Here is a 144179-nt window from a genome sequence, read left to right on the forward strand (position 1 = left end):
AAGCTATGAATTAATAAATAAAAATGATGTTACCTCCAATTAAAGAAATAGTGCATTCCATTTATGAACTCAATCTGTCAAACTTCCTTTTGAATGAATCAACAGCTTTCATCGGCTCCTTGGGGAATCTGTCCCACTGACTATTCACTGACTGAAATATTGTTTCCTCTGAATTCAACTCATTTCAAGCTCAGGCTGAGACCCCAGTCTTTCCTGTGCAAAGTTCTGTGAACTGAAAAAGCAATGGTATCACTTCAATCTGATCTTTTCCAGTGAAAATATGTCCAGTTTACCCAGAAATTTGATCCCTTCATCCTTTCTTCAAGATTCCTTTTGTGCTGAGGCAACTAACATTGCACGATCACAACAGTAAAAGAAAAGAAAAACATGTATTTATGAGACCATAAGACATAGGAGCAGAATTAGGCCACTTGGCCCATCGAGTCTGCTCCGCCATTCAATCATGGCTGTTATTTTTGTTTTCCCCATATACCCTGACCCCCTTATTAACCAAGAAACTATTTATCTCTGTCTTAAAGACACTCAATGACCTGGCCTCCACAGCCTTCTGCGGCAAAGAGTTCCACAGATTCACCACCCTCTGGCTGAAGAAATTCCTCCTCATCTCTGTTTTAAAAGATCATCCCTTTTTCCCATGGAAAATGCTTTCCACGTCCACCAGGTGTCTCGAACCTCCTTATAGTCAATGACGTGCTTTTGAAGTGGAGTCACAGCTGTAATGTAGGAAACACAACCAATTTGTACACAACCAATTTGTACACACCAAATTCTCACAAGCAGCAAAGCGATAGATTATGGCCGGAATTTTACCATCCCGCTCTCCATGGGAATCAGAGCGGGCGAGGGGCGGCAGACTATGGAAAGGTCCGTTGCCCTTGGGCGGGACTTTATGGTTTTGAGATGAACAAGGCCATAAAATTCCAGCCCTGTCTGTTTCTTTACAGTGTTTGAGTGCTAACTCCCCAACTCTCTTCTGAAATAATGCAATGGGATATTTTCCATCCACTGGAGCAGACAAATTGTACCTCGTGTTAACATTTCATCTGATAGCACTTTCAACAGTTCAACACTCCTCTGTACTGTAGTGGAGTGTAAACCTTACCTTTTGTGCTAAAAAAAATCCCAAATTTTAGGAAGAACATAGAACATAGAAAGCCACAGCACAAACAGGCCCTTCGGCCCACAAGTTGCGCTGATCATATCCCTACCTCTAGGCCTATCTATAGCCCTCAATCCCATTAAATCCCATGTACTCATCCAGAAGTCTCTTAAAAGACCCCAACGAGTTTGCCTCCACCACCACCGACGTCAGCCGATTCCACTCACCCACCACCCTCTGAGTGAAAAACTTACCCCTGACATCTCCTCTGTACCTACCCCCCAGCACCTTAAACCTGTGTCCTCTCGTAGCAACCATTTCAGCCCTTGGAAATAGCCTCTGAGAGTCTACCCTATCCAGACCTCTCAACATCTTGTAAACCTCTATCAGGTCACCTCTCATCCTTCGTCTCTCCAGGGAGAAGAGACCAAGCTCCCTCAACCTATCCTCATAAGGCATGCCCCCCAATCCAGGCAACATCCTTGTAAATCTCCTCTGCATCCTTTCAATGGCTTCAACATCTTTCCTGTAATGAGGTGACCAGAACTGCGCGCAGTACTCCAAGTGGGGTCTAACCAGGGTCCTATAAAGCTGCAGCATTATCTCCCGACTCCTAAACTCAATCCCTCGATTAATGAAGGCTAGTACGCCGTACGCCTTCTTGACCGCATCCTCCACCTGCGAGGCCGATTTAAGAGTCCTATGGACCCGGACCCCAAGGTCCTTCTGATCCTCTACACTGCTAAGAATGGTACCCTTCATATTATACTGCTGCTTCATCCCATTGGATCTGCCAAAATGGATCACTACACACTTATCCGGGTTGAAGTCCATCTGCCACTTCTCCGCCCAGTCTTGCATTCTATCTATGTCTCGCTGCAACTTCTGACATCCCTCCAAACTATCCACAACACCACCTACCTTGGTGTCGTCAGCAAACTTACCAACCCATCCCTCCACTTCCTCATCCAGGTCATTTATGAAAATGACAAACAGCAAGGGTCCCAGAACAGATCCCTGGGGCACTCCACTGGTCACTGACCTCCATGCAGAGAAAGACCCCTCCACAGCCACTCTCTGCCTTCTGCAGGCAAGCCAGTTCTGGATCCACAAGGCAACAGCCCCTTGGATCCCATGCCCTCTCACTTTCTCAAGAAGTCTTGCATGGGGGACCTTATCGAACGCCTTGCTGAAGTCCATATAGACCACATCCACCGCTCTTCCTTCGTCAATGTGTTTGGTCACATTTTCAAAGAACTCAACCAGGCTCGTAAGGCACGACCTGCCCTTGACAAAGCCGTGCTGACTACTTTTGATCATACTAAACTTCTCTAGATGATCATAAATCCTGTCTCTCAGGATCCTCTCCATCAACTTACCAACCACTGAGGTTAGACTCACCGGTCGGTAATTTCCCGGGCTGTCCCTGTTCCCTTTCTTGAATATAGGGACCACATCTGCAATCCTCCAATCCTCCGGATCCTCTCCCGTCTCCATCGACGATGCAAAGATCATCGCCAAAGGCTCCACAATCTCCTCCCTCGCCTCCCACAGTAACCTGGGGTACATCCCATCCGGTCCCGGCGACTTACCAACCTTGATGCCATTCAATAGTTCCAACACATCCTCTTTCTTTATGTCCACATGCTCGATCCTTTCTGTCCACCGCAAACCAGCAGTACAACCACCCAGATCCCTTTCCACCGTGAATACCGAGGTAAAGTATTCATTAAGCACCTCCGCCATTTCTAACGGTTCCGCACAAACTTTTCCCCCTTCACCTTTTAAGGGTCCTATGCCTTCACATCTCATCCTTTTACTCTTGACATATTTGTAGAAAGCGTTGGGATTCTCCTTAATCTTACCCGCCAAGGTCTTCTCATGACCCCTTCTCGCTCTCCTAATTTCCTTCTTAAGCTCCTTCCTACATCCCGTATACTCCTCTAAATCCTTAACACCTCCTAGCTCTCTGAACCTTCTGTACGCCTCTCTTTTCTTATTCACCAGGTTCATCACAACCTTCGTGCACCATGGTTCCCGTACCCTACCAACACCCCCCTGTCTCATCGGAACGTTGTCATGCAGAGCTCCAGACAAGCATTCCTTGAAAATCCTCCACTTTCCTTCGGTACTTTTCCCCAAGAATGCCTCCTTCCAATTTACCCGTCTAATTTCCTCCCTGATGACACTGTATTTCCCTTTACTCCAGAGAAACACTTTCCTAGCCTGCCTGATCCTATCTCTTTCCAATGCTATCGTGAAGGAGATAGAATTATGATCGCTATCCCCAAGATGCTCACCCACCGAGAGATCCTCCACCTGTCCAGGTTCATTAGCCAGCACCAGATCAAGTACAGCCTCTCCTCTAGTAGGCTTATCCACATACTGTGTCAGGAAACTCTCCTGGACACACCTAACAAACTCCTCTCCATCCAAACCCCTAGCCCTAGGGATATTCCAATCTATGTTTGGGAAATTAAAATCTCCCATCACGACAACTCTGTTATTCCTACATCTCTCCAGGATCTGTTTCCCCATCTGCTCCTCAACATCTCTGTTACTATTGGGCGGCCTATAGAAAACACCCAGCAAAGTTACCGACCCCTTCCTGTTCCTAACCTCCACCCACAGAGACTCCGTAGTCAATCCCTCCACGGCGTCCACCTTCTCTACAGCCGTGACACTATCCCTGATCAACAGTGCCACTCCCCCCCCTCTCTTGCCTCCCTCCCTGTCCTTCCTGAAATATCTAAAACCCGGCACCTGAAGCACCCAGTCCTGTCCCTGAGACATCCAAGTCTCCGTAATGGCCACCACATCACAATTCGAAGCAGCAATCCACGCTCTAAGCTCATCCACTTTATTCACTACATTCCTGGCATTAAAATAGACACATCTCAGACCTTCAGCCTGAGCATTTCCCTTCTCCATCACTCGTCTAACCTCCCTCTTACCCTGTCTACATTCCTTATCTATTTGCGAGCTAACCTCCTCGCTCTCAGTCCCCTCATTTCGATTCCCTCCCCCCAACCTTTCTAGTTTAAAGTCTCTCCAGTAGCCTTAGCCAACCTTCCCGCCAGCATATTGGTCCCCCTGGGATTCAAGTGCCACCCGTCTTTTTTAAACAGGTCACACCTGCCCCTAAAGAGGTCCCAATGATCCAAGTACCCAAATTCTTGTCCCTTGCTCCAGTCCCTCAGCCACGCATTCATTCTCCACCGATTCCTGTTCTCAAGAAAGATCATCTCTTCATTCAGATCAGTATTAACCCGATAAATACACCCAACCATCTGATTTAGTTCCCACGCTACTACTGGGAATAATTGCAATACAAGAACTGGAAAAGAGAAAATAAATTGTGAATTTGAAAAAAAAATATTCTGAGAAGGTGAAAATAGCCAGTGAAATCTGTCAGTATTTGTACAAAGGACAGTGGCATGGTTTGGATATAATTGTGGAGTGGTTGAAGGGGAGCCGATGGCCTCATGGTATTATCGCTAGACTATTAATCCAGAAGCTCAGCTAATATTCTGGGGACTCGGGTTCGAATCCCGCCACGGCAGATGGGGGAATGTGAATTCAATAAAAAATATCTGGAATTAAGAATCGACCGATGACCGTGAAACCATGGTTGGAAAAAACCATCTGGTTCGCTAATGTCCCTTTAAAGAAGAAAATCTGTCGTCCTTATGTGCGGCCTACGTGTGACTCCAGAGCCACAGCAATGTGATTGACTCTCAACTGCCTTCCAAGGGCAATTAGGGATGGGCAATAAATGCTGGCCAGCCAGCGACGCCCGTGAATGAATAATAAATTACATGAAATAATAATGAAAAATCAATCTGAAATGGCCTAGCAAGCCACTCAGTTGTATCAAAAAGCTACAAAGTCCAAAAAGGAATGCACTGAATGGGTCACCTGGAAAAGCCAATGACACTGTCGACACTGCAAAGATTTCCAAGGTGGGACATGCCAAATTTTGGAGAGCTCTCCCACAGATGAGTCAAGAAGTCATGGACAGCATTGCTGAATATGCCCTGTCCTATTGACAGGTAATACCCACAAGTGGCAAGCCCGCAATGCTATACAGTCAGGAGGAGATTTCCCTGGAAGGCCTCAACATGGAGTCTGCACTCGATGAAGTTTCAGTAATCATGTTCAAGCAGGGGCAAGGGAACTACCTTCCGTGCCCCCTCAGCTGATGAATCAGTATGCATCAATATTGAACAACTTTTGGTGGAAACAGTGAAACTGGCAAAGGTAGAGACTACAAGCTGGGTGGGCGACCTCCATTTCCATCATTAAGTGCCTCGTTCCTGAATGAGCTGGCCATATCCTAAAGGACATAAGTGCTAGCCAGGGTCTCCGGCAGGTGGTGAGGGAATCAACAAGAAGGAAAAAACTTACTTGACCTTGTACTTCCCATCCTGCTGTCACAGATGTATCTCTCCATGACTGTAGTGTTAGGTGTGACTACCACACTACTTTGAGGGAACAAAGACCTCGCGTTGAGGTGTTGTGTTGCACGACCAGTGGGTTAAATGCTGTAGATTTTGTAGGACCTGATGAGTCAAAACTGGGCATCCATGAAGCACTGTGGACCATCATCAGCAGCCAAATTGTGTATAATCATTATCTGTAACCTCATGATATCTATATCCTGCTCTGTCGTTGCCAGTGCAATGGCCCTGGTTCAATGATGACTGCCAATGGGGATGCCTGGGGCGGCACTGGATATATCTAAAAATGTAAAAAACTGGTGAAGGTGCAACAAAGGACTACTTGCATACCACATGGCAGAATCAGCGTGCGATAGACAGAGCTAAGCGACCTGACAACCAATGGATTAGCTTCAAGTTCTGCATTCCTGCCACATTCCTTCATGGCTGGTGTAGATGATTAAGAAATCAACCGGAGCAGGAGGCTCACAAATACCCCCATCCTCAGTGATGGGGAGCCCAGTACATTACTGCAAAAGACAAACCCGAAGCATTTGCAGTCATCTTTAGCCAGAAATTCAAAGTGGATGACCCATCTCGACTGCCTTTTGACTTCCCCAGCATCACAAATCCTCATCTTCAGCCAGTTTGATTCACTCCATGTGATCTTGGGAGACAACAGAAATAGATGGATACTGTAAAGTCTATGTGCCCTGACTCTGACAAGAAAAATGCTTCATCAAGGAACTTCCCTCCCAACTTAAGGTAAAAAATGGAAATGTCTGTTGATGGTTGCAATGTTCAGCACAATTTGCGGTGATTCAACACTGAAGCAGTTTGCACTCATCTATCAGAAGGCCTGGACAATAGTTAAGCTTTGGCTGCTATGTGACAAGTAACATTCATGCTGCAAAAGTGCCAGGCAATGACCATCACCAATAAAAGAATCTCCATCCTTCTTGATGTTGAAAAACTGAAATGGGCAAGCCACATAAATACAGTGGCGATTAGACCAGGTCAGAGGCTGGGAATTCGAAGAGAATTCTCTTTTGGAGGCACCTTCCAAACCTCGGTCTACCACAAGAGGGATCTCCTTTACTGTGTAAATCATAAAGTGTGACAACAAAGTTAATGTGAGAAAGAAGTGTCAATCAGGTGTCATGTTGGACACTGAAAGACAGAAAACTAATCACATTAAAATTACTGCCTGTGATTACTCTCTTTGAAATATATATTTATTGATGAATTTGGTTCATTCATATTTGATTGAGATTAATGACTGAATCAAGATGTGATTTTTATTCAGCGTTCATTCTGGATCAGGACGCGGCTCAGTGACTGCTTTCTGTGCTGCAAACAATTAGGAAATCCTATCACTGAGTGGATATTTTCCTTCTCATTCTCAGTGTTTATCTTTCACTCTGCTTCTCAATATATTCCTTATTATTCTTTACAGAAAGTCACTGAGCTCGCAGAGCAGGGAAACCGGGCGGACAGTTCCAAACTTCTCCTCAATCTGGTGATGGAGAAAGGATCTCGGGCTCGCAGGATGATGTGGGAATTCTTTGTGAAAATGCGGCATGGGTTACCGAAGTTGGATAAAATACTGAAGGAAATACCGGAACATGGTATGGTAAAATCACATCATGAATTCATTTTGAGATTCAAACATTGCAGATTTTATTGCACAGACCTGATTTCATGAAATGCCATTCCTTTTCATCAGGTTCTGATTCATTTGATTATATGAACATCGGTCACAGTTTATCAGAAATACCCACTCACCTGAAAGGTAAGAGATTTCAAACCATTTATTTCACTTCTGAGTATCTGAATAGTTAGTTGTAAGAATTTGGGAATTGGAAAATCTAAGTCTCGGAATCGGGGTTAATTATTGTTTGAATTTGTCGTCCATCCTCATCTGTTATGCGTAAGTTCAAGTTACAATTCGTACGGCCATATGAATTAGGAGCAAGAGTAAGCCACTTGGTCCCTCTCGCCCACTCCACCAGTCAATAAGGCCACTGCACATTCCTGTTCACCCCACATTACTTTCCACCCATTTGTTAACGAAGAAGGAAACTATCAAGCTGTGCAATGAAATATTCAAAAACTCTGCTTCCATGGCCTTTTGACGTAGAGATTTCTGGAGACCTTTTTGAGAGGAAATTCCTCCTCAACTCTGTCTTTTAAAAACAGCCCCTTATTGATGAATAGTAACCCCTGTTTGTAGATTTTCTCTCAATCTCCACATCATCCTGTCCATACCTGTGAGGAAGAATAAATCAAGTCGTTTTTTAATCCACTAAGCTCCAATGAAAACCTGCCTGGGCTGACACATGTCAAGTAAAATTCACACTTGTGATGACCTTTAAGAGGTTTTTTTTAAAAAAATCATGGTCACAGCCTTCGCTGGTGTCATTGTTGGGAGGGAAAAAAACTGTGCACCTCAGGTTACAGGGTTTTTCAGCTTTCAGTTTCATTTTGGCTACAGTTTTAGAGGCAGTCTTCGAAGCGTGCTTGAAAAGAAGTCTCTTTCTCTCTGTTTTTATTTTGAAAATTTTATCAGTTGGCTGAAAGCACATTTTTTTTGCCATCCTGCAGTAAAGAATCTGCGTTTTGAGGAGCTAATATCACTCCAAACTGCTCTGAGTTGTCAAGATCATTTGAAATCAGCATTCAACCCAGGGAACTCAATCTCATTAGAGTTTTGAGTCTCGATGACAGACTTGAAACATTTGCTCTATTCTCTCTCCATAGATGCTGTCAGACCTGCTGAGTTTTTCCAGCATTTTCTGTTTTTAGATTAGGTGGATTGGCCATGCTAAATTGTCCCTTAGTGTCCAAAGATATGTTTTTAGGTGGATTCGCCATGGTAAGCACGTGGGGTTGCGATGATGGGGCAGGAGCTGAGCCTGGATAAGATGTCCTTTTGGAGAGTCGGTGCAGACTTGATAGGCTGAATGGCCGCCTCCTGCATTGTAGGCATTCCGGATATGTGTAATAGGCCAAAATTCAAGTAACACAGACATCTCGGTGGGTTTAGAATGGATCAGATTAAACAAAGGAACTGGCAATGGCATGCAGAAAGTTGCAACATCAATTAGATGATTAATTGGTATGTGCTTGACCAGGAATTGACCGACATCAGTCAGTAAGCACATAATAGGTTGGACTGAATGTGGCTTGGTGTGAATGAAAATATACCTAGTTTTGGGTGAGCTCAGGATTATAGAGTGCAGTGTGGGTGGCTCACCAGAAAATCATTGAGATACTCGAATTTTGAGTGAACACTATTTATGAAGGTTACAGGATGAGAAGCTCGGTTATGGGACCGATAGGATGATGAGTGGAATTTCTGTCCAATCAGTCCACTCGATGCCATCTAATAACACACACAATCTATCCACAGCCCGATACAGATACAGTGGCCCTCTTGTATATTCATGCTTATTCCTGTCTAGTTTTCAGGATATCAATGATAAGCTGCCCAAGACCTGAAATAATAACTGTGGATCTAATGCCACTGAGGATGTCCCTCTCCCATTGATATTCAATGACCTATTCGTCTTTTCCACAGGTGATCCATATCTGTAATGGTTTCACAGTTTGAGCCACTATTCCATAGTCTCTCTCTCTCTCTCTCTCATGCTGTTTCACACGCTCACTCTCTCATGCTTTCTCCCACGCATTCTATCTCTCAAACTCTCTCACACTGCCTCTTTCATTATCACTTGGGCACACACTATCATAATTACTCTGACATTCTCTCACTGTATGTTTCTCACATTGTCTCATTTACTCTCCTTTACGATCACCATTTTCCTCTCTCAATCTTACTCTCTTTCCAACTCTCCCACACAGACTCGCACTCTCTTTCTAACTCTCTCATTCTTTCTCACATAGGCACAATGTCTCATGCTCTGTATTTCACTCTTGATCCCATACTTTCTCTCACTCACTGTCTCTTTCTCTCTCGGTCACAGTCTCTCACACACATTCTCTCTTACACTCTCTCTTCCTTTTCCTCCCTCACTCTCTCTAACCATCTCTCTCTCTCTCTCGCATCCTCTCTCACCCAACTCCCCCTCTCTCACATACGCACAGAATCTCTTTCACTAATTCACTCATGCACAATCCTTCTCTCTCTCCCCTCCCCCCCCACTCCCTCATGCGCACTCACCATCTCTCTCAATCTCTCACAATGCCTCTCTCTCAATTATCTGCAGTCACACACAGTTTCTCTCTGACTCTTTCCCACACACTCTCACTCCCTCATAATCTTTTTTATATTCCCACACACTCCCTCACACTATCTGCCACTCTCTTTTTCACATAGTCTCCAACATACGCTCCCACACCCCCTCTCAAATGGTTTCTCCCTGATTCTCTCTCACGCACTCTCTCACATACTCTCTCATTCACTCTCTCTCGCACTCACACAGATTCTTTCACACTCGCTTTTACACTCTCTCAAAATATTTCTCACATATACTCTCACACACTCCCTCTCTCTCTGTTTCACACTCCTCACTGTCTTGCACATTCTTGTGCACTCCCACGAATTGCTCACGCAGTCTCTCACACATACCTTCTCTCTCTCACTATTACACACTCACTGTCTCTCACACACGCACAGATGCTTTGGGCGGAATTTTCCCATCTCCCCTGCCATGGAAATCATGCGGGGGGTTTGGGGGGGGGGGGGGGGGGGGTGGTTGGGGGGGGGGGGGGGTTGGGGGTGGGTGGGGGGGGGGGGGGTGGTTGGGGGGGGGGGGGGTTGGGGGTGGGTGGGGGGGGGGGGGGGTTGGGGGTGGGGGGGGGGGGGGGTTGGGGGTGGGGGGGGGGGGGGGTTGGGGGGGGGGCACAGAGATCCGTTGACATTGGGGCAGGAAAGAAAATCCCGCCCCCATCTCACTTTCTCTCTCATAGTCTCTGATGCTTTGTTTCACACACTAACACCCACTCTCTCAGATTATCAGATTTCTCTCTCGCACAAATACTCTCTTACACTCTCACATTAACTCACTCTTTCTCTCACTCTCTCGCCCACGCTTTCTCACATGTATACTCGCGTACTCTCACACGTTGTCTGACACACTCTAATGCCTAGTGTCTCACAGACTATCACATTTTCTCATACAAATACTCTCTTACACTCTCACATGCTCTCATATATTAGCTCTCACTTTCTCTCACTCCATCGCACTCTTTCTCTCACACACACTCGCACTCACAAGTTGTCTCTCACTCTCTAACATCTACTCTCTCTCAGACTCTCTTTCAGATTCTCTCTCTCACACACACACTCGCACATGCTATCACCGGGGCTCTTATGTTCTTGGTTGTATGTCGCATTCTGACTCTATAACTAACACTATCACACATACTCACTCACTCTCTCGCACACTCCCACTCACTCACACTCTCCTTACTCTCTCTCTCACACATCATGTCAAACCATGTATCTCACCCTCAAATTCACACTTTATCATATCCTCACTCTCTCTCACATTGTCACAATTCTCTCTCACACTCTCTCCCTCTCATACACTCTTCCTTCACCCTCTCTCTTATCCTATCTCCGACCCTTTCTTCAATCCTTTTGCACCCAGCTCCTTCTCTCATACACGATCTCTCTCAATCATTCACTCAGAATTCGCTCTCTCACTCTCAAGTACACTCATTCTCTCCTTTTCTCTGAATCATACTCTCTCTCTTACCATTCTTCACACTCTCTCTCGCACTTGGTTTCTCTCTGTTTCTCTCATGCATACACTCACTCCCTAACCTGGGATGGTGAGCAGGGAAGGAGACCAGCAGGGAGGGAGGGGCTGGTGTTAAGCTTGTAGAACATGAACTGCTGGCAAGAGGCCGCGACCATGAAGAGTGGAGAGAGAAACATCTCCGGCAAGAACTGGAAAATTCCGAACTGATCAATTGTTCCAGAGCAACTTTTCCCAGAGAAAATTACAGGATTCCAGGATAGGATCCCCCTTATCCTTTTCATCCCAGTTTCCGCATTCAAAAGATCATCCTCTGCCATTTCCACCAACTCCAGCAAGATACCACTACTCAACACATCTTCCCCTCACTCTCCCTGTCAGCATTCTGCAGGAACCGTTCTCTGTGGAACATCCTGGTCCACTCCTCGATCACACCCAATACCTCACCCCCTGCCCACGGCACTTTCCCATGCAACCGTAAAAGTTGCAACACCTGCCCCTTTACCTCTTCCCTGCTCAGCATCCCAGGTCCTAAACACTCCTTTCAGGTGAAGCAGCGTTTCACATGCACCTCCTTCAATCTGGTCTATTGCATTCGCTGCTCCCAATGCGGTCTACTCTACATTGGAGAGACCAAACGCAGCTTGGATGACCGCTTTGTTGAACACCCTCGGTCTGTCCGCAAGCAAGACTCAGGCCATCCTGTCGCTTGCCACTTCAACACACCACTCTGCGCTTCTGTCCACATGTCCGTCCTTGGCCTTTTGCAGTGTTTAAGCGAACCCCAACGCAAACTGGAGGAACAGCATCTTATCTTCCGATTGGGCACTTTACAGCCTTCCGGACTGAACATTAACATCAACAACTTTAGAGCATGAAGTCTCTCCTGCGCCTTTACCCCATTTCCATTTATTTCATTTTATTTCATTTCATTTCGCCTCATTCATTATCCTTCTTTCTCACTTCCATTTTGTCACTCCTCCATCCCAGCTCTCCTTCTTGACCCCTCCTCCCCTTTCAGGACAACTGCCATAGTCCCCTGACAATCCCTTAACCATCTGTACCTCTATTTTGCCATTCACACATTCTGATCACATAATGGACACGTTTTAGCACCTTTCTCCGCCTTCTGTATCCTCATTTACACTCCCTTTAAGAACATAAGAACTAGGAGCAGGAGTCGGCCATCTGGCCCCTCGAGCCTGCTCTGCCATTCAATAAGATCATGGCTGATCTTTTCATGAACTCAGCTCCACTTACCCGCCCGCTCACCATAACCCTTAATTCCTTTACTGTTCAAAAATGTATCTGTCCTTGCCTTAAAAACATTCAATGAGGTAGCCTCAACTGCTTCACGAGGCAGGGAATTCCACAGATTCACAACCCTTTGTGTGAAGAAGTTCTTCCTCAGCTCAGTCCTAAATCTGCTCCCCCTTATTTTGAGGCCATGCCCCCTAGTTCTAGTTTCACCCGCCAGTGGAAACAAGTTCCCTGCTTCTATCTTATCTATTCCCTTCATAATCTTATATGTTTCTATAAGATCTCCCCTCATTCTTCTGAATTCCAATGAGTATAGCCCCAGTCTACTCAGTCTCTCCTCATAAGCCAACCCTTTGAACTCCGGAATCAGCCTCGTGAATCTCCTCTGCACCCCCTCCAGTGCCAGTATATCCTTTCTCAAGTGAGGAGACCAAAACTGTACACAGTACTCCAGGTGTGGCCTCACCAGCACCTTATACAGCTGTAACATAACCTCGCTGTTTTTAAACTCCATCCCTCGAGCAATGAAGGACAAAATTCCATTTGTCCCATTTCAGCCCCCACAACCCTCATAATATAAATCTCTGCTGAGTCTCTTTGCTCTTAGCTTTGATGAAAGGTCATCTAGATTTAAACGTTGGCTCTTTTCTCTCCCCACAGATGCTATCAGACCTGCTGGGATTTTCCAGTATTTTCTGTTTTGTTCCGGTCTCACCCCTGTTACTCACTGCTGTGCTCTGGGCTTTGGAGCCAGAAAATATACACCCCCTCCTCACCTTCCCCCTGGATCCTTTTCTTATTGGAAGAGCAAATTCACAGCATTTTTCAAATGAATTCTATTGAATGTCCAACAATATAAAAACAGGAAATGCTGGGATGACTCTGCAGCATCAGTGCAAGGCGAAATGGAGTTAGCGTTTCGCGTTTGATGTGATTTCTTCAGAGCTGAGCAGTCCAGCGAAGTTTGGCCGATTTGACTGATTTGGGGTGGTTGGATTTGGCCAACACAAGTTTAATCGGCACAATTCTCTGTTAAAACTGAATTAAATCTACTTGCAATATTTTATCGATCAGTAAAATTTTAGCGAGGCGTTGTAGGACGTCAACATAATTAACATTGAAAATGCTTTCTGTCTGTTCCAACTACAGATGTGCAACAGAAACTCAAGGACACACTCCGGGTACAAACTGAAACACTGAGAGTGAACACTATCCTAATCAAGGAGAAGGTTAGAATTTTCCAGCTGGTTGATCGATACGCTGAACTAACGGTCATTTCTACTGTTCGAGTTCGGACACTTGTAGAACATGAACTGCTGGCAAGAGGCCGAGACCATGAAGAATGGAGAGAGAAGCATCTCCGGAGAGAACTGGAAAAAAATCAGAACTGATCAATTGTTCCAGAGCAGCTTTTCCCAGAGAAAATCCAAATCTGGGAATTCAGCCGCAGTGAGTGGAGTCCCGGGAATTGGAAAAACAACAATGGTGCAAAAGATTGTTTATGACTGGGCAACTGGGAAAATATATCCACACTTTCAGTTTGTTTTCAGTTTTAAATTTCGGGATTTGAACACTATTAACTGTAGAATAAACCTGAGGAATCTGATACTGGATCAGTATCCTTACTTCGGAAATGTTCTGGGAGAGCTCTGGAAGAATCCAGAGGGACTGCTGTTTATATTCGATGGTTTGGATGAATTTAAGGACAGGATTGATTTTGCTGACAATCGGAGAAATACAGAACCTCAGTACATGTGCACAGATCCTGAATGCTGGTGTGAAGTGTCTGACATTGTGTACAATTTAATACAGCACAAGCTGCTCCCAGGATGTTCAGTGCTAGTGACCAGCCGCCCCACTGCATTACATTTATTGGAAAAGGCTGAGATCAGTGTCTGGGCTGAAATCCTGGGATTTGTTGGTGATGAACGGAAGGAATATTTCAACAAGTTTTTTGATGATCAGACAGTGGCAGCAGCTGTTTTCAAACATGTGGAGGAGAACGAGATCCTGAACACCATGTGCTACAATCCTTCCTACTGCTGGATTCTCGGTCTGTCACTGGGTCCCTTCTTTACACAAAGAGACAGGAAACAGCAGCAAGTTCCCAAGACAATGACCCAATTATATTCCTACTATATTTACAACATTCTGAAAAACCATAGCACAGAGATTGAAAACCCTCGTGATGTGTTACTGAAACTTGGTGAGATGGCCTTCACAGGAGTCTCGGAGAAGAAGATTGTGTTTAGATATGGAGATTTAATCAAGTACAATCTGCAACCTTCCCAATTCCTGTCTGGGTTCCTGATGGAACTTTTGGAGAGAGATGATTCTGCCCAGAGTGTGGTTTACACATTCCCACACCTCACCATCCAAGAGTTTGTAGCTGCACTTACACAATTCCTGACTCTAGATCCCAGAGACATCCAGAAACTCCTCCGTGAATCCTCTGGAGGGGAAGATGGGCGATTGGAAATATTTCTCCGTTTTGTTGCTGGTCTCTCCTCCCCACAGTCAGCTCGGCCCCTGGAGCAGTTTCTGGGCCCATTTCTTCATCAAACAACCTGTCGAGTGATTGACTGGGTGAAGGAGAAGGTTGAAGGGCAGATTGGAAATACAGAGATTAAACCTGGGAAAAGGAACCTCCTGAACACATTCCACTACCTGTTTGAGTCTCAGAATAAAGCACTGGCTGAGAACACAGTGGGATCTGTGGAAACACTTGCGTTTCGTGAATTGAGACTGACCCCAATTGACTGTGCGGTCCTGTCTCATGTCATTAGACTCTGTCATACAATAAAACACCTCGATCTAAAGAGATGCTACATTCAGTGTGAAGGACTCCAGCGGCTGGGATCCATTCTGTTCAAATGTCAGGAGTTGAGGTAACTGTTTGTTTGGTCTCATTCCTGAAATTTTCATTGTTGAGGAGCCATTTATTATATTATTTTAAAAATCTTCCAGTTCACATAAAGATGGCCGAGTCAGAGAAGCTTTATAAACTGGGAGATGAGTATAAAATTTCAAGTTGGAAAATAAGAATGATGTTTTTGCTAAAAAGGTGCTGGTTTACTTCATGATGACACGAAGAGTTTGAGCATTGAATAAAGATGAAAGAAACAGTTATATTTTTTACAATAACAGAATATTGAGATTCTAAACATAATACACACAAGTGCAGGAAAAATCCTCGTAATTAACCACGTAAACTGTAAGCTGTACCTAAAACAAGTGAAACTAAGTCCTATAGGGCGGCACGGTAGCACAGTGCTTCGCACTGCTGTTTCACAGCTCCAGCGACCTGGGTTCCATTCCCGGCTTGGGTCACTGTCTGTGTGGAGTTTGCACATTCTCCTCGTGTCTGCGTGGGTTTCCTCCGGGTGCTCCGGTTTCCTCCCACAGTCCAAAGATGTGCGGGTTAGGTTGATTGGCCATGCTAAAATTGCCCCTTAGTGTCCTGAGATTCGTACGTTAGAGGGATTAGCGGGTAAAATATGTAGAGATGAGGGGATACGGCCTGGGTGGGATTGTGGTTGGTGCAGACCCGATGGGCCAAATGGCCTCTTTCTGCACTGTATGGATTCTATTAAATCGATATAGCATCATCAATAACCACATGGCTTCTGTTTGTGAAATATCTTAAATTTTTGATTTCTTCAGAAGACTATTTTAGGTCTTTTTTTTGAAATTTGTTCCACTTATGTATTTTATTCATTAAAGGACGTGGGCTTCACTGGCTTGACCAACACTTATTGACCATGAGAAGCTTCCTTCTTGAACCGCTGTAGTCCATTTCATAGATTTATTCCAGGTGCAGAAGGAGGCCATTTAGCCCATTGTGTCTGCAGTTGCTCTCAAATGAGCACAATGACTTTGTGTCATTCTCCTGTCTTTTCCCTCTGACCACTGCGCATTGTTTCTGTCCACATAATCATCTAATGTCCTCTTGACTGCCTCGATTGAACCTGCCTCCACCACACTTCCAGGCAGTGCATGTCAGATCTGAACCACTCGCAGTGTTAAAATAATAAAATGTCTCACATTACATTACCCTTCTTTTGCAAATCACTTTAAATCTTGTTCATGATCTTTTTATGAGTGGGAACAGTTCCTCCCTTTTTACTCTGTCCATCCTCATGATTTCGAACATGTTATCAAATCTCCTCTTGGCCTTCTCCTCTCCAAGGACAACAGTCCCAACCTTAGTAAGTTTGCAGATGATTGGTGGCATAGTGGACAGTGAAGAACGTTATCTCCAATTGCAATGGGACCATGATCAATTGGGCCAGTGGGCTGACGAATGGCAGATGGAGTTTAATTTAGACAAATGCGAGGTGATGCATTTTGGTAGATTGAACCAGGGCAGGACTTACTCAGTTAATGGTTGGGCGTTGGGGAGAGTTACAGAACAAAGAGATCGAGGGGTACATGTTCATAGCTCCTTGAAAGTGGAGTCACAGGTGGACAGAGTGATGAAGAAGGCATTCGGCATACTTGGTTTCATTGGTCAGAACATTGAATACAGGAGTTGGAACGTCTTGTTAAAGTTGTACAAGACATTGGTAAGGCCACACTTGGAATACTGCATGCAATTCTGGTCACCCTATTATAGCAAGAATATTATTAAACTAGAAAGAGTGCAGAAAAGATTTACTAGGATGCTCCCGGGACTTGATGGATTGAGTTGTAAGGAGAGGCTGAATAGACTGGGGCTTTTTTCTCTGGAGCGTAGGAGGCTGACGGGTGACCTTATAGAGGTCTATAAAATAATGAGGGGCATAGACAAGTTAGATAGTGAAGACTGCGATGTGAAAACAGCTTGTGTGCATCGGGTGAATTTGCCTCTGATATATTTCCTTCAGTTGCACGATTCTCCTTGATTACAGGAGCTCAACTTTTAAAATGTCAATGTGAAATCACAGAATCTCTACTGTGCAGAAGAAAGCCATTTGGCCCATCGAGTCTGCACCGACTCTTACCCAGGCTTACCACATAACCCCACCCATTTACCCCACTAATTCCCCTAACCTACACATCTTTGGACACTGAGAGGTAATTTAACATGGCCAACCCACCTAACCTGCACGTCTTTGGAGTGCAGCCCATCTTTCATTGTTATCAAACTTGTCTTAGGTAGACACTTGTTCCATGTCGCTAGGCTAATCAACATCAAAGGCCTAGCTCTGCCAACTCTCACAATCTTAAGTATTTGATTTATTATTGTCACGTGTATTGGGATGCAGTGAAAAGTGTTGTTTCTTACGCACTATGCAGACAAAACATACAGTTCACAGAGTACATAGGGGAGAAGGAAAGGAGAGTGTGCAGAATATTGTGTTACAGTTACAGATAGGGTGTAGAGAAAGATCAGCTTAATATATGTTGGCCCCTTTCAAAAGTCTGATGGCAGCAGGGAAGAAGCTGTTCTTGAATCAGTCGGACTGTGTTCTCAGACTTTTGTGACTTTTTCCCGATGGGGGTTCTCAATTATGCTGGCTGCTTTATGAGGCAGCAGGAAGTGTAGATGGAGTCGATGGATGGGAGGCTGCTTTGCGTGATGGACAGAACCCTTTGTAGTTTCTTGCCGTCTTGGTCAGAGCAGGAGCCATACCAAACTTTGATACAATCAGAAAGGATGCTTTCAATGATGCATCTGTAAACATTGGTGAGAGTCACAGCTGACATGCCGAATTTCCTTTGCCTCCTGAGAAAGTGGAGGCATTGGTGGGCTTTCTTAAGTATAGCGCCGGCATGGAGGAACCAGGACAGGGTGCTGGTGATCTGAACACCTCCAAACTTGAAGCTCTCGACCATTTCCACTTCATCCCCGTTGATGTAAACAGGGACATGTCCTCCACTATGCTTCCAGAGGTCGATGACTATCTCCTCATTTTACTGACATTAAGGGAGGAATTAATTTCACCGGACCATTCACCAGATTCTCTATCCCTTTCCTTTACTCCATCTCGTCACTATTTTAGACTATGGTGGTGTCATCAGCAAACTTGAAATGGAGTTGGAGCAGAATTTGGCCACAGTTACAAGTGCAGAGGAGTATAGTAAGGGGCTGAGGACACAGTCCTGCGGGACACTGGTCTTGATAAATATTGCCATCTTAAACAATAGCGTATTTTCCCTTCATACCTATAGCCCACAGAACACATTCCGAATTATTGGTATTATTTTTCTATTTGAGATTGCGGCAGCCCTGACCAAGATCTTTGTATCCTCGCTAGCTATTAGGGAGGTGGTGAGTAGCTAATGTTGTTCCCATGTTCAAGAAAGGAAAAGCCAGGAAATTATAGACCGGTGAGTCTCGCATCAATCGGTGTTTGGGAAGCTATTGGAAAGGATTCTTAGGGACAGGATTTACGTACATTTGGAAAAGCATGGCTTTGTGCGGGGCAGGTCATGTCTTACTAACTGGATTGGTTTTTCGAAGAGGTGACGGAGGTGATCGATGAGGGTAGAGCAGTGGATGTTGTGAACATGGATTTTAATAAGGCTTCTGACAAGGTTAGGCTCATTCAGGATATTAAGATGCATGGAATCCATGGTGACTTGGCCGCTTGGATTTAGAATTGGCTAGCTCATAGAAGCCAGAGAGTAATGGTGGAAGGGTGTTTTTCTGGCTGGAGGCCCGTGACTAGTGGTGTTCTGTAGGGATCTGGGCTGGGACCTCTGCTGTTTGTGATATATGTAAATGACTTGGATGAAAACGTAGATGGATGGGTTAGTTAATTTGTAGGTGACACAAAGATAGGTGGAGTTGTGTATAGTGTAGAAGGTTGTGAAAGGATACAGCAGTCCCCTATTATACCTACTGTAAATTGTTTCCATCTCTCTGTAATTTCCCTGCAGATTTGTTCTGATACATTCTTCCCGCTAGTTTGTAGATTACACTGAGCAATATAATTGCAGCCTTTTTGTTCCTTGGCTCTTTCCAAAGTCATTATGTCCTTCAATCCTTTGGAACACACTCTTTTCCCAGCATTTCCATGCTCTCCTGAACAAATACCGCCACAACCTCTTCCTTTCCTTCCTTTCCTGTGTTTTCTGAACACCTTGCACCCAGGAATATTGAACAGCCAATCCTGACCTTCCTTGAGTCAAGTATCTGTTATCACAACATCATATTTCCTCATAGCAGTCTGCACCTGTAACTCCGCAGTCTTCTTCACTATACTCCACATATTCACATACGAGCACAGTGACCCTGATTATATACATCATTACTTTCTGACTTACTCTTCCCCTAACTGAATATTCTCTGTACTGGTGCAATAAGTTTCTCCCAATATTCTGTGCACCATGGTATTTCTCTCTATTCTTTCCCCTTTACTCCCACACACTTGTTGAGTTAGATTAAAGCCCTCGCAACAACTCCACAAGGAAATCAGTCCCAACTCCATCCAGCTTGTACAGGAGCTATCTTCCTCAGAGCCTGTCCCTGGAATCTAAAGCCCTGCCTACTGCACCATCTTTCTAGCCACACGTTCATGCTTTATCCTCTTATTTATGTACTTGTGTGCATCTGGCACTGGGAGTAATCCAGAAATTACTCCATTTGAGGTCTTGCTTGCTAATTTTCTACCTAACTCCCTAAATTCTGTTCTCAGGACCATGTCCCCATTCCTGCTTATCTACTTGGTCGCAAAGGACCAAGAGCTTTAGTAGTTTCCCTGGCTTGGGTCACTGTCTGTGTGGAGTTTGTATGTTCCCCCCGTGTCTGTGCAGGTTTCCTCCGGGTGCTCCTGTTTCTTCCCACAGTCTGAAAGACATGCTGGTTAGGTGCATTGGTTGTGCTAAATACTCCCTCAGTGTATCCGAACAGGCACCAGAGTGTGGCAACTTGGGGATTTTCACAGTAATTTCATTGCAGTGTTAATGTAAGGTTACTTATGACACTAAGAAACAAACTTCATCAGTTCCCCACAGTGCTAAGTTTCTGAACCAAAAATAGACCTAGCTTCCTTCTCCTGGTGAAAACTCAGCCCATTTAACATGTCTCTCACTCTCTCTGTTTAGTCTGGGTTACAATAACCTGAGAGATTCTGGAGTGAAACTATTGTCTGCGGCTCTGAGGAATCCAGACTGTAAAATACAGAAATTGGGGTAAGTACCAGAATATGAGAGGTTGTGTTAATAATAACTAGATGTCTAACGCTGTAAATGTTATCAGTATTAATAATAGCGTCATTGATTAATAATGACAAGAATAATAATGTGTTTGAGTGAGCGATAAAACCACAGATTGACACTGATTCCTGTAATGTTTCTGATATTCATAGTAAGAGTTTTAACAACACCAGGTTAAAGTCCAACATGTTTATTTGGTAGCAAATGCCATTAGCTTTCGGAGCGCTGCTCCTTCGTCAGATGGTGTGGTATTCATGCCAGAGAATATCAGCCTCAGATATTCTTATCTTCCGTCTTCGCACAAACCAGTCACTGATGGATCGGTGACCTGAGGCCTTGCCTTGGAAGTTTTTTTTAGCTCACTGCAACAATTGTAGGTACAGAAAAAAATGTCCCTTTTTGGGAAAATCGATGATTTTGTCCCAGCGGCTGAATACTGGGTTCAGTGTATTTGAAAGACTTTGATATTTCTTCACCATTCATGAAATTGCAGGGGAGGATAAGCAAAAAGATATTCTGCTTACAGTATGTAGACCCGAGACTTATATTCTCCTTAGAAATTTAACATACCCAGAAACTTCAGATACCCAGAAGTCTTTGGTCAGCTTGTAACACAGTCCAAAGATGTGTGGGTTAGGTGCATTGGCCATGCTAAATTGCCCCTTAGCGTCCTGGGATACACAGGTTAAAGAAATTAGCCGGGTGAATATGTGGGGTTACGGGGATAGGGCCTGTGGGATTGTTGTTGGTGCAGACTCGATGGGCCAAATGGCCTCCCCCTGCACTGTAGGGATTCTATGATTGGTAAAGGATCATTATAACCCTAAACTATTACCATGCAGCATTATAACTTTGCTGTAAAGGACCCAGGGGAGACAATTTGACATACAGGGCAAGACTGAAGAAATTTGCGGAGCTATGTGAATTTGAATCATCGCTGAGTGACATGCTGCGAGACAGATGAGTTTGCATGAATAATATAAACTACAGAAAAATCTGCTAGCAGCGAATAAGATTTCCTTGGAGAAAGCCATGAAATAGCTCAGGCAATTGAGAGTGGGTTGAGAGCCGCTCTTCAGTTACAGGGTTTGCATACAGGTGAGGTGAATCATCTATAGCACAAAATGTTTTGCACTTTCAACACCATTATTCCTAAAAGAAAACTCATCCCCAAACTCCGTGGCCTGGGGCTCAGCTCCTCCCTCTGCAACTGGATTCTGAACTTCCTAACCCACAGACCGCATCAGTAAGGATAGGTAACAACACCTCTTCCACAATCATCCTCAACATCAGCCCCCAGGCTGTGTCCTCAGCCGCCTACTATACTCCATATACACCTATGACTGTGTGGCCAAATTCTCCTCTAACTCAATTTTCAAGTTTGCTGATGACACCACCGTAGTGGGTCGGATTTCAAACAATGATGAGACAGAGTACAGGAATGAGATAGAGAGTCTGGTGAACTGGTGCAACGACAATAATCTCTCCCTCAATGTCAACAAAACGAAGGAGATAGTCATTGACTTCGGGAAGCGTAGTGGAGAACATGCATCTACATCAAGGGCGACGAAGGAGAAATGGTTGAGTTCTTAGGTGTCCAGATCACCAACAACCTGTCCTGGTCCTTCCATGCCAACACTATAGTTAAGATAGCCCACCAATGGCTCTACTTTCTCAGAGACTAAGGAAATTTGTCATGCCCACTACGATTCTCACCAACATTTACAGATACACCACAGAAAACATTTTTTCTGGTTGTATCACAGCTTGGTACGGCTCCTGCTCTGCCCAAGATTGCAAGAAACTACAAAGAGTCATGAATGAAGCCCAGTCCATTATGCAAACCAACCTCCCATCACTTGACTTTGTCTGCACTTCCCGTTGCTTCGGAAAAGCAGCCAACATAATTCAGAACTCCACACGCCCTGGACATACTCTCTTCCACCTTCTTCCGTTGGGAAAAAATACAAAAGTCTGAGGTCGTGTACCAACCGACTCAAAAAAAAAGCTTCTTCGCTGCTGCCATCAGACTTTTGAATAGACCGACCTCGTATAAAGTTGATCTTTCTGGACACCCTAGCTATGACAGTAACACTACATTCTGCACTGTTTACTTTCCTTCTCTATGAACAGTATGCTTTGTCTGTACAGCGCGCAAGAAACAATACTTTTCACTGTATACTAATACATGTGACAAATCAAATCAAAGTTTGCAAGTCGGGGTGGGAAGGTTGCAGAGTCGAGAGTGCAAAAGAGACAGAGCAGAAACTCACTGAGCAAGGCAGGGAACAAAAAAAAACTGGTCAACGCCTCAGAAATTCTGATGAATACTGTGTGTTTAGGGGAGATCACCCCCAGGACAAATGTAAATTCCAGGATCCTATATGTTTTGGCTGCAGTCGAAGAGACGACAACTGAATTAAGTACAAACAGAATGCTCCTGGCGTAAACAAAAAACAACTTCACTCCAGAACATGATTTGGAAGAGGAGCCGGCGATATATCGGTTGAATAATGTCAATGTGTGTAAATCAGCTCCTATCATATCAGTACCCCTAGCAAACGGGCGGCCATTAAGCATAGAGAAGTAGATGCTGGTGCTTTGCATCTGCTACCATTTGAATACCGTCAAGGCAGAGTTCAACTAAAGTTAAGTCATACAACAGCTAAATTGGTCACAAATGTGAGGGAAACCCTAAACACTTTGGGAGCTACGTCTACACCAGTGATTTTTCAGTACCAGTCTGTTCAACTACCGATCGTCGTCGTGAAACGCAGGGGCCTATTCTCATGGAATGACATTGATTATGTCATATAAAGCTGAATCAGCTAGAGATCTTCAGTATAACTGATGGCAGTTTACAAGAAGTTTTAAAGAAATACCCCTAGGTCTGTCTTATTAATTAGGCAGAATTCAGGGTGTCAGGCTAAAATTTACATTAATTTGGATGGCTGCAACAAAATTTAATTGAGCTCACCCAGTGCCATACAACTTGCATCAACAATTCAAGGCACAACTTAAACATGTGGAAAAATTAGAAGTCATGATGCCAGTACAGTTTTCTGAATGGTCTGCCCCATTGTACCTGTACCAAACTCGGACAGGACAGTCCGCATTTGTGGGGATTACACATTCACTATAAATCAAGCAGCCAGGCTGGACAGGTATCTGATTCCAAAGATTGCGGATCTTTATGCAAAGCTCGTGGGATGCCTAACATATATAAAACTCAACATAAGCCATGCTTATCAACAGTTGGCATTGGATGAACATAGAACATAGAACAGTACAGCACAGAACAGGCCCTTCGGCCCACGATGTTGTGCCGAGCTTTATCTGAAACCAAGATCAAGCTATCCCACTCCCTATCATCCTGGTGTGCTCCATGTGCCTATCCAATAACCGCTTAAATGTTTCTAAAGTGTCTGACTCCACTATCACTGCAGGCAGTCCATTCCACACCCCAACCACTCTCTGCGTAAAGAACCTACCTCTGATATCCGTCCTGTATCTCCCACCACGAACCCTATAGTTATGCCCCCTTGTAATATCTCCATCCACCCGAGGAAATAGTCTTTGAACGTTCACTCTATCTATCCCCTTCATCATTTTATACACCTCTATTAAGTCTCCCCTCAGCCTCCTCCGCTCCAGAGAGAACAGCCCTAGCTCCCTCAACCTTTCCTCATATGACCTACCCTCCAAACCAGGCAGCATCCTGGTAAATCTCCTCTGCACTCTTTCCAGCTCTTCCACATCCTTCTTATAGTGAGGTGACCAGAACTGCACACAATATTCCAAATGTGGTCTCACCAAGGTCCTGTACAGTTGCAGCATAACCCCACGGCTCTTAAACTCCAACCCCCTGTTAATAAAAGCTAACACACTATAGGCCTTCTTCACAGCTCTATCCACTTGAGTGGCAACCTTTAGAGATCTGTGGATATGGACCCCAAGATCTCTCTGTTCCTCCACAGTCTTCAGAACCCTACCTTTGACCCTGTAATCCACATTTAAATTAGTCCTACCAAAATGAATCACCTCACATTTATCAGGGTTAAACTCCATTTGCCATTTTTCAGCCCAGCTTTGCATCCTATCTATGTCTCTTTGCAGCCTACAACAGCCCTCCACCTCATCCACTACTCCACCAATCTTGGCGTCATCAGCAAATTTACTGATCCACCCTTCAGCCCCCTCCTCTAAGTCATTAATAAAAATCACAAAGAGCAGAGGACCAAGCACTGATCCCTGCGGCACACCGCTAGCAACCTGCCTCCAATCCGAAAATTTTCCATCGACCACCACCCTCTGTCTTCGGTCAGACAGCCAGTTACCTATCCAATCGGCCAACTTTCCCTCTATCCCACACCTCCTCACTTTCATCATAAGCCGACCATGGGGGACCTTATCAAACGCCTTACTAAAATCCATGTATATGACATCAACTGCCCTACCTTCATCAACACACTTAGTTACCTCCTCAAAAAATTCTATCAAATTTGTGAGGCATGACTTGCCCTTCACGAATCCGTGCTGACTATCTCGGATTAATCCGCATCTTTCTAAATGGTCGTAAATCCCATCCCTAAGGACCCTTTCCATCAATTTACCAACCACCGAAGTAAGACTAACCGGTCTATAATTACCAGGGTCATTTCTATTCCCTTTCTTAAACAGAGGAACAACATTCGCCATTCTCCAGTCCTCTGGCACCATCCCCGTGGACAGCGAGGACCCAAAGATCAAAGCCAAAGGCTCTGCAATCTCATCCCTTGCCTCCCACAGAATCCTAGGATACATTTCATCAGGCCCAGGGGACTTATCGACCTTCAGTTTATTCAAAACTGCCAAGACATCCTCCCTCCAAACATCTATTTCCTCCAGCCTATTAGCCTGTAACACCTTCTCTTCCTCAAAAACATGGCCCCTCTCCTTGGTGAACACTGAAGAAAAGTATTCATTCATCACCTCGCCTATCTCTACTGACTCCATACACAAGTTCCCACTACTGTCCTTGACCGGCCCTAACCTCACCCTGGTCATTCTTTTATTCCTCACATAAGAGTAAAAAGCCTTGGGGTTTTCCTTGATCCGACCCGCCAAGGACTTCTCATGTCCCCTCCTAGCTCTCCTAAGCCCCTTTTTCAGCTCATTCCTTGCTAACTTGTAACCCTCAATCGCGCCATCTGAACCTTGTTTCCTCATCCCTACATAAGCTTCCCTCTTCCTTTTCACAAGACATTCCACCTCTTTCGTGAACCATGGTTCCCTCACTCGGCCATTTCCTCCCTGCCTGACAGGAACATACCTATCAAGGACATCCAGTATTTGTTCCTTGAAAAAGTTCCACTTTTCATTCGTTCCTTTCTCTGACAGTTTCTGTTCCCAACTTATGCCCCCTAATTCTTGCCTAATCGCATCATAATTACCCCTCCCCCAATTGTAAACCTTGCCCTGCCGTACGGCCCTATCCCTCTCCATTGCAATAACAAAAGACACCGAATTGTGGTCACTATCTCCAAATTGCTCTCCCACAACCAAATCTAACACTTGGCCCGGTTCATTTCCCAGTACCAAATCCAATGTGGCCTCACCTCTAGTCGGCCCATCCACATATTGTGTCAGGAAACCCTCCCGCACACACTGCACAAAAACTGCCCCATCCAAACTATTTGACCTACAAAGGTTCCAATCAATATTTGGAAAGTTAAAGTCCCCCATGACAACTACCCTGTGACCCCCACACATATCCATAATCTGCTTAGCAATTTCTTCCTCCACATCTCTATTACTATTTGGGGGCCTATAGTAAACTCCTAGCAACGTGACCGCTCCTTTCCTATTTCTAACTTCAGCCCATATTACCTCAGTGTGCAGATCCCCCACGAAGTGCCTTTCCGCAGCCGTTAAACTATCCTTGATTAACAATGCCACTCCTCCACCTCTTTTACCAGCTTCCCTACACTTAGTGAAACATCTATACCCCGGAACGTCCAACAACCATTCCTGTCCTTGTTCTACCCACGTCTCCGTAATGGCCACAACATCGTAGTCCCAAGTACCAATCCACGCCCCAAGTTCATCTACCTTGTTCCGGATGCTCCTTGCATTGAAGTAGACACACTTCAACCCACCTTCCTGTCTACCAGTACCCACCCTTGACCCTGATACCTTCCCCAATACCTCACCACCCTCACTGACTTCTGGACTACAACTCCCTTTCCCACTCCCCTGACAAATTAGTTTAAACCCCCCTGAAGAGCCGTAACAAATTTCCCTCCAAGGATATTGGTGCCCCTCTGGTTCAGGTGCACCCCGTCCTGTTTGTACAGGTCCCACCTTCCCCAGAACGTGTTCCAATTATCCACGTATCTGAAACCCTCCCTCCTACACCATCCCTGCAACCACATATTTAACTGCACTCTCTCCCTGTTCCTCAACTCGCTATCAAGAAAATTTGTAATGATTAGCAACCACAAGGGTTTGTCTCATACACCCGGTTACCATTTGGTATGTTACCCTGCCTAGTGGTGTAGCTCGATGTTTAATCACTGGAGCTTCCCAAATACAGTATTTTGGCAAACCTCAAAGTGACGCTTCAGAGATTCAAAGAGGTGGGGTACAACTTAAAAGAGAGAAGTACTTTTCTGGTCCACAAACCCTTGAGTTTAAAGTCAATGCCAAGAAGCTACACCCTCTGGGAGAAAAAAGTCAAAGCTATAAAGGAAGCAGCAGAACGGGTCAGAACTGAAATCTTTTTTGTGCACGTGTAAAGACCCAGGCCCAGAACTCCAAGGTGTTTTTTTGAAGATCGCTTAGACCCTAAGTTTTTACATTTGAAAATGGAAATGGGTGAGCATAAGGTGTTTCACTCCAGGTATGATTCAAGTGACTCACTATGAAGCTTGTATCAAAAAAAGTTTATTTAAGAACACAGTTTAAATATAATTAAAAGAATTAGCACAACTTTTATCACTTACCAGCTTCAACTATAATACAGTATAAACCTTAACAGCTGGCTATCTTTGTTCCAAGTCAAAAATTATCTCATAAACATAAACCCCTTTCTTGACTTGGCACAAAAAGCAAATATGCTCATGTGATGCTTGATTTTCAGCTTTTTAACACTTGCTGTAAATTGGTCCTTTTGAATGTTGGAACAAATCCATGAGGCTTCCCAGTCCGGAACTTTCCAAAAAGTCTCTGAAGAGAGAGAGAGACAGAAATGCACTGCCTTTTTCCACTAGCTTGTAACAGCAACTAAACCAAAACTAAACACTTGGAGTTTTCTGTCCCCAGGCATATCACCTGACCTTTCAATCATGCTCCACACAGCAATTGAAAAAGGATTATAAAACCCCAGGACACTGCATTAGTCTAGATTAAAAATAAACATAATATCCATTATATTGCTTCAGTAACAAATAGAGACGTTGGGAGAGTTCTGGTCAGAGGGTTCCTGTCAGGTAGTGGTGTGGTGTCAATTCAGTAGTTGGGGGAGCGGTGTTGAACCACGGGAGGTATAGTCGCTCGGGTTGTGTTGTTTCAGTTGTTTTGTGGAGGGTGGGTGAGTAATGTTTGTTGGCTGAGGGGGTGAGTGTGGTGAATCCTGTGGGGGTGGGTGCTGACCTAGTGTGGGGACTGTGGGGGTCCCCTGGCGGGAAGGGGTTTGAGGGGTGTGTATCTTGCGGGGTCTCGGTCTGGTTCTTTGAAATTGTTACCCTGAAGTGAGAAGTTTTTTTTTCCCCTTCGAACTCTTTCAGATTAACTGCCTAGGTCAAACTGGCAGAACCATCCAAATTTTGGCTTTAAAATCACTTTGCTGGATGGTTCCCAGCCCAGCACAATTGTCTACGAGAAGATAGCAATTCTGGGCAATTGCCGAGTAAGTTGTTACATGGGAACTTCCAAGAGGGATTCCCCAGCGCATCATTGAGTTATGCTCTAAATCCGAGGCGGGGAGCCAGGAGGCGAGGGTCCTGTTTCTTTTCACAGATGTTGTCTGAGCTGTCTGACTATTTCCAGCATATTGTATTTATATTTGAGATTTACAGCATCAGTAGTATTTTGCCTTCCTTATCAATGGAAGTTTTTGTTTCTGGAGTGTCCCACCCTGCAAATTATTATTGTTAATAATGGTATTCTGAAAAATGCTGGGGATTTACCCTGATTTCTGTTTTCTTTCTTTCTCTGATTCTCCAGACTGGATTATAATGCTCTCACGGACTCTTCTGCTAAGGATCTCTCATCCTCTCTCATTACAAACCGATCATTGATGGATCTGGAACTGGGTAACAATAATCTGGGAAATTCAGGAGTGAAACTACTGACTATGGTTCTGAGGAATCCAGACTGTAAAATACAGAAACTGGGGTAGGTATCAGTCTGTGTAAGATTGTGTTTGTAATAACTGGATACCTAACAATATATTGTGCGCACTGTTATTAGAATAATATATAAACACTGAACATTATTATCAGTGTCCGGGATAGAGTAGTAACTTGTGTGGGGTGACGAGCAGAATCAGATTGTCACTGCGCTCTGACCTATCTACCCTCAAATGCAGCCACACCCACCACCACTATCTCCCCCTCCACTTCTGGTTCAGACCAGGTGAGAAAGGTGCAGTGCAACCAAAAGAGAAAATGCTGGAAAATCTCAGCAGGTCTGGCAGCATCTTTAAGGAGAGAAAAGAGCTGACATTTCGAGTCCAGATGACCTTTTGTCAAAGCTAAAAGGCAGAGAATGTGGGGGATATTTATACTGCAGTGTGAGAGAATGAAAGATGAGTTATAGTCATAGCCACAGAAACCAGGGAAAGAGCCTGCTAATGGCAGTCCAGAGGGAGAATAGAAGGTGTGAAAGACCAAACAGCAGGGAAGCTAATTTCAGAGGGTAAGCTGTGACGGATGATGATGTGGGGGGGAAGAGGGGGGGACGGGGACGGGGACGGGGGACGGGGGGGGGGGGACGGGGGGGGGGGGACGGGGGGGGGGACGGGGACGGGGGGGGGGGGGGAGGCAAGGTGAGGAAAGGAGGGATAAAATTGGGGGGGAAGAAAAATAAAGACAATAAAGAAGTAAAAGGTAGAGAACAGTTAAAAATTGAATGAAATGAAAACAAAGGGGTTGAGGTGGGGTTGAGCAACTCATCTGAAGTTGTTGAATTCGATGTTGAGAGCGGAAGGTTGTAAAGTGTCGAGCCGGAAGATGAGATGCTGTTCCTCCAGTTTGCGTTGAGCTTCACTGGAACATTGCAGCAGGCCAAGGACAGACACATGGGCCTGGGAGCAGGATCGTGTGTTAAAATGGCAAGCAACCAGAAAGTCAGGGTCCTGATTGCGCACAGACCAGAGGTGCTCAGCAAAGCGACCACCCAGTCTATATTTGGTCTCCCCGATATAGAGGAGGCCACATTGGGAGCAGTGAAACCAGGAGACCAACTTGAAAGAGGTGCAAGTGAAACGCTGCTTAACCTGGAATGGGTGATTTGGATCTTGGATGGTGAGCGTGGAAGAGGTAAAGGGGCAGGTGTTACACCTTCTGCGATTGCATGGGAAGGTGCCATGAGTGACGGGAGAGGTGTTGGGTGTAGTGAGCAGTGGACTAAGTTATCCTGGAGGGAACGGTCTCCGTGGAGTGCTGACAGAGGGAGTGAAGGGAAGGTGTGTTTGGTGGTGGCATCACGCTGGAGTTGGTGAAAATGATGTAGGATTATGTTTTGCATGTGGAGGCTGGTGGGGTGAAATGTGAGAACAAGGGGGACTCTATCCTTGTTCTGGGAGGGAGAGGAGGGGGTGAGGGTCATGGCGCTGGAGATGGACCGCACATTGTTGAGGCCCCTGTCAACAACTGTAGTGGGAAACCATGGTTGAGGAAGGAGCGCATATCAGAAGCACCACTTTGGAAAGATGCAGTGCATCTGGCTCCAGACGAGAGCATGAGAGTTGAACATAAAGGAACCATGAATGCCTTTTTTACAGGGCTGAGGGGTATTCGAGGGGCGTGCAATTGGTATAGACGGGGTGGGGGTGAGTCAAAGAGGTTTGATGTAGTCTGTGTTGTTGTCGAACAGTCGGGACAATTGGGGGAGTCTCTTGGGTGGTCTCAATAGTCAGTACTGCAGTTACAAGTGGTTTTAATTGTTCTAACCTTCTTGGGGAACTCTTAGTGTAAAACAGTCAGGATGATCTGAAATTTGCAATTGAAATTAGAGTATCAGATAGTTCCCATTGCAGGGCAATTGCCCAATAGAAGTTTGAACTTGCAAGGCAGTTATCATGTGGTGCTTACACAAGGTCCTCCCAGAGTTCTCTAGTAGATCTTCATGGTACCCCCAGGGCATTGGACTGCATGTCCAAAGATCCCTGAAGGCAGCAGAACAGGTAGATAAGGTGGTTAAGAAGACGTATGGGACACTTGCCTTTATTAGCTGAGGCATAGAATACAAGGGCAGGGCAGTTATGATGGAGCTGTATAAAACACTGGTTACATCACAGCTAGAGTACTGTGTGCAGTTCTGGAAGAATGTAATTGCACTAGACATGGTGTGGAGGAGATTCACTAGGATGTTGCCTGGGCTGGAGCATTTCAGCTATGGAGAGAGGATGGTTAGGCTGGGGTTGTTTTCCTTAGAGCAGAGAAGGCTGAGGGGGAATCCTGATTGAGGTGTTCAAAATTATGAGGGACATAGAGAGTAGGTAGGAAGGAACTTTCCCCCTTAGTAGAGAGGTCAATAACCAGACTGCAAAGATTTAAGGTAAGGGAGCGAGAGATTTAAAGGGGATTTGACGAGTTACCATTTTACCCAGAGGGTGGTGGGAATCTGGCCGGGACCCTCACAATACACATTTTTAGATGAGCACTTGAAACACCATACATCCAAGTATACGGACCAAGTTCAGGAAAATGTTTTAACCGATCGGTTCTTGATGGCCGGCACGGACACGATGGATCAAAGGGTCTCTTTCTGTGCTGTAAAAATCTGAGATTTGTGACAGGAGTGTAGTGAATAAAGTGGATGAGCTTAGAGTGTGGATAGATGCTTGGAAGTGTGATGTGGTGGCCATTATGGAAATTTGGGGACAGGGACAGGACTGGATACTTCAGGTGCCAGGTTTCAGAAAGGACAGAGAGGGAGGCAAAAGAAGGGGGGGAGTGGCACTGCTGATCAGGGATAGTGTCACAGCTGTAGAGAAGGTGGAAGCCATGGAGGGATTGTCTACGGAGTCTCTGTGGGTGGAAGTTCGGAGCGGGAAGGGGTCGATAACTTTGCTGGGTGTTTTCTACAGGCTGCCCAATAGTAACAGGGATGTTGAGGAGCAGATAGGGAAACAGATCCTGGAGAGATGTAGGAATAACAGGGTTGTCGTGATGGGAGACTTTAATTTCCCAAACATCGATTGGAATATCCCTAGGGTAAGGGGTTTGGATGGGGAGGAGTTTGTTAGGTGTGTTCAGTCGGGTTTCCTGACACAGCATGTGGATAAGCCTACAAGAGCAGAGGCTGTACTCGATCTGGTACTGGCTAATGAGCCCGGACAGGTGTTGGATCTCTCAGTGGGGGAGCATCTTGGGGATAGTGATCAGAACTCTATCTCCTTTATGCTAGCATTGGGAAGAGATAGGATCAGGCAAGCTAGGAAAGTGTTTATCTGCAGTAAGGGGAAATATGAAGCCATCAGGCAGGAGATTAGAGGCGGAAATTGGAAGGAGGCATTCTCGAGGAAAAGTACTGAAGTAAGGTGGCAGATTTTCAAGGAGTGTTTGTCTGGAGTTCTGCATACAACGTTCCGATGAGACAGGGAGGTGTTGGTAGGTTACAGGAACCGTGGTGCACGAAAGCTGCGCTGAACCTAGTGAGAAAGAAAAGGAAAGCGTACAAAAGGTTCAGAGAGCTAGGCGATGATCGGGATCTAGATGAGTATACAGCTTGTAGGGAGGGGACTTAGGAAAGAAATTAGGAGAGCCAGAAGGGATCACGAGAAGGCCTTGGCAGGTAAGATTAAGGAGAACCCTAAGGCATTCTATAAATATGTGAAGAGTAAAAAGGATGAGATGTGAAGGAATAGGACCTATAAAAGGTGAAGTTGAGAAAGTCTGTACAGAACCGGAAGAAATAGCAGAGGTGCTTAATGAATATTTTACCTCGGTATTCACAGTGGAAAAAGACCTGGGTGGTTGTACTGCAGGATTGAGGCGGACTGAAAAGATTGAGTATGTGGACATTAAGAAAGAGGATGTGTTGGAAATTTTGAATAGCATCAAGATAGATAAGTCGCCGGGACCGGATGGGATGTACCCCAGGTTACTGTGGGAGGTGAGGGAAGAGATTGCAGAGCCTCTGGCGATGATCTTTGCGTCGTCGATGGAGACAGGAGAGGTCCCGGAGGATTGCGGATGTGGTTCCTATATTCAAGAAAGGGAATAGGGATAGCCCAGGAAATTACCGACCGGTGAGTCTTACCTCAGTGGTTGGTCAGTTGATGGAGAAGATCCTGGGGGACAGGATTTATGAACATTTAGAGAAGTTTACTATGCTCAAAAGTAGTCAGCACGGCTTTGTCAAAGGCAAATCGTGCCTTACGAGCCTGGTGGAGTTCTTTGAAAATGTGACTAAACACATTGACGAAGGAAAAGCGGTAGATGTGGTTTACATGGACTTCAGCAAGGCGTTCAATAAGGTCCCCCATGCAAGACGTCTCGAGAAAGTGAGAGGGCATGGGATCCAAGGGGCTGTTGCCTTGTGGATTCAGAACTGGCTTGCCTGCAGAAGGCAGAGTGTGGTTGTAGACGGGTCTTTTTCTGAATGGAGGTCGGTCACCAGTGGAGTGCCCCAGGGATCTGTTCTGGGACCCTTGCTGTTTGAGTGCTCCTCAGGGGAAACTCCTATAATTAGAATGAGATCCAGGTGCACCACTATTTGTGGAATAGCCGACAATGAATTTTCCATTGCACACTGGAAAATGGCACAGACTGATGAGACTCCAAAGGATAAACTTGTGTAATCCTTTGTGGAAGCCTTCATCCCTCCAGCTGCTGTAGGTGTGACTGAGACCTAACTTGGTGTACTCAGGCCCCTGTGAATTTGACATTTGGGTCCTCAGTTCTCGGAATGCGGTATCTATCCATCTGGCCTCCTTGATTTACAGTAAATTTATAATCCCCATAGATTCTTAGAGTGCAATCCGGTTTTGATTAGGGACTATAGGTACAGACTACTCAGAAAACTTCTCGGGTTTTCTGACATCTAGTTCTTCTGAACTTCCTAATTCAACTTGTATCTTGAGATGGAATGCATAAAGCACTAGGAGGCCCAAATAAATGTAATGCTTGGCGTCCGGGTTCAAACAGAGTTTGGCTTTAGCCTCTTTTGTTCATCCCAGTTCCTCTTGGAAAACCTCAAGAGTATCTGCACAACGGCTCTTGAAATCTTCCATCCTGAATCTCTAATATCTCCAGCCAGTCTAATTTTTTTGGCTTCAACCAGTCTGGACCCATGCGACAATCTCTAGGACAGGAAATTGTGCTGTTCAGTTTCTGTCGGATACAGCAGTTGACCCTAATGTGTTTCCTGTATAAATAGACAGAATTGTTGCTGAATCACTTAATCTCAAAGATTGCAAACCTTTCTGAAGGTATCAGAATTCTTGCTTCCCTATGACTATGGCTCCTGTGTCTACCTCCATTTTAAGAGATCTGTCATTGGGCACACCTTGTGCCCTGCTCAGTGTATTCAATCATCTGAACCATCTCCACATCTTTTTGTAAAGAAAATTAGTCTCAGCCGACAGATTTTTCTGTATTGTGAGGCTATTTATCCCGCAGACCAAGTGATCTCTAAACATCTCCCCTAAAACTGGGCCAAACTTGCAGTGCTCTGCTGCTCCTCTCAAGCTGGTCATGAAACTGGAGACAGTCTAGCCTGTCTCCTGGACTGCAGAATGAAATGTGTACCTCGACATGATGATTGAAGGTCAGGGGTTAAAATGATCTTTGACCATTTCGACCGTCAAAAATCTTACCAAAAACATTCTATGTGCCAAACGAGAGTGAAAATTGGAGAGAATTGCGCTGATTCTTTGGGTGATCTCCCAGTCACAATTGTACAACACCTCATTTAAAAAAAAGATATCTCCTCCCCACCCCCCCCCCCCCCCCAAACGGACATCGGAAGACGCAGCCAATCACTCACTGCTGGACTCCCAACAAATAAGGATGTTTTTCCTCATTGACAGTGTAGTAAAGTCGAAGGCACCTTGTTGTGGCTTCAAGTAATAATTCATTTATTATCAATAATATACATCCAAGATAAGGGTCTGTCAGAACTATCATTCACCTCTATTCTCTCCTGCTCACTGGCTCCAACTGAGATCTCTCCTCATCTCAGGACATGTGCCCTCACTCCCGATTGGCTCGGCTTCCCATGTGGCCTCTCCGTAGGTTTCGGTCTGATCGCGTGACCCTCGAAGGATCACCCCTTTAAAGGGGGCTTTACGACACAAGATTATTGATCATTTTGCCCCACTGCAACCATGTGCTTCACAGCTGCTCAGGTCTTCGGCAATCTCCATCCTGACTTGCTTGGATTGATCACCAGATCTTCTCCTCCAGTCCTGTGGGACCAGAACTTCTCTCCAAACCTGAGCAGCCTTGAGGAACACTTCCAGGGAGGTGCCACTGAATTGAGGGATAATGTTTAATCTTCCTCCTGCTGTTTCAGCCCTTTGTTCAGTAACCGGGGCTCCCTCACTGGTCCCTCCAGAGCTGCTGCCTTTGAAAGTGCAACTGGCAGCCTTTAAATATGGTGCCAGCATTGCCTGAACCGGGACTTCCCCTGCAGCGAGTGGTTAAGGTCTGAAATGAGAGTGTGGTGGAGACACGTTCAATTGAAGCTTTCCAAACAGAATTGGACTGTTACCTGAAAGGGAAGGTTGTGCAGGGTTATGGGGAGAAGGTGGGGAAATGACACTTAGTGAATTGTTCATTCAGAGAGCTAGTGCAGACACCATGGGCTGAATGGTCTCCTTCGCTCTGTAACAATTCTGTGATTCTGCCTGTGCTGCCCAAGTGGACATCTTCACCTTGGCTGTCAGACATTCATGTTCCGGTTCTGGCAACAGGGGGCAGTTGGTTAATAAACTTATTTCGATGTCCAGAGTGTGATGTAGAATGATGGTCGTTCATGGAGTCCCGTCTCCTCCCATTCCCATGTTTACGAAGTTGTGTTGCTCAAGCTACAGATAACAAATTGTCTCTCTCTATTGGAGAGAGATGCCAATGGTCCTTTGTGGACTATGGCTGAATTGCCTAACCCTGTCCACATTGCAACATCAGCAGCTTTCAGTCAAAATATCATCAAATTCCCAGACATTATCATCACAGAATTGTTACGGTGAACAAGGAGGCCATTTGGCCCATTGTGTCTGCACTGGCTCTCCAAACAAGCATTATGACTTAGTGCCATTCGCCTTTCTTTTTCCTGTACCCCTGCACATTGTTTCCATTGAAGCAACCATTAAATGCCCTCTGTAATGCCTCCACCACCTTCCAGGCTGTATATTCCAGCCCCCAAACACTGACGGTGTGAAAAAGGTTTCTCTCGCATCAACTTCAACCCTCCCACAAACTCCATTCCTGAGCCACTGACCGTCCCTAATGACTCTGGGTAAGGACATGGTGATCCTGTACTTTTCTCTTTCGCCCTCATTCTTTTTGTCATTTAATCACTCCGGCACTTCCATTTTTTTGTTCTCTCCTTGTCACCCGCCATCCCCATTTCTCTGTCACTTAAAACAATTAAAATTCCTGCTATTTCCAAGTTCTAATCATAGCTAATCGAACTGAAACTAACTCTGTTTCTCTCTTCACAGACACAGCCTGTCGTGCTGAGAGTTCCCAGCATATTTTATTTATATTTGATAAACAGCATCAATATCATTTGTCTTCTGTGTGAACTGAAGTTGTGTTTCTTAAATGTCCCACGCTGTACATTATTATTGTTAATCATGATATTCTTAAAAACACTAATTATTTACCCGGATTCCTGTTACTTTTCTCTGATTTCCAGTCTGTATAAGAACAATCTCACAGAATCTTGTGCCGAGGACCTCGCCTCTGCTCTCGATACAAACCGGTCACTGATAGACCTGAATCTGGGTGATAATAAACTGGGTGATTCAGGAGTGAAACTACTGTCTATGGCTCTGAGGAATCCAGACTGTAAAATACAGAAACTGCAGTAAGTATCAGACTGTGTGAGATTGTGTTTTTATAATACCTGAATATTCAACAATATATTTTGAGTACGAGTATTAGCATAAAAAATGCTCTCCATTACTAATGGTGTCAGTTATTTATAAGGAAAATTGCACTTACTCTCGCTGATCCTTAGGCAATAGGAGGCAATGCCAACAAATCTTTGTTTCGAGGGTGTGGGGGAACACTATGATGGTGTACCTTTGGAGGTCCCCTCCTCCTCCTCAGGAGGACATGACTCTCGCCTGGACACAGCAGCTCATAATTTGCAGTAAAGAGAAAAGTAAGTAGATGACAGTAAATGGAGGACAGGCCACGAGGAAATGGTGGTGGAATCGCTCAGTTAATAACAGATGACATTAGTACAGTAATGATAGGTGATATTAGTTCAAATGACCAAGAAAGATATAGAATCAGTTTGGGTAGAGATAGGAATTAGCAAAGCTAAGAGATCACGTGTGGAGTTGTTTATTGGTTCTAGTACTAGTCACAATTTTGGACAGAGAATACAGGGAAAAATAATGGGGGCTTGATTAAAAAGTACTGCAGTAATCACAGATATTTTAATCTTCATTTCGATTGGATGAATCAGATTGTCAAAGGTTGGATGGCCAGTGAGTTTATCAAACGTATTCAAAACAATTTTTAGTGCTTTAAACTGAAATGAAGCCAATTTAAGGCTATGAGGACAGAGTTGGCTAATGTGAAGTGGAAAAAAGGCTCCCAACACCTCACTCCCTGCCCATGGCACCTTCCCATGTGATCACAGAAGGTACAACACCTGCCCCTTTAACACCTCCCTGCTCACCATCCCAGATCCTAAACACCCCTTTTAGGTGAAGCAGCGCTTCACGTGCACCTCCTTCAATCTGGTCTATTGCATTTGCTGCTCTGTGCGGTCTACCCTACATTTGAGAGACTAACTGCAGACTAGGTGATCGCTTTGTTGAACACCTTCAGTCCATCTGCAAGCAGGACCCAGACCTTCCTGTCGTTTGTCACTTCAACGCACCATCCTGATCTCCTGTACACATGTCCGTCCTTGGCCTTTTGCAATGTTCTCGCGAACCCCAACACAAACTGGAGGAACAGCGCCTCATCGTCTGACTGGACACTTTACAGCCTTCCGTTCTGCAACTTCAGAGCATGAACTCTCCCCTCCACTTTCACCCCAATTCCATTTATTTCATTTCATTTCTTTTTCATCTCAGCCATCCATTTTTATCACTTTTCATTCTCACTTCATTTTCTCCACTTCTCAAATGTTGTTCTCTTTCTTGTCTCCAACCACCACGCCCCACCCCCCTTCAGGGCAGCTGCAACATTCCTCAGGTAGTCCCTTGACAATCTGTACCTCTGTTCAGCCACTCACACATTCTGATCACTTAATGGAAGCTTTCAGTACCTTTCTAAGCCTTCATCGCCACCATTTACATGTCCTTTGTCCAATTACAGCACCCCTCCCAACCACCCTCACAGTATAAATCTCATCTGATTTTCCTTGCTTTCAGCCCTGACAAAGGGTCATCCGGAGTCGAAACGTTGGCTGTATTCTCTCTCTCTACAGATGCTGTCAGACCTGCTGAATTTCTCCAGCATTTTGTTTTTGTTGCCAACTTTTATACTCTATGCCCGGCCAATGAAAGCAAGCATGCTGTATGCCTACTTGACCACCTTATCCACCTGTGTTGCCACTTTCTGGAATCAACAAGGCAAATTGTTTGTTGGCTTTTATTGCAAGAGGACTTAAGTACAGGAGCAAAGACGCCTTACAGATGCACAGGATCTTGGTGAGACTATAGCTGAATATTGTGTGCAGTTTTGGTCTCCTTATCCAAGAAAGGAAATATTTGCCATACAGAGAGTGCAGTGAAGGTTCACCAGACTGATTCTTGGGATGCAGGATTGTAGACTCAAGACCAGCTTCTTACTTGCTGCCATCAGACTTTTGAATGGACCTATTATATATAATAAGAATAAGAAGCAAGGAGAACTTCTGGATGTTATGTACTTGGGTTTCCAAAGGACATTCCATAAGGTGCCATGTAAATGGTTACTATACACAACTGATAAGAGGATTTTTAAAAATTATTCATTGGATGTGGTGTCTCTAGCTGCACCTGTTTAATTGAACTGAATGACTTGCTAGGTCATTTCAGAGCGCATTTTAAGAGTCCACCACATTGTGGTTCATGATGCAGATTGCTTTTCCTAAAGGACATTAGTAAACCAAGTGGGTTCTTGACTGAAATTTGACTTTTGACTCGAGATTTTCATTGAATTGAAATTTTATCATCTGCCTTGATGGGTTTCAAACCTGGGTCACCAAGGCGTTACCCGTGGTCTCGGGGTTACTGGTCCAGTGACAGACGATACCACTACGCCAGCAATTTCACTGCAAATTAAAAACATGTAGAGAGTTGAGGTAAATGGGTCATTTTCAGATTGGTAAGCTGGTACTAGTGGAGTGCTGGGACCCCAACTATTTACTATCTGTACAATGTATTGGATGAAGGAGCTAAGTGTAGAATACCTTGATTTACTGATAGCACGAAAGTAGGAAAATAAATTGTCAAAGGACCTAAGTTTTCCAAATTCCTTTGTAGATTATTTAAGTTAATGGGAAAAGGTTTGACCGATGGAGTTTAATATGCAAAAATGTGAACATGTCCACTTTGACAGGAAGAATAGAAAAACAATATATTATTTGAATGGAGAGAGACTGCAGACTCTCTGGTGTAAAGTAATCTGGGTGTCCTGGTAAGCCAAATCACTAAAAGTTGATATGCATGCAACAAGTGATTGGAAGCACAATGGTACGTTAGCATTGCTACAGCTTAACTAGTTAATGAGTCTGTCTAGCAAACAGAAGCTCCTGAGTTCGCATTTACCCCCAACTCCCATTCAAGACTTTAAAATGTGTAGTGTTTCCAACAAAACATGTTTTCCTTTACTGTGGGGAAAAAACAGCAAGAGGAGTGTTCCAACCATGGCTAATGAAAGACATCACGGATTATATTAGATTAAAGGAAGATGTGTTAAAATGATAGACCTGTGAATTCTGCAAAGGAGGATCAAGAGAAAGTTCAAGAAAGAAATAAAATTAGAGAAAACAAGAAAATATGAGAACTCAAAGCTTCTATATCTATGTAAAAACAAAAGATTAGCACAAACAAATGTGGGATCATTACAAGTGAAGTCAGGAAAATTTATAAAAGGGAATAATGAAATAGCAAAGAAATTAAACAAATACTTTGTGTCTGCCTTGACCGAGGTAAATACTAAGCACCTCACAGAAATATTGGAGATTCAAGGGATTGGTGTAAATGAGGAAAGGCTAGATAGTAATAGTAGTAAAAAAATAGTACTCGGGAAATTAATGGGACTTGAGAATAGATAAATCCCCTGGACCTGATTATTTTTATCCTAGAGCATTGAAAAACAAGTCTGCAGCAATAGTAGATGTATTGGTCATCTTTCAACTTCTATGAGAGGCATGGACAGAGTGGATAGTCAGAAGCTTTTTCCCAGGGTGGAAGAGTCAATTGCTAGGGGGCACAGGTTTAAGGTGCGAGGGACAAGGTTTAAAGGAGATGCACGAAGCAGATTTTTTACACAGAGAGTAGTGGGTCCCTGGGGAGGTAGTGGAAGTGGATACGATAGTGACTTTTAAGGGGTGTCTTGACAAATACATGAATAGGATGGGAATAGAGGGATTTGGTCCCCTCTGGAATAGCTCCTGCAGATTAGAAGGTGACAAATGTAACCCCACTATTTAGGAAAGGAGGGAGAAAGAAAACGGGGATCTGCAAACCTGTTAATCTGACTTTAGTGGTACAGAAAATCCTGTAATCTATAATCAAGAACATGTGAACAAAACACTGAGAAAATAATGGTTAGATCCGAAGGGGTCAACATGGATTCATGACAGGGAAATCATGTTGAGGAAACCTGTTGAATGTTTTTGAGGATGTAACTAGCAGAATAGATGAGGGGGGAAGTGGTGAATGTGGTATTTTTAAATTTTCATTAACCATTTGATAAGGTCACAAGTGATAGTTTATTAAAGAAAATTGAAGCACATGGGATTGGATGAATATGATGGCATGAATTGAGAACTGGTTAACGGACAGAAAACAGTCAGAATAAATGGGTTATTTTTGGATTGCCAGTCTCTGACTAGTGGAGTACGGTAGGGATGAGTGTTTAGGTCCTAACTATTCACAATCTATATCAAAAATTTGGATGCGGGGATCAAATGTAATATTTCCAAATTTGCAGATGACAGAAACCTAGGTGGAAGTGAGAGTTGTGAGGAAGATGCAAAGATTTTTCAGGGGGAGTTGGAGAGGTGAAGGCCAAACGTTGCAGGTGGACCACAATGTGGAAAAATGTGAGGTTATCCAATTTTGTAGTAAAAACAGAAATTGTGAGAGATTGGGAAGCATTGAACTTCAAAGTTACTTTGATGTCCTTGTTCACGAGACGCAAAAAGCTAACATGCAAGCACTTAAGGTAAATGGTACGTTGGCCTTTATTAAAAGAGGATTTGAGTTCAGAAGCCAAGATGCCTGACTGCAATTAAATACAGCATTGGTGAGACCACACCTGGAGTATTGTGTGTAGTTTTGGTCTCCAGTCCAAAGGAAAGATCTACTTGCCATCGAAGGAGTGTAACAAAAATTTACTAAATTAATTCCTGGGACAGATTAATTGTCCCACGAGGAAAAATTAAATAAACTGGGCCATTATTATCAGGTGTTTAGAATAATGATAGGTGATCTCATTCAAACACACGAAATTCTTAGAGAGCTCAACAGGCCAGATGCAGGGAAGGTTGTTTCCCTGGCTCGAGGGTCTAAATCCTGGGACACAGTCCCAGACTAAGGGTCAGTTATTTAGGACAGAAATAAGGAGTATTTCTTTTCATTAGAAAGCTGGTGAATCTTTGGAATTCCCCAGAGAGCAGTGGAGGAGCCGTCATTGAGTTTGTACAAGACCAGTTGATAGATTTCTCCATATTAAAAACATCACGGGATGCGGGGATAACGCAGGAAGTGGTGTTCAAGTAGAAGATTAGCCACAATTTCATTGATTTGCAGAGCAGCTCGAGGGCTAAATGACTGACTCCTGCTCCTATTTCTGAACATTCTTATTGCAAGGGGAATGGAATGTAAAAATATGGGGGTTTTATTACAATTTTATAACAACCTCAGTTAGACCGCATCTGGGGGGGATTATTATAGTTCTGGGCTCCTTACTTAAGTCACAAGTAGGTTTACATTAACACTGCAATGAAGTTACTGTAAAAATTCCCTAGTCGCCACACTCCAGCACTTGTTCGGGGACACTGAGGGAGAGTTTAGATTGGCCAACTCACCTAACCAGCACGTTTTTCAGACTATGGGAGGAAACTGGAGCACCCGGATGAAACCCGCACAGACATGGGGAGAACGTGCAGATTTCGTACAGACAGTGACCCAAGCCGGGAATCGAACCCGGGTCCCTGGCGCTGTGAGGCAGCAGTGCTAACCACCGTGCCGCCCTGTCCCCTAAGAAAAGATATAATTGCATTAAAACTAGTTGAGAGAAGATTTATTCGACTGATTCCTGGAATGGCCACTCTCTCAGCTCCATCTCACCAGCAATGATTGTCCATTCTGCCCCCAGGCCTTCCTGATCCAGCACTTCATCCTCCATTGGGGTAAGGATGACAAGATCTGGACGTCTCCACTTTTCGTCACGCATTCCCTGATGCTGTTTGCTCACTTTCCAAACACACACATTTCAATTGTTACTCACCCATCAAACACATGCTCTAGTCCAGGGTTGTCCAATGTGTGGGCCAAGGGTCACGCAAAAATGTGACCCTCAAAGCCCCTGAAGAATCTGCATGGAGCTGCTCCTCCAATTACATGCTGTTCGTTTCCCATGTTTGCTGCTGATAGGTTTTTGAGTCAATCTGCAGCAAATGTGGGAAAGAAGCAATTTGCGATTTATGAGGATTAAATTATAATACTCTATTTAATACTCTATTTCTGCTCATCAACTTGCTTCTTTTCTTATCTTAGTTTTGTTTTTGATTGAAATTCATGCTGTGTCAAACTTTATCATTCTGAAATTTGCTCATCAGCCCCTTGAGAAAAATATTGGAAAGTGCCCCCCTCCTTCGCACATGAAAAGGTTGGTCAAACCTGTGCCAGCTTATGCTGGTATCAGCCTAACTGACATGTCTCTGACAGTCAATGCTGCTGCCTTTGCATTGCCAGTGTCTGGGTAGAGATGTTCTTTCCACAATTTCACTTTCATCCTTTTTCACATGTCAGGCTGTGTTGCATGAACAAAGAACAATACAGCACAGGAACAGGCCCATCGGCCCTCCAAGCCTGCGCCGCTCATGTGCCCACTAGACCATTCCTTTGTATCCCTCTATTCCCAGTCTGTTCATGTGGTTATCTAGATAAGTCTTAAACGATCCCTGCGTGTCCGCCTCAATCACCTTGCTTGGCAGTGCATTCCAGGTCCCCACCACCCTGTGTAAAATACGTCCCCCTAACATCTGTGTTGAACCTTGCCCCCCTCACCTTGAACCCGTGACCCCTTGTGTTCGTCACCTCTGACCTGGGAAAATGCTTCCCACTGTTCACTCTATCTGTACCCTTCATAATTTTATACACCTCTATTAGGTCGCCCCTCATCCTCCGTCTTTCCAGGGAGAACAACCCCAGTTTACCCAATCTCTCCTCATAGCTAAGACCCTCCATACCAGGCAACATCCTGGTAAACCTTCTCTGTACTCTCTCCAAAGCCTCCACGTCCTTCTGGTAGTGTGGCGACCAGAACTGGACACAGTATTCCAAATGTGGCCGTACCATCGTTCTATACAGCTGCAACATCATATGCAAACTTTTATATTCTATGCCCCGTCCAATAAAGGCAAGCATGCCATATGCCTTCTTCACCACCCTCTCCACCTGTGCTGTCACCTTTAAGGATCTGTGGACTTGTACACCCAGGTTCCTCTGTGTGTCTATACTTCTGATGGTTCTGCCATTTATTGTATAGCTCCCCCTTACATTAGATCTACCGACATGCATCACTTCGCATTTATCTGGATTAAATTCCATCTGCCATTTCTCCGCCTAATGTTCCAGCCTATTTATATCCTGCTGTATTCTCTGACAATGTTCATCACTATCCGCAACTCCACCGATCTTCGTGTCATCCGCAAACTTACTGATCACACCAGTTACATCTTCCTCCAAATCACTTATATATATCACAAACAGCAGAGGTCCCAGTACAGAGCCCCCAGTACAGAGCCCTGCGGAACACTAGTCACAGACCTCCAACCGGAAAAAGACCCCTCCACTGTTACCCTCTGTCTTCTATGGCTAAGCCGGTTCTCCACCTATCGAGCAAGCTCACCTTTTATCCCTTGAGATTTAACCTTTTGCACCAGCCTTCCATGAGGGACCTTGTCAAACGCTTTACTAAAATCCATATAGACGACATCCACGGCCCTTCCCTCGTCAATCGTTTTTGTCACCTCCTCAAAAAACTCAACCAAATTTGTGAGGCATGACCTCCCTCATACAAAACCATGCTGTCTATCGCTGATGAGATTATTCAGTTCTAAATGCGCATATATCCTATCTCTAAGAATCTTCTCCAACAACTTCCCTACCACGGACGTCAAGCTCACCGGCCTATAATTACCCGGGTTATCCTTGCTACCCTTCTTAAATAACGGGACCACATTTGCTATCCTCCAATCCTCTGGGACCTCACCTGTGTCCAGTGAAGAGACAAAGATTTCTGTTAGAGGCCCAGCAATTGCATCCCTCGCCTCCCTGAGAAGTCTAGGATGGATGCCATCTGGCCCTGGATTTGTTAGAACGCATCAAGACATTACTCCTTCTTCCACACTGCAACCACCTGTCTCACACCTGCTCATCTCCTCCGCAATCTCCATTCTGTCTTGATTGGATCAATGGAATAATCTTCTTTTTGTTGTACACCATCTCAGAATTTATTGAAAACACATACATAACCAGGTGACCTGTAAAAACAATGTCTAACCCTGTGATACCCAAAGGTGTGATTTGTGCTCATACCTGAGACATGGTAACACTGCTGGCCTGGATTGACTCCTCCATCCTTTGTGGATGAATACACAGAGCCTTTGTAAACTCCACCAGATGTTCATACACCTTACGTTGCAGCTCCAGTATCTGCCACATTGTTAAAGTCTCCGATGGTGCGTCATCTTCCTGAAGCTAGCAATGCTCTGTCCTCTCGAGAGAGTGAACTCGGCTATCACTGCCTCCATCAGCAGCTCAGGTTTGTCTGTGCTGTCCTGTGCTTGCCAGATTGTGACCCCTTTGCTAATCGTGTGAGACAGTATCTGCTGCGGTGGAGGTTACAGGGAATAATATGACAGTGCACCCTCTGAGGACCCCCTGCTCCTCTGCTGAGGTGGACGACTGTCCCTCATTCAAAGCAGCCCTTGATTTGAGAGAGTGAAGAATGTTTGAGGGTAATGCACATTCCAACATGTCCTTCAGACTGCCCGAATCTGGAGCTCCATGTGACCAATGATGAACACCCAAGTGCCAGGTTTTGGACTTGCCAAAGTCTCTCCTGTGCCCATTCTCTCACTTAGTCTCGCTCTGATCCCGAACCCATCTCAGCATGAGCGATTGTCCACCTCGCCGCCAAGTCTCCCAGCTCCAGCACTTCATCTTCAATTGCATAAGAATGGCTCGATCTGGACACTGCCACTCCTCGCTTATTCCCTGACATTGTGTGCTCTCTTCTACAAGCACATAAATTTCCATTGTTACTCACCCTCTGGTTCGGCCAGCCTGACTGACCATCAGGATGTCTCCTGTTTGTGGTCCCTCAGTCTCAGCAGTGCAGGAGTTGTCTCTGACTGACAGGAACCCTTCACAGAGAGGCTGAAGTGTTTCTGACAGTCAATGCTGCTATCTGGGCATTGCTAATGTCTGGCTGGGGATGACGTTTCTACAATTTCACTTTGATGCTTATTCACATAGATGTATGTGTGTGTGTGCGTGCGTTGATTCCTGTTTTCTTTCTCTTTCTGATTCCCCAGGCTGGACGATGACGCTCTCACAGATTCTTGTGCTGAGGATCTCTCCACTGCTCTCAATACAAACCGATCACTGATGGACCTGGACCTGGGTAACAATAAACTGGGCGATTCAGGAGTGAAACTACTGTCTACGGCTCTGATGAATCCAGACTGTAAAATACAGAAACTGAGGTAAATACCAGTCTGTGTAAGATTGTGTCTGGATATCTTCCAATATACTGTGGGCACTGTTATGAGAATAATGAATAAACACTGTCCATTGTTCCATGCTAAATTGTCCCTTAGTGTTGGGGGATTCACATGGTAAATACGTGGGGTTACAGGGATAGGGCCTGGGTGGGATTGTTGTCGGTGCAGGCTTGATGGGCCGAATGGCCTCCTTCTGCACTGTAGGGATTCTATGATTATTATCAGTGTCCGGGATAGAGCTGTAACTTGTGTGGGGTGACAAGCAGAGTCAGATTGTCACTCCACTCGAAGCTATCTATCCTCAAATGCAAACCCCCCCCCCCCCCCCGACTTGGGCCAGGCAAGAAAGTGGGGTTAAGAAGGCATATGGGATACTTGCCTTTATTAGCCGAGACAGAGAATATCAGAGCAGAGCGATTACGATGGAGCTGCAGCTCCAGCTAGAGTACTGTGTGCAGTTCTGGAAGAATGTGAATACGCTAGAAAGATTGCAGAGGAGATTCATCAGGATGTTGCCTGGGTTGGAGTGTTTCGGCTATGAAGAGAGGCTGGTTAGGCTGGGGTTGTTTTCGCTAGAGCAGGAAAGGTTAAAGAGGGACATGATTGAGATGTACAAAATTATGAGGGACATACATAGAGAAAATAGGAAGAAACATTTCCCCTTAGTAAAGGGGTCAGTAACCAGGGGGCGTAGATTTAAGGTCAAGGGCAGGAGATTTGGAGGGGATTTGAGGAGAAACTTTTTCACCCAGAGGGTGGTGGGAATCTGGAACTCACTGAAAGGATAGTAGAGGCAGGAACTCGAAACATTTAAGAAGCATTTAGATGACACTTGAAACGCCAGAGCATACAAGGACACGGACCAAGTGCTGGAAAATGGATTACAATAGATACGTTTTTGCTGGCCGACACAGGCATGATGGGTCAAAGTGTCTCTTCCTGTGCTGCAAAACCCTATGTCGTCCCAGGGAATGGACGTTATGGACCAAAAACTGCATTTTCACTGACTCCTGTGTTTTCTCTCTCTGATCCCAAGGCAATGGGATGTCATTCCACGGATTTTTATGCTGGGAGAAGTAACGTGATGGTGCACCCTCTGAGGACCCCTTCACCTCCTCGCATGGGTACAGCTGTCACCCATTCACACAGCACTTGATTTGTGAGAGAGAGAGAGGGAAATGTACATTCCAACATGTCATTCAGACTGCTCCATGTGTCCAGTGATTGATGGACACACGAGCTCTGTTTTGTGCTCACCAGAGGGTCTCCTGTGCCCATCCATTTAACCACTCACTCTCAGCTCCACAACTTATTTCACCACCAGCGATTTCCTGCCTGACCTCTAGATCACCCAGCTCCAGCGTTTCATCTTCTATCGGCAGAAGGACGGCAAGATCTGGACGCTGCCACCGTGTTTAGTTCATTCCCTGACTATGTGCGCACTCTTCTGCAAGCACAAATTTACATTCTTACTCACCCATCAAAGAACCACACTGGCCTAGGCTGGTGTCAGTCTGACTGTCCATCATGCCTTCACAGGGATATCTCCTGCATGTGAACACTGCATCTTGGCAGCATAGGAATCACCTCTGACTGATTGAGACTCTCCACGAAGAGGCAGACATGGCTCTGACAGTCAGAAGGTGTCTGCATTGCCAGTGTCTGGTTGAGAATGGCCTTTTTATCAATTTCACCTTCATTCCCATTTGACCCCGTATGCCTCACATTGACTGATATAAACTGCATCACTCACCTTGTCAGGACACATCAGGTTTGAGTGTAGCCGAAGGTGACTTGTTGTGGTTTCAACGATGAATGATTTATTATCGGTATGTTATATATACAAGATAAGGTTTTGACAACTACTGTACACCTCTACTATCTTCTCGTCCCTCGCCTCTACTCTCTTCTCTCTCAGCCTCTGCATAGGATCCAGCCTGATCACGTGATCCTCCAAAGGATCCCCCACCCTTAAAGGGGACTGCAATCGTGTGCCTCACGTCTGTTCAGACCTTTGGCAATCTCCATCCAGACTTGTTTGGATTGATGGGCAGATCTCCTCCTCCAGTCCTTTGGAAACAGGAACTCGTCCTGAACCTGAGCAGCCTAAGGGAGCACATCCATGGAGGTGGCATTGAATTGAAAGTTTAATCAGCCTCTTGCCATTTCAGTCCTTTGTTCAGTAACCAGGGCTCCCTTACTAGTCCCTCCAGAGCTGCTTTGAAAGTGCTGCTGGCTGCTGTTAAATATGGTGCCAACATTGCATAAACTGGGGCTTCCCCTGCAGCGAGTGGCTAAGGTCTGGAATGCACTGTCCACAAGTGTGGTGGACACTCTTCAATTGCAGCTTTCCAAAGGGAATTGGACTGTTATCTGAAAAGGAAAATTGTGCAGAGTTATGGGGAAAAGGTGGGGGAATGACACATTGGAATGTGGAATTGCTCATTCGGAGAGTCAGTGCAGATACCTTGGACTAAACGGCCTCCTTCTGCTCTATGGTTCTGCCTGAGTATACCGTTTCCCCTCGCCTGTCCGATTTTAATATGCCGGTTCTGGCAATAGTATGGAGTTGATTAGTTCCCTTGGTTCGGTGTCTGGAATATGATATAGAATGATGCTACTGTCGCGGGTTTGATCCCCCTCCCGGCTATGGGAGTTCATAGAGTTACTGTCCACTGTCCATGTTGACAAAGTTGCGTTCCTCAAGCTACATATAACAAATTGTGTCTCTGTATGGGAATGGGATACCAATGCTCCTTTGTGGGCTATGGCTAAATTACCAAATCCTATTTCACTGCAACATCACCAGCTTCCAGTCGAAATATCAGTACATTTCCAGCCATTACCTTCATAATATTGTTCCCGTGCACAAGGAGGCTGTTTGACCCATTGTGTCTGCACCAGCTCTCCAAATGAGCATTATGACTTAGAGCCACTCTCCTGCCTTTTCCTCATATCCTTGCACACTGTTTATATTCAAATATTCATCTAATACCCTCTTGAACCTGCCTCCCCCACACATCCAGGCCGTGCATTCCATACCCAACTGATGGCAGCGTGAAAAATTATTTTCTCACATCATCAACCTCACCACAAACTCTGTTCCTGAGCCGCTGACCGTCCCGTGTCCCTCCCTCGTGAGTCAGGGTAAGGACATGGGGATCCTGTGCTTTTCTTTTTCACCATCATCCTTACTGTCATTTAATCACTCCGGCACTTCCCTTTTGTCCTCTCCTTGTCACCCACCCAACCCCATTTCCCTGTCACTGAAAACAATTTAGTTTACTGCTATTTCACAGTTCTAATAAAGGCTAATTAAACTTAAACTAACTGTTCCTCTCTTCACAGATACTACCTAACCACCTAAGAGTTCCCAGCATATTTTATTTATGTTTACAGCATCAATAGTATTTTGCCTTCTGTATTAAGTCAAGTTGTGTTTCTTAAATGCCCCACCTTATATTATTGTAAATAATGGTATTCTTAACTTCACTTGGTATTTACCCAGATTCCTGTTATGTTTCTCTGTCTGATTTCCAGGCTGAATGGTAACGCTCTCACAGATTCTTGTGCCAAGGACCTTGCCTCTGTTCTCAGTACAAATCGGTCGCTGATAGATCTGAATCTGGGCTGTAATTTGTTGGGATATTCAGGGGTGAAACTACTTTCTGTGCCTCTGAGTAATCCAGAGTGTAAAATACAGAAACTGCAGTAAGTACCAGACTGAGAGAGATTGTGTTTTTAATAACTGAATATTTAACAATATATTCACGGCTAATGGTGCCAGTTATTAATAAAGAAAACTGCATTTACTCTTAACTCCTGTTGTTTCTCTCCCTGATCCTTAGGCAATAGGAGGCCTGTACCACAAATTTTTGTGTCAAGTGTGTGGGGGAACAATGTGATGGTGCTCCCTCAGAGGTCCTCTCCTCCTCCCCAGAGGGGCATGACTCACCCCTGGACACAGCAGCTCATAATTTGCAATAAGTAGAAAAGTAAATAGATGACATTAACTGGAGGACAGGCCGCTAGCAAATTGTGGTGGAGTCACTCTGTTAATAAAAGATGGCAGTACATTCACGAACAGGATTCGCGAGAATCCCAAGATATTTTCTAAATCTATTAAAGGGAAGAGGTTAACCAGGGAAAGAGTAGGGACCAAGAGGGCAATCTGTGTGTGAAGCCGCAGGATATTGGAAGGGTGTTAAATGAGTACGTCTATAATTACATAGAACCATAGAATCCCTACAGTGCAGAAGGAGGCCATTCGACCCATCGAGTCTGCACCGACCACAATCCCACCCAGGCCCTATCCCTGTAACCCCATATTTATCCTGATAATCTCCTGATACTAGGGTAATTTAGCATGGCCAATCAACCTAACCCGCACATCTTTGGACTGAGAAGAAACTGGAGTTCTTGGAGGAAACCCATGCAGACACAGGGAGAACGTGCAAACTCTGCACAGACAGTGACTCGAGGCCGGAATTGAACCCAGGTCCCTGGCGCTATGAGGAAGCAGTGTTAACCACTGTGCCGCCCCAAAAACAACAATCTTCGGTCTTCACTCAAGAAAAGGAGAATATAGGTATGGAATTCAGGAAGAGGATTGTGAGGAACTTGGACAGTTTGACATAGAAAATGGGGACATATTGGAGGCGGACGGGCTTAAAAATGGACAAGGCCCCTGGCCCGGATGAATTGCATCCCAGGCTGCTGTGGGAGGTGAGGCAGGAAATTACAGGGGCTCTGACACATTTTTAATTTCTATCTGGCCCCAGGGGAAGTGCCAGAGGACTGGAGGGCAGCTAATGTGGTTCCTCTTTTCAAGGAAAGTAGTGGTGATGAGCCAGGAAATTACAGACTGGTGAATCTCGCATCAGTGATAGGGAAACTATTGGAGAAAATTCTGATGGAGAGAATTAATATCCGCTTCAAAAGGCATGGGTTAATTAGGGAGATCAGCATGGCTTTGTCAGAGAGAGGTCATGCCGAACAAATTCGTTAGAATTTTTCAAAAATGTGATCAAGTGTGCAGATGAGGGAAGTACAGTTGATGTAGTTTATATGGATTTTAGCAAAGCTTTTGACAAGTCCCACATGGGAAATTGATTGAGAAGGTTAAAAGCACATTGAATTCAAGAAGACTTGAGGAGATGGATCAGACCTTGCCGACTATGGCAAGGTCTGCAAGACATAAGAGGCTACAAGATGAAGGCATGTAAAATTGCCAGCTCCAACGCACCCCTCCCTGATGAGCTCAATGCATTCTACGCCCGTTATGAGCAAGAGGTCAGTGAGAGCATGCCCTCCACCCTGGAAGCCCTGGATGAACCTGTATCTGGGGTCACTATTGCAGATGTCAGAGCAGCTTCCTTGAAGGTCAACTCACGGAAAGTGACTGCCTGGATGGGGTACCTGGACGTGCACTCAGACCCTGCGCAGATCAGCTGGCGGGGGTATTCACAGACATCTTCAACCTCTCTTTACAACAATCTGAGGTCCCTATCTGCTTCAAGAAGATGACCATCATCCCAGCACCTAAGGAAAAACCAAGCAGCGTGCCTCAATGACTATCGGCTGGTGTCTCTGACATCCATTATTACGAAGTGCTTCGAAAGATTAGTCATGGCACGAATCAACTCCAGCCTCCCAGACTACCTGGATCCACTACAGTTTTCCTACCGCCACAAGCAGAAGCCATTTCCCTGGCCCTGCATTCAACCCTGGAAAACCTAGATAACAAGGACACCTATGTCCGACTCCTATTTATTGACTACAGCTCAGCCTTCAACACCATTATTCCCACAAAACTCATCTCCAAACTCCGTGGCCTGGGCCTCGGCACCTCCCTCTGCGAGTGGATCCTGAACTTCCTAACTCACAGACCACAATTAGTAAGGATAGGCAACAACACCTCCTCCACGATCATCCTCAACACCGGTGCCCCACAAGGCTGTGTTCTCAGCCCCTTCCTCTACTCCTTATACATCTATGACTGTGTGGCCAAATTCCCCTCCAAATCGATTTTCAAGTTTGTTTATGACACCACCGTAGTGGGTTGGATCTCAAACAATGACAAGACAGAGTACAGGAATGAGATGGAGAATCTGGTGAACTGGTGTGGCAACAATAATCTCTCCCTCAACGTCAACAAAACAAAGGAGATTGTCATCAACTTCAGGAAGCGTAAAGGAGAACATGTCCCTGTCTACATCAACGGGGACAAAGTAGAAAGGGTTGAGAGCTTCAAGTTTTTAGGTGAGCAGGTCATCAACAACCTGTCCTGGTCCCCCCCATGCCGACACTATAGTTAAGAAAGCCCACCAATGCCTCTACTTTCTCAGCAGACTAAGGAAATTTGGCATGTCACCAACTTTTACAGATGCGCCATAGAAAGCATTCTTTCTGGTTGTATCACAGCTTGGTATGGCTCCTACTGTGCCCAAGACCGCAAGGAACTACAAAGGGTCGTGAATATAGCCCAATCTATCATGCAAACCAGCTTCCCATCCATTGACTCTGTCTACACTTCCTGCTGCCTCAGTAAAGCAGCCAGCATAATTAACGACCCCACGCAAGCCGGACATTCTCTCTCTTCCACCTTCTTCCTTCGGGAAAAAGATACAAAAGTCTGAATCACGTACCAACTGACTCAAAAACAACTTCTTCCCTGCTACTGTCAGACCTTTGAATGGACTTGCCTTGCATTAAGTTGATCTTTCTCTACATCCTAGCTATGACTGTAACACTACATTCTGCGCTCTCTCGTTTCCTTCTCTATGAATGGTATGCTTTGTATAGCGCGCAAGAAAAAATACTTTTCACTATGTCAATACATGGGACAATAATAAATCAAATCAAGAAACTGACTTAGTAATATGACAGAAAGTGTGGTGGTAGAAGGATGTTAAAGTGACTTGATGCTGCTATCACGGCACAGTAGAGATGGGCGGCACGGTAGCACAGTGGTTAGCACTGCTGCTTCACAGCTCCAGGGACCTGGGTTCGATTCCCGGCTTGGGTCACTGTCTGTGTGGAGTTTGCACATTCTCCTCGTGTCTGCGTGGGTTTCCTCCCACAGTCCAAAGATGTGCGGGTTAGGTTGATTGGCCATGCTAAAATTGCCCTTAGTGTCCTGGGATGCGTAGGTTAGAGGGATTAGTGGGTAAATGTGTAGGGATATGGGGGTAGGGCCTGGGTGGGATTGTGGTTGGTGCAGACTCGATGGGCCGAATGGCCTCTTTCTGTGCTGTAGGGATTCTAAGATCAAACGGTGTACCACAAGGATCGATACTGGGACCCTTTTGTTTGTTATGTACATAAATGATATCGATGAAAATGTGGGGGGAATGATACACAAGTTTGCAAATGACTCCAAGATTGTTAGGGTGGTTAATACTGAAGAAGGTGGTTGTAGGCTACAGGAAGATATAGCTGGGCTGGTTAGATGGGCAGAGCAGTGGCAGATGGTATCTAACCCTGATCAATGCACTTTGGAAGAAGAAACAAGGTGAGGGAGTATTTAATGAATGACAGAACACTGGCAAACTCAGAGGCACAGAGGGATCTTGGGTTCATTATTCACAGAATAAGTTGGCAGAGCATGTGAAAAAGATAGTTAAGAAGGCATATGGGACACTTGCTTTCATAAGTCGTGGTATAGAATATAAGAGCAAGGAGGTAATGTTGGAGTTATATAGAGCATTGGTTAGGCCACAGCTGGAGGTGCAGTTCTGGTCACCTCCCTGTCGGAAAAAAGTGATGGCACTAGAAGGGATACAGAGGAGGTTCACCAGGATTTGAGCGATAAGGAGAGACCAGTTGGGCTTGGATTGTTTTCTTTAGAGCGGAGAAAGCTAAGGGGGGACATGATTGAGGTGTATAGATTGAGGGGTATGGACAGGGTGAATAGGAAGCAGCTGTTCCCCTTGGTTGAGGGGTTAGTCACAAGGGGGCATCGTTTTAGAGTAAGGGGCAGGAAATTCAAAGGGGATTTGAGAAAAAGCTTTTTCACTCAGGGTGGTGGGAATCTGGAACGCACTACCTGGGAAGGTAGTTGAGGCCAGAAACCTTACAACCTTAAAAAAAAATAATTGGCTGAGCGCTTGAAATGTCACAACATTCAAGGATATGGGACAAGTGCTGGAAAATGAGATTAGCGCGACTCTAGTGGTAGATAGGGTCAGTGCAGACTCAATGAGCCAAAGGGCCTTTTCTGCACTCAAGTGAAATGAGAGAAAAAAGGCTTAAAGTTTAATGCAGTAGAGAAACAATGGAAAACATTTAAGAGACATTTCATAAGCCTGAACACAGATATATTTCAGTGAGAAAAAGTATTCAATGAGAAAGATGCACCATTTGTGGCTGACAAAGTAAGTCAAGAATAGTATCAAAGAACAGTACAGCACAGGAACAGGCCCTTCGGCCCACCTAGCCTGCATGATACTTGATGCCTTTCTAACTTAAAGCCCTTTTGCGTCTATGCAGTCCATATCCGTCTATTCCCTGCCTGTTCATGCCTCTCTAAAGATGTCTCTTAAACATTGCTATTGTACCGCTTCTACCACCTCCTCTGGCAGTGCATTCCATGCACTTATCACCCTGTCAAATTGTAAGAAAAATAATAAAATAATGCAGAGAAAGCAACAAAGACTGACAAAAAGGAGGGTGAAATATAAAAACTTAGAGATGTTCTCCAAATATATCAGAAAAGAATTACTAAAGTGAGAGTTGGCCATTTCAATGGTGAGACTGGGAAATTAATACAGCAAGCAGTTAGGAAGGTAACCAGTATTTTGGCAAAGCAAGCAGTTCGGAAGGCAAACTGTTGGTCTTTATTATAAGAGGACTTGAGTAAAGGAACTAGGATGTCTTATTGCAGCTTAGTGAGCCGACAGCTGCAGTATTGTGTGCAGTTTTGGTCTAAGGAAGGACATACTTGACAGCTTCGGTCGAAAAATTGGTAAATTCCCAGCCATTATCTTCACAGGATTGTTTTGGTGCACAAAGAGGCAATTTGGCCCATTGTATCTGCACTGACTCTCCAAACAAGCATTATAACTTTGAGCCATTCTCCTGCTTTTTCCACGTATCCTCTATTCAAATACTCATCTGATACACTCTGTAATACCTTGATTCAGCCTGCCTCCCCCACACTTCCTGGCTGTGCATTCATCTTCAGCCCCACCACAAACGCCATTCCTGAGCCACTGACCATCCAATGTCCCTCACTAGTGACTCAAGGTAAGGACATGGGGATCCTGTACTTTTTCACCATCATCCTTTGTCATTTAATCACTCCGGCACTTCCATTTTGTTCTTTCCTTGTCACCTGCCCATCCCCATCTCCCTGTCACTTAAAACAATTTAATTTGCTGCTATTTCCAAGTTTTAACAAAGACTAATTAAACTAAAACTAACTCTGTTTCTCTCTTCACCGATAGGCCTGACCTGCTGAGACTTCACAGCATATTTTATTTATATTTCAGACTTACAGCATCAATAGTATTTACCTATTGTGAAAACTGAAGTTGTGTTTCTTGAATGCCCCACTCTGTACATTATTATTAATAATATTCTTAAAAGCACTAGGTAATCACCCGGATTCCTGTTGTTTTTCTCTCTGATTTCCAGTCTATATAGTAACAGTCTCACGGAATCTTGTGCCGAGGACCTCGCCTCTGCTCTCAATACAAACCGGTCACTGATAGATCTGGATCTGGGTAATAACAAACTGGGATATTCAGGAGTGAAACAACTGTCTGTGGCTCTGAGGAATCCAGGCTGTGAAATACAGAAACTGCAGTAAGTACCAGACTGAGAGATTGTGTTTACTATAACTGAATATTCAACAATATATTTTGAGCACTGGTATTAGTATTAAAAAAAACTCCATTTACTATTGGTGTCAGTTATTAATAAGGAGAACTACATTTGTTCTGACTTCTGTTGTTTCTCTTTCTGATCTCTAGGCAATAGGAGGCCATGACCACAATCTTTGTGTTGAGTGTACAGGGGAATAATGTGATGGTGCATCCTCCAAGGTCCTCATCTCCTCCTCGGGTGCACGGCTCTCCCCTGGACACAGCAGCTCATAATTAGCAATAACTGGGCAAATGAATAGTTGACAGGGACACAGACTGCTATGGAATGACAGTGGAGACACTCAGTTCATAACAGACGACACTGGTCCGGTAGTGAAAGGTGATCTTAGTTCAAACGATCAAGATAGAGAATCAGTTTAGATAAAGATAGGAGTTAGCAAAGCAAAGTGATCATGAGTGTCTTTTATCGGCTCTAGTACTAGTCACAAGTTGGGATGGACTTTATCAGAAGAAATAATGGGGACTTGTTAAAAGGTACTGCAGTAATCACGGCAATTTTAATCTTCTTATAGATTGGATGAATCAGATTGTTAAAGGTTGAATGGAAGATGAGTTCGTAGTTCACGGAATATATTCAAGATATATTCTTGGAGAAGCATGTTCTAGTGCCAAACACAAAGCGGGCTTTTTTTCTGTTGTCTTTCATGTGATGAGGGCATCGCTGGCCAGGCCAGCATTTGTTGCCCATCCCAAATTGCCCCTTGAACTCAGTCTCACTCGGTCCTTTCAGAAGGGCAGTTAAGACTCAGCCACATTGCCATGCATCTGGAGTCACATGAAGGCCATAGCAGGTAAGGATGGCAGATTTCCTTTCATAAAGGGAAGTTAGTGAACCAGATAGGTTTTACAACAATCGATGATAGTTTCATGGTCACCTTCACTGAGACTAGCTTTCAATTCCCGGTTTTATTAATTGAATTCAAATTCCATCAGTTGCTATGGTGGGATTTGACCCTGTGTGGCCAGAGCATTAACCTGGGCCTCTGGATTACTCTTCCAGTGACAATACCACTATACCACCTGGTAATGTGCCATGAAACAGAATTAATTAACAACCTCATAGTAAAGCTGCCTCTTGGCTAAAGTGATCATATTATGACAGAATTTGGCCTTCACTTGGAAGGTGAGAAGTCTGAGCCTCAGGCTATTGTCTTAAATTTAAATGATGTCTGTCAGGGATCTAGGTGTATGTGTGCATAGATCCCTGAAAGTTGGGAATCAAGTAGATAAGGTTGTTAAGAAGGCATATGGTGTCTTGGCGTTTATTGGTAGGGGGATTGAATTTAGGAGTCGTAGCGTTATGTTGCAACTGTACACAACTCTGGTGCGGCCGCACTTGGAGTACTGTGTGCAGTTCTGGTCCCCACATTACAGGAAGGATGTGGAGGCTTTGGAGAGGGTGCAGAGGAGGTTTACCAGGATGTTGCCTGGTATGGAGGGGAGATCCTATGAGGAGAGGCTGAGGGATTTGGGATTGTTTTCGCTGGAAAGGCGGCGGCTGAGAGGGGATCTTATTGAAACATATAAGATGATTAGAGGTTTAGATAGGGTGGATAGTGATAGCCTTTTTCCTCTGATGGAGAAATCCAGCACGAGGGGGCATGGCTTTAAATTGAGGGGGGGTAGTTATAGAACCGATGTCAGGGGTAGGTTCTTTACCCAGAGGGTGGTGAGGGATTGGAATGCCCTGCCAGCATCAGTTGTAAATGCGCCTAGTTTGGGGGCGTTTAAGAGATCCGTAGATAGGTTCATGGACGAAAAGAAATTGGTTTAGGTTGGAGGGTCACAGTTTTTTTTTTTAACTGGTCGGTGCAACATCGTGGGCCGAAGGGCCTGTTCTGCGCTGTAATGTTCTATGTTCTATGTTCTATGTTCTAAAAGACAATGAGAAGACAAAGACAATGAGGACAGAGTTGGCTAAAGTGAACTGGTAAATTAGATTTAAAGTTTAGGACAGTGGAAAACATTTAAGGAGACATTTCACAAGTCTGAACAATGATACATTTCAATGAGAAGAATGCACCATTCCTGGCTGACGACGAAAGTTAAGAATAGTATCAAATATCAAAAGAATACAATACTGCAGAGATTAATGGTCTGTCAATATTGAACAAATTTTGGAAATCAGCAAAGAATGATGATAAAGGAGAGTGATGTATTGAAACTGAATGAAGTTATCCAAGTATTTATCTGGAAAAGAATAGCTAAAGAGAGTGAGCCTTAAAGGGGGAGACTGGGCAATTAATACAGCACGCAGTAAGGAAGGCAAATTGTATCTTGACCTTCATTGCAAGAGGACTTGAGTACAGGAGCAAGGATGTCTTACTGAAACTGCAGTAAGAAGTCTCACAACACCAGGTTAAAGTCCAACAGGTTTATTTGGTAGCAAATACCATAAGCTTTCGGAGCAGAGCTCCTTCGTCAGATGGAGTGGATATCTGTTCTCAAACAGGGCACAGACACAGAAATCAAATTACAGAATACTGATTAGAATGCAAATCTCTACAGCCAGCCAGGTCTTAAATGTACAGACAATGTGGGTGGAGGGAGCATTCAACACAGGTTAAAGAGATGTGTATTGTCTCCAGACAGAACAGCTTGTGAAATTCTGCAAGTCCAGGAGGCAAGCTGTGGGGGTTACTGATAATGTGACATAAATCCAACATCCCGGTTTAGGCCGCCCTCATGTGTGCGGAACTTGGCTATCAGTTTCTGCTCAGCGACTCTGCGCTGTCGTGTGTCGTGAAGGCCACCTTGGAGAACGCTTACCTGAAGATCCAAGGCTGAATGCCCGTGACTGCTGAAGTGCTCCCCCACAGGAAGAGAACAGTCTTGCCTGGTGATTGTCGAGCGGTGTTCATTCATCCGTTGTCGTAGCGTCTGCATGGTTTCCCCAATTGGGGAAACAATGTGAGTGGAGAGAGCATCAAGACAGGCTAAAAAGGTGTGTATTGTCTCCAGACAAGACAGCCAGTGAAACTCTGCAGGCCATGGGGACCAAATTCGCACCTCAATATGCCAACATCTTCATGCACAGGTTCGAACAAGACTTCTTCACCGCACAGGACCTTCAACCGATGCTATACACTAGATACATCGATGACATTTTCTTCCTTTGGACTCATGGTGAACAATCACTGAAACAACTCTATGATGACATCAACAAGTTCCATCCCACCATCAGGCTCACCATAGACCATGCAGACGCTACGACAACGTAGATCACACATGACAGCGCAGAGTCGCTGAGCAGAAACTGATAGCCAAGTTCCGCACACATGAGGACGGCCTAAACCGGGATGTTGGATTTATGTCACATTATCAGTAACCCCCACAGCTTGCCTCCTGGACTTGTAGAATTTCACAAGCTGTTCTGTCTGGAGACAATACACATCTCTTTAACCTGTGTTGAATGCTCCCTCCACCCACATTGTCTGTACATTTAAGACCTGGCTGGCTGTAGAGATTTGCATTCTAATCAGTATTCTGTAATTTGATTTCTGTGTCTGTGCCCTGTTTGAGAACAGATATCCACTCCATCTGACGAAGGAGCTCTGCTCCGAAAGCTTATGGTATTTGCTACCAAATAAACCTGTTGGACTTTAACCTGGTGTTGTGAGACTTCTTACTGTGCTTACCCCAGTCCAACGCCGGCATCTCCACATCATTACTGAAACTGTACAGGGCTTTGATGAGACCATACCTGGAGTATTGGGTGCAGTTTTGGCTTCCTCATCTATGAAATGATGATATACTTACCATAGAGGGATTGCAGTGAAGGTTTACCAACCTGATTCCTGGGATGGCAGGATTGTCATCTGAGGAGAGATTGGGTCAACTGGGTCTGTATTCACAAGAATTTAGAAGAATGAGAGGGATCTCATTGAAACATATAAAATTCTGACAGGGCTGGACAGACTGGATACAGGGGTGTTGTTTCCACTGCCTGGAGGGTCTAGAACACGGGGTCTCGGTCTCAGGACACAGGGGAGGCCATTTAGGAGTGGGATCAGGAGAACATTTTTAACAGTGTTGATGAGATAGGGTAGTTGCTGAGAAGATGTTTCTCCTTGTCAGACTAGAACTAGGAGACACATTTTAAAAATGGTGTCCCCCCCGCTTAAGATTGAGATGAGGTGGAACTTATTTTAAGAGGCTCATTATTCTGTGAAATTCCCACCCCTGGAGACAAGTGGAGACTGGGTCATTGTATACATTCAAGCCTGATTTTGATTGACAAGGGAATCGAGGGTTACCGGGGACTGATAGGAAAGTGGAGTTGAGGCCACAATTAGATCAGCCATGATATTATCAAATGGTGGAACAAGCTCGAGGTGCTGAATGGCCTACAGCTTCTCTTTATTTTCTTCTTATTCCAACACATCCTTCAGACTGTTCTGTGACCAGTGATGGATACATAAGCACTATGTTTTGTACTCACCAGAGGCTCTCCTGTGTCCACTCATTAGGCCACTCACTCTCTGTGCCACAACCCATCCCACCAGCAATGGTTGTCCATTCTGCCTCCCAGGCCTTCCTGATCCAGCACTTCATCTTTCATTGGCGTAAGGATGGCAAGATCTGGACATCTCAACTCTTCTTCACTCATTCCCTGATGTTGTTTGCTCTCTTTCCAAGCACGTAAAGTTCAATTATTGCTCATCCATCAAACACATGTATTACTCAGCTATTAATTTAAACACCCGCTAAGCATTCCAGTTTAATGAGACAAACACAAACAGGAGCTGGCTCTTAATTCGTTCAACAATCTCCCTTTATTTAACACTTTAGGTGCCAACTGAAATTTTCAATAGTTGCAACTCTCAACTTTTTTACTGAACTTTAACTCTAACTGAACATGAACACTAATTATTTAACTGAAAATGGATACTACCAGGTTTTTATGAAAAACTGTCCAGGACTATTCCCAATCTGGAATCTATCCTCATGATTTTCGCTGAAGACGTTCCTTCAGAGCACACTTCTTACAATGGATCTCTTTCAAATTAATCGCTAGAGACAATGGCTGCACGTGTATTTTATCAACAAACTCTGTTACCTGCTTCCAGAAGATTCTCTGTCATCCAGGCAATTGTGTGACTGAAACCAAACGGCTTGAACAGCCATTGAAATTTCTTGTAAATGATGCCATTATGCTTAGTTTAGATTGCACTTATCCTAGATAAAGCTGATAAAATTTGATGTCATCGCGTCTAGCTCAACGTAAACAACTTCCCATATTTTGATTTGACTTCATTTTGATTTAATTTATTATTGTCACATGTATTAATAGTGAAAAGTATTCTTCTTGCGCGCTATACAGACAAAGCATACCATTCATAGAGAAGGAAACGAGAGAGTGCCGAATGTAGTGTTACAGTCATAGCTAGGGTGTAGGGAAAGATCAACTTAATGCAAGGTAGGTCCATTCAAATGTCTGATGGCAGCAGGGAAGAAGCTATTCTTGAGTCAACACAGGAAGCCGCAAATCACAGTTCCCAGACCAGGTCATTGCTCACAGCAATTTTACAGCCTGCATCTGGTTTTAATTACAAGTTGGCCACAAATCCCAGCATGCTTTACTCTCAGCCAGAGTAGCCATTTTGAATCCAATATTGCCCTTATTGTTGTTAAAATCATTGTTGTTGTCGTTCTTTCTCCATCTACACATGTACTAGCCCAGGATTGTCCAACGTGTGGACCAAGGGTCTAATATGATGCTCGAAGTGCCTCACTGAGGCTCCCAGAGCCAGTTTTCAAAATATCAGCCTCTCGGTGAAGTTTGAAAGGAAGCATCTGCATGGAGCTGCTCCTCCAATCGCTGTTTATTTCCCATGTTTGCGAGTCAATCTGCACCAAATGTGGGAGAGAAACAATTTGTGATTCATCAGGATTAAACACTAATACTCATCTTTATTTATGCTCATAAATTTGTTTCTTTTTATCTCAGTTTTGTTTTTTAATGAAATTCATGCTGTGACAAACTTTATCGCTCTGAAATTTGCTCGTTGACCATTTGAGTGAGAAAAAAATTTGAAATGCTGTTGTCTCCCCATGTGAAAAAGCTGTTCAAACCTGCTGTAGCCTAAGCTGGTACCAGCCTAACTGACATGAATCTTGACAGTCGATGTTGCTGCCTTTGCATTGCCAGTGTCTGGGTAGAGATGTTCTTTCTACAATTTGACTTTCATCCTTATTCACAGTTCAGGCTGTGCCGCACTCACCTTGTCAGAACACATCAGGACATTGAACCTTTTTCCACACTGCAACCATGTGTCTCAGTCTGTCAGCAATCTCCACCCAGACTGGTTTGGATCAATGGGATAATCTTCTCCTTCCATCCTGAGGGAACAGGACCTCCCTCTGAGGCCGAGCAGCCGGGAGGAGAACCTGGAGGGATGTATTGGGGAGAACCCTTGATCTGCTTTCAGTCATTTCAGCCCTTCATTCAGTCAGCAGAGCTCCCTCGCTGCTCCCTCCAGAGCTGCTGTGTTTGAAAGTCCTGCTGGCTGCCTTCAAAGATGGTGCCACATTGCCCTAACCGGGACTGCCCCCTGCCCAGACCGCCTGAGTGGACAGCTCCCCCCTGCCTGCCAGACATTAATTGTCTGCCTCTGACAATATCACCTTCATAACTCTACCTATCCTGCCCACACAGTCACACCACCCATTTCCAATCCCCATGTTGGCACTTCAGAGCTTCTGATAAAATCACAGCCATTGTCTTCAACCGCACCACAAACTGCATTCCCAAACCACTGACCATCCCATGTCCCTCCTAAGCCTCTTCAAGTAAGGACCTGGGGATCCTGTATTTTTGTCCTGTCCCAGTATCACTTTTGTGGGGCGGCACAGTGGTTAGCACTGCTGCCTCAGAGTGCCAGGGACCCGCAATCGATTCCCGCCTTGGATCACTGTCTGTACGTTCTCCGTGTCTGCGTGGGTTTCCTCCCACAATCTGAAAGACATGCTCTTTAGACGCATTGGCCTGAACAGACGCTGGAGTGTGGCGACTAGGAGAATTTCACAGTAACTTCACAGCCTTATTTGTGACTAATAAATAAAGACATTTTAATCACTCTTGTAATTTCATTTTGCCCGTCCTTTGTTTCTTCCCCTTCAACCCACCGCAGTCACTTCAAATCTATCAATTCACTGCCATTTCCCAGTTCTAATGAAAGCTCAAACTTTAACTATGTTTCTTTCTTCACAAATATTTACCTAACCTGCTGAGCATTTCCAGTATGTTCTATTTAGATTTCATTTTCAGCATTGATAATATTTCTTCATTCTATATGAATGCAAGTTGTGTTTTTTGAATGTCTCACACTGTACATTATTATTGTTATTAATAGTATTCTTCAAAACATTGCCAATTTACCCTGATTCCTGGTATTCTCTCTCTGATTTCCAGTCTGTATAGTAATTTACTCCAAGATTCTTGTGTTGAGGATCTTGCCTCCGCTCTCAGTACAAAGCAGTCACTGACGGATCTGTTGCTGAATTCAAACTACTTCACAGACAAATCTGTCCCTGCTTTCCGCCGCATCATACAGACCTGCAGGAGGCTGGAGAGGATCCAGTGAGTATATGTGTTAATATTTAGTGCAACAATTAAAATGTAAATGGGATTTTGAAATATAAATTGGCCTGAATTTTCCAGCAGCAGCAATGATAAGCAGATTGCCGCTGTGCGTGAACGTTCTCCCAAACATTCAAGCACCTCAAGCTGCTGCACATTTTCCCTGGGATCTTCAGCAGTGACCCCCGGGAGCTCCATCGGAGTAGAGGCAGGGAAGAGGTAGCACATTCCCTATTTGCAGCACTGGCCCAGGGGAGCTCCAGCAAAGCAGAGTTGGGGAAGACAGAGCACACATTTTATTTACAGGACAGTGACCGCAGGGAGCTCCATCAGACCTGAGTAGAGTCGGGGAAGAAAGAACACACACCCTATTTACAGCACAGTGACCCCCCGAGAAGCTCCATTGGAGCAGAGTAGAGTCAGGGAAGAGAGAGCATGCACCCTATTTATAGCACAATGACCCCCGAAGAGCCTCCATTAGTGCAGAGTAGATGCGGGGAAGAAAGGGCACACACCCTATTTACAGCACAGTGACCCCGAGGAGATCTATCAGAGCAGAATCAGGGGAGAGAGAACACACACGCTCTTTACAACACAGTGATCACAGGGAGCTCCATCGGACCAGAGTCAGGGAAGAGATCACAAACCCCTCTTTACAGCACTAGCTGTCCTTTGCTGAGGTTAATTAATGTTAGTTCATGGTTGAGGGAAGGGGTTTGTTGATGGGGTGGGTGAGGAAGGTTAGTGGGTGAATGGTTAGTTGACGAACCAGGATGTGACTGGTGGGGTAGCTGCAAAAGCTGCTGTGGTTAGTCGGGTGATCGTGACAACAGTGGGGGATAGTTGGTGGTCAGGAGGATATTCAGGTCTGTTAAAATCCAGGTCAGAAACTCCACAGTATTTCATGAAATGTGCCTGGATCACAAGTTTTGCACTTTGAATATGGCTAGGATAGTATGCGATGCTTCACTTCTGGTATGATTCAAATGACCCACCAGGGAGCTTTTATCATACAAAGTTTATTTAAGAATACAGTTAACATATAGAAAGAAAATTAGCAATAACTTTTATCAGTTACGAAAAAAAACCATGGGATTGTATAAACATTAACAACTAAATGAAATGTTCCAACCGAACAAACCTACTTACAAACATACCCCTGCCACAGGTTTAACACACAAAACAAGGGTGCTCACACAATGCTGTTGGATTCTGCAGCATTCTTAACACACACATAAGCTTGAAGTCAGAACAGCTTCCCAAACACTAGGGAGAGACAGAACACTGCATCCAGCCAGAAGGAAAACACCTTCTTATAAAACACAGCCAGCAGCCCAAACTGAAAGTGAAAGAACTCCCTTCACCTGACGTGTCAATCATTCTTCTCATACAATTCATGTCCTTTAAAACCCCATTTACACAGCAATAAAAAGGACTTCTAAATAAACGGCTACGGTGCCTGCTTAAAACTGCAGAGAACATGATTGAAAAGTGCATTTCTTAAAGGTACAGTAGCGTCACACCTCCCCCTTAAGAAAAAAAATGAACCATCAACATTCAAAGATGGTTTCATTTTTCAAACCCTGTCAGTTTCACACTACCAGTACTCTACAATAAATATACATACATTTTACAAGATTAAAACATGCAAAGAAAACAGTAAGGTAGTCAATTTCAGTCCTTGTTTTCCACCATCAAACACTCCTTTCTTTGTTCTTTCCTCGACACTTTGCTTCCTCTCCAAGGTATTCCTCTAGTCCTTAATCCTGTGTCAATTCCAAATTCGAACTCATTTTTGCCATTACGATGAAATTCGCTCTGGCAGTGACCTCTGAGAACTAGGCAGGATCAACAGGTTAACACACTACATGTGGGTAGTCGGAGCCATTCAAAAAGGTCATTTTATCTCTGTCCCCTTTTTTGTTAATTGACTTTAGCTCTCCTTAACTGTGCCAAGGAATTTGTCTCTTTTTTCTCTAGATCTGCACCATCACTTTCTGCACATTCTTTGGCAAAGACACACAACAGATTGTCTTCCTTGATGTCAGAACCCATTTCAACCATGGTTCTAAAGATCACTGGTGGCAGTTATGCTGCTGCAAAAACCACAATGAGCTATTCGAACACCAGCTGTGCACAGTATTCTCATTGGATATAACCGTTTGTGCACTCTGAACAGCAACATTATGCCAGCAGTTCATTTCAAATGATGGTACATTTTCAGCAAACAGCCTCATTTCACATTGTTGTCCTTTCCTTTGATCCACAGTAGTACGATACTACCATTCCTCACTCTCCTTTTTGAAATTATACATGTGTTGATTCATCTACACTTTTCTTCACAGATGAGCTGTTTGCTGTGAAAACGACAGCAGACACACATAAAACTAGTTACACACAAAACACATTACTATTGGTGCTGACCCAAATTCCATGGAGTTTTGCAGGAAAACAAAGCAACAAAAACAAACTTCTGTAACTTCAATCCTTTTTCTGGCAATTTGAACAACTCGGGAACATGTTTCAAAACAGTCAACTTGGCTTGTATCTGTCTTCACACCTGCTCACTTTCTTTGTTCACATTATTGTCCATTAATGGTTCTGGTTCTTCTTCTCCACCTCCACCAGTTTTATGTGATCAATCGAGAATTCCGGCTGCTACATCTCAGACGGAGCAAACATCAGCTTCTCCGTCTGGACCTGTGCCAACTTGAGGAGGCTATGTTTGCAAAGATATTGTTTAATACCACCTTCTACAACTATCACATGAATAAACATTCTAATACTTCCCAACTTATCCCCACATACTTTTCCATGTGATAATAACTCTCAGGTCACTTTGGTTTTCCTCTGGAAGGTAACACAATTTATCCCAATTTCTAATAACTTCCTCATTGTCCAATTTAATTTGGGGAATGTCAAATTCAAAATCATCTGGATTTGGTTCTTCACTCGTCAGTTATAACCACTAAAACATCATCCTCCTGCTTTTCTTCCCTATCAAAATACCTGTCAAGCAGATTCACATGACACACTCTTTAAGTTTTCCTTCTATCTGACGTACTTATTAAATAATTCACCACACTCAATTTCCTTTCAATTTGATAAGGCCCACGAAAACTTGCTTTTAAAGGTTCACCTATCACTGATAGCAGTACTAAGATGTTATCTCCACTAGTAAAACTACGAATTTTTGATTTCTTATCCGCTTGTTTAATCGCATACTGTGTCACTTTTAAATGTTGTTTAGCCAATTCACCTGCTCTATTCAACCTCTCCCTAAATTTGACACATGGTCCAACAATGTTATCTCAGAACGCTGACTCACCAATTTCTCTTTAATCAATTTAAATGGTCCTCTTACCAGAAATCAATTCAGATGGACTGAATTTGGTTGACTCACGAGGTGCATCCTTAATTGCAAAGAGTACAAACGGAATTCCTTCATCCCAATCCTCCAGATAATCTTGACAATAAGCCCTTAATATTGTTCTTAAATTTTGATTCCACCGCTCTAACATTCCCTGCAATTCCGTATGTACACACTTGATTTAAATTGTTCTACTCCCAAGCTATCCTTAACCTCCTTGAATGACTTTGATGTAAAATTGGATCCTTGATTAGATTGTATTTCTGTGGGTAATCCATACCTAATGAAAAATTTAAGTAACTCCTCTACAATCCTCTTAGCTGAAAGACTGAGCAATGGAATGACCTCTGGAAACCAAGTAGACACCTCCATTATCATCAATCTATATTGATTCCCATTTTTCATTTTAGAGAGGGCTCTTACGCAATTAATTAAGACCCTTCTAAAAGGTTCCTCAACTGCTGGAATGGGTATTAAGGGCGCTGGTTCTATCACCTCTTCAGGTTTCCCAATGACTTGACATGTGTGACATGACCAGCAAAATTTAACCACATCTTTATTCTGTCCAGGCCAATAAATGTTTTTGTATTTTCGCTTGAATTTTCCTTACTCCCAAATGACCTCCTACTGGTCCCTCGTGCTATGTGCAACACCTCCTTTCTGTACCCGACCGGCAATACCCCTTGATGAACTTCTGCCCATTTCTCATCCGCCTGATTAATTTCCTCATTAAGACTTCATTTTTAAGGTAATAACATTCTGGTATACACTCAGATTCCTCTTCCATGTATGCTTCCTGATAGAACTGTTTTATTTCTATATCCTTCTGTTGTAATTCTGCCAACTTTCCTGAACTAAAAATATCCACCTCATCCTCCACTTGTTCTTTTCCAATCATCTGATCAAAAATTGTTTCTGATAATTGAACTTCAACTTTCTTGTCTTCACTCTTTAATTTTTCCTCTTGTCTTAACCTGTGACTTTGTGGCCTTGTTACCACACAATCTGGAAAAATCCCAGGATATGCATTCTTCAACAACTCAGTCGTTTGATTTTCCACTGTCTTTTCAACCACAGTAGGCATCACTCCCACCTGTGATCCAGCTATATCGTTACTCAAGATAAACTGTATTCCTGGACAAGATAATTTCTCTATTACTCCTACGACTACATCATCACTTCACTGGACTCTCTCCAACCTCACCTATATAATGGAACACTACTCTTCTCACCCGGAATCCCACACATTATCTGGCAGTACTCCTTCCAAACTACTAACTCATCTTTTACCATCAAAGACTGACTTGCTCCCATATGTTTTAAAATTTTAACTTAAATACCTACTCCTCTGGATACACATTAGTAAACCTTACCCACACAAGTAAATTCTTTAAAGGGATCTGGCATTGTCTTATCACTTATCTTATCTTTAACCTGGTGTTGTTAAAACTCTTACTGTATCTTCTTATCAGTCAACTCCTAACCAGGCTGTACATCCGTTTGCATCTCTTTCACCTTAACTGGGTTTCCTTTAACCACTTTAACAAAACCCACTAGCATATTCTCTTTTGCCACATCAGTCTTCCCAGTACTTTTCTTAAACCACCAGCCCTGCAACTTTGCATGGCCTAATTTATTACAGCTAAAACATCTGAGGCTTTTCATTTCTCTTCCACCCTCTTGTGTTTCCTTTTTCCTGAGGTACACTGTCTTTATTATCTCCCACAAGGTCTCCTTTATCTTTACCATCTGAGGATTTCTCTCTGCCCCAGTTTCTATCCCTCACAGACCAAAACTGATGTCAGAAACCAAACTTTGATTTATGAACTAGTTCATAATCATCTGCCCTTTCTGCTGCTAACCAGTTTTAACCCTCTGCTCTTCCACATGAGTTCTCACTACATCAGGAAGTGAATTTTTAAACTCCTCCAAAATAATCATTTCTCTCAGAGCTTCATACATCTGGTCTATTTTCAAAACCCTTATCCACCAATCAAAATTACACTGTTTGAACCTTTCAAATTCTATGCAAGTTTGACCAGGTTCTTTCCTTCGATTTTTAAACTGTTGTTTGTAGGCTTCTGGCACTAGTTCATATACATTTAAATGGCTTTTTTCACCCGATCATAATCCCCGGACACCTCCTCCAATCATGATGCAAACACTTCACTAGCTCCACCGATCAACTTTGTTCGAATCAGTAATACCCACATGGTCTGTAGCCATTTCATTTGTTTAGCCACTTTCTCAAATGAAATGAAAAAGGCTTCAACATCCTTCTCATCAAAACTTCGACATATTTAAATCGACCTCCACCAGGCCTTTGACTACCATGCTCTCGCTCTTCACCGTCCTTGTCACTATACTGAAACTGTACTTTTCCCTTTATTTCCGCCAATTTAAGCTGATGTTCACTTTTGTTACCAGTTTCCAAACTTCAAACTCTCTTTTTCCCCTTTCCTCTCTCTCTTTTTCCTTTTGTAAACCACTGTGTGCCTTCTTCCACCTCCCAGGAACTACTTCGCCTCTGAAAGAGCCATTCTTCCACAGGGCCCTCTCTATTTGAACCTGAATACAACGGAAAAGAAAACACAAATGTTCACCACTCATTGTCTTTGAGACCATTAATCTCCAATCAATCAAGGAATATAGATTTTAATCCCACAAAGAGGCCCCAGTTGTAATAATCAAGGTCAGAAACTCCAAGATATTTTATGATGTCCGCCTGGATCATAAGTTTTGCATTTTGAATTTGGCTACGGTAAGCAGGAGATGTTTCACCAGATATGATTCAAATGACCCAATAGGGAGCTTTTATCAAACAAAGTTTATTTAAGAATACAGTTAACATATAAAAAGAAAATTAGCAATAACGTTTACCAATTATGAACAAAGAAACCATGATATTGTACAAACATTAACAACTAAATGAAATGTTCGAACCAAACAAATCTACTTATAAACATACCCCCACAAAAGATTTAACACCAAAGACAAGGATGCTCATGTGATGCTGTTAGATTCTGCAGCTTTCTTGACACACACATGGACAAACTTGAAGTTAGAACTGCTTCTCAAAACACCAGGAAGAAAGAGAGACAGAACACTGCATCCAGTCGGAAGGAAAACACCTTTTTAATTAAAACAGCAGCCAGCAGCCCAAACTGAAAGTGAAAGAACTCCCATCACCTGACCTGTCAATCATTCTTCCTTCAACAATTCATGTCCATTAAAAACCCATTTAAGCAGCAATAAAAGGACTTCTAAATAAACAGCTGGGTGCCTGCTTAAAACTGCAGAGAATATGATTAAAAAGTGCATTTCTTAAATGTACAGTAGCATCACAAGGTCCACTCAGGTGGTTTTGCGGGGAGATTAGGGGGTTTGCTGCGAGGTTTGGTCTGCTAAGGGAGTCGGATTGTCTCGATGGCTTAGGGAATTACAGGGTCAGATTGTAACATCAAGAGATTGTGTGAGGGTGCCGTCAGGTCGAGGGATGTGTACTGGTCAGATTTGGTCCTGGAGGTAGTTGTGGGGGATCAAGAAGTGCTCGTGTTGGTGGGGTGGTTGCAGAGTGGGAGGTTAGTTGAGGTGTATTGGGGTGGACTGAGGAGGCTGTGCTAATAGGGTGCGGGGGGTGGGGGGCGGTGTAGTATGTTGGTAAGTTGGGCTGTTTGAGGACTCGTGTTGTGGATTTATCAAGGTTTTATACTATCAAACCTTTCTTGGGTCATTCTCCAGGTAAGTCATACACATCTATCCCTGGGCCAAAATTTTAATTTGCTCGTGCCAGCGACCAACCTGGAAGTACATGGAATTATGAGATAAGCTGTGGGACACAGATCCCGTCATCAACATGCACTGGCGCAGTGTTTCAGTCACTGAGTAGGAGCAAGAGTCAGGCATGCGTCTGCCTACAGCAATTTAGCTCATGAAGAGACCAATTGAATGAAACCTGACGTGGCACGTGTGCTTTTACAGTTAGTGGGCATCCGATTGGCCAGGCACCCTTTACGTTTTTGCTTCATCGTTGATCAAGGGTGGGGTGAAGTGCCCGGGCTGAAATGAAATTTAAAAAGGTGTCCGGGGACTGAGGTTTGTGTTTGAATGTGCCACCTAGACACACACTCGTCATGGCACAAATCAATTCCAACCTCCCTGATTGCCTGGATCCTCTACAGTTCACCTACCGCTGCACAGCAGGCGCCATCTCCCTGACCCTGCACTCAACCCTGGAACACCGAGATGACAACGACATCAATGTCAGACTCTTATTTATTGATTACAGCTCAACCTTCAACACCATTATTCCTACAAAACACATCTCCAAACTGTGGTCTGGGGCTCAGCTCCTCCCTCTAGGACTGGATCCTGAACTTTCTAACCCACAGGCCACAATCATTAAGGATAGGCAACAACACCTCCTCCACAATCATCCTTAATACTGATGCCCCACAAGACTGTGCCCTCAGCCCCCTACTATACTCCTTATACACCTATGACTGTGTGGCCAAATTCCCCTCCCCAATTTGATTTTCAAGTTTGCTGATGACACCACCGTAGTGGGTTGGATCTCAAACAATGACAAGGCAGAGTACAGGAATGAGATAGAGAATCTGATTAATTGGTGCGACGGCAATAATCTCTCCCTCAATGTCAAAAAAACAAAGGAGACAGTCATCGACTTCAGGAAACGTAATGGAAAACAGGCCTGTCTACATCAATGGGGACAAAGTAGAAATGGTTGAGAGCTTCAAGTTTTTGGGTGTCCAAATCACCAACAACCTGTCCTGGTCCCCCCATGCCGGCACTATTGTTAAGAAAGCCCACCAACGTGTCTACTTCCTCAGAAATTTGACATGTCCGCTACAACTCTCACCAACTTTTACAGATGCACCATACAAAGCATTATTTCTGGTTGTACCACTGCTTGGTATGGCTCCTGCTCTGCCCAGGACCACAAGGAACAACAAAGGGTCATGAATGAAGCCCAGTCCATCACACAAACCAGCCTCCCATCCATTGACACTGTCTCCACTTCCCACTGCCTCAGAAAAGCAGCCAGCATAATTAAGGACCCCACACACCCTGGGCATTCTCTCTTCCATCGGGGAAAAAGATACAAAAGTCTGAGATCACGTACCAACCAACTCAAGAACAGTTTCTTACCTGCTGCCATCAGACTTTTGAATGGGCCTACCTCGCATTAAGTTGATCTTTCTCTATCACCCCAGCTATGACTGTAACACTACATTCTGCACTCGCTCCTTTCCTTCTCTATGAACGGTATGTTTTGTCTGTATAGCGCGCAAGAAACAATACTTTTCACTATATACTAATACGTGACAAATCAAATGATATCAAATTACTGCATAGTTAGTGCCTAGCTATTAATGTATCTCAGTTCTGCAGCTCCCTGAGACAGCTGTGCAGCAGCTGTTCCCCTAGAGGGAGCACAGTGGAAGTGGCAGCCCCTCAGCCTTCCTTTTCTTTGTGCCCACCCTCCTCCTGTCCACTGGCAGCGCTCAGCCTGTTCATTCACCAACTGGTGTGAAATTGTGTTCTCGGACTCTGTGGGCGGAACAGACTTCACATGGAGTGTCTGTGTCCACTGCATGAAAAATTCAAGCTCGCGTCTCTGAATATATCTCAGAGACATTCATACAGCAGGGGAATTCCCCAGTAGAAATTTAAACCTCTGGGACAATTCCCAGGTAGACCCATGTCAGGACAGAGAGTCTGATGCTCATCTTCCAGGAGATTTGTCCCATTAACTCCAGTCTCTTATTGACAGTGTTGCTTAATCTGATTATTTCCTGTTTCATCTTTAATCTGTTGCAGGCTGAAGATGAATCTGTTCGGCGCAAATGGAAGAAATCAGTTGAAGTCGCTGCATGGATCCAGACCGAGACTGTGTGTGGATGTGTGAACATTTCAATTTTTAAACATTGCTGCTCTCATTCTCTGAACAATTCAATTAATAAAGAGGCCCAGCGACAGGGTCACAAGACTCAGCCCCACGGCACTGTTCTGCAGGATCTCCAGTGCTGAATTTTCTCCAATGGGACACTGAGCAAATGTTCAGACGGGGAATGCCCTCAATTCTACAAAATATTCATCAGATTTCAGAAATCAAGGAATCTGAAGCAATTTGTAATGAGCAATGAACAGGAATTTAATGCAATATCTTCAAATTCAGACAACACTGAACTGTGTGGCAGTGTGTGCTGTGAAGAGAATGCCAAGAGGCTGCAGGGTGACTTGGACAGGCTGACTGAGTGGGCAAATACAATATAATGTGGATAACTGAGGTTATCCACTTTGGTGGCAAAAACAAAAAGGAAGATTATTATTATTCCGATGTTGGGGAAGTCCCAAACTCGAGGTCACAGTCTAAGAATAAGGGGCAAGCCATTCAGGACTGAGATGGGGAAGAACTTCTTCACTCAGTTGTGAATCTGTGGAATTCTCTACCACAGAAAGCTGTTGTGGCCAATTCATTAGATATGTTCAAAAGGAGCTGGACGTGGCCCTTGCGGCTAAAGGAATCAAGGGTATGGAGAAAATGTGGGAGTGGGATACTGAAAGTGCACGATCATATTTAAAAGGTCCAATGTACATAATTGGGAAAATGCGTATGTTAATTATTCAGGAGGTATTCATTTATAAAATCCTGATGCATTGAGACAGGTTCAGCATGGTTTTGGGAAAGTGAAATAATCTTTGACAAACTTATCAGAATTAAACGAGGATGTCGTCAACAGTTTCGATAAAGGGATAGTAACTCATAAATGTGACACATTTGGTTTTCCAAAAGACATTCACGAACGTGCCACGTGATTCTGTAGAACATAAAAACTCATTGTGTTCAGGGATGATATATTACCATTCTTATCCGGCTTTTAATTTAAGCACCTTGCAAGTATTCCAGTTTAATGAGTCAAATAGGGACAGTAATTAACTCTTTAATTCATTCAACTTTTTTTTATTTAATACTTCCAATACCAACTTAAACATAAACAGTTGCAACTCATTAACTCTTTTACTGAACTTAAACTCGAACTGAACATCAACTTTCAACTGAACATCAACTTCAATTATTTAACAGAAAATAGGTACTATCAAGTTTAGGAAAAACCTTGGCCAAGAAATATCTTTGATGTAGAATCGGTCTTCTTCTTCTCTGAGGAAAATCCCTTCAGTCCACATGCTTCTTATGATGGTTAATCTCCCTAGAGTTGTCGATGGCAAACACAGGAATGCAGTGCATTTGATCGACAAATCCTCCACTTGCTTCCAGAAGATTTTCTGTCATCCAATCAACTGTGTAACCAGAAAACGATCACATGGCTCGAACATCCAATGAAATTACTTGCAAACGACACCATCACACTTACTTCATATGACATGTACCACACCTAACAGCAATAAATCGAAGCCACAATGCATGAGACAAAAGTAAGCAACTCCCTCATGTGGCCAACACAGGAAGCTTCAGATCACAGCTCCCAGACCAGAGCTTTACCCAGAGCAGCTTTACGATCGGCATCTGGTTTTAATTATAAGTTGACCAAAAATCCCAGCATGCTTAACTCTCAACCAGAATAGCCATTTTAAATGCCACCATTGGCATTATTGTTGTTAAATCATTGATGTTGGAATTCTTTCTCCCTCCACACCATGGAGGATTGTGTAACGATCAGGAAGCAAGATGAAGATAATTGGTTAAGTATTAAGCTTGCAAACTGTAACTGCTGGGTGTGCCACAGGAAATAATGCTGGACCTCAGTTAATTATTAAAGACTTAAATGAAAGGACTGACTGTATTGTACTCACATTTGCTGATGATACAAAGATAGTTGGAAACCGAAAGTTGTGAGGAGGTTATAAAGAGTATGCAAAGAGCTATAGACAAGTTATTTAAGTGGGTAAAAATGTCAGTTATTTTATTGTGCAACTTTTCCCTCCCGCCCCCTCCCCTCCCCACCCCGGCTCTATGCACCTCTATTTCTCTCTTTTTTTTCCCTTTCACTCGCTCTTACTCTCTGTTCCTCTCTATATTGCCTTCTTCCACCCCTACCCCTCTCTTTGTATGTGTATATCTCACCAACATAACCTTTGTCACACTCTCCATCCTTCTCTCTTGAACAGCCTCCACCCTCCCTCCATTTCTCACTGTTTCTGTCATTCACACTTTCTGTCTCCATCCCTCCCTCTGCCTGTCTGTCCCTCCATCCCCGCTCTTTCAGGCATCTCTCTGTTTCACTCTGTGTTCCTCTCTTTGTTACAATTGACCTCTCTTGCTCTTACGGTCCCTCTCCGTCTGTTGTTCACACTCTCTGTCACAATGTCTGACTTCTTTGTCACTCACCTTTTCTTTCTGCTCCTCTTTTTGATTCTTATTTTTCTGTCCTTTTTCGCTCTCACTCTTGGAGTCTTTTCTCTGTTGCTCTCTCTCTTTCAGTCTCTCTCTCTTTATACATTTCTCTGCCTCCGATTCAATCTGATCCTCTCTCTTTGTCTCTCCTTCTCTCTCCCTCCTTTTCTCTGTCACTTTCTGCACCCCCTCACTCCCACTTTATCCCACATTTTGCCCTTTGCTCTCTTTCTATCCATCTGTCCATCTGGCGCTTCTGTCCCTCTCTGGTTCTCTCTTTATTTTTCTGTCACCCACACACTCTCTCTCTCGCTGTCTCTTTTTTCTCTGCCCCCATCTCTCTTTCACGTTCCCTGTCTGTCTCTGTCTCTCCTCTGTCTTTTATATTTGTTCTTGGGATGTGAGTATCACTGGTGAATCCAGTGTTTATTGCCCATCCTTAATTGCCCTTGGAAGGCAGTGGTGAGGTGCCTTCTTGAATTGCCACAGCCCACACCATGTCTTTCTTTGTCCCTTTCTGTGTCTTGCTCTTTCCCCACCTCATCTCTTTCTCTGTCTCTATCTGTTTGTCTCCATCCCTTTCTCTTGTTAACAATCACCCTTTTTAAATGATTAACTCATTCCCTTGTTGGGAATGTCAGAGCAGTGAGAAAATGTCAAACAATTATCCAATATTGTTGACTGCTAGAATCCGTACAGTGCAGAAGACAACCATTCAGTCAATCCAGTCTGCAGTGACGCTCCAAAAGAGCATCTTATCCAAACCCACAGCCCCCGCTGCCCTATCCCCATAACCGCACTCATCTACCATGGCTAATCCACTTAACCTGCACGTTTTTGGATTAAGGGGTAATTTAGCATGGCTTATGAACCTAACCTACAAAGTTTTGGACACTAAGAGGCAATTTAGCATGCCCAATCTACCTAACCTGCATATCCTTGGACACTAAGGGTTAATTTAGCATGGCCAATCCACCTGACCTCCAGGTCTTTGGACTGTGGGAGGATACTGGAGCACCTGGATGTAACCCACGCAGACATAGGAGAACATGCAGGCTTCACAGTTCCCGAAAGCCGGAGTCAAACCTGGGTCCCTGGCACTGTGAGGCATCAGTGCTAACCACGGTTTGCTTTTACTGAAATTTACTGAGATTTACTGAAATTTACTGGTAAATTGATGGAAAAGGTCCTTCGGGATGGGATTTACGACCATTTAGAAAGATGCGGATTAATCCGGGATAGTCAGCACGGATTCGTGAAGGGCAAGTCGTGCCTCACAAATTTGATAGTATATTTTGAGGAGGTAACTAAGTGTGTTGATGAAGGAAGGGCAGTTGATGTCATATACATGGATTTTAGTAAGGCGTTTGATAAGGTCCCTCATTGTCGGCTTATGATGAAAGTGAGGAGGTGTGGGATAGAGGGAAAGTTGGCCGATTGGCTGTCTGATCGAAGACAGAGGGTGGTGGTGGATGGAAAATTTTCGGATTGGAGGCAGGTTGCTAGCGGAGTGCCACAGGGATCAGTGCTTGGTCCTCTGCTCTTTGTGATTTTTATTAATGACTTAGAGGAGGGGGCTGAAGGGAGGATCAGTAAATTTGCTGATGACACCAAGATTGGTGGAGTAGTGGATGAGGTGGAGGGCTGTTGCAGGCTGCAAAGAGACATAGATAGGATGCAAAGCTGGGCTGAAAAATGGCAAAGAGAGCAAATAAGAGCGAGGGCTGTTCTCTCTGGAGCGGAGGAGGCTGAGGGGAGACTTAATAGAGGTTTATAAAATGATGAAAGGGATAGATAGAGTGAACGTTCAAAGACTATTTCCTCGGGTGGATGGAGCTATTACAAGGGGGCATAACTATAGGGTTCATGGTGGAAGATACAGGAAGGATATCAGAGGTAGGTTCTTTACGCAGAGAGTGGTTGGGGTGTGGAATGGACTGCCTGCAGTGATAGTGGAGTCAGACACTTTAGGAACATTTAAGTGGTTATTGGATAGGCACATGGAGCACACCAGGATGAAAGGGAGTGGGATAGCTTGATCTTGGTTTCAGATAAAGCTCGGCACAACATTGTGGGCCGAAGGGCCTGTTCTGTGCTGTACTGTTCTATGTTCTTCTGTCTGTGATTTTTTTAAACTAATGTCACTGTGGATTGTGGAGAATATGTGTTTCTGTCTGAGTTTCAATGGTCTTATTATGTAACCTTAGAGATTACTGGCAAGAGCAACTCTCCAATTCCCCATCCATCCCTATCTCTCATGCATAATTGCCACTTCCAGCACACTCGTAAACTCCTCTACCTTTGGAGTGGGTCTGATACAGAGGATCTGATACAGAGGATCTGCTCAGGTGGGTCTGATACAAAGGATCTGATCTGGGTGGATCTGATACAGAGGATCTGCTCAAGTGGGTCTGAATCAGAGGAACTGATCTGGGTGGGTTTGATACAGAGGATCTGATCTGGGTCGATCTGATCCAAGTGGTTCTGATACAGAAGATTTGATCCGGGTGGATCTGATACAGAGGATCTGATCCGGGTGGGTCTGATATGAAGGATCTTAACCGGGTGGATCTGATACAGAGGATCTGATCCGGGTGGATCTGATACAGAGGATCTGTTCAGGTGGGTCTGATACAAAGGATCTGATCTGAGTGGATCTGATACAGAGGATCTGCTCAAGTGGGTCTGATACAGAGGATCTGATCCGGGTGGGTTTGATACAGAGGATCTGATCTGGGTGGATCTGATCCAAGTGGTTCTGATACAGAAGATTTGATCCGGGTAGATCTGATACAGAGGATCTGATCTGGGTGGATCTGATGCGGAGGATCTGATCCGGAGGATCTGATCCGGGTGGATCTGATACGGAGGATCTGATCCGGGTGGATCTGATACAGAGGATTTGATCTGGGTGGGTCTGATACAGGAGGATTACATTCGGATGGGGTTGCTCTCTGAATCGCCTGACGCTGGTGAGTTATACAAAAGTGGGATGGGTGCGATATTGATAATGATGTGGTCTGGATGTGTTGCATGTATTCCACAGTATCAATATCCTCCTTCCTGGGGCCAGGAAGGGGTTGGGCTGGACATTGGGTTGAGGTGGAAGTGTCGTCATTTATCCCAGCACACTGTTAGATTCTGAAAATGATCAGATATTTAGCTGGTTTAAACCTGGCAGCATATGTTGTTGAGTGGTGATCTGAATCTGCGGAAAAGGTCTGACGCTCAGTGAGATGGTGATGAATGGTGTGCTCGTGAGAAATAGGTTGAAACTGGGAAGTCTGACACTGGGGTAGTCTGATACTGGGTGGAGTATGACACTGGGGATCTTATACTGGGTGGAGGTGAGAATCTGATACTGGGAAAGGAGACTGATACTGGGGAGTCTGATACATGTGACAATGCTGAAACTAGGGGAGTCTTATACTGGGCAGGGAAATCTGATACTGGGAAGGGAGTCTGATACTGGAGGGGTATGATACTGCAGGAGTCTGATACTGAGGACAGCCCTGATACTGAGGACAGCCCTGATACTGGCCGGGAAGTCTGATACTGAGGGAATCTGACACTGCGAGAGTCTGATTCTGGGGGATACTGATACTGGGGGGAGTCTTAAACTGGGGGGAGTTTTATCCTGGGGGGAGTCTTATCCTGGGGGAGTCTTATCCTGGGGGGAGTCTTATCCTGGGGGGAGTCTTATCCTGGGGGGAGTCTTATCCTGGGGGGAGTCTTATCCTGGGGGGAGTCTTATCCTGGGGGGAGTCTTATCCTGGGGGAGGCTGACACTGGGGGAGGCTGATACTTGGGGAGGCTGACACTGGGGGAATATGATATTGGGGGATTCTGATACTGGGAGACTCTGATACTGGGAGACTGTCATACTGGGGGAGCCTCATACTGGGAGACTGGTACAGGGGAAGTCCGATATTGGGGGAGACTGATACTGGGAAAATCTGCTACTGGGGAGACTGATACTGGGAAAGTCTGCTACTGGGGAGACTGATTCCGGGGGAGACTGATACCGGGGGAGTCTGCTACTGGGGGAAGTCTGATACTGGGCCATAAGCACAAAGATCTTTGATTGAAAACGACCGAGAGAGATTATCCAGTTAGAATCATAGAGTGCCTACAGTGCAGAAGGAAGCCATTCGGCCATCAAGCCTGCACCGACACAATCCCACCCAGGCCCTGTCCCTATTACCTCACATTTTTACCCCGCTCATCCCCCTGACATTAAGGGGCAATTTAGCATGGCCAATCCACCTAACCTGTACACCTTTGGAGTGTGGGAGGAAACCGGAGCACCCGAAGGAAACCCACGCAGACACGGGAGAACGTACAAACACCACACAGACATTGACCCGAGGCCAGAATTGAATCTGGGTCACTGGTGCTATGAGGCGGCAGTGCTAACCACTGCGATACCTTGCCGCCATCTTGAAACAACTCTTCAAAAATGATTCAGAGTGCCCCACACAATTCTCAGAAGATGGAATATTTTGCAAAGTGAAGACACATCTTCGTTACTCCTTGAACAATTCCTCAGGCATTATTTCTTTTCTTATGTTCACTGATGAGAAGTGAACATCTTGAGCAAAAAGGGCAGTGGAGTTCTGGGTGTGGAGTTCTAGGCCTCAGATTGAAAGTTTGACGCCCTTAAGATCCCCAGGGTGTTTTTGACAATTGTTCGCGGTGTTGCCTTCCATATCTTGTTGCAATTCTTTCAGGAAAGAGTAAAACGCAGCATAATATCAAGGCAAAACACTGTGAATGCTGAAATCTGAAACAAAAACAGAAAATGCTGGAGAAACTCAGCAGACCCGACAGCACCTGTGGAGAGTGACGAGAGCTAATGTTTCGACTCAGGATGACCCTTCCTCATAGCTAAAGACAAAGAAAATCAGACGATATTTATACCATCAGATTGGGGCCGCAGTGTAATTGGACAAAGACAAAGCTTTGTCAAAGGGTCATCTGGACTCTCAACGTCAGCTCTTTTCTCTCCTTACAGATGCTGTCAGACCCACTGAGATTTTCCAACATTTTCTCTTTTGATTTCAGATTCCAGCATCCGTAGTAATTTGCTTTTCTCCAGTTGGCTGGGATTGGCAGACAAGATGGTAAATGAGATTTCAGAAGCCATAGAATCTTGCAGTGCAGAAGGAGGTCATTCGGCCCATCGAGTCTGCACTGACCACACTCCCACCCAGGTCCTATATCCATACCCCCATGAATTTACCCAAGCTAGTGGAGAAATAAAAATAGCAATAACAGGTCATAAAAATGAATGAATAAGATGAAATGAAGATGTAAAATAAATGGAAATGGGGTGAAGGTGGAGGGAAGAGAGTTCATGCTCTGAAGTTGTTGAACTCAGTGTTCAACCCTGAGGGCTGTGAAGTGCCCAATCAGAAGACGAGGTGCTTGTTTTGGAAGCTGAACAACCTTTGACCAAAAGCATCACCTGGACAGGGACTGAGATACTGGATCAGTAATTCAAAGTTGTGATGACACACCGACTAAGCAACTTATACTCAGGGATGTCTGTGAGCTGCCTTCAATGCCTGACAGCAGGCATCACAGCGGTTTATTTTTTTGCACTTCCCTCTTTGGAAGTGCCCCATAACCCCCTGCACCCTCCCACCCTCTGCACCCTCCCAGCCCCCGCCCCCACAACAAGGTGGCAGCCTCCCTTTGGCCTCATTGAATCCCGACAGCACAGAAGGAGACCATTGGGCACATCGAGCCTGCACCAAAAATCCCACCCAGGCCCTCCCCATAACCCCACATATTTATCCTGCTAATCCCCCTTCATACTAAGGCACAAATTACCACGGCCAATCCACCGAACCTGCACATCCTTGGACTGTGGGAGAAAACCAGAGCCAACTTTACTTCCTCAGTAACATCCTTGACAAAAACTCATCTAAAAAGAAGAAGTTACATTAGCCATTGCGCCATACCCATGCCAGTAATATCCGTTCACACAAGAACTGGCTGATTTTCTCTTTAGCCCTTGCTCTCAGTCAGAGGAATGTCCAGAAGAGGATTGCTTTAAGATGTCTCTGTGTTGTGTGAAAGCCAGTCTCTGGGTGGTGTCCCTCTCAATGCTGCTGCTGATTGGTGAGTCTGTCTTCATTTCTGTCCCTGGGAGAGAGAGGTGGATGAGGGTCGAGCGGGAGGTTTCTTCGTGTGAAACCTCTCTGTTGAAATGGTTCGAATGAGGCCGATCTCACTCAGTGTTAACGATTATTTCACAGATTGCCACAAACTCAAACCCTTTGTTTCTCTACAGTTTAAATAGTGAGTTCAGCAATGTTCACCTAGCTTGTTCAATCTCAGATGTCCCACCTCTCCCCTGCTCACTTTCTCACACCTCGGACCCTGCAAAAAAATACCCATTCTGCTGCCTGACCAGCAGCCCAATTATAAAATTCTCCTCCTCGTGTTTAATCTCCAACACTGCTTAAACTCTCCCTTTCTCTGTAACCTCCTCCAGCCCCTACAATTCTCATTCTCCTGTTCAAATCTCTCCTTCGCCCTCTCCCTCTTTATCTCTGTAACCTCCTCCAGCCCCTACAATTCTCATCCTGTTCAAATCGCTCACTCACCCCTCCGTTCCTATATCTGTAATCTCCTCCAGCCCCTGCAATTCTCATCCTCCAGTTCAAATCACTCTCTCACCGCTTCCCTCCCTTCTCTCTCTGTAACCTCCTCCAGCCCCTACAGTTATCTGTCTGTGGCTCTCCCTATTCTCTCAGTTACTCTCCCTCTCAGTCTCTCACTCGCACTTTCTCATTCTCTGTCTCTCTACCTCTTTCTCACTCTCTCTCTCTGTATGTGTGTTTGTCTCTCTGGCGCTCTCTCTGTATTCTCTCACTCTCTATCTCCGTCAATCTCACTCGCTCGCTGGACATTAACAAGTTCTATTTTGCTCGTTTTGTTAAGAAATCTCCCACATCCCCTTTTTCTGACTTGTCATTTGTTCAGTTTCCACGTTAGCCTCTGCAGAAATAGCCGATGTGTTTATAACGACACGCTTGTTAAAAATAAAATCCTCACAATACCCATTGATCATTTACAATGATTGTCCTTTAACTAATTACACACCAGATCAGGACTGACATTGTGGAAAACAGAGTGAAACAACACTGACTACTTTTAAATTCATGAAGGAATCTATTTGTGTTTGTCCCACACCCCCAGTCAATGTTTATATTAAGTCTTCTGTTCAAACCATCATTTTATCATTCCATTTCAAAAGGGAATAGCTCCAAAATTTCCACCATTTTCTCCACATCTGTGTTTTTTCATTGTCTGCCTGAGGTTTACTCCATCTGTTTGTGAATGTGTTTCATTTCCCCAGAGTGTAGCATTTAAATATCTGCACACCTCTCCATCTGAGCCAGTTTCTAAGATCTCTCCCGTTTCCGCTTCCTCTTCCTTTACACTGATATCAACATCAATCCCCCCACTGTCAACATCCTGGGGTTACTATTGACCAGAAACTGAACTGGAACCCAACCATATAAATACTGTAGCTACCAGAGCAGGTCAGAGGCTGGGAATACTGTGGAGAGTAACTCACCTCCTGATTCCCCCCAAAACCTGTCCACCATCTACACGGACACAAGTCAGGAGTGTGATGGAATACTCTTCACTTGCCTGGATGAGTGCAGCTCCCAACAACACTCGAGAAGCTCGACACCATCCAGGACAAAGCAGCCCCCGCTCGATCGACACGCTAACCCCCACCTTCAACGCTCACTCCCTCCACCACCGACACACAGTGGCAGCCGTGTGTACCATCTACAAGATGCACTGCAGCGACTCACCAAGGCTCCTTCGACAGCACCTTCCAAACCCGCCACCTCTACCACCTAGAAGGATAAGGGTAGCAGATAACTGGGAATCTGTAAGTTCCCCCTCCAAACTGACACCATCACACCCTGGAAATATATCGGCCGTTCCTTTCCTGCCGTTGACTCAAAATATTGGAACTCCCTCTCTAGCAGCACTGTGGGTGTACCTTCACCACATGGGACTGACTGATGTCCAATAGCAATCCTAGAACTCCCTCCCTAACAGCACTGTGCATGTACCTACACCACATGGGAGTGACTGATGTCCAATAACAATCCTGGAACTCCCTCCCTAACAGCACTGTGGGTATACCTACACCACATGGGACTGACTGATGTCCAATAGCAATCCTAGAACTCCCTCCCTAACAGCACTGTGCATGTACCTACACCACATGGGAGTGACTGATGTCCAATAACAATCCTGGAACACCCTCCCTAACAGCACTGTGGGTGCACCTACACTGACTGGTATGTTTTTTTTATTCATTCGTGGGATATGGCGTTGCTGGCTTGCCAGACTATATTGCCAATCTGTAGTTGCCCTTAGACGACAGTTGAGAGTCAATCATGTTGCTGTGAACTCTGGAGTCAGATGTAGGCCAGACCAAGTAAGGACAGCAGATTTCCTTCCCTAAAGGACATCAGTGAATCGGATTGGTTTGTCTGACAATCGATAATAGTTTCATGGTCTTCAGTAGATACTAAATTCCAGACATTATTTGTTGAATTCAAATTCCACCAACTGCTGTGGTGGGAATCAAACCTGTGCACCCAGAACATTAGCTGAGGTTCTGGATTAATAGTTGAGTGATAATATCATTAGGCCATCACCTCCCCACTGATGTGCAATAACAATCCTGGATCTCCCTCCCTTAGAGCGCTGTGGGTGTACCTACACCACACGGGACTTGAGTTATAAGGAGAGGCTGGATAGACTGGGACTTTTTTCTCTGGAGCGTAGGTGGCTGTGGGGTGATCGTATAGAGGTCTATAAAATAATGAGGGGCACAGATCAGCTAGATAGTCAATATCTTTTCCCAAAGGTAGGGGAGTCTAAAACTAGAGGACATAGGTTTAAGGTGAGAGGGGAGAGATACAAAAGTGTCCAGAGGGGCCATTTTTTCACACAGAGGGTGGTGAGTGTCTGGAACAAGCTGCCAGAGGTAGTAGTAGAGGCGGGTACAATTTTGTCTTTTAAAAAGCATTTAGATAGTTACATGGGTACGATGGGTATACAGGAATATGGGTCAAATGCTGGCTATTGGGATTAGCTTAGGGGGTTTAAAAAAAAAGGGCGGCATCGACAAGTTGGGCTGAAGGGCCTGTTTCCATGCTGTAAACCTCTATGACCCTATGACTGGTATCCAATAACAATCCAGGAACTCCCTCCCTAACAGCACTGTGGGGACATCACACAGACTGACTGATGTCTAATAACAATTCTGGAATGTCCATCCCTAACAGCACTCTGGGTGTACTTACATCACACGAGACTGACTGATCTTGAATAAAAATCCTGGGACTCCCTCCCTAACAGCACTGTGGGTGTACCTACACCACACGGGACTGACTGATGTCCAATAACAATCCTGGGACTCCCTCCCTAACAGCACTGTGGGTGTACCTATATCACATGGAACTGCAGGAGGTTGAAGATTTTGGCTCACCCACCACCTTGTCGAGTGCAATTAGTGATGGGCAATAAATGCTGGTCCGAGCCAGCGACACCCAATTCCTGCAAATGAATATTTTTTTAAAAAATGGGCCCAATATAGTTTTGTTGCTGCTAATCTTCATGGAATGGCATTGATCAATACAAGACTGCAATGGGTTGTTTATAATCATTGTTGGCGTTTATCATCCATCCAAGCAGAAACAGACGTATTCTGTCCTTGTATCCCTCCATCAGCCTTTCCCTCCAAACATCTACCTGATCCAGTCGCTTATCTTAACAGGGAGTTTGCAGCCAGCGATCCCAGTGTACAGCCTCAGAACCCACTGAGTAATGGGTCTCAATTGGTGGGTTCCTGTGATAATGTGTGCAGAGCCCACCTCCTCCCCAACACAAAGGCAGATGGTTCACCAGCTCCCACCTGGCGACCAAGGAAGCTTTGCCCATGATGAGGTTAGGTACCAACTGGCTAAATCATTCCAGCCTTGTCACCTCAAAACCCCAGGAGACTGCATCCAAGCACCCTGTCTTAAATCTTATGTTTAATCCTCTTACTGTACTGAGAGCAAATCCAGCGACTTTGTTAAGTGTCCATGTTCTGGAAGAGAGTATCACTGACATAACAGCACTCTCTCAGCCGCTCTCTCCCTGGATTTTTAAAAAATTCATTTGTAGGACATGGGCGTCACTGGCTGCCCAACATTGATTGCCCATCCGTTGTTTCCCGAGAGTCAACCACATTGCAGTGGCTCTGGAGTCACATGTAGGCCAAACCAGGTAAGGACAGCAGATTTCCTTCCCTCGAAGACACTAGTGAACTAGATGGCTTTTCCAACAATCGACAATGGTTTCATGGTCATCAGTAGATTCTTAATTCCAGATACATTTTGTTAAATTCAAATTCCACCACTTGCTGTGGCGTGATTCGAACCCCAGTCCTCAAAACATTAGCTGAGTTTCTGGATTAAATATACTACCACTAGGCCATCGTTTCCCCTGGCATCATCAACCAGGATGGTGTGCTCAAATATTGAAGGGCCTTTGATGAATAGAGATTTGGAACGAGGCAGGGGAACGGCCACCCAAACCTCTCAGGGCTGTGGGTGGAGGGGAAGATAAAGGGCCGTCTTCTGAGAAGAGATTGAAGCTTTCCTCATTAGAGTTTTGAGCTGTGAACGGTGAACTTGTTGGAACATTTATGATTCTCAGGGCTGGGGGAGTGGAGAGGAGGGATGCTGACAGGATAGTTCCCCTCATGAAAGCAGCTAAGAGTAGGGGGGAGTGTCAGTTTAAAAAGAAAGATTCTCTAAATTAAGAACAAAGAACAATACAGCACAGGAACAGGCCCTTCGGCCCTCCAAGCCCGTGCCGCTCCCTGGTCCAAACAAACCATTTTTTTGTATCCCTCCAAACAAACCATTTTTTTGTATCCCTCCATTCCCACTCCGTTCATGTGGCTATCTAGATAAGTCTTAAACGTTCCCAGTGTGTCCGCCTCCACCACCTTGCCTGGCAGCGCATTCCAGACCCCCACCACCCTCTGTGTAAAATATGTCCTTCTGATATCTGTGTTAAACCTCCCCCCCCTTCACCTTGAACCTATGACGCCTCGTGAACGTCACCACCGACCTGGGGAAAAGCTTCCCACCGTTCACCCTATCTATGCCTTTCATAATTTTATACACCTCTGTTAGGTCTCCCCTCATCCTCCGTCTTTCCAGGGAGAACAACCCCAGTTTACCCAATCTCTCCTCATAACTAAGCCCCTCCATACCAGGCAACATCCTGGTAAACCTCCTCTGTACTCTCTCCAAAGCATCCACGTCCTTCTGGTAGTGTGGCGACCAGAACTGGACGCAATATTCCAAATGCGCCCGAACCAACGTTCTATACATCTGCAACATCAGACCCCAACTTTTATACTCTATGCCCCATCCTATAAAGGCAACCATGCCATATGCCTTCTTCACCACCTTCTCCACCTGTGACGTCACCTTCAAGGATCTGTGGACTTGCACACCCAGGTCCCTCTGCGTATCTACACCCTTTATGGTTCTGCCATTTATCGTATAGCTCCTCCCTACATTATTTCTACCAAAATGCATCACTTCGCATTTATCAGGATTGAACTCCATCTGCCATTTCTTTGCCCAAATTTCCAGCCTATTTATATCCTTCTGTAGCTTCTGACAATGCTCCTCACTATCTGCAAGTCCTGCCAATTTTGTGTCGTCCGCAAACTTACTGATCACCCCAGTTACACCTTCTTCCAGATCGTTTATATAAATCACAAACAGCAGATGTCCCAATACAGAGCCCTGCGGTACACCACTAGTCACAGGCCTCCAGCCGGAAAAACACCCTTCCACTACCACCCTCTGTCTTCTGTGACCAAGATGTGGAGATGCCGGCGTTGGACTGGGGTAAGCACAGTAAGAAGTCTCACAACACCAGGTTAAGAACAGATATCCACTCCATCTGACGAAGGAGCTGTGCTCCGAAAGCTTATGGTTGATGCGCGTTATCAAACACGAGGCTAGATGCTCGGGAAATAAAGGCTTTTATTTACTGTAATGAAGCAGCCAATAATTATATACACGATCCCAGACTGAGGGGTCCCAGCCAGAGCAGGGACTTTTATACCTCTCGCAGGAGGCGGAGCCGCATCTAGCCTCGTGTTTGATAACGCGCATCAATTTTATTTACTGTAATGAAGCAGCCAGTAATTATATACACGATCCCAGACTGAGGGGTCCCAGCCAGAGCAGGGACTTTTATACTTCTCCCAGGAGGCGGAGCCTGACTGGGATGTACCACAACACTACAGTACAAAGGTGTAACAACCCCACCCTAACCCCAACAGCAACAAGTAGCACAACCCAACAGTAACATATGTACATCCTTGTAGTACTGGCCAGACCCTGGCTCAGTACTATCCAGTGGGAACCAACGATGGTTCACCACATTCACCCCTCCTTTGAGAACAAGGCCGGCGGGGTACAAAAAACAGAATAAAGTGTCATCAGTCTATAAGTTCAGACGGTCAGGGGGACCGCACCGTCGTTGTGACCTCCTCAATACCGGCGGTGACACCGGAGTAGGCACTTGCGGTGGCGTTCTCCCCAAGGCGGCGTCCAGCTGTTCTTCCACGGACTCACAGGCCGGCTGACCCTGAGGTGACGGTAGTCCATGGGGTCCTGACACGCCCTGCAGTGGCGACCATCCTCTGGACTCAGGCAAGCTGGATATTCATCATAGATTTGTCAAGTCTATGAGGCTTGGCCTGGTCCAGGATGATCGACGCCACCGTTGGTTCCTGAGTGCCACTGCAGGCAGCTGAAATCGACGAGGAGGACCCCTGCTGGTCGTTCGCGGTCGGTGCCGACCAACATGGCCGCTCCCATAAGTCGCACGTGGGTGATGGCGCCAAACTCAGCGACCCCTGGTGGTCACACACCTCCGACTCCGTCGACCGTAATGGCGTCGTCCTGGCCTCGCACGTGGACATACCCCTCGATGATTTCGACGACGAAGAGCCGAGCTCTGAAGAATCGCAGGCCGCACTGCCGTTCCTAGATTTAGATCGGCACACTTTCGAATAGTGCCCTTTCTTACCGCAGGCAGAGCATAACACAGCCTTAGCGGGACACCGTTGCCGAGTATGCTTCGCTCCCCCACAGAAGTAACACCGCGGGCCGCCCGGAGCTGCTGCCGTCGTCTGGCCCGAGTGTGAGCACGCCATTACGCAGCATTTTGAACCCGAGGGACGAGGAGGGATTGGCGACTGCTCCTGCCACGTTGTCTCCACGTGGTCTTCCGGATACAATACTAAGCTTTTGGAGGCCGTCTCCAGCATCTCTGCTAGCTCGATTGCCTGGGTAAGGTCAAGGTTACCTTTCTCCAATAGTTTAAGTCGAATGTACGACGATCCGACTCCCGCCACAAACGCATCTCGGGCGAGGTCGTTCATGCTCTGCTCAGCCGACACAGCTTTGCAGTTACAGCCCCTGGCTAGCTGTAGGAGCTCGTTCGCGTATTCCTCCATCGTTTCACCAGACTGCCGTCGTCGAGTGGCGAAGAGGTAACGAGCGTGTATTTCATTGGGCAGTTTGATATAACGCTTCTTCAGAAGCTCGAGGGCCTTTGTATAATCGGTGGCCGCACGGATCGCGAGGTAGACAGTGTCGCTTACCCTCGCATGGAGGACCCGGAGTCTGTCATCATCTGTGGTGACCGCTGCGGAGGCTGCCAGGTAGTCTTCGAAGCACTTCAGCCAGTGGTCGAAGGTGTTTGAGGCGCCCACCGCACGTGGATCTAATGTAAGGCGTTCCGGCTTCAGGATCTGCTCCATACTCTTTTTTTTTTTGACGAGAGTTTAACAACAGTAAATAAAATTGATGCGCGTTATCAAACACGAGGCTAGATGCTCGGGAAATAAAGGCTTTTATTTACTGTAATGAAGCAGCGAATAATTATATACACGATCCCAGACTGAGGGGTCCCAGCCAAAGCAGGGACTTTTATACCTCTCCCAGGAGGCGGAGCCCGACTGGGATGTACCACAACACTACAGTACAAAGGTGTAACAACCCCACCCTAACCCCAACAGCAACAAGTAGCACAACCCAACAGTAACATATGTACATCCTTGTAGTACTGGCCAGACCCTGGCTCAGTACTATCGAGTGGGAACCAACGATGGTTCACCACAATGGTATTTGCTACCAAATAAACCTGTTGGACTTTAACCTGGTGTTGTGAGACTTCTTTCTGTGACCAAGCCAGTTCTCCACCCATCTAGCCACCTCCCCCTTTATCCCATGAGATCCAACCTTTTTCACCAGCCTACCATGAGGGACTTTGTCAAACGCTTTACTAAAGTCCATATAGACGACATCCACGGCCCTTCCCTCGTCAACCATTCTGGTCACTTCTTCAAAAAACTCCACCAGGTTATGGAGGCATGACTTCCCTCTCACAAAACCATGCTGACTATCGTTAATGAGTTTATTCCTTTCTAAATGTGCATACATCCTATCTCTAAGAATCTTCTCCAACAACTTCCCCACCACAGACGTCAGGCTCACCGGCCTATAATTACCCGGGTTATCCTTCCTACCCTTCTTAAATAACGGGACCACATTAGCTATCCTCCAATCCTCTGGGACCTCACCTGTGTCCAGTGACGAGACAAAGATTTGCGTCAGAGGCCCAGCGATTTCATCTCTCGTCTCCCTGAGCAGCCTTGGATAGATTCCATCAGGCCCTGGGGATTTGTCAGTCTTTAAATTCTCTAACAAACCTAACACTTCCTCCCTCGTAATGAAGATTTTCTCCAACGGTTCAACACTCCCCTCCGAGACCCTCCCAGTCAACACATCCCTCTCCTTTGTGAATACCGACGCAAAGTATTCATTTAGGATCTCCCCTACTTCTTTGGGCTCCAAGCATAATTCCCCACTTTTGTTCCTGAGAGGTCCGATTTTTTCCCTGACAACCCTTTTGTTCCTAACGTATGAATAAAATGCCTTGGGATTCTCCTTAATCCTGTCTGCCAAGGACATTTCGTGACCCCTTTTTGCCTTTCTAATTCCCCGTTTGAGTTCTTTCCTACTTTCTTTGTACTCCTCCAGAGCTCCCTCCGTTTTTAGCTGCCTGGACCTAACATACGCCTCTCCTTTCTTTTTGACCAATCCCTCAATTTCCCTGGTTATCTACGGTTCTCGAATCCTACCCTTCCTATCCTTCTTTTTTACAGGCACATGCCTGTCCTGTCGCCCTAACAACTGTTCCTTAAAAGACTCCCACATGCCAGATGTGGATTTACCCTCAAACAGCCTCTCCCAATCAAGAGCTGCCAATTTCTGCCTAATCCCACTAAAGTTAGCCTTCCCCCAATCCAACACCTTACCCTTGGGACACCACTCATCCTTTTCCATCACTATCCTAAAGCTAACAGAATTGTGGTCACTATTTGCCACATGTTCCCCTACCGAAACTTTGAAGACCTGACCGGGCTCATTCCCCAGTACTAGGTCCAGTATAGCCCCCTCTCTAGTCAGGCTATCTACATATTGTTCCAAAGAACCCTCCTGTACGCATTTTACAAATTCCTCCCCAGTCAGAGTCCCAGCTCTCAGCGATTTCCAGTCTATGCCAGGGAAATTGAAGTCTCCCACTACAATAACCCTATTTTTCCTGCACCTATCCAGTATCTCCTGACATATCCGTTCTTCCACTTCCCTCGGGCTGTTGGGGGGCCTGTAGTACACCCCCAACAGAGTGACTGCGCCCTTCCTGTTTCTAAGCTCCACCCAGAGTGACTCGTTACACGACCCCTCTGAATTGTCCTCCCTCTGCACCGCTGTAATATGCTCTCCAACTAATACTGCTACTCTCCCACCTCTTTTGGCCCTTAAGACAGAGATGAGAAGGAATGTCTTTTCTGGCAGGGAGTCGGTCTGTGGAGTTCCCCCCAACCCCACCCCCACCCCTCCCCCTCCCCCAGAGAGCAGTGGGGGCAACGGCTCATTCAAGATACTCAAGGCCGAGTTAGGGAGATTTCTGATCGAGAAGGGGATTATGGAGGAAGAGGAGGCAGGATCGTAGAGTGAAGGCCACATTGAGATGGACCATGAACAGTGCAGCATGCTCGACAGGCCGAATGGACGGATCCTGCTTCTATTAGTGATGTCCCTTCCCTGGATAAGTTCTTCCCAAAGGCCTATTGCATTGCCTTTATCCTCATTTGGGTCATTACCCCTTTCACCCCCCACTCTTGCTGTCCAATGGTGTGTGGGCTAGGTTGATTGGCCATGCTAAATTGACCCTAGCGTCAGGGGATTAGCAGGGTAAATCTGTGGGGCACAGGAATAGGGCCTGAGTGGGATAGTGGTTGGTGCAGACTCGATGGGCTGAATGGCCTCCTTCTGCACTGTAGGGATTCTATGGATTCTCTTCCCCCTTGATCCCATTGAGAGCATGTCTATCATACCCTATGTCCTTACTACTCCAACCCTGTCTGTGAGAGAACCCTTCTTGCAAACTCAATCTCCTTCTCTTCCCCCTCCTGTGCCCTTTCTCTGAGACAAATCGGCCCCTCACTCACCCACCATCTCTTCCCGGCCCATTATCAAACACACTCTGTCAGATAGCCTATCGCTTCAGATGCTGATGGAGACCCTCCTCCCCCCACCGTTCAGAAGGAAGTTGGCACAATTATTTCCTCTGTTGTTTCAGCTCAGACCTTCAACAAGCCAATACCCATCTGCCTACTTCTCAAAGAAAAATAAATCTCCAAAGCCACAAACCCTCCATTGTCCAATCATTGTCTTAAATTGCTGGTGTGTGACTGTTTCAAAATGCCCCGGAGAGGGTCTGAATATATGGGGACAAACATTAAACATGACTCGTTAATAAGGAGATTATTTACTCTGTGTAACTGCACTAAGTGATTCAGCAATGAAACATCACAAAGCAACATCGACCCACATCTTGTTAGAAATTTTCCAACCAGACAGAGGACCTTGTGTCTGTTCTGATCCCCAGATTCCATTACTCTCTCTCTCCATATCCACCTGCCTCTTTCTGCAACTCTCCCTCGGTCTCTCTATCTGATTCCCATTTACTCTGTTTCCCTGAGACTGTCTATTTCTTTCTCTTCACCTCTCCCTCTGTTTCTCTCTACTTCTACTTTGCTCAATTTCTCTCTGTGCCTCAGACTTTCTCATCATCTGTCTCTCTCTGTTTCTTTGTGTGTCTCTCTCGACCTCTCTCTATTTCTTTATTTCTCTTTGTCTGTCTGTCTCTCTGCCTGTGTCTCTCACTCTATGTATCTCTATCTCTCTTTGTTTCTTTCTTTCTCTCTGGCTCTCTGTGGTTCTCCCTCTGTCTCTCACTCTTTCTCTCAATATGCCTCCCTGTTTTTTTGCTTCTCTTGCTATCTCTCCCTCTGTCTCTCTCTCTCTCACACATCCTCGCTGTCTTTCTCTCTATCTCTCTCTCTCTCTCTGCCTGTTTCTCTCTCTCTGTCCATCCATTTCTCTCTATCTCCCTCCATCTCTCTGTCTCTTATGTCACGATGTGGATGTTGACCCCCTTTTGAGGAGTAACGCTGAATTCCCGAAAGAGGAATACCTCGCCTCTTAAACTGTTAAAAGTGTGTGGGAAAGTGTGAACTGTTCTTCAGTCACGTTTAGTGGGAACTGACAGAAATACCTTATAGTCACTTTAAAATGAACATTTAACAATTTATTTATTTAACTAACAGGGGACTTTAACTAAACAAGTAATACACTGAATAAAATAAGATTCCAATGGAATGCTGTTCAGATAAATACAAGACTCAATCATTAACCAAAAAGAAATTCAGTCACTCTCAAAAATACAACCAGGTTTGTGATTTTTGGAATTGTTTGGAGTTCTTCTGTTGATTCCTCTGTATATAAGTTCCTTCTGATTTGGTACCCTCGTTGGATAGTGTGTTCTCTTAAGAGATATCTGAAGCTAGCAAAAACTTGCTCTCTCCCTGTCGAAGGTTGAGAGGCGGCAGTTCTTCAGTTGCTCTCCTGTTCCCCCCTCCCCGCCCTGCGCTCTCTTCTATCCCTGTGATGACTTATCAACTTCCCTTCAATAGTATTGGTTTGATGTTGTTCACAACATCAAATTCAAATTTTATATGTTCCTGGTAGCTGAGTGCCTGCTTTAAATTGATTGGTAAAATTTAAAAAAAAACAGGTTGTCTTGTTTAAGACTGCTGCTTGACTTTTTGATGCAAATGTTTCAGCTTGGACTCTGGATGTAGTTTGCATTTTAAACCTCCAAGCATTGAAACAGAACACCACCTTTTAAAGGGACGCCACAATGTATTTTCCCCGCTCGCATTTTTACAATTTTTTACATCTTTGCCATCATCAAATTGCAACGTCACAAACTCAACTTCGCAAAACTTATGTCTCCATATCTCTCTGTATCGTTTTTAATTTCTCTCTCTACTTCCTCTTTTCAAAGTGACCAATGGTTTTGTTCATTTCCCCTTTCAAACACTTAAAGAACTTCCCCTTTTTATCAGCAACTTTCTCACACATGCTATCCCTGTTGCTGTCTCCGACAGGACATTCCAGATCCTAACCACTGTCTCTAAAATATAAACTCTCCTGACAGCTCTCCACTTTTTTCTTAATGATCTTAAGTGTCTGCACTCAGTGACTGCCTCACTGATCACACAATGACATGGGAATGAAAACACTGATATAGATTGTCTGGAATAATTAGTTCTGTTAGTGTCTACCCCCACACACAGCAGGCCCAGTCCCATCCTGTCTGTGCCAGTGTGTTGAAAGATTTATCAAACTCGTTCGTCTCACCTGCCCTTCCTTACAGTTCCGTTGACTTTCCTCTTCTCCCGTTTTCTGGTTGATGATAAGAGCCAGAGACCAGAATAATTCTTCATCAGTTACTTGAAAGCAATGTTCAAATAAAAATTCAATTCTGCAGATGCAGCACATCTGAAAATAAAACAAAAACAGAAAATGCTGGAAAATTTCAGGAGGATTGGCAGCGTCTGTGGAGAGAGGAACAGAGTTAACGTTTCAGGTCCATGTGACTCTTCTTCAGAACTAAAGAGAGGGAAGAATGCGATGGATTTTATACTGTGTAAGAGGGAGGTGGAATAGCTGAAAAGTAGGACATCAGTGACTGGTGGGAGCTCGGGGACATTGCACCCAAGATGTGTAGGGTACAGCGAGTGTGAATGGCAGTGTGAAGGGCTAGAGAAGGTGCTAATATCTGCATGAAGGTATGATAGCAGAATGGGGACAATCAGAGAACAAGGGTCAGTGCTCAGTGAAAGCTAAACTTGAGAACAAGTGACAGGTGGCCCAGTGGGGGAGGGGGTTTATTACTTGGGGACACAATTGTACTTTTTGAATAGTTAAAAGGATCAAGACAGAGGAAAAAGGTCACAGTCAAAAGTCGTTGGACTCAGTGTTGAGTCATCAATGTTACAGTTCTCAGGAGCTTTGACATGCTCTGTCTGTGTCAGTGGCAGTGTTTCTGTGGCGAGATTGGTGTGCAATATTCTAACGGATTGTTTCACCATTCTGTTTCCTTTGCAATGCGTTCCTTTCCAGTCCCTTCACTTATAGAAAACAGCGAAGGAAACCGTGAGTAACATAATTTGATAAAATTCCTCTTTAAATGTCTAAAGTCACTCTGAAATGAGAGAAATTATTAGCATTGATGAAGTTTAAAATTAAACTATAGAGAACACAGCATTCTAATCTAATGACACTGGGTAACTTCACTCAATGGTAACACAGTGGGTTAGAGGCAGTGAACAGTTCAGGACACCACAGATAAGAAAGGATATATATCTGCTTAAAAACAGTGCAGTGTATGGTGACCTGAATCATACTTGGGTATCATGCATCAGGAGTCAATCAGTGTCTCATTCCCTTCAAATTAAAAGTTTAGACGTTTATTTGATCCAATTTTTCAGTAAATTCATTGGTCATGAAACGCGGTGGACCCAGCCATAGAAATACTCTGGCTACCAGAGCAGGTCAGAGGCTGGGAATCTTGCGGAGAGTAACTCACCTCCTGATTACCCCCCAAAGCCTGTCCACAAGGACACAATGTGGAGATGCCGGCGTTGGACTGGGGTAAACACAGTAAGACGTCTAACAACACCAGGTTAAAGTCCAACAGGTTTTTTTGATAGCAAATGCCACTAGCTTTGGGAGCACTGCCCCTTCATCAGATGGAGTGTGAAATGTGCTCACAAACAGGGCATACAGAGACACAAACTCAATTTACAGAATAATGATTGGAATACTAATCAAGCTAATCAATGCTAATACAGCTAATCAAGTCTTAAAGGTACTGACAATGTGCGTGGAGAGAGCATTAAGCACAGGATAAAGATATGTGTATTGTCTCCAGACAGGACAGCTTGTGAGATTTTGCAAGTCCAGGCAAGTTGTGGGGGTTACAGATAGGGTGACATGAACCCAAGATCCAGGTTGAAGCCGTCCTCATGTGTGTGGAACTTGGCTATCAGTTTCTGCTCAGCGACCCTGCGGTGCCGTGTGTCATGAAGGCCACCTTAGAGAACGCTTACCTGAAGATCAGAGGCTGAATGCCCGTGACTGCTGAAGTGTTCCCCAACAGGAAGAGAACAGTCTTGCCTGGTGATTGTCGAGCGGTGTTCATTCATCCGTTGTCGTAGCGTCTGCATGGTTTCCCCAATGTACCATGCCTCGGGCATCCTTTCCTGCAGCGTATCAGGTAGACAACGTTGGCCGAGTTGCAAGTGTATGTACCGTGTACCTGGTAGATGGTGTTCTCACGTGAGACGATGGGATCCGTGTTGATGATCCGGCACGTCTTGCAGAGGTTGCTGTGGCAGGGTTGTGTGGTGTCGTGATCACTGTTCTCCTGAAGGCTGGGTAGTTTGCTGCGGACAATGATCTGTTTGAGGTTGTGCGGCTGTTTGAAGGCAAGAAGTGGGGGTGTGGGGATGGCGTTGGTGAGATGTTCGTCTTCATCGATGACATGTTGAAGGCTCCGGAGGAGATGTCGTAGCTTCTCCGCTCTGGGGAAGTACTGGACGACGAAGGGTACTCTGTCCACCGTGTCCCGTGTTTGTCTTCTGAGGAGGTTGGTGTGGTTTTTCGCTGTGGTGTGTTGGAACTGTTGATCGATGAGTCGAGTGTCATATCCTGTTCTTATGAGGGCATCTTTCAGCGTCTGGAGGTGTCTGTTGCGATCCTTCTCATCCGAGCAGATCCTGTGTATACGGAGGGCCTGTCCGTCGGGGATGGCTTCTTTAACGTGTTTAGGGTGGAAGCTGGAGAAGTGGAGCATCGTGAGGTTATCCGTGGGCTTGCGGTACAGTGTGGTGCTGAGGTGACCATCCTTCATGGAGATGCGTGTGTCCAAGAATGCAACCGATTCTGGAGAGTAGTCCATGGTGAGTCAGCGGTCACGGGCATTCAGCCTCTGATCTTCGGGTAAGCGTTCTCCAAGGCGGCCTACACAACACACGACACTGCAGGGTCGCTGAGCAGAAACTGATAGCCAAGTTCCGCACACATGAGGACGGCCTCAACCGGGATCTTGGGTTCATGTCACACTATCTGTAACCCTCACAAATTGCCTGGACTTGCAAAATCTCACAAGCTGTCCTGTCTGGAGACAATACACATCTCTTTAACATGTGCTTAATGCTCTCTCCACTCACATTGTCTGTACCTTTAAGACTAGATTAGCTGTATTATCATTGATTAGCTTGATTAGCATTCCAATCATTATTCTGTAAATTGCGTTTGTGTCTCTGTATGCCCTGTTTGTGAGCACATCTTCCACTCCACCTGACGAAGGGGCAGCACTCCGAAAGCTAGTGGCATTTGCTACCAAATAAACCTGTTGGACTTTAACCTGGTGTTGCTAGACTTCTTACAACGGCACAAGTCAGGTGTGTGATGGAATACTCTCCACTTGCCTGGATGAGTGCGGCTCCAACAACACTCAAGAAGCTCGACACCATCCAGGACAAAGCAGCCCCCGCTCGATCGACACGTGAATCCCCACCTTCAACATTCACTCCCTCCACCACTGACGCACAGCGGCAGCCGTGTGTACCATCTACAAGATTTACTGCAGCAACTCACCAATGCTCTTGTGAGAGCACTTTCCAAACCCGTCATCTCTACCACCTAGAAGGACAAGAGCAGCAGACGCATGGGGAACACCACCACCTGGATGTTCCCCTTCAAGCCCCACACAATCATTCTGACGTGGAAATATATCAGTCGTTTGTTCAATGTGCTTGAATCAAAATTCATCATCATCATCCCCATCATCACTGTGGTTGTACATAGACCACAAAACTACAGCAGTTCAAGATGGTGACTCACCACCACCTTCTCAAGGGGCAATTAGGGATGGACAATAAATGCTGGGTCTCGTCAGCAGAGCCAATGTCCCTTGAATGAATAAAATGATCGAGGGAAGAGATCCAGTGGATGGAGGGAAATACCAGTTTGGGAGTTTAGGACCCGGAGGTATGTCATAAACCGAGATTAGAGCAAGATATTTCATACACAGAGTTCGGGAACACTTCAGACAACAAAATGACCTTGAGGTTTGGAAATCTTTCCCACAAATTGGCAATTGATCTTTGATTATTGGTTGATTTTGAATGAAACAAAACTTGAAGGGGTGTGGGACACAGAATAGGGTGACACATCGGCTGTAATCTCACTCATTGGCACAGGAGGCATGAACCATAAAATGGCACAAGCATACAAGGAGGCCATTCGGCCCTTGGCATCCCTGCCAGCTCTTTGAAGGGGTGATTTCGAGAATCCCATTCCTCCTCACATTGCCAAAAACTGGTATTTTTTCTCACTCGAGGCACATATTCAATTTCCTTTCTTTAAGAAATGTTATTGATCCTGCCTCCTCAACACTGTGAGCCAAAACATTCCAGATCCCACGCACGCTCTGCCTGGGACTGTCCCTCTAGTTCATAAGATATAGGAGCAGAATTAGGCCATTCGGCCCATTGAATCCATTCTGGTTCAGGGCATCCGAAGTCTCTCCTCCCTGGGATGTTCCTTGTCAATCAATTCTGAACCCTCGCTAAAACCTTGACATCCTTCCCAATGTTTGGTGCCAGGGATTGTACAGAATATACCAGTGGAGGCACTTGCCAGCGTTTTATACACCTTCATCAATCGAGTTGTTTGCTTGTGTTGATCTCATGTCTTGTTGAATAATATTTATACTGAAGCCCTTTGCCCTTAATTGATCAGCACATTGAGCAAAGATAAAGATCCAGTGGAGACAATAACACATTTATATTCTCTGAGAAGGGAGCGCTGACTTGTTGGCAAGTGGATTCTGATTGTGAGGCATTATGATGGTGAACGCACCAGTGAACTGCCAAGCATTGGATGAAAACTTACAATAGACAACTTGAGTTGGATTGGTCAAAGCATTGCCCTGAGGAATGAATCTGTAAATGGCTCTCACCTTTTTTGTTCAGCTGAAACAGGCACAAGGTGTCTACCTGTCCTTTCTGTCTGTGCATTAAAATATGTAGCTTGCAAGACACAGAAATGTTCCCCACTGATGATATTAAAATTATTGGCATTCTGAGCATTATGTCAGGTGATGCTGTTGTTCTGGGGCTGGGGGAGGGGGGCAAAACCCAGGAGGTACGGAACAAAACTGCTGGGATGAAGTTGACTTGCCCCTTGCTTGATTTCACTCTTCATTGAAGTCAGTACAGAGTAGAATTGAGCAGGGTTTAAATCTGGCCCCATTTGGTCTGTTTCTCCCACACCCCCTACCCTGATGGGAGGAGGGAATGCTGATGTTAACATTGTCAGACAGGAGTTTATTGAGGATGTTATAGCAGCAGAACTCATTCATTATGAAGCTTGAATAAGTCGGGTTGTGTCCAAGCTGCCGTGTCTGACGTATTGTTTATTTTACAGCTTTACCCAAACCCACCCTGTCTCTGGATCCATCATCCGGTGCTATTCTACCAGGAGAGGAAGTTTCACTCACGTGTCATTTCCCCTTCATCGGCTGTGCTGGTGAATTCTACAGGAATGACAATGATCTAGTCAGTTATTTTAATGAAGAAAACTACAACGTTACCCATCAGTTTAAAGAAGGTTTACCCGCGAAAGGTCACAACTCCTACACCTGTCAATATAGAAAATACTTTGAGAACAACAGGACCTGGGGATATTCCCCACGCAGTGATCCGGTGTGGGTAACTGTAACAGGTCAGTGAGACACACCAACATTCTCAATGGCAAACATAACACTCGGAATCAGAGCATATCACAGCACAGCAAGAGGCCATTCACCCATCCTGCTGTCTCATTGAAAGGAATCTCCAATTAATCCCCCCACAGCACAGATTCCCAACCCCGAACCCTCCCCATCCCATTTGGTCCCCGTCTTGTCCAACAATTCCTTTCCTGTTTCAGAATCCATCCAATTGCCTTTGGAATGTGGTTACATCCCTCCACTGCCAGTTCATCCAGTTCATACCTCCTCACTGAGCGGGAAGAAACCACCCCCCTCTCTCTCCTGTGGTCATTTAGAATTATATTTAACCTCTGATTTAACCTTTCTGCGATCCTTCCTCTCTCCTCCTGCCTCATCCTCCTGTTCAAATCCCTCCCTCGCTCCCTCCCTCCCTATCTCTATAACCTCCTCCAGCCTCTACAATTCTCATCCTCCTGTTCAAATCCCTCAGTGACCCCCCACACAGCCTCCACATCTCTCTGCAACAACAATGTGCTTTATTTTCCATTCACTCTGGTGTATTGATAAAGGATTTTATTTTCTCTGTGTGATCGATTTGTTACAGATAAACTTCCAGAGCCCACACTCTCTATAGAGCCAGCCTCTGGTGTGGTCACAGTGGGGGAACGAGTTCAGTTTAACTGCACCTCCAGCTACCCAGCCCACATCTCCCACTTGTACAAGAAGCAAAGCAGATCCCCTATCGATTCCCGGAAAGTCTCAGACTCTGAGCGCACTGTAATCTTGACCCTCGCTGACCTTGTACCAGAGGATAGTAAAGAATACAGCTGCAGTTTTGAGAAAACTGTGAATGGGAGAGTTTACCACTCAGATCGCAGTGCCTTCGTGGAGGTAACAGTGAAAGGTGAGAGGCATTTTAGTTTCCGAATATCTTTCCCATTGTTCCTGCATGAAGGGATTGTTATATCCCCAATAATAACTCTCAATTCAATTAAACTTGTGTGCTTAATTTATTATAAGCTGCTGGAGGGGTAGAGAGAGAGAGAGAGAGCTCAAATCCCAGAGCTACCTCCGACAGTGCAGCACTCCCTCAGTACTGGCACGGGGGGAGTGTCGGTCTGGATTATGGAGCTCAAATCCTAGAGTATATACATCTACCCCCGACAGTGCAGCACTCCCTCAGTACTGGCACCGGGGGGAGTGTCGGTCTGGATTATGGAGCTCAAATCCTAGAGTATATACATCTACCTCCGACAGTGCAGCACTCCCTCAGTACTTACTGACCAGTGTAAAATTCTCCGGACAGACTGCCCGTTGCGCTGAAACTCCAATCTCACTGACAGTAATCTAACCCATGTGTCCTCATGACTGAAGCACATGTCCGACCCCCGGGATCTGTCCCCTCACCCACCAATCACTGACTCTGTCACTGTTCCTGAGTGCTGTAAACTATTCATCCCCGTGTCTGTTCAATTGCAGAGGAACTCCCCAAGGCTGACATTTCGGTCGACCCGCCCTCAGGTGTGGTGAGCAGAGGAGAGGCCATTCGCATTAACTGTGTAGGATCCATTCTAGCCCATGGAGGTCGGTTTCACTTACACAGAGAGGATGAAGAGGACAGGACCCTGGATGTGCCTGGTCCCCAGCAGTCAGCAAACTTCACCATCAGAGACACCAACACAACCGGGACATGGAATTACTCCTGTAGCTATGGCAGGATGGTAAAGGGAAGAGAATATCACTCACCCCGCAGCGATGGGGTCCGGGTAACAGTGAAACGTAAGTGTTGACACATCCAATGAAAAGGCTCACATTTATCCCGAGTGTTCAGAACCTTCTGTCATGTGTTCAGTAGATTTAAAATGAAAGATTGCAGCGTCACTGCTGTCGCAGTGAGGGAAACGGGGGCACAGCAAGATCCCACAGGCAGCAATGAGATAATGATCTGTTCAGATTATGTTGGCTGGAAGATGGATACCTTGCAGGGCATTTGGGAGACTTCCCGGTGCCTTCTGAGGACATGGTGGCCGTTTACTTTCTGTTCTGATCCCAACTCACAATGCTGCTGGTACCTCTGCCTTGGCGTCTGATCTGAGACATGGTACCTGTGACAGTGCAGCACTCCGCCAGCCCATTACTGGGAATATCGGCCAACATTAGGTATCCCTTATCTCTACCATCTAGCAGGACAAGGAAGCAGATACATGATAAATAATATCACCTGCAATTTCCCCTCCTAGTCCCATTCACTATTCTGACTTGGAAATATATCGGCTGTTCCTTCAATGCTGCTGAACCCAAATCCTGTAACTCGTTCCTAACAGCACCGTGGGTGTACCTACACCACACGGTCTGAATGATATCCAATAACAACCCTGCAACATCCCACCCAAACAGCACTGTGGGTGTACCTACACCACACCGACTGACTGATGTCCAATAACAATCTTGGAAGTCTCTCCCTAACAGCACTGTGGGTGTACCTACACCACACGGGACTGACTGATGTCCAATAGCAATCCTGCAACTCCCTCCCTAACAGCTCTGTGGGTGTACCTACAACACACGGGACTGACTGATGTCCAAGAACAGTCCTGGAACTCCCTCCCTAACAGCACTGTGGGTGTGCCTACAAAACACATACTGACTGATGTCCAGTAACAATCCTGGAACGCCCTCCCTAACAGCACTGTGTGTGTACCTACAACACACATGCTGACTGATGTCCAGTGACAATCAAGTAACTCATTCCATAACAGCACTGTGGGTGTGCCTACATCACGTGGCACTGACTGATGTCCAATAACAATCCTGGATCATTCCTCCTCAACAGAACTGTGGGTGTACTTACGCGAGAAGAGACTGCAATGGGTTCAAGAAGGCAGCTCATCCATCATATTCTCAAGGGACAATTAGGCTGGTCCACTAAATCTTCCCTTGTCAGATTCACATAATGAGTAGGAAGGTTGAGTACAGTGGGGCAGGGAAGTTAGCACATAACAGACTTGACCAAGGGTGGTATACATTGTGAACGAGTGTGGCAGTCATGTGTATCATCCACAAGCTGCACTGCAGTGGCTCACCAAGGCTCCTTTGACAGCACCTTCCAAACCAACTGCAATGCTTTGGTTTCCAGTCTTCAGATGGAAATAGACTCTGAGCTGTACTGGTCTCCAACTAACACTCCCATATCCCAAGGCAGAAAGTTTAGGGTATCTATCTAGCTTTGCGGGCAAGTGGCATTAAATGTCTCACAACAATGTACATGTAATTTTGTGATAACTCCTCATGCTCTAGTAGATATTCCCCATTCTCTGTCTCTGCTTTGCCATTGTTTGTTCCATTGTTCCGTGTGACCATAGTAGGCGGTTGTTACAGTTGTATATATATATGCTGTTTTTTTCACACATTTCTGTAGAATGTTTAAAATTTCAGTTTCATTCAGACAGTCAGTGTTTCTGGAAACTGATTGAGCTCAATGGTTGCAAAAGCAAGTTAATTAATAATTTCAGTTAGGAATTTGTTACTTTGATAGAGCTAATGGACTTTTTTTTACACAAAAGCATCCTTGGGAAGTGGATTGACAGGGTCATGTGATAATGTGGTTAATGGGAAGAACTGAACATGCAGCAGAGAGTAATAAGATTTTGCAGTTTAGTGTTGGAGGTTTAGCTGGAATATGCTTGAAGCCAAAAGGTTTCTGAAACTCACTTTCTCTACGAAAATTCCAAAGCTGACGACAGTTATTATAGTGAGCACATTTGTAATTGCTAACTATATTTAATTTGGCTTTAAGCCTGTAAAAGGAATGTTGCTCATTTAAAGTTTATGTATTAGTGTCACAAGTAGGCTTACATTAACACCGCAATGAAGTTACTGCGAAAATCTGCTAGTCACCACACTCCGGTGCCTGTTCGGATAGACTGAGGGTGAATTTTAGCATGGCCAATGCACCTAACAAACAAGTCATTCAAGCTGTGGGAGGAAACCGGAGCACCGATAGGAAACGCACACAGACACGGGGAGAACGTGCAGACTCCACACAGACAGGGACCAGAGCAAGGAATCGAACCCTGGTCCATGCGCTGTGAGGCAGCAATACTAACCACTGTGCCACCGTGCCAATCTAAACTGAAACAGTGATCAGTTAGAACTTAAAATTTCTTCCTTTTTTTTGAAGCATTGTTCACATGTTATGGGTTGAGTTTCTCCCTATGCTAGAGTTATATAGTTTAAGTTCATTTAATAGTGTCACAAGTAAGCTTAAATTTGCACTAAATTATGTTGCAAATAAGGATTATTTTGATATGAAAATCCCCATTTTGGCAGTGGAAACAAACCCTGGAGCAAAAGTCCACACATTTTTTTCCAAAAAGGGAAAGTTATGGACTCTAGTCCGGCTCCCGAATATAACTTGAAGTTCTGGTCTTAATGCCCAGAGTGTTATTTTCCTCATTTTTCTCCTCATGATGGAAGGACCAAATTTTCTGTTTCATAAAATGCCATTTCAGATACATGGAGCCAGGAAAGCGTGAATAAGGTAGGAAGGGACCTTGTGACACACCTACATTATCTCACGCTCTCTCTCTCTCTTGCCCTCTCTCTGGATGAAAATGAGGAGAAATAGAGTCATAGAGGTTTACAGCATGGAAACAGACCCTTTGGCCCTACTTGATCATGCCACCCCTTTTTTAACCGCTAAACTAATCCCAATTGCCCACGTTCGGCCCCTATCCCTTCATAGCCATCTTACCCATGTAACTGTCTAAACAGTTTTTAAAAGACAAAATTGTACCCGCCTCTACTACCACCTCTGGCAGCTTGTTCCAGACACTCACCACCCTCTGTGTGAAAAAAATGCCCCTCTGGACACTTTTTATTTCTGCCCTCTCACCTTAAACCTATGCCCTCTAGTTTTAGACTCCCCTAACTTTGGGAAAAGATATTGACTATCTAGCTGATCTGTGCCCCTCATTGTTTTAGAGACCTCCATGAGATCACTCCTCAGCCTCCTATGCTCCAGAGAAAAAAATCCCAATCTATCCAGCCTCTCCTTATAACTCAAACCATCAAGTCCCAGTAACATCCTAGTAAATCTTTTCTGCACTCTTTCTAGTTTAATAATATCCTTTCTATAATAGAATGACCAGAACTGTACACAGTATTCCAAGTGTGGCCTTACCAATGTCTTGTACAACTTCAACAAGATGTCCCAACTCCTGTATTCAATGTTCTGACCAATGAAACCAAGTATGCTGAATTCCTTTTTCACCACTCTGTCCATCTGCATTATTTCAATGAGCTATGAACATGTACCCCCAGATTTCTTTGTTCTATAACTCTCCCCAGCGCCCTACCATTAACTGAGTAAGTCCTGCCCTGGTTCGATCAACCAAAATGCATGACGTCGCCTTTATCTAAAACTCCATCTGCCATTTGTCAGCCTACTGACCCAATTGATCAAGATCCCGCTGCAGTCCTCGATAACCATGAGTTGTAAGGTTCTGGGAAGGATGGCGCAGGTGGAAAAGAGTTTAGCACTGCTGCTTCACAGCGCCAGGGACCCGAGTTTGATTCTGCCCTTTGACTTTGTGGGTTTGCACGATCTCCCCTCGTGTCTGCATGGTTTTTCTTTGGGTGCTATGGTTTCCTCCCATATTCCAAATATCTGCAGGTTAGGTGGATTGTCCATGCTAAATTTCCCCTTAGTGTCCGAATATGTGTAAGTTAGGTGGACTGGTCAAGTCAAATTGTCCCTTAGTATCTAAAGATGTGCAGGTTAGGTGGACTAGTCATGCAAAACGCATGGGTTTATGAGGATAGGGTGGATCTATTGGAACTCTTGGGTTTGAGGCTCTTTGAGAGCGACAGGGCAGGCTTGATCAGCGGAAGGCCTCCTTCTGAACTGTAGGGATTCTATGGATTCTATTCAATGGATTTAGATAGTTTGAGGAAGTTGGATACTACGGTAGAAAGATTATAATGTGGAGAATGTGAGCCTTTGTACTTTGACTGGAAGACTATGAAGAGAGAATATTATTTCAATGGAAGGGTAATTGGAGTCTGCGGCAGTACAGAGGGATTGGGTTGTCCTGATACATGAGTCACAAGAATCACTCGATCTCCTCACTAAAGTTGGGGCCTTTGCAGTGGAGCAGGAGAATCAGACATTAACATTCTCCCCTCTCTATCACCTTCCAGAGTTTAGTTCAACATCCAAAACATTCACCATTCGTTTGTGTCTCGGGATCCTTGTCCTGTTCGGAATTGTGGTGATCCTGGGAATAGAGTTCAAACTCTTCAAGAGGAAGAAAGATGGTAACGGTATGTCTGAAGACTTGTTCAGTCTCCACAATATTTCATATTGGAACAAAATCAGTTAGAAAGCTCTCTCACTCTGTCCATGCCAACACTAAGTTATGTTGATGGTTATTGTCCATGCCTTATTGCCCCCTTGTGAAGGTGGTAGATGACTTGCCTTCTTGAACCCACTGCAGTCACATGCGGTGTAGGTACTCGCAGTGCTGTTGCGGAGGGAGTTCCAGGATTTTGACCGAGTGGCAGTGAAGGAACGGCTGATATATTTCCAAGTCAGGATAGTTTGTTGGAGCTCAGAAGGGGAATTTGCAGGTAATGGTGATCGCCATGCATCTGCTATCTTGTCCCTCTAGGTGGTACAGTTTGCATGTTTGAGGGGGAATGTCGAAACAGACTTGGTGAGTTGCTGCAGTGCATCTTGAGGACGGTACACACGGCTAATGCTATGTGTTGGTGGTGGAGGGAACAAATGTTTGTGTGCACTGCTTTGTTCTGGCCTTGCCTTTGGACAGTTGGTGGGTATAAGTTGTTTAAGAGTTTCTCACATAAATGGCTGGTGAAGCTGCAGCAACCTGAAATTCCCCACCATAGTGCCAGCTCTCATCCGGGAACATGCCACCACCTCACGAGGCTGCCTTTGTCAAATTGAAGAGCGGACCAGGTTATCCATCGATGTTCAATAGTAAACTGTGCAGAGTTTTCCCCTGACAAAGGAGCTGGTAAAACACTTGGAAAGGTTCAAAAAGTGGAAGGTTGTCCCTTCTGGCTGACCCTTTTAATACCCTGTAGCTGTACGGTCAATTAACAGTGTAAAGGTATCAGTGATGGTCCTTCACTCCCATGAACAAGTTTGTTGATATCCATTGACTTTATCCTTTTCCAGGTGCTGTTGATGAAGGATTATATTCGAACGTGAGGGATAAGGAGGAGACAACAGTCTGAGCACTTCAGATACTGCATAAATCTTTTTCTTTTGAGAGGTGTTGAGATTGTAACATCAATACCAGTGGCTGTTTCTTTGCAATATATAAAATGTGGGTGCAGAAGAATAGACAATGCTTCCTATTGATAGATTTTGATATGCCCATGTGTGAGAGTGAATGTCAGACAGAGAGAGACTTCACACAACTTTCCAGTTTCAATTCTGCTGCAACTTGTGATTAAAGTGATACACCGGCAGCCTCTACTGGATAATTCAAAGAATGTCTATTGTGCAAAAGGAGACCATTCAGCCCATTGAGTTTGCATCAGCTCTCCAAAAGTGTGTTTTATCCAGACCCTGCCCTTCACCCTATCCTTATAATCCTGCACATTTACCATGGCCAAACCACCTAACATAGAACATAGAACAGTACAGCACAGAACAGGCCCTTCGGCCCACGATGTTGTGCCGAGCTTTATCTGAAACCAAGATCAAGCTATCCCACTCCCTATTATCCTGGTGTGCTCCATGTGCCTATCCAATAACCGCTTAAATGTTCCTAAAGTGTCTGACTCCACTGTCACTGCAGGCAGTCCATTCCACACCCCAACCACTTTCTGAGTAAAGAACCTACCTCGGACATCCTTCCTATATCTCCCACCATGAACCCTACAGTTATGCCCCCTTGTAATAGCTCCATCCACCCAAGGAAATAGTCTTTGAACGTTCACTCTATCTATCCCCTTCATCATTTTATAAACCTCTATTAAGTCTCCCCTCAACCTCCTCTGCTCCAGAGAGAACAGCCCTAACTCCCTCAACCTTTCCTCATAAGACCTACCCTCCAAACCAGGCAGCATCCTGGTAAATCTCCTTTGCACTCTTTCCACATCCTTCTTATAGTGAGGTGACCAGAACTGCACACAATATTCCAAATGTGGTCTCACCAAGCTCCGGTACAGTTGCAGCATAACCCCACGGCTCTTAAACTCCAACCCCCTGTTAATGAAAGCTAACACACTATAGGCCGCCTTCACAGCTCTATCCACTTGAGTGGCAACCTTCAGAGATCTGTGGATATGGACCCCACGATCTCTCTGTTCCTCCACAGTCTTCAGAACCCTACCTTTGACCCTGTAATCCACATTTAAATTAGTCCTACCAAAATGAATCACCTCACATTTATCAGGGTTAAACTCCATCTGCCATTTTTCAGCCCAGCTTTGCATCCTATCTATGTCTCTTTGCAGCCTACAACAGCCCTCCACCTATACCTTTTAGGGCAGTAATAGACAATTTAGCAATTTAACCTACACATCTTTGGACTGTGGGGGTAACAGAAGCACCCTGTGATGGAAGTGTGCAAATGCTTTGTACATATATTATGCTTTTAAGTTTCAGGAGAATGCTTTAATGTTCAATTTTTTCCACAGGTAGTCAGTATATTTGGTAGGAATACAGCACAGAAGTTGGGAGAGAAGAATAACCTTGCAAGTGGTTATGTTAGATATAAGTAAAGGATATTTGATTACTTAAGCCCCCCCTGAGATTTCAGATTAGAGTAATTGGCAGGGTCATGTGATGATGTGGTTTACATGCAGCCCTCGATCTGTAACAAAAAGAAACAGAGTTTTGCAGAAAGGAGTTGGAGTTTGGCTGTTCTAGTTGATGTTAGGAGAGATTTGCAGGCTTCTGAAATCTCAATATCTCTGAAAACACCAAGGTTGAGATAGTTCATGCATCATTAGCAATGACTATATTTTTTCCTTTGTCATACATAAAATGTGGGTGCAGGAGAATATACACCACTTTGTATCAATAGATTTTGATATGCTAATGTGTGAGAGCAAATGGAAGGCAGAGAGAGACTCCATATGGCTGTCCAGATGATCTTCCAATACAACTTTTGATTAAAGTGATCTACCACGAGCCTCCACTGGAGAATCTATAAAATCCATTATAGCAAGTACATTTGTGACAGCTAACTATATTCAAAATTGGTCTTTGGTCTGCAAGAAGGATGTTGCTTATTTGGAACATAAATAGTGTTAAGTTCGAACTTAGAGTTTCATATTAAAGATTGAAGATTGTTCACCTGTTAAGATTTGAGCTGTCTCATTTTTTCGGAGTTATACTTAAACTAAAAGAGAAAATGCTGGAAAATCTTAGCAAGTCTGGCAGCATCTGTGAGGAGAGAAAAGAGCTGACATTTCAAGTCTAGATGACCCTTTGTCAAAGCTAAATGTCATAGAAAGTGGGAGATATTTACACTGCAGGGTGGGGGAATGAAAGATGGCTATAACTCATTTTTCATTTGCTCACCATGCAGTATAAATATCTCCCACTTTCTATGACTTTTAGCTTTGACAAAGGGTCATCTGGACTCGAAACGTCAGCTCTTTTCTCTCCTTACAGATGCTACCAGATCTGCTGAGATTTTCCAGCGTTTTCCCTTTTGGTTTCAGAATCCAGCACCCGCAGTAATTTGCTTTTATACTTAAACTATGTTACGAATAAAGCTCGTTTATAATAAAAGATCCCTAATTTATCAGTGGCATTACTCTTGGAGTGAAGAATCCTCTCCTCATATTTACACCAAAATAGAAAAACTGTTTGGGTCTAGCCAGGCTTCATAATACACCTGGGGGTTCTGATCTGGGATCCTATCAAAAATTGGGGGCTCTTGCGTGGATTAAACAGCAGAACCTGTTGGTTGATTTGGGATTATTGAATTTGAGGACAGTGAGTGTTGAGGAACTGGCGCTTTCTTTCAGGTGTTGCATTTTGTTTAGTTTAAATAGGGTGTGCCTTGTGAGAAATGGCTCTTTCAGTGGCTAAAGTTTTCCTGAGTGTGGGAGAGCTCATACGGAGTGATTTGTAAAGGGTAGTTAAAACAAAGCTTTCAGAGCTGGTCACCAGGCTGCAGCTGACTGCAGCTGAAGGGGCAAGGAGGGCAGAGATAATTTCAGTGATAGCTCAGGATTTAATTTTGCAAGAGACACAGTCTGATCCATTAAAATTGGGTAAAATGCAATTAAAAATGAAACAGTAGCAGCAAGAAATGGAACTGAGACAGTTTGAATTGGAATTAAAAGAAATGGAAAGAGAGAGAGAGGGAGAGGTAATGATAGACAAAACAGGAAGAGTGAGTGACACTGACAGAGCAAAAGGAGAGAGAACAGCAAAGAAAAAAAGAGAAAATTTGAACTTCAGGAATTGAAAACAAAACTTCAAATTGAAATAGTAGAAGAGCAGAAGGTTAAAACTGCAAGACTAGCAGCAGAAATGACGGATGGTTTTGAATTAGTTGGCAAATCAAGTTTTGGCTTTCCATCTCAATTTCAATCTGTGAGGGATAGAAATTGGGGAAAAGAGAAATCCTGAGGTGGTCAAGGCAAATGAGGTCTCGTTGGAGATCGTAAGGATAATTTGCCTCAGATTAAAAAGGAAATGTAAGTAAGATTAACCGTTTTCATTGTAACAAAGTTGGACACACCAAGTCGCAGTGTTCGTAGAATCATTGAATACCCACAATCCAGAAGGAAACCATTCGGCCCATCAAGTCTGCACTGATTCTCTAACAAAGCACTTTACCCAGGCCCTATCCTGCATCCCCACATACTTGACTCATTAACTCCCATAACCCACACAACTTGGGGCACTAAGGGGCAATTTACTATGGCTAATCCACCTAACCTGTACATTTTTGGACTGTAGGAGGAAAGCAGAGAACCTGGAGGAAACCCACGCAATCAACATGCAAACTCCACACAGACAGTCACCCAAGGCTCGAATTGCCACAAGACCGGTGGCCCTGTGGCCGCAGTGTTAACCACTGTGCCACCGTGCCGCTGTTGCTTAAGAACATAAGAAATAGGAGCAGGAGTAGGCCATCTAGCCCCTCGAGCCTGCCCCGCCATTCAATAAGATCATGGCTGATCTGAAGTGGATCAGTTCCACTTACCCGCCTGATCCCTATAACCCCTAATTCCCTTACCGATCAGAAATCCATCTACCCGTGACTTAAACATATTCAACGAGGTAGCCTCCACCACTTCAGTGGGCAGAGAATTCCAGAGATTCACCACCCTCTGAGAGAAGAAGTTCCTCCTCAACTCTGTCCTAAACTGACCGCCCTTTATTTTGAGGCTGTGCCCTCTAGTTCTGGTTCGCTTTCTAAGTGGAAAGAATCTCTCCACTTCTACCCTATCCAGCCCCTTCATTATCTTATATGCCTCTTTAAGATCACCCCTCAGTCTTCTAAGCTCCAACGAGTACAAACCTAATCTGCTCAATCTCTCCTCATAATCTACACCACTCATCTCCGGTATCAACCTGGTGAACCTTCTCTGCACTCCCTCCAAGGCCAATATATCCTTTCGCAAATAAGGGGACCAAAACTGCACACAGTATTCCAGCTGCGGCCTCACCAATGTCCTGCACAGATGCAGCAAGACTTCTCTGCTTTTATATTCTATCCCCCTCACGATAAATGCCAACATCCCATTTGCCTTCTTGATCACCTGCTGCACCCGCAGACTGAGTTTTTGCAACTCCTGCACAAGGACCCCCAGGTCCCTTTGCACAGTAGCATGTTATAATTTTTTTCCATTTAAATAATAATCCAATTTGCTATTATTTCTTCCAAAGTGGATAACCTCACATTTGCCAAAGTTATACTCCATCTGCCAGATCCTCGCCCACTCACTCAGCTTCCTCCACGCAATTCACTTTCCCATTTATCTTCGTGTCGTCAGCAAACTTTGTTACCCTACACTCAGTCCCCTCCTCCAGATCATCTATGTAAATAGTAAACGGTTGAGGCCCCAGCACCGATCCCTGCGGCACGCCACTAGTTACCATCTGCCAACCAGAAAAGCACAGAAAAGTACTGGGAAGTCAGATGCATTAAAACAGGATTAGGCTATAGGGTTTGTTAAATTGTAAAGGAGACCATGGTTGAAGGTGAAGAGGTGCCAAACAATGTAGTCTATTCAGGGCTTGGTTGATAAGCAACTGCCAGATCATTTTGAAGATTTTATTTTTGTGGGGAAAGTTTACTCATGTGTACAAGGAGGAGTTGTAAGCATTTAAGACCTGAAGGGATACAGGAACAAGCCAGTATTTAAACGTGAGAGATAAGGAGATGTGTAGTTCAGAAGGAGTGTTGCCAGAAAGGGTGGTAATATGTAGATTTGGTGGTGAAGTGAGTGGTGTTCCGTTACTGATTGTAAGGTTGGAGAGTTCAGTGAAAAGTGGTGAAGTGATGGTAGGATGGATTGAGAGATTAACTTTTTCAGAGTTACAGTTTATCCTGGGTAACAATATATCTGTGTCAAAGGTGGGAGTGATGCCTTGTGAGGGTGAAAAGCCAGTGCAAAGCCAAATAACCAGTGTTGCAAGAAGCATAGCCTGGGATATTTCTTGAATGTTGTGGAACACGAACACACAGCCACAGGTTAAGACAGGAGGAGGAGAAATCAGGGAGTAAAGATAAGGAAGCTGAGGTTCGGTTATCATAAACAATCTTTGACCAGATGGTTGATAAAGAAAAGTAACAAGTGGAGGGTGAAGCAGATATTTTTAGTTCAGAAAAGTTGACAGAATTACAACAGAAATTGTCGAGATGAAGTAGATGTATCAGAAAGCATACATATAAGGAGAATCCGAGTCTGTATTTGAGTGTTATTACGTTAGAAATAATGGCTTCATGATGAAGTGGAGATCATTACATGTTGAGGAGGATGAAAAATGAGCAGAAGTTGATCAAGTTGTATTACCAGTGGGTAATAGAAAGGCGGCAATGAGGTTCCAGCAGGAGGTCACTAAGGAATAGGGAAAGCTCAAGGAAAAAAAAAACATGTTATTGACCTGGACTGCATAAGGATATAGTTGAATTTAACCGGACATGTCACATGTCAGGTAATAGGGAAACCTCAAGTGGTGATAAAACCAGTACCCTAATACCCATTCAGGCATTTGAGGAACCTTTCATGAGGGTTCTAATTGATTGCATGTGATACTTGCCTATGACAAAAAGTAGGAATCAGTATTTGCTGACCAGAATGAATGAGTCTACTAGATTTGTGGAGGCTATTCCATTGTGTAATATTACACTTAAAAGGACATTAGAAGAGTTATTTCAATTTTTGCCAGATATGGACTGCCCAGAGAAATCCAACCAGATCAAGGATCAAATGTTACATCAAAGTTATTCAGGGAAGTAAAGGATAGCTTAGGAGTAAAGCAATTAAAATCAACTGCCTCCCATCCAGAATCACAGAAAGAATTAGAACGGTGGCATCGTTTTCAAAGTTTAAAAAAATATATTTATTAGTGTCACAAGTAGCCTTAGAATAACACTGCAATGAAGTCACTGTGAAAATAACCAATCGCCGGCGCCTGTTTGGGTACACTGAGGGAGAATTTAGCATGGCCAATACACCTCACCTGTATATATTTGAACTGTGGGAGAAAACTGGAGCACCCAGAGGAAATCCATGGAGACATGTAAAGATTCCGCACAGACAGTGACCTCAGCTGGGTTATATGAGGGCTTGTGCTCATTACTGTGCCACCGTGCCACCCAAATCAAATGTTAAAGACTATGATAAGGGCCTATATTCAGGATTATCTGGTGGATTGGGTGAATCAAATTCCACTGGTACTTTTTGCCATTCAGGAATCAACTAAATTCAGTCCATTTAGATTGATTTTTGGTCATGAGGCAAGAGGATAAGTTGGATTGTTCAAGGAGAAATTAGTTAGTCAGCATTCTGAGACTACATCGATGGACTGTGTGTCAAACTTAAGAAAGAGGTAACCTGGAGCTGATGAATTAGCTATACAACATTTAAAAGTGGCACAGCATATGATGAAAAAAATAAGGAGATAAGAGGTCAAACAATTCTTGATTTTTTTCATAGGAAGAAAGTAATATTATGATTACCAGTGGTAGATTATCTATTATAAACATAATTTAGCAGGCCTTATCAAATTGAAATAAAATTGTGAGGTGAATTATTTGATAAAAATGCCATAGAGTCATAGAGGTTTACAGCATGGAAACAGGCCCTTCGGCCCAACTTGTCCATGCCGCCCTTTTTTTTTAAAACCCCTAAGCTAATCCGAATTGCCTGCATTTGGCCCATATCCCTCTATACCCATCGTACCCATGTAACTATCTAAATGCTTTTTAAAAGATAAAATTGTACCCGCCTCTCCTACTACCTCTGGCAGCTTGTTCCAGACAGAAGCAGCACTCCCAGAGTGTGCCCTGTTACATTCTCAAATGGTATTTTAATAGGGAAGTTAAACAGAATGAGGATGTGTTGGCTGTTACAGCTCAGAGAAGAATCAAATCCAGATTATTCTGAATTCGACATTCCTCAAATTGAATTCGACAATGGAGAAGTAAACAAAAATTGGGATAAATTCCCGAGTTACCTTCCACACAAGTTGAGAGGTCACATGACACCAGGTTATAGTCCAACAGGTTTGTTTGAAATCACAAGCTTTTGGAGTGTTGCTCTTTCGTCAGGTGAACTTCATCTTGAAAGCTTGTGATTTCAAATAAAGCTGTTGGACTATAACCTGGTGTTGTGTGACCCCTCATCTTTTCCATCCCAGTCCAACACCGACATCTCCACATCATGGCTTCCTCTCGCGAGTAATAGTTTTGTGTCAATGACTCAATTTAATATTTGTTTATTGATTTCTCGATACAAAAATTGACAAATTTTCCACTTGAATGGCAGAATGGAATTCCTAATCGTTTAATCCACTAGTTTATTAACTTCAATCTCTCGTAATGAACCCGCTGGAAATTGGTTAATTACTATTTGAATTGTGACGATGAAGTTCACAGCTTATTGATTGATCTATTTGATAGATTTATCACACCTTATCACACTTTCCAATAGCTTGCCCACCACCGACGTCAAACTTACTGGCCTATAATTTCTATAATTTCTTCTCCAGCTTCCACCCTAAACACGTTAAAGAAGCATCCCCTATGGACAAGCCCTCCGAATACACAGGATCTGCTTAGATGAGGAGGATCGCAACAGACACCTCCAGACGCTGAAAGACGCCCTCATAAGAACAGGATATGGTACTCGACTCATCGATCGACAGTTCTGATGTGCCACAGTGAAAAACCGCACCGACCTCCTCAGAAGACAAACACGGGACTTGGCGAACAGAGTACCCTTCATCATCCAGTACTTCCCCGAAGCGGGGAAGCTACGACATCTTCTCTGGAGCCTTCAACATGTCATTGATGAAGACGAACATCTCGCCAAGGCCATCCCCACACCCCCACTTCTTGCCTTCAAACAACCGCACAACCTCAAACAGACCATTGTACGCAACAAACTACCCAGCCTTCAGGAGAACAGTGACCACGACACCACACAACCCTGCTACAGCAACCTCTGCAAGGCGTGCCGGATCATCGACACGGATGCATTCACCTCACGTGAGAACACCATCCACCAGGTACAGGGTACATACTCTTGCAAGTCGGCCAACATTGTCTCCCTGATACGCTGCAGGAAAGGATGTCCGGAGGCATGATCCATTGGGGAAACCATGCAGATGCTACGACAACAGATGAATGGACACCGCTCGACAATTACCAGGCAGGAGTGTTCCCTCCCTGTCGGGGAGCACTTCAGCAGTCAAGGGCATTCAGCCTCTGATCTTCGGGGAAGCGTTCTCCAAGGCAGCCTTCAAGACACAGAGTCGCCGACCAGAAACTGATAGCCAAGTTCTGCACACATGAGGACGGCCTCAACCGGGATCTTGGGTTCATGTTACACTATCTGTAACCCCCACGACTTGCCTGGGCTTGCAAAATCTCAAGAACTATCCTGGCTGGAGACAATACACATCTCTTTAACCTGTTTTTAACCCTCTCTCCACTCACATTGTCTGCACATGTAAAGACTTGATTACCTGTTAAGACTCGCATTCCAACCATTATCTTGTAATTGAGTTCGTGTCTATATGTGCCCTGTTTGTGAATCCAACTCTTCACTCACCTGATGAAGGAGCAGCGCTCCAAAAGCCCTGTGCTATCAAATAAACCTGTTGGACTTTAACCTGGTGTTGTGAGACTTCTTACTGTAATCTACCCCCGAGTGGAGAATGTCAGAATCACACACAAACCTTTACTAATTTACCTCCAGTGGCTAAATTCAGATTAAGCACTCTGAAAGCTAGTGGCTTTTGCGACCAAATAAACCTGTTGGACTTTAACCTGGTGTTGTGAGACTTCTTACTGTGTTTACCCCAGTCCAACGCCGGCATCTCCACATCATAAATTCAGATTCACATACACATATATCCCAACCTACCTCCCTCAAGTGGAGAATTTCAGAACCACACAGACACCTTTACCAATCTCCTCCCGAGTGGAGAATGTCAGAATCACAAACACACCTTTGCCGATCTGCCCTCTAGTGGAGAATATCAGAATCACATACAAATATTTAACAATCTACCCCCAAGTGGATAATCATAGAAACCCTACAGTACAGAAAGAGGCAATTTGGCCCATTGAGTCTGCACCGACCACAATCCCACCCAGGCCCTACCCCCATATCCCTAATGTCAAAATCATACACACAATTTTACCAATCTACTCCCTCATGGAGAATGTTAGATTCACACACCTGTCCCAAACTTCCCCCTGGTGGATAGTGTCAGCATAGCACACATAAACACAACCCCGCTACGACCCCCCACATACACACACACACACACACAAGCATCCAGAGCATCCAGATTGTGTACACCTTAAAGCATAGAATCTAAGGCATGGAGACAGCCCCTTTGGTCAAAACTGGTCTATGCCAACCATCTAAGCTAACCCCATTTCATAGAATCCATACAATGCAGGAGAAGGTCATTCAGCCCATCAAGTCTGCACCAACCACAATCCCACCAAGGCCCTATCTCAAAACACCATGTATTTGACTTAGCTAGTCCCCTTGACACTCAGGGGTAATTTTGCATGACCAATCCACCTAACCGGCACATCTTTGGACTGTCAGAGGAAAGTAGAAGACTCAGAGGAAACCCATGCAGACACGGGGAGAGTGTGCAGACTCCACACAGACAGTCACCCAAGCTGGGAATCAGACCCGGGTCCCTGGTGCTGTGAGGCAGTAGTGATAAGCACTGCGGCACCATGCTGCCCCATTTGCCAGCATTGGGCCCATATCCCTCTGAACCTTTCTTACCCATGTGTCTGTCTAAATGCCTTTTAAATGTTGTCAATGTCCCTGCCTCAGCCATTTGCTGCAGCAGCCCATTCCACATATGCACCATCCTCTGTGTAAAAGAGTTATCTCTCAGGTTCCCATTAATTCTTTCCCCTCTTAACCTAAACTTACGCTCTCTGGTTCTCGATTCCCCAATTCTGGGAAAGGGACTGAGTGCATTCACCCTATCCATGCCTCTCATGCTCTTATACACATCTATAAGATCACCCCTCAGTCTCCTATACTCCAAAGAATAAAAGCCTGAAAATTCTCGAATCCATTTTCAAGGGATTGATTAAGAAGCGGAAAATACAGTATAAAAGTAAGCTTGCAGGGAGCAAAACAATAACAACTAAAAGTTTCTTAGGTACGTGACGAGAAAGAGGTTGGTGAAGACAGATATAGGTCCCCCACAATTGCTGAGCAACTGAATACATACTTTGGTTCTGTCTTCACAAAAGAGGACACAAATTGGATGCCAGAAATGTGATTTAGTGAAAGGGAAGAACTAAGGAAGATCAATATTAGTGGGGAAATGGTGTTGGGAAAATCGATGGGTTGAAGGCGGATAAATCCCCAGGATCTGATAATCTACATCCCAGAGTACTTAAGGAACTGGCTCTAGAAATAGTCATAGAGTCATAGAGGTTTACAGCATGGAAACAGGCCCTTCGGCCCAACTTGTCCATGCCGCCCTTTTTTTTAAACCCCTAAACTAATCCCAATTGCCCGCATTAGGCCCATATCCCTCTATACCCATCAGACCCATGTAACTATCTAAATGCTTTTTAAAAGACAAAATTGTACCCGCCTCTACTACTACCTCTGGCAACTTGTTCCAGACACTCACCACCCTCTGTGTGAAAGAATTGCCACTCTGGACACTTTTGTATCTCTCCACTCTCACCTTAAACCTCTGCCCTCTAGTTTTAGACTCCCCTACCTTTGGGAAAAGATATTGACTATCTCGCTGATCTGTGCCCCTCATTATTTTATAGACTTCTATAAGATCACCCCTCAGCCTCCTACACTCCAGAGAAAAAAGTCCCAATCTATTCAGCCTCTCCTTATAAATCAATCCATCAAGTCCAGGTAGCATCCTAGTAAATCTTTTCTGCACTCTTTCTAGTTTAATAATATCCTCTCTATAAGAGGGTGATCAGAATTGCACACAGTATTCCAAGTGTGGCCGTACCAATGTCATGTACAACGTCAACAGGACGTCCCAACTCCTGTATTCAATGTTCTGACCGATGAAACCAAACATGCCGAATGCCTTCTTCACCACTCTGTCCACCTGCGACTCCACTTTCAAGGAGATATGAACCTGTACCCCTAGATCTCTTTGTTCTGTAACTCTCCCCAATGCCCTACCATTAACTGAGTAAGTCCTGCCCTGGTTCAATCTACCAAAATGCATCACCTTGCATTTGTCTAAATTAAACTCCATCTGCCATTCGTCAGCCCACTGGCCCAATTGATCAAGATCCCGTTGCAATTGGAGATAACTTTCTTCACTGTCCACTGTGCCACCAATCTGAGTGTCATCTGCAAACTTACTAACCATGCCTCCTATATTTTCATCGATGCATTGGTGGTCATCATCCAGGATTCTATGGACTCTGGAACAGTCGCTGCAGATTGGAGGGTAGATAATGTCACTCCAATATCCAAAAAGGGAAGTAGAGAGAAAACAAGGGATTAAAGAACAGTAAGCTTATCATTGGTAGTGGGAAAAATTCTCTAACCCATTATCAAGGCTTTATAACGGAGCATTTAGAAAGCAATGGCAGGATCAGACAGAGTAAGAGTTTTAACAACACCAGGTTTAAGTCCAACAGGTTTATTTGGTAGCAAATGCCATTAGCTTTCGGAGTGCCCCATCTGACGAAGGAGCAGCGCTCCGAAACCTAATGGCATTTGCTACCAAATAAACCTGTTGGACTTTAACCTGGTGTTGTTAAAACTCTTACTGTGTTTACCTCAGTCCAACGCCAGCATCAGGATCAGACAGAGTCAGCATGAATTTATGAAGGGGAAATCATGCTTGACAAGTCTGTTAGAATTCTTTGAAGATGGAACTAGTAGAGTTGACACAAGGAAGCCAGTCGATGTGGCATATTTGGACTTTCAGAAAGCTTTTGACAAAGTCCCACATAAGAGATTATCGTGCAAGATTGAAACGCACGGGATTGGGGGAAGTATATTGAGATACATAAAATTCTGGTTGGCAGAGAGGAAACAAAAAGTAGGAATTAATGGGTCTTTTTCAAATTGGAAGGCAGCAACTAATGAGGTGACACAGGGATCGGTGCTGGGACCCCAGCTATTCACAATAAATATTAATGATTTGGATGAGGGAACAAAATGTAACATCTCAAAGTTTGCAGATGATACCAAGTTGGGCGGGAGGGTGAACTGTGACAAGGGTGCAGAGATCCTTCAGAATGATCTGGACAGGTTGGGTGAGTGGGCAAATCAATCGCAGATGCAGTATAATTGGATAAATGTGAGCTTATTCAATTTGAAATCAAAAACATGAAGGCAGATTATAACCTGAATGGCTGTAAATTGGGAGAGGGGAGTGTGCAGCAGAACCTGGGTGACCTTGTGCACCAGTCGCTGAAGGTAAGCATGTAGGTGCAGCAGGCGGTAATTAAGGCAAATGGTATGTTGGCCTTCATTGCGAGAGGTTTCGAGTACAGGAGCAGGGATGTGTTTTTGCAATTATACAGAGCCTTAGTGGCCACACTCAGAGTATTGTGTGCAGTTTTGTTCTCCTTTTCTGAGGAAGGATGTTCTTGCTCTCGAGGGAGTGCAGCAATGGTTTACCAGACTGATTCCGGGGATGGTGGGACTGATGCATGAGGAGAGATTGACGAGGTTAGGATTGTTTTCGCTGGGCTTCCGACGAATGAGAGGGGATCTCAGAGAGACTTATAAAATTCTATCAGGACTGGACAGGGTAGATGCAGGGAGGATGTTCCCGAAGGTGGGGAGTCCAAAACCAGGGGTCACAGTCTGAGGATTCAGGATAGACCATTTAGGACGGAGGTGAGGAGATGTTTCTTCACCCAAAGAGTGGTAAGCCTGTGGAATTCATTACCACAGGAAGTAGTGGCTGCCAACACATTGAATGCATTCAAGAGGCAGCTAGATAAAGCACTTGGGGTGAATGGGATCAAAGGTAATGTGGAATAGGCTACTGAGTTGGACAATCAGTCATGATCGTAATGAATGGCGGAGCAGGCTCGAAGGGCTAAATGGCCTCCTCCTGCTCCTATCTTCTATGTTTCTTTGTCCAATTTCTCCATATAACTCAGTCCCTTTAAATCTCACAACACCAGGTTAAAGTCCAACAAGTTTATTCGGAATCATGTGCTTTCGGAGTGCTGCTTCTTCTTCACCTGAGTCCTTTCGCCTCACCTGATGAAGGAGCAGTGCACCGAAACTCATGACTCCAGATAAACCTGGTGGATTTTAACTTGGTTGTGGGACTTCTTACTGTGTCCACCCGAGTCCAACGCCAGCATCTCCACATCATCAGTCCCTTGAATCTTGACAGCATCCTTGTCAATCTCTTCTCGTTCGCAGGGTTTTCTGATGAGGTGGCAAATACGCTCAGGAAACCAATGTCACAGTATAAGGGGAAAGCTTTATTGAAAAAAATAGTGGTCAATGGGAGAAATTATATTGATTGTCTCAGAAAAAGAATACCTGGATCACTCGAATCGGTTCTAATGTCATCAGTAAAAATAGTTGCACATTTTCTTAATCTGTTTCTCCGCCTTTCATGAGTTTAAAAGTCATTTAATTTAATGTCTATAAATCAATATAAATCTTTGTCAGATGCTTCAGCCAATTGCTTAGTACATTCCAGCAAAATGGTTTCTCATTTGTCCATTACTAACCAGTCGTTACACCCCTCTTGGCTAAAGTTGCTTCCCCATTGCCTGGATATGGTAAAGACGACTGCAAAGGTTAAAGTTGAGGTTCTCATCTGCTCACCACCAAGTTGAGTAGACATGTGTTCCTGCATCCAGAGTCATGTCTAATCTAAGTATTGGCTGCAAAACAACTATTCATAAAATTTCAAATTATGTACCCTTATAATAATCTCCCAGATATGAATCTGCTAACTAAAGATACCTTTGGCTCCAAACTATTGAAATTTCCCATTATATCTTTTGGTGCCTTACACTGACTGAAATGTTAATCACAATAAAATACTTTGAAATCCATTTACAATACCAACTTGCATGTCTTAAAATCATATTCACTTGTTTTAATCCGCTGACTGCATTCACATGTGGATAATTTTTCATTCCTCTATCTACTGTTAGCTCCGTCAGGGTCCATATTCTGTCTAAAATAAGTTAAATCTGAAATAATCGCTTTCAGTTTTGCATCTCTCCAGTTTAATAACATCTTTCCTATAGCAAGGCGACCAAAACTGAACACAGTACTCCAGGTGCATCCTTAACAACGTCCTGTACAACTGCAACATAACTTCCCAACTTCTATAATCATTGTCCTGACTGATGAAAGCCAGCATGCCAAAAGCCTTCTTCATTGCCCTATCTACCTGTGACACCACCTTTAGTGAACTGTGCAACTATGCAGGTCCCTCTGTTCCACGATACTCCCTAAGGTCCTACCATTCACTATGAAAGTCCTACCTTTATTTAACTTTCCAAACTGCAACACCTCACATGTACCTGTATTCAACTTCATTTGCCGTTTCTCAGCCCACTTCCCCAGCTGATCAAGATCCTGCTGCAATTTTTGAAAACATTCCTCACTGTCTACAATACCACTGTTTGAGTGTCACTTTCAAACTTACTGATCATGACTCATACATTCTCATCCAAATCGTTGATATAGGTAACAAACCACAATGGGCTCAGTACTGACCTCTGAGGCACACCACTCGTCATGGTGTGGAGATGCCGGCGTTGGATTGGGGTAAACACAGTAAGGCTTGTGCTACCAAATAAACCTGTTGGACTTTAACCTGGTGTTGTGAGGCTTCTTACTGTGCACACCACTAGTCACAGGCCTCCAGCCTGACAAGCAATCTTCCACCATTACCCTCTGCTTCCTAGCATCAAGCCAATTGTATATCCAATTTGATAGCTCTCCCTGGATTCTATGTGGTCTAACCCTCAAGAGCAGCCTACCATGTGGAATTTTATCAAAGGACTTACTGAAGTCCATACAGACTATGTCTTCTGCCCTGCCCTCATCAACCATCTTGGTCACTTCATCAAAGAACTCCAACAAATTTGGAAGGCATGATCCCCCATGCACAACGCCATGCTGACTACTTCTAATCAAACCCTGTCTTTCCAAATGCCTGTAAAAATTATCCCTCAGAATCCTCTCTAGTAACTTACCCATCACCGCTGTTAGGCTTACTGGCCGATAATCTCCAGGTTTTTCTGTGCAACCCTTCTTAAATAAGGGCACAACATTTGCTGCCCTCCAGCCTTCGAATACCTCACCTGTTGCTAACGACGATGCAAATATCTCAGCCTGGGCTCCCGCAATTCCTTCTCTAGCATCATGCAGTTTTATTGGATATCCCTGGTTAGGGCCAGGAGACTTATCCACCTTCATACATTTTAATATGTCCATGACTTCCTCTACTGTATTGCAAGATGCCCCCATTATATCACCACAAACTTTCCCAGGTTCCCAAGTTTTCATGTCTTTCCCCACGGTAAACACAGAGGAGAAATATTCATTGAGAACTTTGCCCATCCCCTACGGTTCCACACATGTGTCCACTTTGGTCTTATTCTCTGTCTAGTTATTCCTTTTCCTTTAATACACTTAAAGAATCCCTTAGGATTCACCTTAATCCTCTAAGCCAAAGCTAACTCATGCCCCCCCTTTGCCCTCCTAATTTCCTTCTTTGAGTACAGTCCTGTATCCCCTGTGCACCTCCAGGGAATCCCTTGATTCCAGCTGCTTGTACCTGAGCCATGCCTCCTTCTTTTTCTTGGCCAAAACCTCAATATGTTTTGTCATTCAGTGTTCCCTACTCCTGCCAGCCTTGCCCGTCACCCTAACAGGAATATATAGATCCTGAACTCTAGCTATTTCACTTTTAAAGGCCTTCCACTTGCCAGAGGTCCCTTTGCCCTCAAGCAAGATACTCCAATCAACCCTTGCAAGCTCCTGTCTAATTCCATCAAAATTCACCTTGGTCAAATTAAAACATGCACCTGTGGACCCTTTCCAGAACTATTTTAAAATTAATAGAACTATGGTCACTGGTTCCGCGCCCCCCCCCCTCCGCCCCACCCCACCATCACCTGAGTCACTTGCCTATTTCCCAAAAGTAGGTCAAATTTTGCCCTTTACCAAGTAGGACCCTCCACATATTACCTGAGAAAACATTGCTGAACACACATAACAAATTCCACCCCATCTAAGCCCTTAAATCTACGGCAGTCCCAATCCATCTTCGGAAAATTGAAAACCCCTCCGTTGACAACCCTAACACACCTGCTCGTCTCCCCAGTCGCCCTGCATATTTGTTCTTCTAATTCCCTTTGTACAACACCAATAAGGGCACCATCCACTTGTTATTTCTTAGTTCCACCCACAAAACCTCGCTGGATGATCCCCCTGTTATTTCATCTCTGACTACTGCTGTGATGCTCCCCTTAGTCAGAAATGAAACTCCCCCACCTCTCTTTCCTCTTCCTCTGTCCCGCCTACAACATCTGCAACCTGGAACATTAAGCTGCCAGTCCTGTCCCTCCCTTAGCAATGTTTCAGTTATGACTATAATATCCCAGCCACCGTACCCACCCATGCCTAGAGTACATCAGCCTTACCTATCAACCCTCTTGCATTGAAATAGATGCAATTTTATCCAGCAGGGTTTCCCCGCTCCCTGCCGTGCTCCTGCCTATCATGTCTATTCAGCTTACTGTTGCTGATTGCTGCACCTCCTTTCAGCCCATCATTTGCTTCACTGGCTGAGGATCACACTCCCCTGCCAATCTAGATTAAACCCTTCCTTGTAGCACTAGCAAATCTACACCCCAGGATATTGGTCCCCCTTCAGTTCAATTGCAACCCATCCCTCTTAAACAGGTCACCTCTGCCCCAGAAAAGATCCAAATGATCGAAGAATCTGAATCCCTGCCCCCACCAACAATTCTTTTGCTATGCATTAATCTGCCATATTCTCCTGATCTTACCCTCACTAGCACACGGCACTGGAAGTAATCCAGAGACTACCACCCTCAAGATCCTTCACCTTGTTCCTAGCTCTCTATAATTACTCCTCCTAACATCATCCCGATTTATATTTACGTAATTCGTGCCAACATGCACAATGAGGTTTGGAGGATAGCTAATGTGGTCCCGTTATTTCAGAAGGGTAGGAAGGATAACCCGAGTAATTATAGGCCGGTGAGCCTGACGTCCGTGGTGGGGAAGTTGTTGGAGAAGATTCTTAGAGATAGGATGTATGCGCATTTAGAAAGGAATAAACTCATTAACGATAGTCAGCATGGTTTTGTGAGAGGGAGGTCATACCTCACTAACCTGGTGGAGTTTTTTGAAGAAGTGACTAGAACGGTTGACAAGGGAAGGGCCGTGGATGTCGTCTATATGGACTTTAGTAAAGCGTTTGACAAAGTCCCTCATGGTAGGTTGGTGCAAAAGGTTGGATCTCATGGGATAAAGGGGGAGGTGGCTCGATGGGTGGAGAACTGGCGTGGTCACAGAAAGAAGTCTCACAACACCAGGTTAAAGTCCAACAGGTTTATTTGGTAGCAAATACCATAAGCTTTCGGAGCGCTGCCCCTTCGTCAGATGGAGTGGTTATCTGTTCTCAAACAGTTTGCAATGTTTGAGAACAGATAACCACTCCATCTGACGAAGGGGCAGCGCTCCAAAAGCTTATTGTATTTGCTACCAAATAAACCTGTTAGACTTTAACCTGGTGCTGTGAGACTTCTTACTGTGCTTACCCCAGTCCAATGCCGGCATCTCCACATCTTGGTCACAGAAGACAGAGGGTAGTAGTGGAAGGGTCTTTTTCCGGCTGGAGGCTTGTGACTAGTGGTGTTCTGCAGGGCTCTGTATTGGGACCTCTGCTGTTTGTGATTTATATAAACGATCTGGAAGAAGGTGTAACTGGGGTGATCAGTAAGTTTGCGGACGACACAAAGTTGGCAGGACTTGCAGATAGTGAGGAGCATTGTCAGAGGCTACAGAAGGATATAGATAGGCTGGAAATTTGGGCAAAGAAATGGCAGATGGAGTTCAATCCTGATAAATGCGAAGTGATGCACTTTGGTAGAAATAATGTAGGGAGGAGCTATACGATAAATGGCAGAACCATAAAGGGTGCAGGTACGCAGAGGGACCTGGGTGTGCAAGTCCACAGATCCTTGAAGGTGACGTCACAGGTGGAGAAGGTGGTGAAGGAGGCATATGGCATGCTTGCCTTTATAGGACGGGGCACAGAGTATAAAAGTTGGGGTCTGATGTTGCAGATGTATAGAACGTTGGTTCGACCGCATTTGGAATACTGCATCCAGTTCTGGTCGCCACACTACCAGAAGGACGTGGAGGCTTTGGAGAGAGTACAGAGGAGGTTTACCAGGATGTTGCCTGGTATGGAGGGGCTTAGTTATGAGGAGAGATTGGGTAAACTGGGGTTGTTCTCCCTGGAAAGACGGAGGATGAGGGGAGACTTAATAGAGGTGTATAAAGTTATGAAAGGCATAGATAGGGTGAATGGTGGGAAGCTTTTCCCTAGGTCGGTGGTGACGTTCACGAGGAGTCATAGGTTCAAGGTGAAGGGGGGGAGGTTTAACACAGATATCAGAAGGACATATTTTACACAGAGGGTGGTGGGGGCCTGGAATGCGCTGCCAGGCAAGGTGGTGGAGTGGACACACTGGGAACGTTTAAGACTTATCTAGATAGCCATATGAATGGAGTGGGAGTGGAGGGATACAAAAGAATGGTCTAGTTTGGACCAGGGAGCGGCACGGGCTTGGAGGGCTGAAGGGCCTGTTCCTGTGCTGTATTGTTCTTTGTTCTTTGACTTCTGGCTGCTCCCCCTCCCCCTTGAGAATGTTCCAAGATGTCCTTGACCCTTTCATTCAGGAGCCAGCACACAACCCTGGACCCCCGTTTGAAGCCACAGAATCTCCTGTCTGTCCCCCTAATTATCGAGTCTCCTATCACTATGGTCCTGTTTACCTTTACCCTTTCCCACTGTGCCACAGACCTGGCTGCTTTTGCTTACTACTGAACGGTCATTCCCCCCAACAGCATAGAAAACGGTGCACTTGTTTATGACGGGAATGGTCGCAGGGGATTCTTGCACTGTGCCTGCTCCCTTTGCTTTTCCTGGTGGTCACCCAGCTACTCTCTGCCTGCACCTAAACTCTCATCTATGAAGTGCTCAGCATTCCGGATGATCCTGAGTGCATCCAGCTCCAGCTCCCTAACTCGGGTTCCCAGGAGCTGCAGCCCGATGCACTTTTCATAGGGGTAGTCATCAGGGAAAACAAAATTCTTCCTGAGCTCCCACATCCTGCAGGAGGAGCATACCACTGCCCTCTTTGCAATGCCGACTGCACCATAGAACAAAGATCAAAGGAAATTGCAGCAAAGGAACAAGTCTGCTCTCCAAGTGTGTACCGACCATGCTGCCCGACTGAACTAAAGCCCCCTACCCTTCTGGGGACCATATCCCTCTATTCCCATCCTATTCATGTATTCGTCCAGACACCCCTTAAAAGTCACTGTTGTATCTGCTTCCACTACCTCCCCCGGCAATGAGTTCCAGGCACCCACCACCCTCTGTGTAAAAAACTTACCTCCTACAGCTCCTTTAAACTTTGCCCCTCTCACCTTAAAGCTATGCCCCTGGGTAATTGACTCTTGCACTCTGGGAAAAAGCTTCTGACTATCCACTCTTTCCTGCACCTCATAATCTTGTTGACTTCTATCATGTCGCCCCTCAATCTCCGTCGTTCCAGTGAGAACAAACCAAGTTTCTCCAATGTCTCCTAACAGCTAATGCCCTCCATACCAGGCAACATTCTGGTAAATCTTTTCTGTACCCTGTCCAAAGCCTCCACATCCTTCTGGTAGTGTGGCGACCAGAATTGAACACTATATTCCAAATGCAGCCTAACTAAGGTTCTATAAAGCTGCAAAATGACTTGTCAATTTTTAAACTCAATGCCCTGGTCGATGAAGGCAAGCATGCCACATGCCTTCTTGACTACCTTCTCCACCTGCGTTGCCGCTTTCAGTGACCTGTGTACCTGTACACACATATCCCTCTGCCTATCAATACCCTTAAGCGTTCTAGACTGGCTCAGTTTAGTAAATGGTCACTGTACTGTCTCTGTGGCAAGTATCTCCTTCCTGAGGGAAGGAGATCAAAACTGTAAACAACGCTCCAGATGCTGCCTTCGCATGGCTCTATGCAAATGCAGCAAGGCATGGTTAATCCTGCACTAACATCCTCTTGCAATGAAGACCAACATACCTTTCACTTTCCAAGTTGCTTCCTGACACTTCATGTTAGCTTCCACAGACGTATGAACAATAACATCCAAGCCCCTCACGGGCATTAAGTCTTCCCAATCTCTCACTATTTAAGGAATACTCTAGCACTTTCTGTTGTTCCTTCCAAAGTGGATAACGTTACGTTTTGTTCCACATTGCACTCCCTCCGCCATATTCATGTCCACACACTTCGCCTGCCTAAACCCCCTTGATGCACTCCTGTGTCCCCCTCACAGTGGATATCCACCCACATCCCTGCCCCCCCAGTTTGGGTGTTGACAGGAAACTTGGAGATATTGCTTTTGCGACTTAGAATAGTTGAATGGTTTGCCTTTGAGTGGTCCAGAAGAAATTGGGCGAAGGTCCTTTTCCTGTCCTGTAGACCTCTATGACTCTATGACCATCCTCCCACCAATACCAATCCTTCATAGTGATTGTGAACAGCTGGGACCAAATCACTGCCCCAGAAGCTGGGAATGACCATTTTATTGCTACATTTCTATCAACTATGTGCAGCTCAGGTGAGAAGGGGTGATTTTTTAGTGTTAGAAGCAGAGCTGAAAGAAGTCTCTCCCTCCGTTTATATTTTGAAAGTTTTACCCGTTAGCTGAAAGCACAGTTTACTGCCATCCTGCAGTAAAGAACCTGTGTCTTTGGTGCTTTTGGGAGCTGAAGACGACAAGTTGCTCTGAGTTTTATTTTGAAATCAGCATTCAACCGAGGGAACTGGATTCCAGTATCATGAGAGCTTTAGCCTGTACAGTCATAAATCTGTTTAAAGCGTTTATTTTTTGATTTTGGTTTTAATTGGAACATATTAGAGATAGTCATTAAGAGTTGTACATTATTGTGGTTGTTTTGTTTCTTGCTTGTAATTGATGAAAGGTCTTGCTAATGTTCTTACTATTCATGATACCTGTATCCTAAATACACTTTGTCTAATAAAAGCTCCCTAGCTTGGCCCGTACAGGCACCGGAATGTGACGCCTAGGGAAATTTCACAGTAACTTCATTGCAGTGTTAACGGAAGCTTTACTTGTGACAAATAAATACACTTTAGTGGGTCACTTGCATTATACTTCAAGTGAAACATCTCATGCTTACCCTAGCCAAATTCAAAATGGAAACCTTATGATTCAGGTGGGTTTGATCAAACATTTCTAACCTGAACCATAACACTGTTGCCCTTGTACATCAGTCACTGAAAGAAAGCACACGGGTACAGCAGGCAGTAAAGAAGGCAAATGGTATGTTGGCCTTCACAGCGAGAGGTTTTGAGTAGAGGAATTGTACAGGCCGTTGGTGAGGCTACAGCTGAAGTAGTGTGCAATTGTTGTGTTCTTATCTGAGGAAGGGTGCACTTGCTATAGAGGGAATGCAGAGAAGGTTTACCAGCCTGATTACTGGGATGGCTGGTCTGTCATACGAGGAGGGGCTAAGTCGGTTAGGATCATATTCACTGGAGGTTAGAATAGTCAGTGGGGATCTCATCGGAACTTATAAAATTATAACAGAATTAGAGGTTAGATTCTTAAAGCATGTTCCAGATGGCGAGACAGTCCAGAACTGGGGATCATCGTTTGAGGATATGAGATAAGCGTTTTAGGACTGAGGTGAGGAGAAATCTCTTCACTGAGAGAGTGGTAAATGTGTACAATTCACTAGCACAGAAAATAGTCGCAGCCAAAACATGTCTGATTTTAAGAGGAAATTAGATATAGCTCTTGGACCTAAAGGGATCAAACAATGTGGGGAAGCCAGGGATCAGGATGTTGAATTTGATGGTCAGCCTGCTATGTTTCTATCTGCTCCAAAGCACTATGAACGTGTTCTGGAGATGTAACTGGAAGGATAGATGGGGGGAAGGGGGGGGGGGGGTAGTGCGGGGGCAGTGTATGGAATGCATTTGAATTTTCAGGATTTCAGTAAAGTCGGCCACAGAAGGTTAATGAGCAAAATGAGGGTACATGGGATTGACATTGATATAATAGAACGGATGCACCCAGATTGATTTGGAAATCTATTGATATTTAATTTTCTCCCACTATCGATTTATTGTGACGCCTCTGACAGTTTGTAAACTATTTTCTGTTAGCCTGAATCGACACAATATTCAGTTCTCATTATTTAGATGGCACTTTCTCCTGTAGTCTCCTAGAGTTGGTCACATCATTGAGATTGCGATCTGTGTAGAGAGTGGAGACTAATGTCCTTCAGTAAACACATCACAGCAGCTGCTGTTTGTGATCAACATTTCAGCATCTCACCCGCATTTTGTTCAGCTTAACAGCCCAAACTGTGAATCCATTCCATAATGGTGCTTTCAGACACAGATAGACACACAGAGACAGACAGATAGACTGAGAGACTCACAGACTGGAAAGAAATGACAGCAATCAGGACAGAGTGACACAAACACACACACAAACACACACAGACATACAGAGACTGATGCAGACACAGAGACTGATGCAAAGGCTCACAAACAGGCACAGACACACAGAGACAAGTGCAGACACACAGACAGGCACACAGACAGACAGACACATGTGCAAAGACAGACAATCACAGAGACAGACAGACAGACACACACACACACAAACACACACATGCAAACACACGCATACACACACATACAGATACAAACACAGAGGGAAAGACACAGACAAAAGAACAATGACAGACACACAAAGACATACACAGAGAGCTATAAACATACACACGGATCTCTGCACACATAGATAGACATACACACACAGACATACACACAATCTGAGACCGACACACACACATACAGATATAAACAGAGAGACAGACACAGACACATAGAGACAGACAAGACAGGCACACAGACAGTTACAAACACGCAGACAGAGAGAGACCCACAGGCAGAGACAGAAAAACACAGACGCAGGCAAGGCAGGCACACAGGCAGAAAAGTGAGAGACAGACTTAGGAAGAGCAGACACACAGAGTGAGACAAATGCGCCAAAACACACAGGCCAGCAGAAAGGGACAGGCACACAGAGAGGCAGACGCACAGAGACAGATGCATCAAAATCAGCACACAGCGACAGACAGACACACAGAAACTGTCATGAAGACAGCAGCAGTCACAGAGAAAAAAGCAGATATAGACACTCAGGCACAAAGACATAGGCAGGCCAAACGTAAAAATAATGAGGGAAATGGATAGCCGAGATGGGAAGAAACTTTCCACCTTAGTAGAGGTGCAATAGGTGGAGGGAGGAGACATGGGTTTAAGGTAAGGACATTTAGAGAGGTTTGGAGGAAAATCCTTTTCATCCAGGCAGTGGTGAGATCTGGAACTTGCTGCCTGAAAGGATGGTAGAGGTGGAAACCCCCATAACATTTAAGAAGCGTTTAAATGAACACTTAAAACGCTGTAGCATACAAAGCGACGGAGCAAGTGCGAGAAAGTAGGATTAGAATAGATAGGGGTTTGATGGCTGGAATCGAAAAGATGGGTTGAGGGGCCTCTTTTTCTGGGAAAACACTTAGACTATCTGATTTGTCACCCACTCTGTTTGTGCGTCTCAGCTCCAGATCCATTTCATTTAGAAATAACCTCTCAATCTGAGATTTAAAATGAACGATATTCCAATGGAACAATTGTAATTTGCAGCGAGAGTTCCAATCTGAGAGCACCACTTTCCTGTGGAGAAATGTTTCTGAGCTTCACTCCTGAAGGTGCTGACCCCAGATTCTTGTCTCTGACTCCGAGCCCCACACTCCAGAGCTGGAAACACTGGGCTTGTTCTCCTTCAAACAGAGCCGCTTCAGAGGAGCTTTAGTCATGGAATCATAGACTCATAGAGGTTTACACAACATGGAAATAGGCCCGTCGGCCCAACTTGTCCATGCTGCCCATTTTTCTTTTTACCCCAAAGATGGTTCCAATTGCCTGCCTTTGGCCCATATCCCTCTATACTCATCTGACTCATATAACTGTCTAAACGCTTTTTAGAAGACAAAATTGTACCCGCCTCTACTACTACTACTGGCAGCTTGTTCCGACACTCACCAAATTCTGTTTGAAAACAAAATGCCCCTCTGGACCCTTCTGTATCTCTCCCCTCTCACCTTAAACCTATTCCCTCTAGTTTTAGACTCCCCTACTTTGGGAAAAGATATTGACTATCTAACTGATCTATGCCCCTCAATATTTTATAGACCTCTATAAGATCACCCCTGAGCCTCCTACGCTCCCGAGAAAAAATGCCAGTCTATCCAGGCGTTTTACTCTTATGTGAGGAATAAAAGAATGACCAGGGTGAGGTTAGGGCCGGTCAAGGACAGTAGTGGGAACTTGTGTATGGAGTCAGTAGAGATAGGCGAGGTAATGAATGAATACTTTTCTTCAGTGTTCACCAAGGAGAGGGGCCATGTTTTTGAGGAAGAGAAGGTGTTACAGGCTAATAGGCTGGAGGAAATAGATGTTCGGAGGGAGGATGTCTTGGCAGTTTTGAATAAACTGAAGGTCGATAAGTCCCCTGGGCCTGATGAAATGTATCCTAGGATTCTGTGGGAGGCAAGGGATGAGATTGCAGAGCCTTTGGCGTTGATCTTTGGGTCCTCGCTGTCCACGGGGATGGTGCCAGAGGACTGGAGAATGGCGAATGTTGTTCCTCTGTTTAAGAAAGGGAATAGAAATGACCCTGGTAATTATAGACCGGTTAGTCTTACTTCGGTGGTTGGTAAATTGATGGAAAGGGTCCTTAGGGATGGGATTTGCGACCATTTAGAAAGATGCGGATTAATCCGAGATAGTCAGCACAGATTCGTGAAGGGCAAGTCGTGCCTCACAAATTTGATAGAATTTTTTGAGGAGGTAACTAAGTGTGTTGATGAAGGTAGGGCAGTTGATGTCATATACATGGATTTTAGTAAGGCGTTTGATAAGGTCCCCCATGGTCGGCTTATGATGAAAGTGAGGAGGTGTGGGATAGAGGGAAAGTTGGCCGATTGGATAGGTAACTGGCTGTCTGACCGAAGACAGAGGGTGGTGGTCGATGGAAAATTTTCGGATTGGAGGCAGGTTGCTAGCGGTGTGCCGCAGGGATCAGTGCTTGGTCCTCTGCTCTTTGTGATTTTTATTAATGACTTAGAGGAGGGGGTTGAAGGGTGGATCAGTAAATTTGCTGATGACACCAAGATTGGTGGAGTAGTGGATGAGGTGGAGGGCTGTTGTAGGCTGCAAAGAGACATAGATAGGATGCAAAGCTGGGCTGAAAAATGGCAAATGGAGTTTAACCCTGATAAATGTGAGGTGATTCATTTTGGTAGGACAAATTTAAATGTGGATTACAGGGTCAAAGGTAGGGTTCTGAAGACTGTGGAGGAACAGAGAGATCTTGGGGTCCATATCCACAGATCTCTAAAGGTTGCCAGTCAAGTGGATAGAGCTGTGAAGAAGGCCTATAGTGTGTTAGCTTTTATTAACAGGGGGTTGGAGTTTAAGAGCCGTGGGGTTATGCTGCAACTTTACAGGACCTTGGTGAGACCACATTTGGAATATTGTGTGCAGTTCTGGTCGCCTCACTATAGGAAGGATGTGGAAGCGCTGGAAAGAGTGCAGAGGAGATTTACCAGGATGATGCCTGGTTTGGAGGGTAGGTCATATGAGGAAAGGTTGAGGGAGCTGGGGCTGTTCTCTCTGGAGCGGAGGAGGCTGAGGGGAGACTTAATAGAGGTGTATAAAATGATGAAGGGGATAGATAGAGTGAACGTTCAAAGACTATTTCCTCGGGTGGATGGAGCTATTACAAGGGGGCATAACTATAGGGTTCGTGGTGGGAGATACAGGACGGATATCAGAGGTAGGTTCTTTACGCAGAGAGTGGTTGGGGTGTGGAATGGACTGCCTGCAGTGATAGTGGAGTCAGACACTTTAGAAACATTTAAGCGGTTATTGGATAGGCACATGGGGCACACCAGGATGATAGGGAGTGGGATAGCTTGATCTTGGTTTCAGATAAAGCTCGGCACAACATCGTGGGCCGAAGGGCCTGTTCTGTGCTGTACTGTTCTATGTTCTATGTTCTATGCTCTATCCAGCCTCTCCTTATAACTCAAATGATCAAGCCCTGATAGCATCCTAGTAAATCTATTCTGCACTCTTTTTAATTTAATAATATCCTTTCTGTAATAGGGTGACTAAGGTTCTCCAAATCATGATAGATTCTGATCCATCAGATGAGCTGAAATCGAATCCAGTTGCGGGGGACAAGGAATTTGACCAGACAGTATCAATGAACAGCATGACAATAGGATGTTCTGTGGAACAAAGGGACCTTGGTGTGTTTGTCCAAAGATCTCTGAAGGTGGAAGGGCATGTCAGTAGGCTGGTTAAAAAGGCAAAGTGCCACTGCCCTTTTTCAATCAAGGAATAGATTGCAAAAACGGGGAACTCGTGTTGGAGATGTATAGAACTGCGGTGAGGCCACAACTAGACGATTGTGTGCCGTTCTGGTCGCCACTTTATAGGAAGGATGTGATTGCATTGGAACATGCAGAGGAGATTCACCAGGATGCTGCCTGGGATGGAACATTGAAGCTATGAAGAGAAGTTGGATAGGCCTGGCTTGTCTTCGTTGGAGCAGAGAATGCAGAAGGGCGACCTGATCGAGGTGTACAGAATTATGAGCGGCATGGCCAGAGTTGATAGGGACCATTATTTGAGAGGTCAGTCATGAGGGAACATAATTTGAAGGTGAGGAGCAGGAGGTTTAGGGGGATGTAAGGATAAATCTTTCACCCATAGGGTGGTGATGGTCTGGAATGCATTTCTTGGGAGGATGGTGGAAGCGGGTTACTTCATATTCCTTCAGAGGTACCTGGACGGGCAATTGGCATGTCATAACATTCACGCCTACGGGCCAACAGCTGGTAAATTGGATTAATTGGGAGGTCAGGTGTTTCACAGGTGCAGACTCGATGGGCCGAAAGGACTCTTCTGAACTGTATAATTCTATGCTAGTGGGCAACCAGAACATACATGATATAACGTGACTGGTGACCGACCCAAAGGGGGCCACGAGAGGGACACATTTCTATTCACACACCCAGGTGTTGTGATCTGGAATGCCCATCGTGAAATGTCGACAGAAGCGGCTTCGACAGGAACACTCGAAACAAAATCAGACCTGGAGAAAAGGTTCTATGTTGGGAAAGTGCAGGGAATGGGTTTAATTACAAAGATCCTCAAAGGGTTGGAGATGGGAGTACAATGCAAGGAAAGTCCCGCTTTGGGGCATGTTGCAACAACCTGTGATTCTGGAATTCTGGGAAAAATCTCGGTTTTCATTTCACTCATTCATATTCTCTCGTTTCAGTGGCTTTTGCTGTTCAGGGGACCCCCCTCTCTGGGTAAGTGTCAAAATTTCTCTCTAATGTCATGAAATTGAATCACTAATTCCTATTGTGTTCAATCAATCGGTTTGGTTTTTTGGTATGGTGATGGGTTTGATTGTTGCAACCCATCGTGTTGTAACACTGACGCTGGTGACGTGGGCGTAGATTGGTAATTCCATGGGAAATTCCTTATTCTTATTGTTGATGCTCCATCCATTAACACACTCTGGAGAAGATAACTCAGGAACAATCCGGCATTCCCACTGATGACAGCCAATGTTCTATTGAATGGGAACATTCATTCCAAATTTGCAGTTACAGCTCCAAATGCTTCTGAGGATATCCAAAGTTGCCATTGGACGTCCTTGTGTCTGTTCTGCTGTCCAGTTGGAGTGTGAGTGATGTACGTCTTCTCTAATTTCACACACCCTGATGACCTTTCCTCTAAAAATGTGAAATAACGGTTACGGGTGTCAGAAGATCATTCGGGGTCTGACAAGAATATTGTGAGGTCTCTCTGCCAGCCGTCAGGGAGATGTCAGTGAGCCAGATTGAGGTGGAGACTGGGGAATGAGCTTATAGGCTGCCAGGGAGGACTGTCTTGGGGCGTGAAGTCATTAACATGGACAATAATAGAAGATACATAGGAATTTCATCAACATACTGTTTCCTTTCTGGTCTGACACAAACCCAAAAGTGAAATATGTCGGTACTTCTTCAATAATCTCTGGGTCCAGACGGGGTTTCCATTGGCTTTCCCTTTAACAACATGGACAGCCTCACATCAGGGGCGATCACGACCAGATTCACAAAGGGCAATGAGAGAGGAACAATAATTGTCAGGCTGGTCAGAGACACTCACCTCTGGAATGAGCGAATCTGTTGATTTCACCAAAGCGAATCCATTGTTTGAAAAGACACAGATTCGAGGAAATCGTCACCCATTTAAATCAAAAGGGCGGCACGGTGGCGCAGTGGTTAGCACTTCTGCCTCATGGCACCGTGACCCAAGTTCAATTCCGACCTGGGGTCACTGTCTGTGTGGAGTTTGTACATTTTCCCCGTGTCTGCGTGCGTTTCCTCCGGGTGCTCCGGTTTCCTTCCACACTCAATAGATGTACAGGTTAGGTGGACTGGCCATGCTAAATTGTCCCTTATTGTCAGGGGGACTAGTAGGGTAAATATGTAGGGTTACGGGGATCGGGCCTGGGTAGGATTGTTGTTGGTGCAGGCTCGATGGGCCAAATGGCCTCCTTCTGCACTGCAGGGATTTGATGATTCTATGAAATGTTCAAATTGACTACACTTAACAGAGCTACTGACTTCAAATTAAACGATATCCTTCTTTCTCTTGTAACCCAGGGTACAATTTCTGATTAAACATCTCACTTTGGAAAGTGAATACCAGCAGGTTTATTTAATTGAGTGTTGTGATTTGATTTTCTAAATTGAATAGTGCCTTACACTTCACATTTACAACGTTGGCTGTGGAACATTTTCTCATGAGCCGTGTTACTGAAACCCATTGTGTAAATTACAATATCTCACTCTTTCATGGAGAATTCATCCTGAAAACGTCCTTATCTTCATCCTCATTTCCCAATGCAAACATCTCCCTTCAACACCAGTGCAATGGTTCCCAAAAGAGAAAATGCTGGAAAATCTCAGCACGTCTGGCAGAATCTGCAAGTCATGATGTGGAGATGCCGGCGTTGGACTGGGGTAAACACAGTAAGAAAACAGCTGACGTTTCGAGTTCAGATGACCCTTTGTCAAAGCTAAATGGCATAGAAAGTGGAAGATATTTATACTATCCAACAGGATCGTATAAATAGTGACGACACAAAGATAAGTAGGAAAGTGAATTCCGTAGAGGATGCGGAAGGTCTGCAGAGAGATTTGAATAGGCTGAGCGAGTGGGCTAGGATCTGGCAGATGGAGTATAACGTTGGCAAATGCGAGGTTATTCACTTTGGAAGAAATAATAGCAAATTGGATTATTATTTAAATGGAAAAAAATTACAACATGCTACTGTGCAAAGGGACCTGGGGGTCCTTGTGCATGAGTCGCAAAAATTCAGTCTGCAGTACAACAGGTGATCAAGAAGGCAAATGGGATGTTGGCATTTATCGCGAGGGGGATAGAATATAGAAGCAGAGACGTCTTGCTGCATCTGTACAAGGCATTGGTGAGACCGCAGCTGGAATACTGTGTGCAGTTTTGGTCCCCTTACTTGCAAAAGGATATATTGGCCTTGGAGGGAGTGCAGAGAAGGTTCACCAGGTTGATACCGGAGGAGGGGTGTAGATTATGAGGAGAGATTGAGCAGATTAGGTTTGTACTTGTTGGAGTTTAGAAGGCTGAGGGGTGATCTTATAGAGGCATATAAGATAATGAAGGGGCTGGATAGGGTAGAGGTGGAGAGATACTTTCCACTTAGAAAGGAAACCAGAACTAGAGGGCACAGCCTCAAAATAAAGGGGGGTCAGTTTAGGACAGAGTTGAGGAGGAACTTCTTCTCTCAGAGGGTGGTGAATCTCTGGAATTCTCTGCCCACTGAAGTGGTGGAGGCTACCTTGTTGAATATGTTTAAATCACGGACAGATGGATTCCTGATCGGTAAGGGAATTAAGGGTTATGGGGAGCAGGCGGGTAAGTGGAACTGATTCACTTCAGATCAGCCATGATCTTATTGAATGGCGGGGCAGGCTCGAGGGGCTAGGTGGCCTACTCCTGCTCCTATTTCTTATGTTCTTATACTGTAGTGTGAGGGAATGAAAGATAAGTGATAGCCACAAAACCCACGGGAATGGCTGCTACTGGCAGTCCAAAGAGAGAACAGAAGGTGTGAATGGCCAAACGGCAGGGAGGCTAATATCAGAGGGTAAGCTATGACAGATATAGATGTGGGGGGAGAGGGGAGATGGGTGGGAGAGAGGTGCCATTAGGAAAAGGGAAGCAAAGGGGAAAGAAGGTAAGGAGAGTAGGGATAAAATAGGGGGAAATGTGGGGGGAATAGAAAAATAAAGAAAGACAATAAAGTAGTAAAAGGTAGAGAAGTTAAAAATTAAATAAAATGAAAGCAAAGGAGTCGAGGTGGGGTAGAACTAATCACCTGAAGTTGCTGAATTCGATGTTGAGACCGGAAGGTTGCAATGTACCTAGACAGGAGATGGGATGTTCTTCCTGGCATATTGCATTGAGCTTCACTGGCACACTGCAGCAGGCCAAGGACAGACATGCGGGCATGGGAGCAGGATTGTGTGTTAAAATGGCAAGCAACCGGAAGGTCAGAGCCCTGATTGCGCAAACTGGATGTGCTCAGCAGACGATCACCCAGTCTACGTTTGGTCCGTCCGCCTTAAAGATGCCCAGACTGGGAGCAGCGAATGCAATAGACCAAATTGAAAGAGGCTCAGTGAAACGCTGCTTAACCTGGAATGAGTATTTTGGACCTTGGATGCTGAGCATGGAAGAGGTAAAGGGGCACGTGTTACATGGCGTCATAGAGGTTTACAGCATGGAAACAGGCCCTTTGGCCCAACTTGTCCATGCCACCCATTTTTTTACCACTCAGCTGGTCCCAATTCCCCGCGTTTGGCCCATATCCCTCTATACCCATCTTATTCATGTGACTGTCTAAATGCTTTTTAAAAGACAAAATTGTACCCGCCTCTACTACTACCTCTGGTAGCTTGTTCCAGACACTCACCACCCTCTGTGTGAAAATAAAACGCCCCTCTGGACACTTTTGTATCTCTCCGCTCTCACCTCAAAATTATACCCTCCAGTTTTAGACTCTCCTACCTTTGGGAAAAGATATTGACAATCTAGCTAATCTATGCCCCTCATTATTTTTTAGACCTTTATAAGATCACCCCTCAGCCTCCTACGCTGCTTAGAAAAAAGTCCCAGTTTCCAGCCTCTCCTTATAATTCAAACTATGAAGTCTCAGTAGCATTTTATTAAGTCGCTTCTGCACTCTTTCTAGTATAATAATACCCTTTCTACAGTAGGGTGACCAGAACTGTACACAGTATTATAAGTGTGGCCTTACCAATGTCTTGTACAACTTCAACAAGACGTCCCAACTCCTGTATTCAAAGTTCTGATCAATTAAACCAAGCATGCCGAATGCCTTCTTGACCACTCTGTCCACCTGTGAGTCCACTTTCAAGGAGCTATGAGCATGTACCCCTAGATCTCTTTGTTCTGTAACTCTCCCCAATGCCCGACCATTAACTGAGTAAATCCACCCCTGGTTCAATCTAGAAAAATGCATCACCTCGCATTTATCTAAATTAATCTCCATCTGCCATTCGTCAGCCCACTTGCCCAATTGATCAATATCCAGTTGCAATCCTAGATAATCTTCTTCACTGTCCACTATTCCACCAATCTTTGTGTCATCTGCAAACTTACTAACTATGGTAACTAAATTCTCACCCAAATCATTAATATAAATGACAAATAACAGAGGACCCAGCACCGATCCTTGAGGCACACCGCTGGTCACAGGTGTCCCATTTGAAAAACAAAAGATCTCTCAGTGGGAGAGCATCTTGGGGATAGCGATCATAACTCTATCTCCTTTATGCTTGCATTGGAAAAAGAGAGGATCAGGCAAGCTAGGAAAGTGTTTATATGGAGTAAGGGGAAATATGAAGACATAAGGCAGCAAATTAGAGGAGTAAATTGGAAGGAGGTATTCTCGGGGAAATGTACTGAAGAGAGGTGGCAGTTTTTCAAGGAATGTCTGTCTAGAGTTCTACAGGACAACGTTCCGAGCAGACAGGGAGGAGTTGGTAGGTTAAAGGAACCGTGGTACATGAAAGCTGTGCGGGACCTAGTCAAGAAGAAAAGCGTACAAAAGGTTCAGAGAGTTGGCGAAGATAGGGATCTAGATGACTATACGGCTTGTAGGGAGGGACTAAAGAAGGAAATTAGGAGAACCAGAAGGGGTCACGAGAAGGCCTTGGCAGGTAGGATTAAGGAAAACTTTAAGGCATTCTATAAATATGTGAAGAAGAAAAGGATGAGATGTGAAGGAATAGGGCCTATAAAAGGTGAAGGCGGGAAAATCTGTACAGAACCAGTAGAAATGGCAGAGGTGCTTAATGAGTATTTTGCCTCGGTTTTCACAGAGGAGAAGGACCTGGGTGGATGTACTGCGGCCTTGTGGTAGACTGAAAAGATTGAGTATGTGGACTTTAACAAAGAGGTTGTGCTGGAATCTTTGAATGGCATCAAGATAGATAAGTCGCCGGGTCCGGATGGGATGTACCCCAGGTTACTGTGGGAGGCGAGGGAAGCGATTGCAGAGCCTCTGGCGATGATCTTTGCATCGTCAATGGAGACGGGGGAGTTGCCAGAGGATTGGAGGATTGCGGATGTGGTTCCTATTTTCAAGAAGGGGAATAGGGATAGCCCAGGAAATTACTGACCGGTGAGTCTAACCTCAGTGGTTGGTAAGCTGATGGAGAAAATCCTGAGGGACAAGGTTTATGAGCAATTAGAGAGGATTAGTATGCTTAAGAATACTCAACATGGCTTTGTCAAAGGCAGATCATGCCTTACGAGCCTGGTGGAGTTCTTCGAAAATGTGACTAAACACATTGATGAAAGGAAAGCGGTAGATGTGGTTTATATGGATTTTAGCAAGGCGTTCGATAAGGTCCCTCATGCAAGGCTTCTAGAAAACGTGAGAGGGCATGGGATCCAAGGGGCTGCTGCCCGGTGGATCCAGAACTGGCTTGCCCAAAGGAGGCAGAGAGTGGGTATAGATGGGTCTTTTTCTAAATGGAGGTCGGTCACCAGTGGTGTGCCCCAGGGATCTGTTCTGGGACCCTCGCTGTTTGTCATTTTCATAAATGACCTGGATGAGGAAGTGGAGGGATGGGTTGGTAAGTTTGCCGATGACACGAAGGTTGGTGGGGTTGTGGATAGTCTGGAGGGATGTCAGAAGTTACAGAGGGACATAGATAGGATGCAAGACTGGGCGGAGAAGTGGCAGATGGACTTCAACCCAGATAAATGCGTAGTGGTCCATTTTGGCAGGTCAAATGGGATGAAGGAGTACAATATAAAGGGAAAGACTCTTAGTACTGTCGAGGATCAGAAGGACCTTGGGGTCCGGATCCATAGGACTCTAAAATCGGTCCCGCAGGTGGAGGAGGTGGTTAAGAAGGCGTATGGAGTGCTAGCCTTTATCAATCGAGGGATTAAGTTTAGGAGTCCGGGGATAATGATGCAGCTATATAAGACCCTCGTCAGACCGCACTTGGAGTACTGTGCTCAGTTCTGGTCGCCTTATTACAGGAAGGATGTGGAAAAGATTGGAAGGGTGTAGAGGAGATTTACAAGGATGTTGCCTGGATTGAGTGGCATGCCTGATGAGGATAGGCTGAGGGAGCTCGGTCTTTTCTCCTTGGAGAGACGTAGGATGAGAGGAGACCTAATAGAGGTATATAAGATGTTGAGAGGCATAGATCGGGTGGACTCTCAGAGGCTTTTTCCCAGGGTGGAAATGGCTGCTACAAGAGGACATAGGTTTAAGGTGCTGGGGGGTAGGTACAGGGGAAATGTTGGGGGGAAGTTTTTCACACAGATGGTGGTGGGCGAGTGGAATTGGCTGCCTTCAGTGGTGGTGGAGGCAAACTCAATAGGATCTTTTAAGAGACTCCTGGATGAGTATATGGGACTTAATAGGATGGAGGGTTATAGGTAGGTCTAAAAGGTAGGGATATGATCGGCACAACTTGTGGGGCCGAAGGGCCTGTTTTGTGCTGTAGATTTTCTATGTTTCAATGTTTCTAAAACAACCACCCTCTGTCTTCTGCCATCAAGCTAATTTTGTACCCATTTGGCTACCCCACTCTGGGTCCCGTGAGATTTAGAATCCTACCATGCGGTACCTTGTCAAAGGCCTTGCTAAAGTCCATGTAGACAATATCAACTGCACTGCCATCATCTACATACTTGATTATCCCTTCAAAAAACTCAATCAAATTTGTGAGACATGATTTTCAACTCACAAAGCCATGCTGACTGTCCCTAATCAGTCCTTGCGTCTCTAAATGTCTGTAGATCCAGTCTCTCAAAATAGCTTCTAACAACTTACCCCATACAGATGTGAGGCTCACGGGTCTGTAGTTCTCAGGCTTTTCCTTGCGGCCCTTCTTAAATAAAGGCACAGCATTTGCCACCCTCCAATCTTCAGGCACCTCACCTGTGACTATCGATTATTCTAATATCTCGGCTCGGGAGACCCGCAATTTCCTCCCTAACCTCCCACAATGTCCTGGGATACACTTCATCAGGTCCCAGGGATTTATCTACCTTGATGCTCTTTAAGACTTTCAGCACCTCCTTCTCTGCAATATGAACACTCCTCAAGACATCACTATTTATTTCCCCAAGTTCCCTCAGATCCATGCTTTTCTCAACAGTGAATACTGATGAGAAATATCCATTTAGGATCTCACCCATCTCTTGTGCATCCGCACATAGATGACCTTGTTGATCCTTAAGAGCTCCTGCTCTCTCCCTTGCTACTCTTTTGTCCTTTTATGTATTTGTAGAAGCTCTTTTGATTCTCCTTTGTCTTATCTGCCAAAACAATCTCGTGTCCCCTTTTTTCCCTTTGATTTCTCTCTTGACTCTATTCCTATACCCTCTGTGCTCTTCAAGGGATCCACATGATCCCAGCTGCCTATGCATGTCATGTGCCTCCTTCTTCTTCTTGACCAGGGCCTCAATATCCCGAGTCATTCAGGGTTCCCTACTTCTACCAGCCTTGCCCTTCACTCTAAGTGTGCTTTCCCTGAACACTGATTAACACACTTTTGAAAGCCTGCCACTTACCAGACGTCCCTTTGCCTTCCCACAGACTCCCCCAATTAACTGTTGAAAGTTCCTGCCTGATACCATCAAAATTGGCCTTGCCACAATTTAGAATTTTAACTTTTGGGTCAGACCTATCATTCTCCATAGCTATCTTAAAACGAATGTAATTATGGTCATTGGTCCCAAAGTGATCCCGCACTATCACTTCTGTCATTTGCCCTTCCTTATTTCCCATGAGGAGTTCAAGTTTTGCCCCATCTCTAGTCGGGCCATCCACATACTTAATGAGAAATTCCTGCTGAATACACTCAACAAATCTCTCTCCATCCAAGCCCCTAATACTATGGCTGTCCCAGCCAATGTTGGGAAAGTTAAAATCCCCTAGTATTACCACCCTATTTATCTTGGAGCTATCTGTAATCTCCACACACATCTTCTGAGGTTGCATGGGAAGGTGCATTGGGTGATGGGAGAGGTGTTGGGTATAGTGGAGGAGCGCACGAGGTAATCCCAGAGGGAGCGGTCTTTGCGGCATGCTGACAGAGGGAGTGAAGGCAAAATGTGTTTGGTGGTGGCATCGCACTGGAGTTGGCAGAAATGGTGGAGGATTTTGCTTTGCCTGCAGAGGCTGGTGGAGTGAAATGTGAGAAGAAGGGCACTCTATCCTTGTCTGGAAGGGAGGGAAGGTTGTGAGGGTCGTGGCGCAGGAGATGGGCCGCATGCAGTTGAGGGCTCTGTCAACAACTGTACGTGGGACCGGGCGGCATGGTGGCACAGTGGTTAGCACTACTGCCTCACAGCGCCAGGGACCCATGTTCGATTCCTGGCTTGGGTCACTGTCTGTTTGATGTTTGCACATTCTTCCTGTGTCTGCGTGGGTTTCCTCTTGGTGCTCCGGTTTCCTCCCACAGTCCAAAAGACATGCTGGTTAGGTGAATTGACCATGCTAAATTCTCCATCAGTGTGCCGGAATGTGGCAACTAGGGGACTTTCACAGTAACTTCATTGCAGTGTGAATATAAGCATACTTTTGACTAATAAATAAACTTTACTTTACTTTACTGGGAATCCATGGTTGAGGAAGAAGGAGCA

At 44.8% G+C, this 144179-nt stretch overlaps 2 protein-coding genes across 2 annotated transcripts; both read left to right on the plus strand.

Moving 5' to 3' along the window:
- Nucleotides 1-7081: 7081 nt before the first annotated feature.
- LOC144493881 (NACHT, LRR and PYD domains-containing protein 3-like) lies at nt 7082-73021 on the plus strand. The gene is given in 11 exon segments (XM_078213462.1): nt 7082-7187; nt 7286-7351; nt 13695-13921; nt 13923-15433; nt 20577-20663; nt 36759-36929; nt 46065-46235; nt 49794-49964; nt 55890-56060; nt 63555-63722; nt 72934-73021. Coding segments are annotated over 11 exon segments (2937 nt in total).
- Nucleotides 73022-81511: 8490 nt separating this feature from the next.
- On the plus strand, nt 81512-109139 carry LOC144493889 (leukocyte immunoglobulin-like receptor subfamily A member 1). The gene is made up of 7 exons (XM_078213472.1): nt 81512-81595; nt 95140-95172; nt 99514-99810; nt 100404-100703; nt 101279-101578; nt 106001-106123; nt 107001-109139. The coding sequence occupies exons 1-7, from the start codon at nt 81532-81534 to the stop codon at nt 107057-107059; spliced, it is 1176 nt and encodes a 391-aa protein (XP_078069598.1). The 5' UTR covers nt 81512-81531; the 3' UTR covers nt 107060-109139.
- The last annotated feature ends 35040 nt before the right edge of the window (nt 109140-144179 follow it).

Source organism: Mustelus asterias, chromosome 5 (assembly GCF_964213995.1).
Source record: "Mustelus asterias chromosome 5, sMusAst1.hap1.1, whole genome shotgun sequence".
In the NCBI taxonomy this organism is placed as follows: Eukaryota; Metazoa; Chordata; class Chondrichthyes; order Carcharhiniformes; family Triakidae; genus Mustelus; species Mustelus asterias.

What these genes read in the sequence shown, in the direction of transcription:
- LOC144493889 (XM_078213472.1), top strand. Translation starts at nt 81,532, where the DNA reads ATGTCTCTGTGTTGTGTGAAAGCCAGTCTCTGGGTGGTGTCCCTCTCA. An exon ending in CGTGGAGGTAACAGTGAAAG is followed by an intron (nt 100,704 to 101,278) that starts GTGAGAGGCATT and finishes GTTCAATTGCAG; the next exon opens with AGGAACTCCCCAAGGCTGAC. An exon ending in GGTCCGGGTAACAGTGAAAC is followed by an intron (nt 101,579 to 106,000) that starts GTAAGTGTTGAC and finishes ATCACCTTCCAG; the next exon opens with AGTTTAGTTCAACATCCAAA.